This window comes from Mytilus trossulus, chromosome 13 (assembly GCF_036588685.1).
Source record: "Mytilus trossulus isolate FHL-02 chromosome 13, PNRI_Mtr1.1.1.hap1, whole genome shotgun sequence".
Taxonomy (NCBI): Eukaryota; Metazoa; Mollusca; class Bivalvia; order Mytilida; family Mytilidae; genus Mytilus; species Mytilus trossulus.
In genome coordinates, this window is record NC_086385.1 from 27,999,537 (window position 1) to 28,143,715 (window position 144,179).

The 144,179-nt window shown below is 31.7% G+C and overlaps 1 protein-coding gene and 1 long non-coding RNA gene across 3 annotated transcripts; one reads left to right on the forward strand and one right to left on the reverse strand.

Moving 5' to 3' along the window:
- The first annotated feature begins 5,467 nt into the window (after positions 1–5,467).
- On the forward strand, positions 5,468–46,054 carry LOC134694215 (uncharacterized). Its single transcript, XM_063555212.1, has 4 exons — positions 5,468–5,494; positions 39,529–39,976; positions 43,177–43,367; positions 44,059–46,054. The coding sequence occupies exons 1-4, from the start codon at positions 5,468–5,470 to the stop codon at positions 44,494–44,496; spliced, it is 1,104 nt and encodes a 367-aa protein (XP_063411282.1). The 3' UTR covers positions 44,497–46,054.
- A 53,001-nt stretch (positions 46,055–99,055) lies between these two features.
- LOC134694795 (uncharacterized) lies at positions 99,056–110,983 on the reverse strand. Of its 2 annotated transcripts, XR_010102611.1 has the most exons (8): positions 110,516–110,983; positions 108,102–108,312; positions 106,929–107,018; positions 106,402–106,452; positions 103,386–103,597; positions 100,302–100,394; positions 99,954–100,010; positions 99,056–99,397 (listed from the first exon to the last, which is right to left on the reverse strand). It is a non-coding gene; the product is annotated as an uncharacterized LOC134694795 (long non-coding RNA). The 2 variants fall into 2 exon arrangements; XR_010102610.1 differs by lacking the exon at positions 100,302–100,394.
- Between the last annotated feature and the right edge of the window lie 33,196 nt (positions 110,984–144,179).

The window sequence follows — 144,179 nt, forward strand, 5'->3', positions numbered from 1 at the left end:
ATTTGCCATTCATAGCTACACAATGTTTGCTATTAATGACAAACAATGATACATTTTTCTAAATTCGTGTTCTGTTTTCTTTCAACAAAATTGGCAAAACAGTAGATGTCGTTACCTCAAATATTGAAGACGTAGCTTAAATACGTAACGTGCTTTTTTTAATGCAGCCACGTATTGTTTGTTATATCTAACTTACATAATTCGCGAATCTGTATTCCCTCTGAAAGTTTTGAAATTTTAACAGGAGACAAGCGGTATAAAACTGGATCCTCGCACATCTTGGTAGCGGATTCAAGTAATTTAGCTGCAATTGAGGTAACAGTTCTGACTTCAGTTTTGAACGATAAAGACTCGTCTCCATTGGGATCCTCCACAAATATCCTAATTTCATATAACGTTCCGTTTTTTAGATTTGACATCTGTATTTTGCTTTCTGAGGTTCGCTTCACTGCAAAACTATCTTTGCTATCTTTGGTTCTATATTTAACAATGTAATTGTCAAATTTACCGCGTTGTCCATGCCAATCAACTAATATGGTGTTAGCCGTACAATCTGTTGTAAACGTAATTTGTTGAAGAGCCATAATTCATAATTTGGCAATCAAGTTGTCTGTAGGAAAGAAGACGAGAAGAAAGTTATCATAACAGTATTATTGAAAATACAATGTTTATCGAACTTATTAGAGCAATAACATTATGTTAGAACAGTTACATACAAGCCTATTGTAAAGTAATGTATAATATATCATAACATGCATAAAAAAGGAAAAGAACAATATAACACTTAATATCAAATATATCAAAGGATTAAAACTAAATTGGATAAGAAGAATAATTAAACAGACTAATAAATATAATAAGCTACTGACTTGTTGTGAACAAATAATAATCTAAATGAAATGTAGGTCCACAAACACAAGTAAGAAATCCATTAAGGAAGGATTTTTTAATGCTTGGACTGAACTCCAAACTAAAATGGCTATTAAACAGAATATTAGGTTATCGCATATAATCATTGAAATAATAAACAAATTAAGATTGGTAATCAAATCCCTCTTATAAAACATTAATTGAAAAGAGAACCTGGCTAATTTATGATTTAATTAATAATGATGGCCATTTAATGCACTGGCAGGAATTTCCAAAAACATATAATATTGATACCAATTTTTTTTTATATTTCAAGGAGTAATCTCAGCAGTTAATTTCTAATATGAAAAGTCTATATATCAAATATTATCAGCTTTTAAAGCCTTGTTGTTAAATTATACCAACTTCAATTTCTATATTTATTGAATATACAAAAGGATCAAAAGACATGTACAATGTTTTAATCTTAAAAATAATAAATATTACTTCACTGGAAAAGTGGCCATTAATCATAAATAGACATGTATTAATATTATTTGGAATAGAGTATATAGACTGCCTTTTACATTACTAAAAATAAAAATTACAGTGGCTCCAATACAGGATTAATCACAGAATTTTTTTCTTACAAAATAAGAGTATCACAAAACAGTAAATGCACTTTCTGTACGGAATCGATAGAAACTATAGAACATATTTTCTTGACATGTCCAAAAGAATTTGATGTTTGGGGAGAACTTTATACAATTATATATTCAAAAGTCCAATGTAAACTACCACTTAATTTATATAAAGTCTTATTTGGAATAATACAAAAAAAACAGTAAAAAGTTATATAAGAAACCACATAATATTATTAACCTAATATTATATATATACACAACAAAAATGCCATGTGGATAAGTAAATACAAGCATGTTTAACCCCGCCGCATTTTTGCGCCTGTCCCAAGTCAGGAGCATCTGGCCCTTGTTAGTCTTGTATTATTTTAATTTTAGTTTCTTGTGTACAATTGGAAATAAGTATGGCGTTCATTATCACTGAACTAGTATATATTTGTTTAGGGGCCAACTGTAGGACGCCTCCGGGTGCGGGAATTTCTCGCTACATTGAAGACCTGTTGGTGACCTTCTGCTGTTGTTTTTTATTTGGTCGGGTTGTTGTCTCTTTGACACATTCCCCATTTTCATTCTCAATTTTATTTCCCCTGGGTCAATTATTTTTTTCGCCACTTCTTTCGTCAAAACAATATATTTTTCGCCACTTTATTATTTTTTTTCGCCAAATAATACAAATATATTTTGCTGAAGGACGCCTCGGGGAGCGATAATTTCTCGCTACATTGAAGACCTGTTGTTTTTTTCTACGTTTGGGTTGTTGTCTCTTTGGCACATTTCCCATTTTCATTCTCAATTTTATTTTATTGCTGCCTGAAATAAATATCTTAAAGAAAATTTGTTTATTAAAAAAATCATATTTTATAAAAAAACAAAAACAAAAAAAAAACAAAAAAACATTGCAAAGAGCGCACTCCTATTGGAACCCCTGGCTACACGTATTAGAATGACTATACAAGTAAACTTTTACGTAATAAAAATATCCACCCAATCAATGCTGCCCAGGTTATATTTTCTTTTTATAACATTATTATCGTTTACTTATAACTTTGTCAAATGATACAAAATATCAAACTATTAGCATATTAGCACTTGTCTCTCTTTTGCTTATGGACTTACTTACTATGATTATTCATTTATGTACTTTTTATCAATAAACACATTAAAAATATATATATAAAAAAACAACGAAATAACACAAAGCAGTAAATGTTTAATTCCTGTAAATGATTATCACATGGTATTATTTTCTTATTTCTTATTTAACATTTACAAAACTTACTTGAAAGAACTTTTTCACTGTATCCAGTCTATAAGGTTAAAAATGCGATATCCTTATTACCTTTACACTTGATCGAAATGTGACTTTTACTTAACATGCTAAATGTAGTGTAAGCCTTTACATTAGTTTGAAGAAAACTAGCCACGCCCCTTGGAAAGTTATGAAGCTCTGTATTTATTACGAATTGATAATATACATGTCTGTACTTTTATTCATTTAATCTTAATTACTTCATTGATAAATATACTTGTTCGTGATTTTATCATGGATTGTGTTTAGTTTTTTTTTTGTAATGGCAATATTTTTGTATTTCTTATCAAATGTAACTTTGTCAATGTCTTCACGTCAGTTGATTTTGCATTCCCTTTTGTTTGCAGTGCTAGCTCTGACAGGGACATTGACAGAAAATTATATGACCTTATTTGCTGTGAGTGTAACACATTTTCTATATTTTCATTGCAAAAATTTCAAAATAACATTATGCTTTGATCGTGGTTATTTGACATTTCGTAATGCAAAAGCAATTCACGAAATGAAATCTTTAATTATATGTCACAAAGTTCGTATTAAACTGCGACGTGTTATTTCGCTATTATATGTTTGTCTCTATATGAATCTCCGGGTTTATATAAAATAGAAGCTAATGCAAAAATATACCTTAAAAACCTTAAGATACAATTAAATAGTTTTCATGTTGAAGTAATAAAACTTCCTGCATTTGTCTATTTTTTTTCTTCTTCTCACCTTTAATGTTTTATTGCACTAATAAAATTGAGAATGGAAATGGGGAATGTGTCAAAGAGACAACAACCCGACCAAATAAAAAAGCCAACAGCAGAAGGTCACCAACAGGTCTTCAATGTAGCGAGAAATTCCCTCACCCGGAGGCGTCCTTCAGCTGGCCTCTAAACAAATATATACTTGTTCAGTGATAATAAACGACATACTAATTTATGATTGTCTAAACTGTCCTTTGGTGCTTGAACAATAACGCTTAGGTTCATCCTTGTGGTATTAATATTTTTGATGAAACCGGGGCATTTTCCTAATGTTTCTCTCTAAAAAGTGTATGAAATTCTTTATTTTTAAAGCCGATATAGATAGCAAGCATGTTTGCGTGAACCTTCAAATCAATGTTCACAAATTTTTCCCGTGTAACACCTTCAGTAGTGATCTTATCCCTGGATCTGTCGCAATATATAGTCTGGTTTGTTTATTATTGAGTTTTAGTGTAGAGAAAAATCACATGATTTCTATTATATTATAATAAGTACATACTTAATTCCATCTGTTGTTGTTTGTTTAAAGTGTATGCAACACCTGCTAGCCGTGAGAATTGTAGGCTAAGAGTTTTTTTTTTGTTTACTGTAATTTGTTTTCCTTTTATATCATTACAGTCTCTTATTCGAAAAGGAAGGAATCCAACTGATAAAACAAACAATAAAGAGTGCAAAGTCAAAGGTTTCAGAAATCCACCCATTTCTTAAAAGACTTCCTTTCGTGTAATAATATTGGGGTTTTACCTGCACTTCTGTATTACATCATTTAACCCAAATTTCTTTTATGATTCCAACACAAAAGAAAATAAATAATATAACTCTTCAATATTAAATGTTCATAATAATCTATAATGTCTTGAATTGGACGTTCACTCACTCCTATAAAGTGTTTTTTTTTAATATCAATTGTGGTCTCTGTTGATTATTAAAGGAAGAATTTTAAAGGGTAATTTTCTTTAAAACTTGCGATATAACCCCAATCTCTTGAATGTCAGATAAAATTTCCTTATCATAACAAGTGCTAGAGATCTTACACACTATACATTTTATAAAACTCAACTATTAAGCCATCGTTCATGTGTATTGTGTTGCAGACAGTAAGCTTAATTTGCAAGAAAGCAATTTAAAGGGGGTGGTGATATTCATGAGGGTAAATTTGAATATTTTTTCCGAACTGTTTATTGCTACCTAACGTGTATCAGTAATAAGTGTCTAAAGGGTCGCAAAAGTCCTCCGTAACACCTCTAATAGTCATTGCGAGACTTATTGTTTGTAACAACTTTGTTCTTCTATCAATAAGCTTTCAAATGGTGTATAAATGTTTCTTTAATTAGGGGCTGTCGGTCGCAGCAGTCCATTTTATTATTCAAAATAATCTATGTCGTAACAGTCACGCGTATTCGATATTTAGGTCCTTCGTTAATCCTCTAATATGCGTTGCGGAACACATTAACTTTAAACCTTCTATTCCTCTATTACTAATGTTTCGAACAAGTCATACAGTATGTCTGAAATTAGGGGCTAAAACCAATTGTTAGTATGACACTGGTTATCCTCTTCTCATTTATTGTGCTTGATATTCATATGATGAAGACAAAATCTTTCAATCAGTTTAATTGAGGTCTGGAGCTGGCATGTCAGTAACTGCTAGTAGTCCTTTGATAATTTATGTATTATTGTCATTTTGTTTAGTTTCTTTTAAGACCTATTCTGACATCGGACTCGGAGTGAGTTCTCTTAAACTGAGTCTTACTGTGCGTATTGTTGTGTGTTTGTTTTTCTACATTGGCTAGATATATAGGGGAGGGGTGAGATCTAAACAAAAATATTTAACCCGACCGCATGTTTTCGCCTGTTCTTAGTCAGGAGCATCTGGCCTTTATTAGTCTTAGTTTCTTGTGTATAATTCGGAGTTTAATATGGCCATTATCACTGGACTAGGATACGTATGTGTGTGTAGGGGCCAGCTGAAGGACGTCCAGGTGCATGAGTTTCTAACTTTATTGAAGACCTATTAGCGTGCTCCGGCTGTTGTCTGATCTATGGTCGGATTGTTGTGTATTTGCACATTCCCCATTTCCATTCTTTATTTTATTGTTTTCATAGTTTGTCTTTAGTGCCATGTAGAGACAGTATAGTGCCTCCCGTGCTTCAGGTTTATGCTTTTATGATATGGAGTGTGTGTCCAAGCGAGAACTTCTCTATGTTCATTACTTTAAGACATATAAACGTTGTAATCCTAAATATTTCCTGTGTACAATTACCTTAGTCGTCCAGGATCAGGCTAAGGGTCTCTGTTTACAAAAAGAAACCATATATCCAGGGGAAAGAGAAGGCAATACAAAAAGTTATCCACTTTTAACTTTGGAATACATTTAGTGTAAACAATATAATATCCATATAATGTTAGAAGCATCTAACAGTTCTTCACTTTAATTTCAAAATAGTAAGTAAATAATTATAAGATACCTACATAAAAGATGTGCATTAACTACAATTACCATGATAGGCTCATACTTTTTTTGATCATTTGATTTTGATACAATCATTATTCTAATAATATAAACCATAAAAAATGTACTTTGACTCAAGCTGTATTATACTATATAAAATGTCTATATTTTCATTATTACAGACTCCAATTTGGTTTTATCAATGATATCAACGCCTTTCAAAAAAAGGACAAATTTTAGATTATATTTCAAGTTTTGTTTCCAGATTTTATAAATATCTTGTGGTGTTTTAGGCGTTTTATTCAATTTTATTGAATTCCTAATTTTCCATGGTGTCCATTTAAAATATATGATAATTATGTTTAAAAAATAATAACATTTAAGTTCTCCCGTGTTTTTACCCAATAGAACCACCTTTTCAGTAAAAGGATAATTTATTCCTATTTTTGACTTAATAAGTATTTCTCGGAGGTTTTTTAAAATTAACTGTGATGTACTACAACTGAAAAATAAGTGTTGCAGGGTTTCTATATTATTTTCATTTTGACAAATGTGGCATTTTTCATTTGATATCTTTATTTTTTCTAATCTTTCTTCAGTATATAAAATATTGTGCAAGGATTTCCATTGGAATTCATTTTAATTTTCAATTTTCAAAAAATTTAGTCCCGACCACATATTTTCCCAAGGTATATTTGTTCCAAATATTTCCTCCCACTTAATTTGACATTTTGGAGATACATCTTTATTTAAAACCGTTCGAATATAATTGAGTTTTCACTTTGATGGTTTGATTTTTTGGTTGTTTAAATTAATGATCGCAAGGTCATTTGAAATCCTTAATTTACTTTCATAATGCAAATTCTGGTTTTATTTTAAATCGTTTTCTTTTAGAAGCCCCTAATAGTAAGCCTTTTGTTTTGTCATAGTTTATTTTAGAACCCGAAGCTTTTTCCTATAAGGACAAAATTTTAAAAGTATTTTCTATAGATTTTTCATTTTTATTAAATACCTGGGTGTCATCTGCAAACATACATAATTTGGTTTCTATAAAGTTCCCTCCCCCTCCTGGTAATTTTAATCCTTCTATTGTAATGTCACCACTTATCGCACATGCCATGGGTTCAGCTTGTATGATATACAAGAGAGGCGCTAGTGGACACCCTTGCCTAGCGGAGCGAGTAATAGAAAAGCATCTTGATTCAAACCCATTAGTTAGTTTGATACACGTAGTAGCATTATATAATAGCATCTTTATCCATTCTCTAAATTTCCCGCCAAATTCAAATTTCTCCAATACAAAATCTATCCATTCCGATTCAACCCTATCAAACGTTTTTTGTTGATCCAAAAACAAAATAATTCCTTCTTCATCTTCGTTGTCAATATATTCTATAATGTTCTGAATTATTCGGTTAGCCTCGCTTATATTTCTACCTTTAACAAACCCCTTCTGGTCGCTATGAATAATTGTAGGCAATACTATTTTAAGTCTTTCAGATAGAATCTTTGCAATAATTTTATAATCACAATTTAGTAAAGTTATTACTATTATTTATTATATTTCCCCTTTCCCCTCCTTTATGAAATAAGGTTAAGACCCCCTTATGTTGAGAGTTACTCATTATAGTATCATTAAAAATTTCTTGTAGTAAACTTAAGGTGGTATAGGTGTCTTTCGCCATCTTGGATTGTAAAAAACAGAGAATCTAAGGTCCATATTTTCTATAAAATTAGCAAAGTTTGATGCAGGAATGCAGATTTGTAATGTGAATTTTCATTTAGAAGAACCAATTTATAAGAATATAACTTATAAATACTAATATTTTTACAAGTGTAGATTATTTTTGGTTGTTTTTTTAATATTTTCAAATTGGCAATTTAAGGGGAGGTAACTCTAAAACAGTGCATTTTCTTAAGGACTCTACATGAAATTTTCCTATTTTGTCTTTTAGCCGGAAAAAACGTACGGTGACCCTATCTTTTCTTTTGATATTCTCAAAGCATTGTCTGAACGCAATCTTTTCCTAATTTATTTTACAATTCTATCATTTTGTTTAGTTTCTATTCACAAAATGTTGTTTTTTCCTGTATAATCCATACATAATTTGTCATTTTGTCACAACCTGTAGCTCTGAAAATGCGCGGTGACCTATCATTTTTATAACATTTTTGAACATGTATCAATAGATACTACATTTTGACAAAGTATGAACAAATTCTATCATTTTTATTCTAGACTCCCATACCACCTTAAGAAATCGTCTTTTGTTTTATCCCAGTATAAAACATAAAATTCTGATATTATACCATCTTCGCCAGGTGATTTATTTTGTTTAAGTAATTTTAGTACCTTTTCTACTTCGGAGATATTTATATCTTTATCTAACATCTCTTGACCTTCCTTACTTACCTTGTCTACGATAATTGACAACGTTGTTCGCCCGCTGTTTTGTCTCACCCTTCCGTGGCAAAAAGTTTAGTATAAAATTTTACTTTTTCATTTAAGATTGAATCAATGTCACATTTATACTCACCGTTTTCTGTTTTTACACGTTGCCATAGTTTGTTCTGCCCATTTTTTTTTTCTAAATTAAAAAAGTATTTTGTCGACTTTCCACGTCTTCGGCCCATTTAGTTCTTGATCTAATTTTTTCTAGTTTTTTAGTATAATATTCCTTAATTTTATTTTGTAATTCTAAAATTTTGTCACATGATTTATTTGATTCGTTTAATTGAAGATTCAGTGTTTCAAGCTGTTTTTCTAGCGCAATGACATTATTTTGTTTTGATAAACGGTTTAGTTTTTGACTAATTTCCATGGTCAAAAATTTAATTTTTGATTTTGTAACATCCCACCACTCTTGAATGCTATTGAATCGATTCTTGCTTTTAACCCAATTTTCCCAAAACGTTTTAAATGCATTTGAAAATTCATCAGTCTTAATTGTATTTAGATTCATGATCCACATTCCCGGTCCTCTTTCAATGTCATCTAATTTTATTTTTGAAGTAACTATGGCATGATCACTAAAAGGAAATGTGATTATACGTGTGTTTAAAACTTTGCAGCTAAGGGATTTCGGACAAAAAATATAATCTATTCATGATTTTGAATTGCCTCTTTGAAAACTATACCGTCTATTTGTTGAAAATTTTGATCGCCATATATCATATAAATAAAAATTCAATAGAAGATTGTTCAACTCGTTTAAGCCTGTATCATCATTTTGGTGTGACGGGGACCTATCTAACTTTCTATCTAACGCACAATTAAAATTTCATAAAAAGACATTATAATGATCTGTGCCATCATCTGAAAACAAGTCATTTAAAAGTTTTTCAGGTTTTCAAAAAAAATGTTTCCTTTCAGAACCCTTTTTTGGGGTGTACAAATTAAAAAATATGGTAAACCGCAGTGTTAGTTTTAAATTCACCAATTTGCATTCTACCTTTATCATCTATCATTGGGACATCAAAGCTAAGCGTAAAATCTTTTTTTAATAAAATTTTCACACCTCTCGATTCGTTTGTTCAACAAGTCCAAAAACTTTCACCCCCCCCCCTCCCCCCCCCCCCCAAATTCTTTCCATTCTTTGCTCCAAAGCCAAGTTTGGTCATGTGTACAATGTGTTTCTTGTAAACAGACAAGATCTTTGTTTTGTGAAAACAATCCAATTACAAAATAATGTACGTTTTTTAACATTTCTTAAGCCATTTACGTTTATTGATGCTATTTTTATACTCATTGTAGAAGTTTGAAAAGGTAATTTTGTTTACTTCACTTCTGATGTAACGTTTAATGAAACGTGATGATCTTAAATTTTGTTTCCTTACAATAGACTTTTGACTTCATAAAAAGTATTTACCTTTACGTAAACTTGAACACATACAAGTACACTATATATACAACATATCACATATAATGCGTTTGCATTACCGTATTTTGTTAAACATAACAACCTATCATAAATATTAAATAGTTTTACTTTAAGATTGTTTATCAAAATGTAGTATTTTATTATTCAGTCCCATTCTACTATTTAGTCAGACGTCAGTCGCTACCCTTATATAATCTATCTTTGGTTTTATTTTGTCAGGTAATTCACGAGGGGTAGCGTTTGACGTCTTTAGCCTAACAGTTTTATCATTTTTTACATTATTCAATTCATTGTGTGCTGGTTAATACTCTGGACGCCAGTCTTTGCTCCTTTCTAATTAAATCCACATAAAAAAAATACAAATATGGAAATGGAAATATATTCAATACTAAACTCGTTCAAAGGGTATCGACACGCCTCAATCTTTAAAATCGGTTATCTAAATAAACTACTATCGCTAACATTTTTATCAGTAACAGGAATGTGACCTAAGTACACCGATGCCCAATCCTAACCATCATATTCTACGTTCAGTGGACCGTGAAAATGGGGTAAAATTTTTATTTTGGCATAAGAATTAGAAAGATCATATCACAAGAAATATGTGGACAAAGCTCAAGTTGATTGGACTTCAACTTCATAAAAAAAATCTAACTCTCCCAAAAACTTTAACCTGAAGCGGGACGAAGGAACAGACGAACGGACGCACAGACAAGAAAACATAATGCCCATAAATGGGCATAAAAATCGTGATTATCCTTGAAGTTCTATCGATAGGTATCTTGCCAAAAATGCCCGTTTTTCTCGTTTTTTTCTTTTTTTATATAGATAAGACAGTTGGTTTTCCCGTTTGAATGATTTACACTAGTAATTTTGGGCCCTTTATAGCTGGTGATTCGGTGTGAGGCAATGCTCCGTGTTGAAGGTCGTCCATTGACCTATAATTTATTTATTTATTAATGAAATGCACATTTATACCCCTGGGGGTTGAAGGCATATACAAACAATACAATTCAATATACACAATAGAAAAATTAACATATTAAACATCATATATAAAGTGGTAAAACAGTAATATTTATGCAGGCGTTGTGTCCACTCCCCTCAGTGCAAATGACTTTTTAATGAACGGAACAGTAAGCTGCATAATATCAAATGAAGATAGAATTAATTGTAATCTATCTGTTTCAGACAAATTAAAGTATTCTGGACATATATTTTTTATATCTTTTTCAAGCTGATTACGTAAAGATTTATTAATTTTACATTTTAAGAAAAAGTGGGTTTCATCTTCAACCGCATTTATATTACAATGTTTACATATTCTATTTTCTCTTTGAATTCTTTTATATCTACCCCTCTCTATTTCCAAGAAATGGTCACTTACACGCATTTTACATAATAATTTTCTATTTTCAAAACTATTTTTAGAAATGTATTTGTCTATTTCATATTTTGTTTTTATTTTACTGTACAAGAATATTTTACTGGTTTCATTAGTTAATTTTAATTTTTCAAAGAAAATATTTTCAAAGCTATCTTTAAGTTCTTTTTTAATATTTTTTTAGAATGAACTCTTCTCTTGTTTATAATTTATATCCTGAATTTTATTTATATCTAATTTATTTACATTGGCTATATTTTCTACATATGAAAACCATGAAAATATACCGTTAGTGCTAAGCCATTTAAATAAACAAAAAGCATCATATAATAAAGGGTTATTTTCATCATTAGAAATTCTTGCTAAGTACTTCAATGATTGTACTTTAATAAAGACATCTATGGGATACTGAGCTAGTTCTGCTCTTGCAGCTATATTGACAGATTGTTTACTAAGCCCAAGTATATATTTGCAAAATTTTAAATGTGTCTTCTCCACTTGGCTGCTATCAATCATTGATAAAATATCAAATTTACTCATGTCTTTAATTTGAGCTCGTCTTTCAGCTCTTATTATTTTTTCATAAAAATCCATATACCAAATTTCAGAGTTATACATAAGAATAGGTTTAACTTGTGATTCGAACAATTTTTTGCATACTTTTATAGACACATTTTCTAAAGGAGAAAGATACTTTAAAATAGAAAACAAAACTTTAGTACCTTTCTTAGCCAATTCAGTGTGTGATGAAGTCAATTTCCCAGATGCTTCAATTATATTTCCAAGATATTTATATTTTAAAACTTTTTCTAGTTTGTCACCATTTAAGTAAAAATCATATTTATTATATAAAATGTTTTTCTGTTGAAAAACCATTATTTTAGTTTTTTGTGTGTTTATTGTGAGCTGCCACTTATTACAATAAGAATTTAGTTTATTTATAGAGTTCTGTAAGCCTTCAGGAGTTTCAGATAATAACAAAATGTCATCTGCAAACATAAGGCAGTTCATTGACATATTTTGTAGAGTCACTGGTTTACAACTTTCATCAAATATTTCTGGTAGATCATTTATATAAACATTAAATAAGTTATCCCCTTGTTTCACTCCTCTATCAATAGAGACATATTCAGATATATTCTCCTTTAATTTTACTGAAGCTTCAGTATTCTTATACATATTTTTTATCAAATTGTAAAATTTTACACCAATTTTCTCATTTTTTGTTATTTTGTACAAAAGACCTAACCTCCACACTGAATCAAATGCCTTCTTTAGATCTACAAAACAACCATAAATCTTTTTCTTTTTATAATTTATATATTTATTAAACAGAGTCTTTACAATAAAGACACCATCTGAAGTCCTACTATTCTTCTTAAAGCCTAGTTGATGGTGACATATATTATTTTCAAATAAATTAAGTAATCTACAATTTATAACCGTATTAAATAATTTACTTAAACAGCTCATCAGAGAAATTCCTCTGTAGTTTGAAGGATCAAGATGATCCCCACTTTTAAATAATGGAATTATAAATGATTTATTCCAATTTTCAGGATATAGAGAGGTAGATAATATAAGGTTAAAATATTTAGCTATGGCTGTTAACATTACAGAACTACTATGTTTTATAATTTCATAACATATTTTATCTGGTCCACAACTTTTCCCACTTTTGAATCTTTTAATTTGTGTTTTTATTTCAGATATATTTATTGGTGTATCACTTTCTTTTGATGTTAGCAACTTCTCTGTTTTGCATAATTCTTCAAAAATACTTTTCTCAAAATTTTTATCTATCTTTTCAGGTTTACACTGATTTTTAAAGTGATCTGCAAACTGACTTAAATCTAGCATGTTATCATCATTCTTGTCCTTATTAATTTTTATTGTTCTTAATAGTTTCCAAAATTCCTTGCTTTCATTTGGTGACATGTTGTCTAGTTTATTCAAAACATTGAGTTTAAACTCTCTTTTTTTAAGTTTAGAAACTGTTTTTTATTGTTTAGAATAAAAAAAAGTATTTCAGGCTTATAGATTGATCAAAGGGAGATAACTTTAATTTTTTACTATACAGATTAAAAGTACTTCTTAATGCAAAAAAAAATTGAGTCTGTCCAGTTAGATATTCTTTTTCTTTTCTTTTTAAAATATCTTTTTCTCATACACTTATGTGATAAAGTTATATAAATGTCTGAAATTAAGTCTGTAGCTCTGTTCAGTCCATCTTGAGTATTTTCAAAGTTTGTTTGTTGAAAATTGTTTAATTCTTCATATATTTTTTTTCTTTAAGCTCATTCTCAAGCAAGAGTTTTGAAGTGTTTGTCCACTTGAATTCAAAATCTATTTTTTTATAAATATTATTTATATTTGGCAGTTTTCCATCACATTTTAAATGGGTAACAATTATGATCTGAAAAGTATGATGGAGTTTTAACTATAAAATAATTCACTGAGGAGAGTAGACTTTCACTAGTTATTGCATAATCAACTACACTGCATCCTTTCATGCTAAAAAATGTCATATTTCCTAACAAATCTCCAATAAATCTCCCGTTTAGAATACGGAGTTGGGCAGAAACTATAATGGTTTACTTTTATAGATTGTTATTTGGATGTCTCATTGGCAATCATACCACATCTTCCTATATCTATTTGATCATTGTTGAAGGCCATATGGTGACATATAGTTGTTAATTTCTGTGTTATCTAGTCTCTTTTGGAGAGTTCTTTTTTAGCATTCATGCCACATTAGGTTGAGGGTTGGGATCCCGCTAGCATGCTTAATCCGCCTCATTCTGTGTGTATGTAATTTATGTATTGTCGTTTGTTTATATGTTACATATTTGTTTTTGTTCATTTTAATAACTAAGTTGCTTTACAGATAAGAATTCAAGAACATTTTTTGTTTTCTTGTTCAACGAAAAAAATCTCAACACTGAATTGTGACTTTTTGTCTGACAATTTGTCCTACAATCGTACTATCGTGGGTCTTGGATGGAGAGTTGTCTCATTAGCAATGTGCCACATCTTTTTTTTAAATTGGTATACTGCCACATGAATTTTCATAAAAAAATTACTATATATTTATATATATTCATCCTATTTGGACCCAAAATTACATTACATGGCCTTCCAATTACCGTTTCTCCTAACACTATTGAAGAGACATTATTTGTCAAAATCTGGATATGGTGCACCAAACTTTGGACATTATATTTGCGGAATAAACCATATTTTCCGCACGTTATTGTTTTATGTTTGGTATTAAAATAATTTTCTAGATCTACTTTGTTACATTGGATGACCTGTTTATTTTGCAATAACCATGGCAGTCAGCAGTATTAAAGAACATCAGTTGTTCGAACTGCTAGTCAATGCGTTTTGTTAAAATATATTCTTTCACTGTTTAGTCATTTGGAAAGTGTTGTTTGTTAATATGTATTTAGACCCCTCTCCCAATAAATATGTTTTGCATGCACACGTATAAAAACTGAGAGTTTTTATTCAACGCCCTTGTAGGTTTGAACGCTGTCTTCAATTTAGACTAGTTTACATATTATAGGCAACAGGCTAACGCCTAGGCATTAAGCTATTGCCTGCAATTTTAAAATTTAATTATTTGCCATTCTTCAGACAGGATAGAGTTGTACGCAAAATATCCACTGAGACCACGTGGTTAAAGTATCAAGCCCTGACATAAGATTTCAGACCAAGTTGACTTTCAAAACGTAAACTTGCAATATTTCCAAAGAAAGTGTATTTGTGAAAAGTTCACTTTGTTAGATACAAACAATACAATAAAATTGAGAATGGAAATGGGGAATGTGTCAAAGAGACAACAACCCGACCAAATATAAAAACAACAGCAGAAGGTCACCAACATATCTTCAATGTAGCGAAATATTCCCGAACCTGGAGGCGTCCTTCAGCTGGCCTCTCAACAAATATATACTAGTTCAGTGATAATGAACGCCATACTAATTTCCAAATTGTACACAAGAAACTAAAATTAAAATAATACAAGACTAACAAAGGCCAGCGGCTCCTGACTTGGGACAGGCGCAAAAATGCGGCGGGGTTAAACATGTTTGTGAGATCTCAACCCTCCCCCTATACCTCTAACCAATGTAGAAAAGTAAATGCATAACAATACGCACATTAAATTTCAGTTCAAGAGAAGTCCGAGTCTGATGTCAGAAGATGTAACCAAAGAAAATAAACAAAATGACAATAATACCTAAATAACAACAGACTACTAGCAGTTAACTGACATGCCAGCTCCAGACTTCAATTAAACTGACCGAAATATTATGATGTCATCATATGAACATCAGGCACAATCCTTCCCGTAAGGGGTTTAGTATCATACCATCATAACATATATGAGAAGAACATAACCCGTGTCATGCCAACAACTGTTTTTAGAATAAATGTGTTTAGTTCCGACGCAAAGACCTTATCAGTGACTCAATATTAACACTAAAATATGCGATCTTTAATGACTTGACAACAGTATCGTAATTATATCCCTTCTTAATAAGTCTATTCAAAGGTTTTGTAAGTTTCTGAGGTGAATACTGACACATGTGTGCTTTATAAAGAATATTTCCATAAACAATTGGATGTGAAATACCTGAACGTATAAGAAGTCTGCATGTTGAGCTATATTTACGAATGATGTCTTTATACCGATGATAAAATTTAGTAAATGTTTTGACTAGTTTGTGATATCGAAAACCCTGGTGTAATAATTTTTCAGTAATACATAAATTTCTCTCGTTAAAATCTAAAACATTGTTACATACACGAGCTAATAGTACAAGTTGAGATATATAAACACCGTAAGATGGTGACAAGGGAACGTCACCATCTAAAAACGGATAATTAACGATAGGAAATGAAAAATCATCCCTTTTATCATAAAGGAGTAAGTCCGGTAAGGACTCAGTTTGGCCTCAAATTTCAGTTTCATCTGACGAAAGATTTTGACCACTTTTTAAACACTTAAGTGTCTATTTCACTTGATTCAATTAGTATAAGTGAAAGATTTTAACTGATTTAGTCATTAAAAATGATCCGATTCAAGCTCAAATATGAAAAATCTCTCAAATAAGCCAAAAAACGTCACTTTTCAGATGTTTTTTTGTCTAAAATGAAAGTGGCCGCATTCGTGTTCATCCACAACCTTTATATATGTTATGTATTATCATAAAATACATCTTACATTCAATATTAAGGATGAACACGAATGCGGCCACTTTTGTTTTACAGGGAAACCATCTAAAATTTAACTAAAATGATAGAATTTTGAAGATTTCAGTAATTTAGCATGACTTAATGGTGCTTCAACCCGATATTTGTTCATTATCAGTCAGGGGCATTACTTAAACAAGTAACAATTAAAATTACCTATACAAGTAATCTTGGAAACGAGGCTTATTTAAATATAACTTATATAAGTTATTTTTCTGAATATTATTTTTAGAGCTGTCCAATAATACAGATTTTACTAGATTTAAATATTTTTCACAGTCATCTGGTTATTGTTCCCTTGATATATAAAAACTAATTCTTCCGAAACACTAATTAACCTTCTGACGCACTTATCTTTCATACCGACGCTTCTGGATCAAAGATTGGTCTCTTGGGATTATTAAATTATCTGTTTCCACTAAAATCTTGAAGGTAGACTGATATAAATAGATAGATACTTGTGAATTAATTAAGACCTGAAGTTATTTATAGTTTGTAACCCAAATCAGTTACATATGTGCCTTAGATAAGTGTTATTGCTATTATTTTCAAAAATGTATTAAATAACTTATTCAAGTAATATTTTTGTCATTATTTTTAAAGTAACCCTTTATCTCTATATATACTCCTCTCAAATCTGATAAATTATTTATTTTATGCTATAAAATGTTGTTTAAAATCATGAAAACTACATTTAGTCTATGTTTCTATTGAAAATTAAAATAACTCTATTAAGTAATTTTAGTATTTTTAAAAACAAAAATTACTTATATAATAATTAAAAAAAATAACTTGTTTAAGTAACGCCCCTGACTGATTATATTGTCAAAAACAGCCCAAATTTATGTAGCAGAGGCATTCAAAATAAATTAAAGTTAGCATTTTAACAATTTTGTAAAACTGTTATATTTTGGGGCAAAAAAGGGGTCTTACCGGACCTACTCCTTTTAGTATTCAGCTTTCCGTTAGTGATATAGATATCAAGATCGAGGAAAGGAAAGTGGTCGTTGTTAGTATTAGCTTTATTTAAAGTAAGTTCAGCAGGATAAATTTCATTAATATACATACTGAAGTCGTCATTATTGAGAGCCAAAATATCATCCAAATATCTAAAAGAATTATTAAATTTGTTTATCAGATGTTGTTTTGATGGGTCTTTGCTTATTTTTGTCATAAATTGTAACTCATAACAATACTTTCAGTAAATGAGAAAGGTGAGAAACAACTCGACAAGTAAATATTATTTGCAAGAAAAGTGAATAAAAACAACACCACAAGATGAGAATAAACACTTTGTTAATACAAACTTATGGAAGCTTATAATAGTCACGAGTTGAACAGTTCTCAGCTCAACTTGTCGACATACATAAGTGGTAATGTTGCATTATATCCAACCTTGTGTACTTGGTAGTGTGTACTTGTTTAGTTATTTTCTAAACTTTCCGACTTTCAGAAAGTGTACTTTTTAACTTCTTCTGAACAAGTTGACTTTGACAAAGTGAACAAAAAGTATAGACTCTCCTTGTGTGCATGGTCTTTGTTCACTTATACCATACAACTAGTGTGCTAGTAGCATTGCAACATATCCTGTATACTTCATTTTGTGTACTTGTTTAGTTGTTTTCTTAACTTTCCGACTTTCAGAAAGTGCACTTGTTAACTTCTTCTGAACAAGTTTATATCAACAAAGTGAACACAATGTTTATTCTCATCTTGTGAAGTTGTTTTTGTTGACTTTCCTTGCTAAAAAGGTTTACTTGTCGAGTTGTCTCTCACCTTTCTCATTTACTAAAAGTATACTTGTTTTGTTTGTATCTAACTAAGTGTACTTTTCACAAATACACTTACTTTGAAAATATTGCAAGTTTATTTGTTGAAAGTCAAGATCAAAGGTGATCTATGTTTAATCAGGACAGGGGCAAATAAAATGTGCAGCGGGTTTAAACGTTTTGACCGGCGGATCAACCTTCATCCTAACGCGAGACAGTAGTTTAAAATATAACATATCATAATGAAATGCATAAATCTTCAACGTCTGCAATTTAGAGTGTTACTGTTAAAGTATACATTTTTGTTTTGAGCATATCCGGCAAAAAGCCACAAAGATTTAATTTTTGAATAAACTATCAAACATAGTTTAATTTGAATCCTTTTGACCACAAAATGGATCAATTTCAAACGGGCCAAAAATCAATTAAAACCTAATATATGTTATGAAACTCAAACATTATGCTTATTACCATAAACAGATTATCAAGTTCGAAATTTGGGAGTGTCTATGTTACCGTTCTTGAGTTATGGCCATTTATAAACATAAAAAATGCTAAATCTGCCGTTTCTATTCTCTAACTTTAGTTGCCTCAACCAAATCTTATAATACGTATATAAAATGCTTTAATATTACCATAAAACACAGATCAAGTTCGAAATTGGGGGTCACACTTAAACTGTTCCTGAGTAATGCCTCTTTTATAAAAAAAAAATTATAAAAAAATATATATATATTTCCAGGCGGGGGCATCTGTGGCCAATTGAAACATTCTTTATTTTTTTTCTAAACGCCTTTTAAAGATATAGAGTTGATTTTTGGTATGTGAGTCTACTGTGATGAGTTACAGATCGAGTTGTGCTCCTCTGATTTTTGCCGAAATTTGGGGCTTTGGACATTGAAAATTTCTGGAAAAAAACAGTTAACAAGACTTTTTTCTAAACGCCTCCAGATATTGGGCAATGTTTGGTATGCGATTCCACTATGATGGGTAACACATCGAGTTAACGTTTCGTTCTGCTCTGGTAATTTTTGCCGAAATTAGCTATATATACGTTGTTGACCTTCTGCTGTTGTCTTTTTATTTGGTCGGGTTGTTGTCTCTTTGACACATTCCCCATTTCCATTCTCAATTTTATTGACGGTTTGTGAGTATTAGATACACCACGAGGGCGTTGTTATCCCGAGTTGGTATATCTAATGTATACCTAAATATTATAATCAATGTAAATGATAAATTTCTATAATCAAGAGGGGGCTGGTATTTCAGCAATTTTGTCCTCATTTTATTGGAAAACATGATAAATGCAGGGTATTCAATTACATTTAACGACATTCTTGTGTTAGTAGTATATAATACTGACATAAAAAAAGGATATATTTTTTAACTCTTGTGTAAAATAATGATATAAAGATACGAAGATATGATAGGATTGCCAATGAGACGATTTTCAAAGTGGCGCACTGCGAAGTCTTCTAAAATGACCCGAAATTACTTGAGTAAAACATATGAGACGGGACAAACCAACGGCCAGATTTATACCAACAAAAGTGCATACACTAAAATGTCTCTTCTTATTTACTAGCCATTGACATTATGTTGATAGTCCTTTCAAGAAAGTCTTACTACAACTATTACGTAAACTTAACACGATTAAAAAAAAATGAGGTCAAGGCCATATAAACCAAACAAGAAATACATGTACACCTTACAATCAATCAATACACTAAACATAGTTGACCTATTGCTTACATTTTCTAAGAAACAGACTTTACTACGAAAACTAAACATTGACCAATGAACCATGAAAATGAGGTCTAGGTCAGAAGAACCAGACAGACATGTACAGCTTTAAATCCTTACATGCACCAAATATCGTTGACCTATAATTGCATATAGTATTATAAAAAAAGACCAAAAATCAAAAACTTAACTTTGACCATTGAACCACGAAAATAAGATCAAGGTCAGAGTACACCGGTCAGTTGGACATGTACGCCTTACAATCAAACCATACACCAAATATAGTAGACTATTGCATACAGTAGAAACAGTCCAAAACACAAAAACTTTACTATAATCATTGAACGATGAAATTGAGGTCAAGGTCAGACGACACCTTACAATCATTACATACACCAAATATACTACACCTACTGTTTATAGTATCTGAGATATGGACTTGACCACAAAAACTTAACCTTGTTCACTGATCCCTGAAAACTGTGTGACGGGCATGAGGACCTGGAAAGGTACTCGCATACCAAATATAGTTACCGTATTACTCATAACAAGAGAGAAATTAACATTACAAAAAATCTTAACTTTTTTTTTCAAGTAGTCACAAAACAATGAAAATATATTTAATAATTTAACCGTTTAGGTCTTGGACGCACGGTGTGTTGAATCATTGGCAATCATACCAACACATACATAAAGTTACATTGATGCATATTCTTTTAATATTTACATTTTTTTTGTTTGGAATTTAATCTTAAAATTCATCTTTGAAAACTAGTGGAAAACAGTTCAATATTTGACCAGAGGGTCGACTAAAGACTGGAAGTATTTGAAAAAAATTACTGTATCCTTAAAGGACAAGATCGATATTTTAATCCCGTGTGTTTACACCAAAACATAAAAAGAACCGGTCCTACCTTAATTTCCTTCATACAGAAATGGTAATAACAGACAGACGATGGGACCAACCCTACAAGTTATCACGGCGGACTCGTGCTTAGAATTAATCTATTATTTAGATTGACTTTATGAACATGTTGAAGACTCAAACTGTTTATTGATGAAATATTTGCCACTTAACTTAAAAAAACAACAATGAACAAATATTTTGTTAGGAAAATGTTCGCAATCTTAACATTACTTTTATTATATGGTAGTAAAGACCGTGATTTTAAGTTATTTTGATTGAAGCAATTTAACAAAAAAAGTTGTAGGATAATAAGATAAAATAACATACCAAAATATGTCAGACTAGTTAATACCATTTTATGGATTTATTTTTATGGATTGTTAAAAAACTAAACGTCTTATAAATTGCGTGATGTCTTTTTTCAACAGCTGGAACTTTATTTGAAAATTTTGGTTGATATTTCAAATGCATCAGAAGGTTTGTGTCTATAAAATATGAATATCAGGTTTTCTACATTTTTTTTTGTATCTCCTACAATTCGATTTGTGTTAAATACAGAACACACAAATCGAATGGATTCATATTGCATGTATGAGTTTATAAAGCTTCATTTATAAAGCTGCAGCGTCAAAAACAGAAGCTGAAGATCATGCAAACATTTTATTTTGATTCTATGTTCCTATGCAAACCAATCTACAATCAAGACACTAGCACTTGTTGTAAAATTATCTATATAGCAATATCAGGTAATATTTTAACTAAACCTTGAAAGATATGGTAAAGACGTGGTGCTGGTAGTTGTGAAATGAAGAGATACATGAACACCACGAAAAAAGATTAACAATTGTTTTGCACATCGTCAATATGTCTAATCCAATTGTACATGATTTTAATAATTGAAATTAAACCGGTAATTATAAAATAACATAAGAATTATTTCAACACTCCATACCACCAGCCCTGCAAAACTTGATTAAGACGATGGAACTGTGAAGATTTTACAGATAGACGGGCGGATCGACGGACGTAAAGTGAGACGAGACAGATCACTGTGTGACAATTATAATTCACCTGACCAATACTAGTATTAAATTTTGCAAACGAAAATTTCTACTTTTACCAGCGATTTTTTATTGTCCTTTCATTATATCTGATTTTGCTTTTTTTTTAATTTTCGTAGGTCGTGCCAGACTTTATATAAACTGTGTTCACAACAAACCACTAAAGTCAGAATGTAATGCATTTACGAAGTTATGTTTATTTTCTGGGGGTCCCATGCATGTAATATACGGTACATAATTCGGCGAAATATTTAGGTTGTAAGTGAGAAATATGCATAGACACAGAGATTCAAATTAAACAACTAACTAAAGCTTTCAAATCATCGAATAAAATGTGTGTCTGTCTTGTAGACTTTAAAAAAGCTTTTGATACAATTAAAAACCAATTGTTCAGAGAACAATTGAAGGTCTTTCCACTAGTAAAGATCTATTTTGATATTGAAATATGAAAAATCAGTTAAAAATGTTAGTTTCTATGGCTTTATGATGTATTTATATGAATTTAAAGCAAAGGTCAAAATCTAGAACGACCTATTAACCTATAACCTTGACCTCAATTTCAAGGTCACAAACCAAGGACCTTAAATCAAAGGATCCTATGTCTTTAATAAGTTTGGTTAATGAGTTATATAACTTTAGACGTAATTCTAAATGTAAGATGGGGAAATCTCCCATTTATTGTCTGCACACCCTTTCAACCAAAATATTAAATATACTACAAGTAAGGACATGTCGCAACTAACAATTTATGAAAAATTATTTGTCGATATGTCATACGGTATTTGAAAATAAGTGAAAATAAGCCAAAATTTTGATTATGACCTTGACCTTTGACCTTGACCTCATTTTCATTGTTTTGGACCAAGGACCTCAAATCTAAAGACCCTAGGTCTCTATCACTTATGGTTTACTAGTTAGAAATGCATGTTACTTGAATCAAATGAAAAAGGGGGAATAACTCTCATATGGAGTCTTCATAAAGCTTTGGTCCAAATGAATATCCTTATCTTTAAGATGTAACGAGCAATTTGGTAAAATAAATTTGTCGTAATCTTTTACGCTTGCGAAGGAGTAGTGGCCACAAGAAAAACAGTGTTTGGGGAGATAACTCTTACAACGTAAAGTATTTTGTTACACAGTTGTAAAATTTTAAAGCGTATAATCTATACGACATCATATTCCAAATATCTAAGCGACATCTTTTGAAACATCCATACTACGCAAGAAAAAAATTTAGGCGGAAGAAAAAAAAAAATAATAATAATAATCAGAACAAATTCAATAGGTCTTTCCACGGAAAGGTTGAAAAACCTAATAAAGAGAAAAGCAATTTTTCACATACGTTGTTATTATAATATAAATGGATCATTTTTTTTAAATTTTACAAAACATGTACATGGAGGTTTAATTATGTGAAGGGTTAACGCAATCCTTCAGCTCCATTATATTTTACATATACAATGATAAATTAGTATCTTACTGAATCTATAAACTTTGTAAAAAAAAAGGTAAATATTTTGGCGGAAGAATATTCATATCCTATTGTGGTGGTGGTTGAACTATTTTATTTTTTACTCCAAATACGAAGGTGACTGTGCCTATATTGGCAGAATGTCATTGGATACACATGGCACATACATTTCAGAACAGAACGTAGCGAAGGGCGGTCTAATACCCCCCCCCCCCCCAAAAAAAAAAAAAAAAAAAAAAAAAATACCCCCAAAATATCTTGAAATGAACACAAAATAAACTACGCTTATCATTACCCCTTTGTGGTATGAAACAATATTCCTGGATTGTATATGAAAAAAGAAAATGCGATACCCAATTTTTACTCTATTCATTTAGCAATATAGATTTTACTGAATCGGAAATACAGATATAATGCACCTAATGCATCGTTCACATAGTGCCGATTATTGCTCCCGTTTGATCAGACAGCGCTAAAACACGAAAAGTAAAAAAGTTGAATTACTTTCTTCAATGATTTGGAATGTCATAATATTGCCTGAATGCTGTAGTTTACGATCGTAACAGATTCATACGGATCGGAGAGGTCGGTCAAGCACCACCGACAGTTACATGTACATTTTAGGTGCGTCCCATAATATTCTAGAAAACTCATCCGATTTTGTCTAGTCGAATTACAATCGTGATTATGTCGTGACAGATTCTGCTGTATCGGATAAAAATCGTAACAATGTTTTGCGTTTTTGGACGGTGTCCTGTGGAACAATCATGATCTGAAGAGATTTCTCATTGTCGTTTTTTGGTCGATTATTGATACGAAATTTCGGCGAAAATAACATCGTCTGAGTCCCGACAATTACAGAACAAAATACGACTGAGTCCAGACAAAGCCATTTGCAATACAGTGCAGCTGACTGTGATAGAATTGCCTTTCGACAGTATCTGATCATCCAAAATATGGCGACAGTTTTTTAACGAATATCTTCAGTCAGGGTCGGTTCACTGTCTGATCGCATTCGGTCGTTTTTTTACCGGGGGGAAAGATACAAATCGGATCAGAATCGGATTTAGAACGGGATATAATCGGGACAAAGTTCGGATGGAAACGGCTGAATTTGGACGCTTCCTGAACAGTATCTGATTGTTGTCGTGATTAAATAATTGTTTTCACAAATTTCAATAAAAGCATGAAGTTCCACCCACGATTTACAAGATCTTGATCAGACTTTTAACAAATATTATCGGGACTGCTCTTAATAAGGACAGCAATACAAATTGTGAATATGTGACCCCAGATTAAGTGTCAATTTCAGCAGCAATATCAAAAGATAAACAAGTAATGTTTCGTATAAGGATACTGGTGGTTGTTCGCGTAACGCCAATTGGGCAATATTTCATGCATGTTCAATATTCATCGCTACACACAATATCGTGGTATATGTGTAGCTTAAATCCTACGCAAATGTTGCAGATGAAAACAACTGTAACAGTTATAATATTTAGATCGTTATTGATTATTGATTATAACAAGAACACATTAACTATTAAGTTAAAATATAATCAAAGAGAATTTAACAAAAATCATCAATCAAAGACATCTACATTAAAATTGTCTGATATTATTCAATAGATATTGGCTGAATGGATATACATGTATTTCTTTTTTTTCTTTTTTTGACCACCTTTTATATAAGTCCTCGTTAAAAACATTCATAGCGGCAGCGAAGGAAAATCTTATTTTATTGACTTTTATCGTGATAACATGAACTGTTATGATAACATAAAATTGAAATTAGTATTGTGTCAATATTCTGTTTTGTTTGTTTTTTGTTTATATATGATTGTAGTTTTTGGGGATGACAGTAAAACGCCCAAAACATGTTTAAACGCGCCAGACTCGTCAGTCAGGAACATGCACTTTGTTGGTTGCAGTATGTTTTTTCGTTTATTGTTTTAACACAAATCAGTCTATTGGTTTTCAAGACTGAATTTAATTTTAACAAATACGGGTCTAAAGACATATTCTTCGTACTATTAAAGCAAGGTAATTATAAAATTACCTATACAACTTATGTTGAAAATTTTTGTAAAAGATTTTTATGTGATATAGATACAATGGATAAGCGTTGATTCTTGAAAAAGAAACCATGAGCCCGCAGGGCGAATGGTTTGTTTTTCGTGAATCAACGCTTATCCATTGTATCTATAACTTAAAGCCTATTCTTAATTAGAAGGTATTGTAAGTGAGTTTAAATAACCATATTATCGAGACAAACGATGCATTACAATACATTATATATTACATTTAAATTGTTAAAACAATACAAATACATGCTTTACACAACACGTTTGCCCTTAAAGATTTTCATTTATCAGGCATCTGAACATTATATGTTTTGAAATAATGAGACATATTTGATCTTATTTCTAATAAAATTGAGAATGAGAATGGGGAATGTGTCAAAGCCGGGAACAACTTGACAAAAAAACATATATAAATATATAGCATATATATAAAGCATGTGTCCGTAATTTCTAACAAGAAGTCTTATTCTTGGCACAATTTTCTAGCATAGAAATTTGCGAATAAACAGATTAAATCATACTATATTGATTTATGAAACCAAAATGGACACCTATAATGTTAAAATTTTCGTTTCAAACATGTGGAATAGCAAACAATGATCCGATAATAAACGAACAAACTCGCTTTTATAAAACAAAATATCCAAAATAACTTAAAAAACAAGAAACAAAACAGGAAAACTAGAGAATAGGGACAAAAACAAAATAAAAACCAAGATTCGAACCGAAACCGACAAGTTCTAACTCATTGAGCATATCCACGAAACCTCGCGGCTACCAACTCATACTATACGATAGTCTATCATTATATATATAAAGGTACAATCCATGTGTGTCCGAAGTACTGATATATATCAAATATTCATTTATATATATAAATTAGACAAGTTAACCGTAACCGATTGGTAGCCGAGAGGTTTCGTCGATATGTTCATGTTAGTGACACTTAAGAGAATTCATGGACATGTTCGAATCCCAGTGCAGGCGTATATAAATTACAAAAATGAAAGGTAAGTTTTTAAATTAATTCCATTACTGAACAGAAATCAGTAAATTGGTCAATTCAACCTTAATGTAATAAGGCACAAAAAGGAAACAAAAAGAATATAAAATGGTGAGTCCATTTCAGCGACGAATTAAGGAAGTGTTGATTCTAGAAAAAGAATCCATGGTAAATCAATAGGCTGACGTCACCACAATGGTTTAAATAGGCATCATTCATACAGATTGTACAGCATTTTGATTATTTTACCCAGGATAAATGAAAATAAGCAAACTCATACTCCTGAAGCACTATTTGCTTTTCTGACCCCCCCCCCCCCCCCCCCCTAAATTTTATATCGACTTTTCTAAGTCATAGATTGGTCTCTTGGGACTCAAAATTAAAAAAAAACTTGTTTAAGTAACGCACCTGACTTGTGAAACTTTCTAAAGACTATAGTCTATACGGTATGGCTATTGTTCATTGTTGAAAGTTGTACAGTGACCCATCGTTGCAATTATCCACGCCAATGATAACTCTGTCGTGGTAGTTGTCTCATTGGCTATCGTATCACATCTCTTTATTGTCATACATGTATTAATTTAAAAGAGTTAGAGATATAATGACATGCCAGAGTATGTTTGCATTTTCTTATGACTCATGAGATGGTCTTCTTAACCCCGACACGAGTTGACTTGGAATTTAGGTTTATTATATCAACTATTATCGTCCTATACATGTATATTAAATTGAGAATGGAAATGGGGAATGTGTCAAAGAGACAACAACCCGACCAAATAAAAAAAAAACAACAGCAGAAGGTCACCAACAGGTCTTCAATGTAGCGAGAAATTCCCGCACCCGGAGGCGTCCTTCAGCTGGCCCCTAAACAAATATATACTAGTTCAGTGATAATGAACGCCATCCTAATTTCCAAATTGTACACAAGAAACTAAAATTAAAATAATACAAGACTAACAAAGGCCAGAGGCTCCTGCCTTGGGACAGGCGCAAACATGCGGCGGGGTTAAACATGTTTGTGAGATCTCAACCCTCCCCCTATACCTCTAACCAATGTAGAAAAGTAAACACATAACAATACGCACATTAAAATTCAGTTCAAGAGAAGTCCGAGTATGATGTCAGAAGATGTAACCAAAGAAAATAAACAAAATTACAATAATACATAAATAGCAAAAGACTACAAGCAGTTAACTGACATGCCAGCTCCAGACTTCAATTAAACTGACTGAAAGATTATGATTTCATCATATGAACATCAGGCACAATCCTTCCCGTTAGGGGTTTAGTATCATACCATCATAACATATATGAGAAGAACATAACCCGTGTCATGCCAATAACTGTTTTTAGAACTCTTTTTTTGGCATGACACTTATCAATAGAAGGGTAACCACGATTTTTATTGTTAAAAATGTTAGCGATGGTAGTATTTTAAGATAACCGATTTAGAAGATTGAGACGTGTAGATCTGAACAAGTTTAGTATTTAGTATTTAGTATTTTTCCATTTCTAAGCTTCATATGCGTGTAATATCTGCTGCTTGACATTAATTTTCAATTCCTGTTATCTTCCATTGTAAGCCTTGTAACATTTCATAGAACCGGTGCGCTAATTGTATTGATTATAAGATTAATGGTTTTCTTCTTCCCCTTTCTCGTTGAGTCTGATAGTAGTAATCATGCTAATTTTTTAGAAAAATAAAACCTGGTCAATTCGGGATAGTAGTAGTAGTAGTAATACTATAACATATACATGTATCAGTGGTGGATCCAGAATTGTTTAAAAAAGGGTGCCCGCTGACTGACCTAAAAGGGTCTAGCAATGCTTCTGTGATTCTCTAAATAATCAACCAAATCCCTCCTCCCGTGGATCCGCATATGCATATATATATTTCTACCATCTGCCTATCTCCCTTTAAACATTTTTCTAAATAGTTTGATTCACATATATATGTCAATTAAACACTTGAATTTAACAATTTCAACTCGTAAGGTTGATGAAATTAAAGTATGATAATTCGGAAATCTTTGTTTAATTAAAGACAATGTATAGTACATGTATCACCGTTTCTTAATTTATAATTTAGGCAGCCTATCCTGTCTACATCCAAGTGGAATTAAAGTGTTATTTGTATACATTTGTTTTTCGGTAGCGTTGAAACCACAAATACAACTTTTATGAAGAGGAGGGTAAAAAACATGAAGAACTTCATGCTATTGCGCTATCATATTACGTGTTTACTGCTTGTTTAGTGACGGATCCAGGAAGAGGGGAGGGAGAAGGGGGTCGGAACAGCCCATTTTTTACAATCAGTGCATTTAAATGGTAACTTAGAGTTGGAACCCCCTTTTCAAAATGGCGGTATTCGCCCCCTGTTGTCATAGGAATGGCATATACTGTAGGAAGGTGCAATGAATACGATCTTATAAAATTGTATTGTATTGTCTATTTTCAAACGTTATATATATCTTTCTTCTTCATTTAGTTACAAAATAAATTTAAAAAAAACACCAGACGGATCAATCGATATGTTCATATCCTTTTTTCATAGTAGCATTATTATGGTTTTTGATTTGAAATCGTTCGAACTTATTTTTTATGAAAACTGGATCCAACTCTGAGTTACCTCTCTTTGTGCAATCTTTATTTTTAAACGGCTTAAGTTTTTCCCCCCACATGGCACTCTATAAATAAATATTATTTCAAGGTAAGCGTCCATACAACTATGCCTTAAAAGAGGGACGAAAGATTCCAGAGGGACAGTCAAACTCATATATTTGTTTTGTAAGATACATTCTTTGAAATAGTTATAGATAGCAACTACTGTATTAATAGTTATAGTAATGCTTATCAGTTTGAAAACTTGAGAAATCAATAAGGGAAAATCTTAACATTACTTTATAAAATATTTGTACTATTACACATACACCAGGATGCTTTCGGTATTACATTAAGAAATAACATAATTGTGCAAACTATTCGTATGATTGTTTTAATAAACTAACTGTTGAAACCTGACCTAGTACACTCATTGTCGTTATTCTAATACATGTATAACAATATTTTTTTTCAGATTAAAGTGTGTATGATCAACTAACATATATAGTTATCATAACTAAATCAAAATAATTAATTATTTTATGATTCTATGTCCGAAGCAGCTCTTGTCTGAAGAAAAAAAGTACTTGAAAAAAAACCACAATAAACAAGTAGCATTTTATTCTTGCTAGTTTACAGCAGATTCCAACGAGTATGAAGCTACATGTAGATTCTTTGGTTAGCTTCCTTGCTAGCTCAACCATGAAATCATTATTAGGTAAGGTACACAAGCCTTTGGGTGGAGTCAATAGTTAAACAGAGAACCAATCAGAACTAGTGACAGATTATAAACATTGTAAAACTAGTTTTACAAGTCAGTTTAAAAATAAGTTTTCAATCTAAATTTATTGATAAGTACAAATTTACAAGCATGTTGTAGGTGTGTTTAATTTAAAAATTTTATGTCAATCAATTACTCAGTTCATCGAGCGCACCCTAAAAGGTGTACTTGAATTTGTCCATATTTATATTTGTTTAAAACAATATCTTAATTTATAAACTTGTTTTAAGGAAATCATTGCTTTCACTGCTTGCCATTATCCTCCATCTATCAAGTACCAACTTGCAAACTATGAGAGTACAAGGGAAAATGCTGTGGATTTTCTATAACATTTCTTTTTGTTTAGCATTGAATCAACACTGAAATTGAATATCATCATCCTTAAGGTTCATCATAACAAATGGACAAATATGGCCGTATTTTTACCTCAAAAACTACTCTGTGTACAGACTTACCTGTGCTGTTTGAAAAGTACTCCACTAGATATATAAAAGTTAAATGCATTTTGTGTTTAAGAAAGATAAAATCTTTCTTGGTTTTTCCTGGGCATTTTTTTTCCTTCATGCAAAAGGTGTGAAAACTGACTAAGTTGTGGAACAACTATGAGATGCTCCCTCAGGTAAAAAAACCGGTTTGTATTGTTTTCATTGTCCTTAATTGATATGGACACCAGGTATCTTCACCACTATAGGTGGGTTAAAGAGTTTATCTGAGTCAGTGAGTGGACAGTATCAAAGTAATGCAGGTGTTTGTTTATTTTTGAACCTTCTGAAGTAAGGAAAAAAATGCCCAGCAAAAACCAAGAAAGATTTTATCTTTCTTAAACACAAAATGCATTTAACTTTTATATATCTAGTGGATGCTAGGCATTAAAACTTTTCCAACTTTACAGGTAAGTCTATACTCAGAATAATTTTTGGCATGTAAATACAGCCATATTTGTCCGTTCGTTATGATGAACCTTAAACAAAGCATAAACCGTAACTCCGCTTTTAATTTTAGTTCAATCAAAGACTATAAGAAATAGAATTTAATTTGCAAAGTTGTTTAGGTAATAAAATTGAGAAAGGAAATGAGGTGTCCCTCAGCTGGCCCCTAACAAATATGTATGCTATTACAGTGATAATGGACGTCATACTAAACTCCGATTTATACACAAGAAACTAAAATTAAAAATCATACAAGATTAACAAAGGCCAGAGGCTCCGGACTTGGGACAGGCGCAAAATTGCGGCGGGGTTAAACATGTTTATGAGATCTCAACCCTCCCCCTATACCTCTAGCCAATGTAGAAAAGTAAACGCATAACAATACGCACATTAAAATTAAGTTTAAGAGAATTTTGAGTCCGATGTCAAAAGATGTAACAAAAGAAAATAAATAAAATGACAATAATACATAATTAACAACAGACTACTAGCAGTTAACTGACATGCCAGCTCCAGACCTCATTCAATTAAACTGATTGCAAGATTATGTCTTCATCATATGAATATCAGGCACAATCCCTCCCGTTAGGGATTTAGTATCATACTATCATAAAATATATGAGAAAAAAATAACCCGTGTCATGCCAACAACTGTTTAAAAAAAATGTGTTTAGTTCCAATGCAAAGACCCTATAAGTGAATCAATATTAAAGCAAAAATATGCAATCTTTAGTGACCTGACAACAGTATCGTAACTATATCTTTATTTAATAAGTATGTTTGAAGATTTTGTAAGCTTTTGGGGTGAATACTGACATTTTGGAGCTTTTTAAAGAATATTACCATAAAAAATTGGATGCGAAATACCCGAACGTATAAGATGTCTGCATGTTCAGTTATATTTACGAATTATTTCCTTATACCGGTGATAAAATTTAGTAAATGTTTTGACCAGTTTGTGATATCGAAAACCCTGGTGTAATAATTGTTCAGTAATACACAAATTTCTCTCGCTAAAATCTAATCCGTTGTTATATACACGAGCGAATCGTACAAGTTGAGATATATAAACACCTCCAGATGGTGACAAGGGAACTTCACCATCTAAAAATTGATAATTAACGATCGGAAATGAAAAATTATCTCTCTTAAAAATAATTTTTGTATTAAGCTTCCCGTTAATGATATAGATATCAAGATCGAGGAAAGGGCAGTGGTCATTGTTAGTATTAGCTTTATTTAAAGTAAGTTCAACAGGATATATTTCTTTAGTATACATACTGAAGTCGTCATTATAGAGTGTCAATACATCATCCAAATATCTAAAAGTATTGTTAAATTTTTGTATCAAATGATGTTTCGATGGGTCTGTGCTAATTTTAGTCATAAATTGTAACTCATAACAATACAAAAACAGCTCCGCAATAAGTGGTGCACAGTTAGTCCCCATTGAATTTCGAATAAACCTGATTGTATGATTCATACATATTATAAACAGAGTGACCATTGATATGAGTGTTTTCATTGGATGATGAATTGGTGCTATGCTCCTCCCAATTTCAAGGTAATAATGATTTCATGGTTGAGCTAGCAAGGCAGCTAACCAAATAATATACCTGTAGCTTCATGCTCGTTGGAATCTGCTGTAAACCTTTTTGCTATTTGATATACAATGTGCTGTACGCCTGTCATTTATATTGTCTTTTTTGTTATATCGCTGCAAAAAATATCAGAAATAAGCATTTCCATTCTCAATTTTATTTTACAGATTCAAAGTTATACTTTTTGACATGTCACAATTTGTTTAAGTTGACAAACCCTCATTTAAAAACAGCAAATTAACTTTTATGCAGATACATGTACATTAATATGTAGGTATAATATTTACTCACAGCATGCATTTTGGTTAAAATAGAACGATAACAGTGTACCCCTTTTTAATAAGAATAAAGAATGTTATTCCATATTGATAAAATATTAGTAGGTTTTTCTATATGAATGGGATTTTGAATAAATAAGCATATTCACCTGCGGAAAAAGGATATTCACCGCACAAAACGTCGCGTGCTTTTACGTGTATAATTTTGGTAAAAAAACGTTTGATGTACAATTGGTTTTGGTAAATATTTTCCATTACATTAACTTCACTCGGAATATGGAATAAAACATTTACTGTCTTTTGTTTCGGTAAATATGTGGTTTTATTGACTTTTGAAAAACTAATATTCACTTCGGCCGTTGGCCTCAGTGAATATCAGTTTTTCAAAAGTCAATAAAACCACACATTTACCTCACCAAAAGACAGTAATTGTATATTATTCTTTGTCACAACGCACACGATTTTTGAAAACTCATTTATGCGTATAATACATTTTAATGTTTCCCGCCCTGACATTATGCATGTCGGAACAGTTGAAGTAAAACAATGATAGCCTTACCGAATTGAATTGAGAACAAAATCAATAACAATACGAGGTAAAACCCCAAAAAGTGTCGAAATATAAGTATGGCAAAATCAGAAATGTTTGACCTTAATTTATTGTTATTTCGACGATAAACAATCCAAATTATTGCATAAATAGAAAAAATCAAACTATAGGTACCTCTGTCTGTTGATACCATAAGACACGTATTAAGGATTGTTGACTTGTGCCTTAATTTTTCTTTACAAATTCTCATTTATATTAGATTTGTATGAAATGTACTCGACATATTCTCGACATTCTGACTATGGTCTTTATGACAAATTCTTGACATTTGAATACTGTCTTGAAATTTCTCGACATATTCTCGACTTTCTTATTTTTTCCAGTATGGCTTGACATATTCTGAACATTTTGAATTGTGTCTCAAATTTACTTGACAGTTCTGAGTTTTACAAATCGACCAATATTCGATCGATTTAATTTTGATTTCTCTTTATATAATATACTGTTGTTTCAAGTAAAACTTCGTACAACAAAAATTAGAAGTGGGCATGTAAAGTAATTGAAAATTTGGGTATCCAAATATTTTTACAAGTGCAAATATGGTTATAAAATATAATGTAAAAACAAATTTAAATGTGGGTGTGTTGATATAAAACAATTTAAATGTGTTTTTTTTTACAAATTTTGATTCCTAAATCTTATAAATTAAATGATTAAAACCTATCCTAGTATCCTAGTTACTGTAGACACATTACATTCTACTTTCAACATATATTTAATATTAATATGGTAAATAACTATTGTACAAAAATGTGATTTATATCAATAGCAAATTATGATGAAAAACAAATCATTAATTTAACAGAAGAAAACATTGTGTAATGTCATCTGTTGAAATATATATTAAGTATTACACATGGACAGGATGTTCCCCATAAAATTGAGGTATTCCACACCCCAGAGTACACGCAACTGTCAAAAAGAAATTACTAATTTATCTGTAATCAGCCATACAACTTATCAGTTCACCAACGATGCCACTACATATTAAAAAAGTTTGTTGGTAGATGAAAACAAAATGAATTAATGAAAATGGACTGTCTTTATCAAAATTTGAAGTTAATTATTTTAACATAAAAACAAATTGAATAATTCCCACAGATTAAAGAATATTGTTATCTACTCCAGGAACAATTAAAAAAATGTGTTTATAATGGGTCCATCCAAGATTTCTTTAGAATTCATTGTTCTTATAAAATGGATCTCAAACAAGGAAGAAGTTATCACAAATATTTAATTTTGATAAAAAATTATAAAATTCAACACTCAAATTTGTATTTGGGTTGCTCTTAAAAACGGTCAAGGTTGTTCAATCAAGATGAGAACAAATTATTTTGCCTACAAGAAAGCCACCCCTACCCCCCCCCCCCCCCCACCCGCCCACTGTTTGGCCACAAAAACACAAAAGATGAATTGTGGGGTCTGAAAGAGACACATGATCACATTTTAAAACTACCTACAAGACACCTTTTTTATTAAAACAAATTTGACTGGTAGTTTTCGGCTTTTATTCCAAGTGAAAACAATTAATTAAACGTTTAATAAAAATAAATCAAAATTAAACTACATTGGGGATTATTCAAAGTATTTCAGGTTAGTTTCACCAAAAGGGTATCTTACTTTACCAAATGTATCCTTCATTCTTCAAAGTTTAGTTGAGCCATAATAAAGAGGAGTAACAGCAAAAGAATATCATAAACAGTGCAGAATAAGTCGAAATTTATACTGTTGAGATAGTGTCAAGACACGTTTAAGACTGTCAAGAATGTGTTATGACATATTCAGACATTATTAAGAATGTCAAGAATATGTCAAGACAGATCGAGACAAATTTAAGACAGTCAAAAATTGGTCGAGACTAATGCAGACTCCTATCAGATGATACAGGAAGTGTGGAGAAACTTTAAGACGATGTTCATACTGTCAATACACTTGTCAAGAAAAATCAAGAACCTTAATAGACAAATTCATACTATTTCAAGAATTTTTTTAAATTATTCAGACAAATTAAGAATGTCGAGTAAAATTCAAGCAATATCAGCCAATAACTGTTTTTTCAGACTTTATGACTTTTGTAGTGCTGTTAACATCAAATGTTTTAATATTTTCTAATTACAGACTTTTGTCTGCAATACAAAAGTCAACTAGACAATTTAATATAAGCAGCGAATTTGCCTCATCAAATCTATATTCTATACACGAAAATAACTGATACACAGCCATATCGTTTCTTGGATGATATAACAAACAATTTCTTATATTTTATGTTGCATGCAAAACAAAGCTTGATTTTGGGTTGATTTGACATTCTTCAATATAATTTCAAAAATTAGGGAGCAATGAATGTGGTTATTAAATCTGAAGTGTGCCTTTTGTGCTTCTTTGTTAAATATGTGAATGTTTTTATTGCGATTAAGATACTTGTATTTTTTTTCGGTTTTGTTTATGATATTCTCTTATTCTTATCTACCATTTTTGCTAATAAGCTTTGTATATTTGCCTCTTGATGTTACTTCGAAACATATAGCGTGGCTCGGTACTTATACATCCCGTCATTGTGTTATTGAACTATGGTAAATTTGAATTATTGTCTTTGTGTTTTGTTAATATGCTTAGTCTATATGCCATTTTGTGCTTCTTTGTTACATATTTGTTTTTATCAGTGACTAAGATTATAACACAATGTTGACTACTGTTTTTTGACATTTTTACCTTTTATATCTGTTAGTGTTGTTCATGCATCGTTGTCGATATAATTGAATTTTAAGCGAATTTCATACTTTTTGTACAAGCGAGTGGTGTAATTAGCCGCTGCTGGATAACTCGGACTAAAACAAAGTCGGACTATAACAAAATCGGACTATAACTAACTCGGACTATAACAAACTCGGCCTACCATTATTCATATGCAGAAATATATTGAACCAACTCGGACTACGATTAGAAGATTGTTTTTTTTTACTGTAATAAAAAAAAATCTTATATATTAAAATTATATACGAATTTATGAGATTATAATGAATATTTTTGAATAAAAAAGATCATATTTATAGAAATGATTAATATTTGTTATATGAGTTGAATTAGATATGTTTAAATGAGGGTAATTAACTTATACTTGAAGAAATGTTATTGTGATTTATGATGTTTATTGACAAAAGAAATGTTAATGATTGGCGTGTGTTCGTGTTTTTATTGTGTTTAATCCTTGGTGTTTATGATTAGTAAATAAACAAAGACAAATTTGATTGACAGTGAATGGCTTCTTAACAATTTCACTAATCTGTAATGGATTCAGCAATTGAAAAGTAATTATATTCAAATGGTCACATCAAACAGATACAATGTTTTTAGAAAGGCAAGCCGAGGCAAACATTTATTATACATGTATCCAAAAATAGATTTGGAGTAAAAATGAAAAAAAACCAAGACACATTTAATTGGATATTTAGTTCCCAATTTCGTGTAATAACAGGTACTTGGGTGATTAGAAAGGTGTCAACAGTACATGTGCCAGTTGTTTGTTTAACCTATGGTGATTAAAAAGGTGTCAACTATACACGTTGCATGATGTCTAATCAATTAAGATATGCATATAATAACAATTTATTCTGTGAGGGACATTATTACAATTAATACTACAAAGACAAATCAGTGGTAAATTTTCAATATATGAATATCAAAAAGATTTTTTTTTGTGTTTTTATTTTTAAATATATCTTGTTAACGTATTTTTTTTATCCCCTTCAAAAATGTTCAAAAATAAATTATTTAATAAATTGAAGATAAAAAATCATTTTGAATTAAGAACTGAAAATTAATATCGAATAACAACAACAACCAACATTATACTTATATTCTTCTAGTAGTCCGAGTTTGGTATAGTCCGAGTTTGTTATAGTCCGATTTTGGGAGGCCGAGTTTGTTATAGTCCGATTTTGTTATAGTCCGATTTTGTTATAGGCCGATATATCATGGATTCTAATTAGCTATACAATCCAGGTTCTATCCATCATTTTCTACATAAGAAAATGCCTGTACCAAGACAGGAATATGACAGTTGTTATCTCTTTGTTTGATGTGTTAAAGCTTTTGATTTTGTCATTTCATTAGGGACTTTTCTTTTTGAATTTTCTTCGGAGTTCAGTATTTTTGTGATTTTACTACTGAGTGGCGTGTACACAGTAACGCCCATAACTGCCAATCAGAGTGAATTGAAAAGATTGGATCATTTTTATTCACCTGGGTTTTTGACATGCTTTAATACCTGTCCAACATTTCACACAAGTCATTAGTTTAAGAAGACACGATGGTAAGAATTAATTAATGCATTTGAATTTGCAAGTTATAATTACAATTTTTTAAAAGTATTTTTAGTTACTTTGAAATTATAAAGACATCATTAGTATTATGAATTTGTATATTAACTTTAATTTGTGACTTTACAACTTTGATAGTTATAATTGGATATTGTTAGGTATTAACTCAAACTGTTTTATTTCAATAAATGATAAACGTCCCTATGGCAAATTTATCACCATTATGATACTAGAAATCAAGTAACTAGTGTGATCGATATTCAATACTTTACGACTAGAACTTATTTTTAAATGGACTATTATGGTAATGCTTATCATGTATAATATTTCTATTTTTTTACAAAACCATGTACTTCTATATTGCACATAAACAGTATGATTAATAAATCGCTTGCTGCCCAAGAGCTTAATCGTAGGGTTTTCATGATTTTTCGTTACATAGTGGAAAATATTTTGATAAAAAAAAAATGCGTTCTATTGAAATCAAAAATCTCTATTGTAATATAAAACAAAGGAGTCAAGCATGACATTTGGAAGCCATCGTTGATCGACCAAAACTATTATAGGATATTTCGCAGTTTCGTAATCCACTGTTGCATAGGAGAATCAGTTCAATAAGTCCTATCACACTCCATTTAGTGTTTACGGAGATATGTCTGCCTCCGACTTTTGTGATATAATTATTCCAGAAAAAAAATGTATTTACTATCGTTTATACTTATGTCGCTTTTACGGACACGATTATGTTCAAACATAAAGATGATGAGAATAATTCTATAACCTAGTGGTCTGTCTTGTCCGTCATTCTCTCATTCTGTCATTACGATATTCTATAACGAACAATTGTACGAACTTTTTTCTAAATATCGCAATTACTCTTTGCCACAATTATCGGCGTTGGAATTTCGTAAAAAAAAACATGAATACGGACTTTTGTTTTAAACGCTTTAACTTACTAGTATTGAAATAAGTTTAAGCTTGCGAATTTATAATGATGAATAACAGATCGATTTTACGTTTGGTCAAATTTTCAATCCAAAAAATGACTTCCAGTTTTATTGCAACTGGGACCACGTTTTCTCGGTATTAAGACCTTGAAATCAAACAGATTAGAATGTTTCAAAACATATTTTGCCAGACGTACACTTTGTTTATCGACATGTAGAAATGCTTATTTCAATTAAATTACAATTTCAGACATTTAGTTTCAATCAGTTTTAAAACGCGCCCATTCTTCAATTGCATATGTCTACAGGTTTCCATTCTATCATTCTTGATAAACCTTAATATTGAGGCGTTGAACTGTGCTATATGTAATCGAATAAAATAGGGAATTGAAATGGGGAATGTGTCAAAGAGACAACAACCCGACCGTAGAAAAAAAAACTACAGCAGAGGGTCACCAACAGGTCTTCAATGGAGCGAGGAATTCCCGCACCCGGAGGCGTCCTTCAGCTGGCCCCTAAACAAATATATACTGGTTCAGTGATAATCGAATAGTATGTTTAGTGTATCGTGTTATTGTTCACAACATGTAGTATAATCCTATACATGTTTATACGTGTTTTAAAGTGAACTTAAAATTCAGGTGAATCCATCTCCCAGAAAACAGTGAACTTTCCTTTAACATTATCGCGTACATTTTGTTTAGCAGTTTAATAATCATTGTTATTTCATCTTAACAGTAGCAAAAAAAAAAAGAACATAGCATACAAAATAAAATTTTACAGGATAATGTATGATAGTACAATTAATGCGTTTTAAATTAGCTATATTGATTTCCATTATTTGATATATTAAGGTTATCTATGTTTTCGTGTCAAATGCAATTGTTGGTGAATTTCAGCTTGACAAGTCAGAATATTTAATTTCGACCTCAGCTACTTCTATATCGATATCATGGGAAGAGCATCGTGTTCCGAGAGGAAACACTGCGTATGTGATCAAGTATCGCAAAATTTCCGAAGATTGCTTTACCAGCAAAACAACGAACACTCCTTTTGCCGAAATAGACGAATTACACAATGACACTGAGTACCGAGTAAACGTTTACTGGGAAAATGCAGATGGAGATAACGTCAAGTTATTAGAAGAAGTATGCACAACAGAGAAGTCAGACATGGATTACTTAAAATCTCAAAATACTTCAATAGACAAGACCAGAACAGGACAACCTGTATTATATCAATTTCATCCTGTACACAAGCGAGAAGAAAATGGAAATGACAAGGACAAAGCTCCAAAGTCAAAAGAAGATTCTACAAATTATGAAGTGCTCCAGATTTGTGATATGAGTATTACTTTTAATTGATTTAGCACATATAAATCTTCTTGCATGTTCGCCAAAAAAACTCATTTACAATGTTTCTGGTAGATAATTTTAGGTTAAGTTGGTTTAATAATATTAACAGATATTTTATAAAATACATTCATAAATGCTCATACATTTATAACAATGTAATTGTACCACAGTATCGATCTCACCATTTAATGTAACTTCTTCACGTATAGAAATTCTTTCTGTTGAATCATGTCTTTTCATGAAGATGAAATAAGAAATTAAGGAACTATAAAATGCATTTTTAGTACATTAACAGAAAAGGTTAAAGCTAGAAACTGCTTTTCCAGACTTTAAAGTTTTTATATCCAATTACGATAGCCTTTGTCAAATTCGGCACTTTAATATATTTCGGCCTTTTATTAATTGTTCTTTTCTGTTCTGATTTAGATTAATTACTTTTGATGACATAGGTTTATTAAAACATACATACTGTCGATAGTATTTAATTAAGTTCACAAACAAAGTTTGGAGACTTATTGTTTTTGCTCAGTTCTTTTATTTTTATTCTAAACTTCTTTTTCCTTCCCCTTTAAAAAAATAACTTTTCCACAGCGGTTCTCCATAACCGCTTGTCAGATTTACTAAGGATTTGAGATAATGTTAGAGTAACATGTCTAGGGGAGCCATCAATCTTTCGTTTTTTGCATTGAGGTTTTTAAAGGGTTATTTAGGGGCATACAGAAGGAAGGGATTTCTATAGAACCCTATGGGATTTTAATTTTTTAAATGACTCTTACTTGAAAAAATGTAAGTGATATCCACACACTGTCTTCAGAAATGATCACAGGATAATAAAACACATCAAATGAGTCCCTGATGGGTCATCATCCACACCTTTTATTTGAGAATGTGGTATTAGCTTGTTTACGGTCAAGATCTCGACCCCTAACCCATATATATTCTTGTATGGGACAATAAAACAAATGAAATGAAATAAAAAGGTAGTCCATGGGAGTCACTCCGACCCGTCGTGTTTGAAAAATTGTAAATGGTCGAGATCCCCGCACCTTAACCATTTATATTCTTGTATGGGACAATATAACAAACCAAAAGAAATATAGGTGAAGTCACTAGAGTCACCCCACCCCCTCCTGATTGAATACTTGTAAACGGTTGAAATCCCCACCCTAAACTGTATATATTCTTGTATGGGACAATAAAACACATCAAATGAAATATAGGGAGAGGCCATGGGAGTCTTTTAGGATCACCCTCACCCCCTCATGTTTAAACACTTGTAAACGGTCGAGATCCCCATCCAAAAACTATTATGTTCTTGCATTGTACAACAAAACAAATGCAATGAAATATATGTGAAGTCCCGGGGGTCGCCCGACACCCTCCTGTTTGAAAACTTGTAAACTATATAGTATTCTATTATTGAACAATAAAACAAACCAAATGAAATATGGGAAACTCAAATTATGTAAGATTTGTTTGGGAGACTTCGTAACAGCATCATGTTACAATTACTTCTTGTTATTGTATAACATTGCACTAAATCAGGCTTTTCTCATATTGTTTATCTTTACACATAAACCATTGGATGCATATTGATTGATAATTTAGTCTGGGAGAACATGATTTATTTATCAGTTATACTCGGTTCGGAACCAGGTTTCAATATTTGGAAGTACTATTGCACCAACGCTCTATGTCTGTTGTTATCCTATTAGTTGTTTTTGAACTTCTTGCCAATCTTTTGAATGAATATCATACTAATAATTTATTTACAATTTAATATGTAGTACATTGGTCCTTATCTGTTTTTGCAATTATATTGTTGCTATAAAGATGTTTGGTCTAATACGCTTTACATTGCTGTTTATAAGGTAGAGGTTTTTGACAATTTCTTTTTTCTTTTTCATATCCACTTGGTTGACGGTATATGCGTCATTTGGTCTTTGATGAATATATGGTTTATTCTTGATAAGCTATTCTTCTTATATCTATTTAAAAAAAACAGTTGTAATTGCTGGCACAAAGAAACTTTCACAACTACTTCTTTACTAGAGGATGTTCAGGGAGCAAACTTAACACGAGCGTGCATGGCAATCCTACTGATCACGCTGCATATGACCATGCGCTTATTACCTATCGATAATACGGTGATGTTACCGATCAATGCAATGACGGAATTTATAACATCCTTTATACTTTCACAGCTATAATAAATGGACATCACTGTACTTCTGTTTTTTTTTCTTAATTTTAATCAGCGCTTTTAAATGGAATTACGCAATAGAAATCACTACTTTTCTGCTTTGTCAGTTAAATTTACAATCGTATCAGACATATAGAGCTTTATTTTCTATCAACTGTCTGAAAACAAATTATTCATGCTAAAATATGTCAGACCTCATAAATCTCTGACCTAAAAATATTTTGCGTGCACCAGTGTTACACACAATTGCGTGACGTATAGGAAATTTCTTCGACGTATTGTGACTTTAGAATGATTCTTAGCTGCCTAATAATTTTTTTTAGTGTCAAAGATACAACTGCACTTTTTAAGACTTTTTACTATTAAAAAAAACTGAAATGTATGCGCAAGTTTATCTTAATTATCTTAAAATATCATAACTGAGGTAACTGCACCGACACAGGATTTTTCTTTATATAAACTATGTCTTTAAACATACATATTTATATACTAACTAGAGTTTTTTGTAATGCAATACTTTTGGAATTCTTAAACCGTCAATTTCATTTTAACTTCTCCTAAAGCATCGTGACACTAAATTCGTCAGTAATGTTTCATCTTTGAGCCAATTTTCATATTTATTCAATGCAGCAAATTCAGTTCCGTTCAGACAAGTCACTTACAGTCAGCATGGTCAGTATTGGGTACTGTTTAGTAGTTTTTTTTTTAGACGATTCAATATGAAATTAATATGAACAGATACATTACAACTACGTACACCATAAACACAACCGTATGTACATATACAGAGAATAACTTTGTTGACTGCAAGCGTACCGAATATACCGTAGTAGAAGTGTTTGAAAATTTACTAAAAGACTATAAATAATAGAATAATTTATTGATTAGTAACTTTTTAAGAGCTGCTTTGATGCTAAAAATAATTGTCGTTTAAACAAACTGGAATACTAAAGGTGATTTCTTTTTATATTTGTATTTTCTATTTATAGTTGCAGAATATGATCCAGGTATATATACATCTAACGAAAAGACAGTGCTTCTGTTGGGAGCTACAGGTACTGGGAAGAGTACGCTTATAGATGGATTGATCAATTATATTGCGGGAGTGTCTTATAACGATGATTATCGATTTTCATTAATTCACAAGACTAAAGAAGAGAGGATACAGTCGGAAACTCCAGTAAGTGATATGAAAATAATTACCTCTTTGTACACAGTTTTTAGGCTGTATACACTCAAATCTCCCATGCAAACGTTGTTTTTAGCATGAACTATATAGGAGTGGTTTTTATCATGATTTGCGTCACAACCCCTTCACATTTTTCAATGATATTAACAGAATAATGAACTTTTTTTTATATCAATCTATAAAACTGACTATTGAAAAACACAGCTTCTCTCTTATCGATATAAGACTTATAGTATAAGTTATATCTTAATAAATAGTTTTTCAAACGAACGCTCAACTATGTCAATACAAAAGTATTTGCGTACTGTAACTCTTAATTGATAGAAACATTAGTATAGTACTTCTAAATTTCGTCTTTTTCTTAGTGATATCAAAGATGCAAAATATCTTAAACATTTGTGTTTGCTTATTCTTTGTACTGCTGTATTTTATAACTAATCACATACATTTGTTGTACTTCTGTGTTACTGAATATATCCTTTTTATAGGTAAAGAAGGGGGTGGTTAGTTCATATACCTTTTTATCCAACTTATTCAGGTTCTTCAATTTTGATATAAAAAAAAAGAAGTAAAATAATCATGTGCCAAATTCCACGATGTTAATGTTCAGATGATAATGAAAATGAAAATGAAAAAAAAAATAGTTATTTAACTTTCGTACATGATGTGTCTTTTATTCAAGGGACAATCACAGACTTCAACAACTACTATCTACAGAATACCCGAACTTGATGGCTCCAAAGTAAGCTTTAAAGTAAACATTATAGATACTATTGGGTTCATAGACACGAGAAAACATTTTGACAAAAAACTTACCGACCAACTCCAAACTCTTTTTGGTGGGATTATAGAACATCTAGATGCAGTCTTGGTCGTTATTCCGTTATCAACACAACGATTAACGGAAGGACAAGAATACGTTTTTTCAAGTATCTCAAAACTCTTTGGTAAGGAAATCGAAGAAAATATTTGTGTTGCAATAACACATGATGACGGCGGAGAACCTACATGCTTGGGTCTTCTCGAAAAAGCGCTAAAAAAGTTTCCACAAGGTAACGTTTTTAGATTTAACAATTCATTTGTTCTAAAAAAAGCCAAGCAAAACAGACCAAACAAGTGACAAACCGTCTGACCAAATTAAGAGAGAACAGGAAGAGCTTTGGAAAAACCGATCCGTTACCTTTTCTAAACTATTTAACAAAATGAATGAATTACCAAAGACCACGGTCAAGTCAAGCCATGAGGTAATGGCTGCAAGACATAGACTGCAAATTCAACTAAAAGCACTAGAGAGCAGCATAATGGAACAGGCACAGAGAATCGTAAATTACAAAATAGCAAAAGAACTCGAACATAGTACCGAAAAAACAGATCAATCATTTTCCAAAAAAGTGTATGTATATAAACATCAACATACCGGTAGAACATCAATTAATTGTCGAAGCTGTAAAAGAACTTGCCACGGGGGCTGCTGGGTTCCATTAGATATGCTTACTTGGACATGTGAATCAATTGTCGATAGTAAATGCACTGTTTGTAAGAATAATTGTAGTATTAAAGTTCACGATCGCGAGAAATACGAATACATGTTAACTCTCGAAGAACGAGTGTTCACCGTCGCAGAGTTTGTCAGATCGTTTGAAGAGTCTTTTTTGGAATTCTTAAAAACTATTAACAAAGTGAACGTATTAATTAAAGAGCTCGCGAGTAAAGCGTTGAGACCAGATGTGCTGACTACACAAGGATATATCGAACACATAATTAAAGAGAATAATGAAGAGAAACAAGAAGACTATGAGTCACGAGGAAAAGTACTAACTAAGGTTAGAGACTACATTGACAAAGGAGTTTTGATTTGGAACCTCAAGTTGTCGCACCTTATAAAGTAGAAATTGATTTTTACAGACTTTATTCTTTCACATGTGTTATGTAATATAATAAACTGAAACGCATGTATGCTGTTTAAACCTAAAATGTATAAGCAAATTATGTTATACTGATAGTGATTTGATTTAAATTTTGTATGCGGTATTAGTTGACACTTGTAGAGATACATTTGGTTTTTGATTTCTGTACAGTTTGTTCTTATTTGAGAACGTATTGACACATTAAATCTCACTTTTTTGCATTACAAAAATATGTATCTAGATTAAGAAAAAAATAAAGGTACATTCTGTATTGGCAATAAATCAAAAGAGGCAACAGATACTAAGGAGACTTCTAGTCTTGTTGATGTCTGCCTGAGATATTAACAGCGGTCTCATATTTTTAGTACTTATATATCCTTGTCCAAAACGTAGTTCTTCAAATGAAACCATAGTATGGAGCTAATGGCTTTGTTGACGTAAAAAAAAAATCCGCTATTTCGAGTTTTCCCCAAATATTCGGCTATTGTATCGATAATATATTAGTTGTTTCTTGAGTTAAAGTTGATGTTTTCTTAACCTCAATAATTAATATTCGATGTAATGGTGATCCTAATCACAGTATCGTTGAAACACTCTTTCATCAAGAAAAGATCCTGCCATTGATGAGAATGAATAGTACAGTTATCAATAGCACCAAAATAAATTATATTTATCTGAAGTGCTTTCGTCAGAAACGCTCAGACCGAAAGATCAAAAGCCAGGACAGTGGTAAATATGGTATATACGTAGACACGTAGCTCAAAAGTTTTACACTTGTACTTTTACGGTATCTATACAAAGTAAACACGATTATCAGTTTATCGTTTCATTACTGGTCTTTTCCCTCTTCCTAAGACAGGTTTACGCTTGGCGAAAACAAGCTTGACAACGTCTCCTCTCGCATTGTGACGTCGCTGATAGCTTTTACTTTCACATTGTGGCGTCGCTGATAATGCTTGGTCTCGTTTTGAATCCATGCTACGAGAAATACGGAGCGACATAGCAGGGTTATATAGGCGTAGGTAGGATGATAAAATCAATTATAGATCATCTTTAGGAATAAGGAAAGACTTTGTCTGTATTTGATTTGTTTGTCTTTCTATTGAGGCTACAACTTATCGATCGTCGTTTGATTAATTTTATTTAGGACGTTGTTGAAATACATCAGTTCGAATCTATTTTTCCATAGCTAATTGACAATTGCTTCCTTCGGACTTTCTTGCAATGTCAATGTTGAGAAAGGATAACTTCGAAGGGTTCAATACAATTTTGAGAAGAATTAACTTTTCACGAAAGTATAAAGCATTATTATACAGTTTGCTAACCTAGCTTTGTATGAAGCAAAAGTTTTAAAGAAGTTTGATAGTGTTATGCTGTAACGATGAAATCAATGTTTGGCAGTATGCATTAAATGGTTGAGTTGTATCTTGTCCTCTGTTGGCAGCTCATTACTTATTGAATAGCATGCATTAGATATATGTTTCATATATCGGGGGACTTTTAAATGGAAAAAAAAACCTCAATGGGTATTAGTTATAGGTAAAGACAACAAGAACAATTATGTTTAGACTAGCTTCCTGATGGTAAAGGGACAAAAGTTTCATGTACGACATCTACAAAAATAGTTTTTGTGTTCGTTCAATCATTGATGAAGGTGAAACATAAGTAAAAAACACAACATTGCTGATAATTGTTCACATGCAAGTAAATAATTCGACCTCATTGTCTCATTTTGTACTAATATTTACCAGTACTTAGTATGACGATATTATGTACTTGTTCCCTGAGAAACACATGTATTTATTTTTTTAAAAGTATTTCTTAACTCTTAACACCACAATTATTAAACATAAATTGTATATTTGTGTACCTTATTTTACTCAATGCCATTTTGTCCGAAGTAAGAGTTGTCTGTTTGACATTTTTTTATATTCTCTTTTTTTTAAATTTATATTGAATTTATATTGTGTCATATATCAATTTTTTTCGTTCAGTGTATTTTTGTTTTTGGTTTTAGTTTACAAATCTGTTTTATCTAGATAATCCATTCCAACTGATATTTTATAGTGTGTCTTTTCTTGTTATAATGTCAAACTACTGTTTCAGGTCAAGGTATTTTGGCGCCTATTATTTCGTTTAAAACTGTTGCATTTTTATAAGCCTGTTGTTCACTGGTTGTCGTTTGTTAAAGTGGTTCACAAGTACTTCTAGTTATACGTTTTATACAGATTAGACCGTTGTTCGCATTTACCTGTTTGAATATTTTTACACTTGTCATTTTGGAGTCAATTATAGCTTGCTGTTCGATGTGAGCCAAGGCTTCGTCTTGAAAAAAGTAAAATCTCAAAAAATACTGCACTTAGAGGAAAATCAATTCGGAAAGTCCATGATCACATGGCAAAATCAAATAACAAAACGCATCAAAAACGAATGGACAAGAACTGTCATATTCCTGACTTGGTACAGGCATTTTCAAATGTAGAAAATGGTGGATTAAATCTGGTTCTATAGCGCTAACCCTCTCACTTTAATGACAAACTCATCTGTATTCTGTATTCTGTATTCTGTATTCTGTATTCTGTATTGTCTATCTTCTGCCAATTTAGGCACACCTCCACAAATAGGAGTAAGAAAACTATCCACCAATATATATAAAAAAAAAAACGGTCACACTATTGAATTATTACAGTTATATCACAATCCTCCACCAATAAAGCAAATTGTCAAGGTTTATTTACACACACACACAAAAAAAAAGAAAGATTCATCTGTTTTTAAGTCTAAATGTCATCTAAGCACACTGTCTCTTATCTGCTATAAATTGAGAATCACAAGGATTTTGAAAAGTTAAAATGTCATCAAATTCCGTTATATTTACATTGATGCGTTAAATAAACAGACACAATAAATAAAATAGTCAAAATATAGGTACATCAGTCGTCATCGTATAAAAATTTTAAAAGGGACAATTTAACAGAACACAAAATCATCTACTATCTACGAACATATTCATTGATTTGAGTGTCTGACGTCAGAAAATTGTATACGTCACATAAATTTGTCGTTCAATGTGCATACAAACAATTTTAAAATTTACATAGGCAATGTAAGCATACAGTGTTAAAAAATCAAAAGCATGTAAGAATAAATTTCAGAAATAGACCGAGATTTAAACTAGTCAAAAAGTTATATATAGAATTTATAAGAATCAACAAATAGTTAATTCCACTACGCGATTGAATGATTTTGACGTTTGTTGTTCAACGTATATTGTAATTCATAATAGAAATATATCATAATGACATATAATAGAACAATATCATACTGACAGGATCTTTTAAAGTACAGAGTCATGTTATAAGAACAAAAAAAATACAAAAAGTCTCAAATACAAAACAAACCACCAAAAAATTAAAGCCAATGCAAACACATTGAGGAGATGTATAAGTACCGAGCCAAGGTCAAACGGATATCACATAAAACCATTCAACAGTAAAAGTAATATTAATAAGAGAACGAAGACAAATGAAAGAACTATAAAACACGTTGTTAAGATGATAAACAACATCAGTACGCAGAATCTATACATCAAGACCATCGTGTATTATTTGAGAAGTTGTTACGGAATATTTATTAACAAGGTTTTGGTACCTTCCGATGAACTTTTTTTTAGAAAAATAACAAACTGTTGCAAAGGAGGATGGGATTTTAGTTAACAATAATCCTTTAACATACGAGGCACACATTTACTACCCTAACAGTCAATTTAAAATGGTGTATTCATAAAATGTTCCAGGGTCTGTCTTCGTCACACGGTATATGTAATTCAATAGTTTCCTACACAGCTACTTTTGCATAGGTACTATTTATGTACTTAAAATCTGCAGTACTGGAAATTTACTTGTAGTATTTAGTACTATTTCTTTATTTTAAAATTATTGTAATATTTAGGTTCTTGTATTTTCCAGTATGTTGATTAGCTAATAGCATTAAGTGAAAGTCGACAGGAAAAGTGATGGAGGAGATTAAAGTTATACGACAAAAGACATACTAGCTTCCTTATTTTGAGCTTTGCATTTTTGAGTCGCAACATTCTAGCGGCGCCTACATAGTTCAAACTGAGAAGTTGAAGTTATCTCTTTGACTATTTTACTGAAGCCATCACGTGTATGTTGATCGACAGGGAATATCTGTTTCACTGACGACGACGATTTCGGATTGTCTTTCAAACAACCCCGTCCGTCCTCTTTTTGTCGGATGTGATCTTCCGACAAATACTAATTACCGGGTTGGTATTTACATGAGCGAAACGACATCATTCCTTAGCCCCTAATATCACTTCGGCTTTTCTATTAAGTACATGCTACTCATCAATTAATTTAGCTTACTTTGTCACTTTTATAGTTGTAAACTGGTGTATTTTCATGTTGTATTTTTTTGTTTTTGTTTTTCGTTTTTTTTCAATGACATTGACAAGTCATGGTCGAGTTTAAATATCCTTTCGGACTCTTCTGAATTTTTGTATATATAATGACAATTATTGTTTGGTAAACCACGTTGGAGTTTTCTATCTATATGTTTTTTTAGTTTAAATTGTGTAATACTATAGGGCAGATAGGTAAATGTGTGTAATGTATTGCCAAAGAAGATTTGTTTTCGACTGTATGTACTCAGCTTTCAACTAGTTGATTGCGTCACACAAACTCTGAACTCCTGTTTTGATGGATGATGTACTTGATGTTAATTGTTTGGAAAAATGCCCAGAAATTTAAATTTGTTTGTCAAATAGAAATAATCCACCTGCAGTATCTAGTTTTGGTTATACTTTAGGAAAACTAATAATATGTCAACTCATGGTTTCCTCTTTGATAACTCTCACTGTAGTTAGATATAGGAAGATGTGGTGTGAGTGCCAATGAGACAACTCTCCATCCAAATAACAATTTAAAAATTAAACCATTATAGGTTAAAGTACGGCCTTCAACACGGAGCCTTGGCTCACACCGAACAACAAGCTATAAAGGGCCCAAAATTACTAGTGTAAAACCATTCAAACGGGAAAACCAACGGTCTAATCTATATAAACAAAACGAGAAACGAGAAACACGTATATATTACATAAACAAACGACAACTACTGTACATCAGATATACGTTTCGTTTCAAAGCAAACACTGCGTAATCCGTTATCACAGGAGTTGATGTAATTTGATTTACTCACAAAAATTATGTTGTAAAGGCTGTGGAGACGACACCATATGTGTCATGGTGGTAGTATACGTGGCTAGGAAACCTTTCCAATTGACACGTCGTGTGAATCTTATAGTGTGATATGTCAATTTTTGATTTCAGATCCAATTACATTGATCTATCTCCCTATACAACTATAATACAGTGTACGCGATTTCTACACTGTATAAGTTTTTTTTTGCAGAACTACACTGTTCTATCTCCATACTCTTAGTAGATTGTAGTGTCTTATTCAACTAGTTAGTTTGAAGTAAAATATTTTTAAAGTGGTGTATCTCTTCTTGGTTTTTGCTGTTAAAGTCATAAGAAACCTCAAATCAAAGAAAAATAAGAAAATAAAATAATGCATATGTTTTTTTATAAATCAATGGATAGTTTTCATTATAAAATTTATGTACATATACTTTTTTCTGAAGAAAATTCTTTAATTTGTTCATATTTTGAAGAAGTTTACTTTATTTCAATTGAATTCCCCGACATATTTTCCGTATGTAAAGTGACCTCAGTGTGACCCATCTCGTAAAAATCCAGTCATCGCAATACGCCAGGATGTGCTTAAAGTAAACTATTATCTGATTGTACAGATTAAACACGTGCTCAATATCCATGTTTTTTTGTTGATTGTTGACAAACAGGGGACAATCGTTATACTTCGGCTTCAAAACACGAACTTTAATTACTTGCCATATTTTCACAAAAACACTGACCGATTGAAAACAAAATTGACGATTATACGAAATTTATGCGATAAAAATGATGAAATCGTGCACAGAAGAATAAGTTTATGATGTTTGTATGCATTGGTTCAGGAATTGGAATAACATTCTTTTTCACCGGTCACTCGTTTCATATGACTTTAAATAACTGTTATCAACATTATTGTAGTAACGTCAAAGTTAACAAGCAGAACGCTTACCGAACGTTTGACGTACGTTGAACGAATGATGTACGAGCAAAACCATGTACCATAAACCATGGCGTACATAGTTTCATCTAGCGTACATGGTATCTATACTATTAAACGAGAAGACCTACTTTTTGGTGTCGCTACTCCTCCTTCCTCGATAGATTGATCATTGTGACTGTATGTCCTATAGGTACCATGCATAATCGCATTTGTCATCCATTCTTATGATTATTCAGTTTCGGTTATTTTGGGAGAAAAACGGAAAAAAAGAAGTCCGGATATGTGTCCGTCATCACTCCGGCTTTTATTTATAGATAACTTCCTCTTCCGTTTATTTTTGTAAATTAACATTAAAAACCCTATATTATCATTGCCTGAATCGTTATATAAGAATGTTGTCCCAAGTGTAAACATCAACCCAGGTCGTGTGAAAAAAAAAAAATTGTAATTCACTTATCGTCACGTAATAAACGCATAGCCTATATTATCATGTTTTATTTAAGATTATACTATAATGTTTTATTTAAGATTCATGCAAGCCATTTTCACATTGACTAAATCGTTATATGTTGTCCCAAGTGTAAGCAATGACCCAGGCTGTGTGAAAATAAACACAATCATTTTTGTCATTCACTTATCGTCACGTAAATTACGACACAGGCATAGCCTAAATTATCATGTTTTATTTGTCACGTAAATAACGACACAAGCATAACCTATATTATCATGTCTTATTTAAGATTCATGCAAGCCATTTTCACATTGCCTGAATCGTTATTTTTTGTCCTGAGTGTAAGCAACGATCCAGGCCGTGTGAAAATAAACACAATCATTTTTGTCATTCACTTATCGTCACATAAACAACGACAAAGGCATAGCCTATATTATCATGTTTATTTAAGATTCATGCAAGCCACTTTCGTAATCCCAACTGTAAGCAACGACCCAGGCCGTGTGAAAATAAACACAATCATTTTGTCATTCACTTATCGTCACATAAATAACGACACAGACATAGCCTATATTATCATGTTTTGTTTAAGATTTAACGACACAGGGCCTATGAAAAACAAGAATGTGTCCATAGTATACAGATGCCACATCCGATCGGCACTATCATTTGCTATGTTTTGACCGTGAAATGGGGTAAAATCTCTAATTTGGCATTAACATTTGAAAGATCATATTATCATAAAGAACATATTTACTAAGTTTCGAGTTGGTTCAACTTCAAATTCATCAAAAACTACCTCGACAAAAACTTTAACCTGAAGCGGGACAGACGAACGGAGGAACAGACTAGAAAACATAATTCCCATAGATGGGGCATACAAATTTATTGTTGAAAGTGAAAGTAGTGATTTGGCCAAAATGAAAGTAGGGTAGAGATTAGCGGGAGACAAGACTTATTTGGAACGTCGGGATCTGGTGCTTTTAAGCTCGGGATTTCGGAATATGGCTAATATGGCTTTCAAAAGGAAAAACACTGATGTATTGTTCTACAAGCACATTTTATTATCTAATAATAATGGTATATAACTTGAGCAGTTTCATTTGTTTCATGTTTGAAGCGGTGCAAATTTTTAATTTAATTTGACTTTTACCAAAAAATGCATTGTACCAAAGAGGAAGAATAATTGTGGCATAAGACCAGCAACACAAAAAAATCATCGAATTTAACAGAAAGGAAACACATAACGGAGGGCTTTTTGAAACCTTATATGAAATTCTCCAGTCAAAATATCTTTTACAACAAATCATCCTACAACAGTTTACAAGCTTTATATGCCCGCGATTTCGCGGGTGAGTTCTAGTTCATATATAAAAGAAAGTATTGTGTTCTGTTAGAATCTTCATTAATATCTAGGTAATAAGGTTTTATATTAAGATTGGATGGATATTTCATTTTGTTTGAAAAGCTTATAATTTATCTGACTTTTGACCAACAATTATTAACATGAAAACATATAAAAAGATAAACACTGAAATTAAATTAAATAAAGGATATTTTGATACTTTTGTGTCAGCAATGGGCATACGTTCTTGGTGAATGTGTAGTCTAAAGGATATTCGGTCATCAATTTCTGAAAATAGCATAAAGTATGTATTCTTTTCACTAAGATGAACAAGATATTTTAGATGAAATTCATAATGAATCATTTTTATTACAATAGTATAACCGTTGTCTTATTGTGTTGATTTTCCAAAAGGATTGTTATTTATTTTTTTGCAGTCTCATTTATCGCAAAACATTTGTATTATTTTTTTTTTATTTCTTATGCATTAAAAAAAAGGTTTATTCCTTCAATGCCAACATCCTATGATCTACCGACAGTTTACCTGTTAAATAATATTGGCGTTCGAGGAATAGGTGTAAGTAGTGATCACAACACAAGTGCATGTTTATCAATAATATCATACTAATTAAACGGATAGATGACAGGTAGCATAATTCATGATTGTAAAGATGTTGGAAATCATGTTTTGCTGTTACTGCTTGAACAAATAAGGTTTCTCTTAAAATGAGACTTCGAAAGGTGTTGCATCACAAAGCCAACATGAGCAAATTTTCAGGAAGTCCAGTTTGCTCAAATTCCACAATAGCCTCTTTGGTCTTTGAATGTATTTTTTAAATATTTCTATAGTTGTGTGTGCTGTAATATCCTCCCATATTACTTGATGGAATTTCTTGAAACTTTGTATCACTCGTTAGATCACTATGTTTATATTTTGTCAGTTTGTTCAGGATATTTTTCTTGGTAATAATAACATGCCCTTTTTTTTTTAAATCATAAGTGATTCATTAAATAATAATGTATAGGTGTTTATATTGTTTACAACTCATATGCATTCTTGTTCCCCTATGTTAAGGATTTTCTTGAAACTTTGTAAAGTTTCCAGCTTGGAAGTTACCAAATTTACCAATTAGTTCTGATGATTTTTAAAGTTTAATAACCAGTTCAATTGAAATCTTCATATAGTTTATATTAACGTTATTAAATCTAAAATGAAATGGAATTAAATAAATCTCTAATGTCCTTTTGTAAATTTGAAATAATTGTATTTAACTAAAATGTATTATGTTAATAATTGTTCCATTCTCAAAATATTTGTTTTTTTATTACATGCAATAAAAAGTAAGAAAATGTCTTCATTTTCTTTATTTCTTTGAAATTTATAATAATGTTAACCCTAAGTAATATCTACTATTATTTCTTATCAAAAAGTGATAAAATGTTGCAATAATATCAGGTTCAGTATTTTTTTTTAACAGTTAAATACTTATACACACTTAATGTGTTTATGTAAACATCCATTGAAATATGTTTGATGGCATTCAAGGAATATGTAACATACGAATAAGAATAAGAATAAGAATTTTATTAGTCTAAAATCCAAACAAAAGGATTGTTACTAAAATACAAAACAAAAACAAACAAACAGACAGGCATATTAATTACAAAACGATAGACATTAAACACTACAAACATGTAGCTTTGAAAAAAAAAAAAAATATAGATAGATTAATATTAATTATAATACTATTTTTGACAGCATGCCTCCTCTTTAAAATTATCAATTCAAATATTATGCTTATATATAACATTATAAGTTGAGCCATCAATTACACAGTTCATATATTGACATTATAATTGTTTCTCTCATTATACATTTCACTTAATATGTAGTAAACAATGATAAGTAAAATATCACATTCTTCGCAGGAAAATATAAAATCAAATTTGTTTTCCTCACTCATTGAATTAAAACTGGGGACAATACTAGAAATATCATCAAACATTTTTATCCTAGTTTTATTAATTCTGAACATGTCATGATAAAATGAAATTCATCTTCCACCTCTTTATGGCATAAAGGACATATTCTATTTTCTAAAGCTGTTTTGTTGTATCTACCACGTTCAACAGCCAGCATACAATTACTTATTCTTAATTTAGCATAATTTTTTGTAACATTTTTATCTGAATTCAATAAAAGGTACTTTTCTAGTTTTTCTAGTTTTCTATAATGTAATTGTCATTGAGCTTCTTCACGACGGCTAAAATTATCGTTTTTTAGAGAAGGTACATTGATTTTCCCAAACATGAGTGAAATTCAATTTTTAAAGTAGCATTTTAACTTTTGAAGCAAATCCATCATTTAACTGCTTGTTAGCTTTATAAACATTATATACTTAAGATTCATTTTCATTTGACTTTAAAATATGTTACCAAAATCCTACAGAAGACTTAAGGGCCTGTATACCAATAGGGTACATTCCCAATTCAGCTAATACAGCTGTATTTACTGCCTTTGAATTAACATTTATAAGACCTTTCGCAAATTTGATCTGGAGTTTTACTGATTCCATAGATAAGTATTGAGATTCAAGAGTTTTGTTGTTCTTCACAATATTTAGAGACCATATCTCACTACAGTACAGTAATATTGGGCTAACACAAGAATTAAACAGTTTCATATGGGAAACACATCCATCTTATCTGAGTAGAGTAATTTTTTTTATACAAAACAATGCCTTAGAAGCTTTTTTACATACTATTAGGAGATTTACAGCATTAGTGAAAATCCCTGATGGCTTCAAAAGTATACCTATATAGCTAAATACTTCATTATTCAATACAAACTTGTCTTTAGTAAGTTTTTTTACCACTTTTATTAAATATCATTGTATTTTGTCTTGTCAAGATTGACAGTCAACTTCCATTTTTCACAATAAGTATTTAAACTTTTTTAGACAATTTTGTAAACCTTCTGAGGATTCTGATATTAATACTAAGTCATCAGCATATAAAAGACTAGACAATTTTATGTCATGTAATGTTACAGGATCACATGTGTTATCAAACATTGAGGTTAAATCATTTATATAAAAAGAAAATAAGGTAGGGCTTAGAATGCAACCTTGTTTTACTCCAACTGTGAAAGGGAACATATTAGAATTGCCTTCAGTGACTTTAACTGCAAATAAAAACTTATATGTACATATCTTTAGAATATTAAAGAAAGGTCCATTTATGTTATATTCAGCAAGTTTGTTCAACAGAGCCTCTCTATTTATAGTGTCAAACGCTTTTTTTAAATCAATAAAACGTGCATATATTCTTTGGTTGATTTAAAATCTTTATCAATAATAGTTTTTAAAGTAAGAATGTGATCACTAGTTCTGCATCCTTTTTTGAATCCAATCTGTTCACGACATATAATATTATTAGTTTCTGAATACTTTTCTAAACGGTTATATAAAACTCTTGAGAAAAATTTTCCTAAGCAGCTAGAAAGTGCTATACCACTGTAGTTTGAGGGGTTATTAAAACACCCTCCTTTGAATACTGGTTTAATGTAATTTTCTCTCCATTTAGAAGGATATATGCCAGTAAAAAGAATTAAGTTAAATAATTTTACATACATGTTGACGTTCATAGTACAAGATATTTTCAACATTTTATTTGTTAATCCATCAGAACCACATGATTTCTTATTTTTCAAGGCTTTCATAGCAAGAAGCACTTCCTCTGCAGTTATTCTAACATTTATATTTTTGTTACAATTATTCAAAAAATTATCATCAGTACATGATTTGAAAACAGAATCTTTGTCATGGGTAGTATTCATTTGATTTTTGAAGTATTTAAACCATTTTTTAGCTAGAATGTTTGAACTAGGATCATTCAATTTTTTCTTTCTTTAAAGTTTAAACAGTTTTCCAAAACTCATCTGAAGAATTATTTGATTCCAAATTTTTTGTCAGCATTTTTCTAAATTGTCTATAGTTTTTCCTTATCAATTTATTTAGTACCTTTTGTTTGGACATAACTTCTAATCTTAGTTGCTTATTCCATGGGACGTTTCGTCCCCGAGGGTATCACCAGCCCAGTTAGTGGGAGATATTATGGACAAAATTGTGCAAATCGTGATACAAGCATGAAATTTGGTATACAGGTTGACTTAATGAAACTTAAAAAAAATCCGCTGCTGGCCAGAAAAAAATTCATTTTTTTCAAGATGGCCACCACACATTTCGGAAATGGCGTCATTACATATTGACAATAATTCGTTAATCCTTCAAAAGGTGTGTAATATGTAAAATCGAATGTTAGATTTGATAAAAAGCAAAATAACAGTTCCTAAATTACGATTAGACAATACATTAATGAAACTAAAGGTGACTTCCGGTTTCAAAATGCTGGCGAAAAAGTCAAAAATTCCATTTTTTATACTTTCATGCAACTTCACTAGGGATTTTAATCCCTGAAAGATGTGTTATAGTTATAATCCAATATAAGTTATGATAAAACGTTAAGAAAAATTCCTAAGTACAACAAAACAACACAAAAATGAAGAAAAATAGTGACTTCCGGTTCCAAAATGGCGGCAAATACGTAGAAAATATTTTTATAATTTCCATCAACTTAACAAGTTATAACACTCTTTGTTAAGTTTAAATGCCTAGTTTGGTTAGAAAGGCAGGTTGCTTATTTTATAATTATATGATAGCTGCCCATACAACAACTCGTACCAGGACGGCCAGAACGGTAGCATTTACAGTTACCCATACAGCTGGATTTTCGCCTCCGCAATTCAAAATTTTCTGACACGAGGATGCAACGGCAGTCAAAAAAGTATATTTTGGTTTTCAACTGTCATTGATTTTTCTTTTATCCAACCCCAGTGTTCATGACTTGGAACACATACCTGTCGAATACATGAATCAGACTGAACCCAAACAACTCCTCCTTGGTATACTTCTCTTTTGATGTGCTCTGGAAAAGAACCTCTTATAGGCGTAATTGCATCACAATGCCGCTGTTTCCTGGCAAACAATTCACATCGTGCCTCGCACCAACTCTGGTTCTGACGACTCTCCTTGAAATGAATTCCAAACTCATCCCTTTGCAAAGACTTTAGAGCTGTTTAAATAAATATTTTTGTGTATTCTTTCAATTCTTCTAGCTATATAGGAAACTGACCATTTGTCTAAAAGGGATTTTCGGTTAATTATATGGCACCACCATCGCCCTTCACAATTGCATTATTCTTTTTTGTGCCTGATCAATTGTGTTACAAGAAAGAAATTTGCTGGTCTTACGTACAGTGAAAATCATTTTCAAATTACATTGCCACCTGTGGGTGATGTTCGGGAAGGGAAGTCATATCTCGGAGATGAGTCGGTAACGATCGAGCATAATTTACACGATCAAGACCTAAAACAATACGCTATCATGCTTTATATGGAGTATTTGAAATGAGCATAACACCAAAATCAGAAAAAAGTTCTTAATTTATAATAGAACGCCAGGAATTAAACTGTGGTCGAATTGACTCTATTTCTTAACACCAGTCTTTTCATTTTAAATCATTGAACGTCATGACATAATTATATATTCTGAGTATAGCTTTTATAATCTGAAATTAACAATTTTAAAGTAAAATACATGCAGTTGTTTGATACGCCTGTCTATTCCTAGGTACATTTGAATATACATAAACAGAATCTGCGTTCTTGGTGTTGCAATATTGGATTCAATAAGACAATATGTCTATTCCCTACCGCGCAATATATCACCCAGAGTTTTATAACAAGTGTTTTCAATGTGCAATCCACCAAACATGACGATACACTCATATTTTCCTTACAAATCAGGTCATTCCCACTGAATTTGCTTAGTCATTTCCAAAAGTGGCTGATCTGCAGTCACAATTGATGTTTCTCCGGGATTAGCCACATTTTCGCCTTAACCATCGAATACCTGAGCATTACCTGGTAGTGCATACAAATCGCTCTTGATGTCTATAAATAGTTTGCACATGAGCAAAAGCGCTATACACATGTGTATCATAACATTGAAAAATATTATTAAACCAATTCATAGTATCATTAGAAATACAAAAACACTAAATATATAGTTAATAGTTCAAATTTTTTTAAAAGAATTTTGTTACATTTTCGCGCATGCGCAAATACTGGATATGTCAAATATTCATTTTTAATAAATATTGGATGTAAGGAAGGTAGCCGCCAAACCTGGTAATTGGTTTTTACTAAAAGAAGTTCAAAGAAAAGTTTTCCAGAAAAATCAGTATTTTCAAACTAAAGAAAACAGCCATTTTAGAAAATGGTCGTGGCCATCTTGAATTTTTTTTTTTTTTTAATGGCCAGCAGTTATTTCTTAAACAGTATATAATAATGATGCTTTATGGTAATTTTCATGCTTGTATCATCATTTGCACAATTCCCTCGATTTTGCTTGCTAATATCTTCCACTAAGTAGTCAACACTTCGGTGTTGACATGAATATCAATAATGTGGTCATTTTTATAAATTTCCTGTTTACAAAACTTTGAATTTTTCGTAAAAACTAAGGATTTTCTTATCCCAGGCATAGATTACCTTAGACGTATTTGGCCCAACCTTTTTGGAATTTTGGATCCTCAATGCTCTTCAACTTTTAACTTGTTTGGCTTTATAAATATTTTGATATGAGCGTCACTGATGAGTCTTATGTAGACGAAACGTGCGTCTGGCGTACTAAATTATAATACTGGTACCTTTGATAACTATTTACACCACTGGGTCGATGCCACTGCTGGTGGACGTTTCGTCCCCGAGGGTAACACCAGCCCAGTAGTCAACACTTCGGTGTTGACATGAATATCAATAATGTGGTCATTTTTATAAATTTCCTGTTTACAAAACTTTGAATTTTTCGTAAAAACTAAGGATTTTCTTATCCCAGGCATAGATTACCTTAGACGTATTTGGCCCAACCTTTTTTGAATTTTGGATCCTCAATGCTCTTCAACTTTTTACTTGTTTGGCTTTATTAATATTTTGATATGAGCGTCACTGATGAGTCTTATGTAGACGAAACGTGCGTCTGGCGTACTAAATTATAATCCTGGTACCTTTGATAACTATTTACACAATTTCCTAGTATGGTGTTTTAAAGCTATAAATTGTGCTTCACATTCATTATTATAGTAGGTTTTTTTTTTAACTTTTCGGAATTTACTTTTGTTATTTCTGAAAGTGAGTCGTTTTGAGCTAAGAAAAGCAGCATCATACAAAAAAGATGATACATTAGAAACATTTTCCTTATTTTTTTCTTCTACACTGGACAAGTTATTTTGAACAGGAATTTCTGCTAAGCTTTCTATTTCAGAAATAATTGGTTGGAAGTCATTTTTTAATAAGTTTAATATAAATGTATTTTCATATTCATTATTCCATTTTATGCACTTTAAAGGAGTTTTTAAGTTTTCTTGGGGTTGCTTATTTATTTTACTTACATGATATTAACTGTTATTGGACAATGATCTGATACTGTTGGGTCAAATTTATTTTTAGAAAAATTTATGATACTTGGCAAGAACCCAGAGCTGCAAATACAGTAGTCATCAATAGAAGTTTCATTATGATTAAAAAATGTAACTTTTCCCTTGGAATCTCCTAAAGTTCTTACATTTAAAATTGATGACACACAATTGATATGTATATGTTCCGGACCATATGAGTATTTGGACCATACACGTACGGTCATGATAATATACCCTTATGGTCCAACCATACGCGTATGGTCGGGGTAATTAACATTCTGTTGTAGCCTACTTTTAATACTTCTACACTCTTCATATGGTATGACCGTACATTAAAAAGACGCTATCATATATGTAACAGCCACTATGTTCCGTCAGTTAATTTTTTCCGGAGGAACTTTTCAAATAGTTATTTCGTTCCATTGGAACTTTCCAACTAGTTTTTTATTCCGAGTGCAGTCCAAAGGTTCCGGAAAAAAGTAGCTAGTTGAAAAGTCCGGGAACAATAGCTAGTTGAATAGTTCTGGCTTAAAAGAACTAGTTAGCAAAATTTTAGTTGTATTTCATAGCTCACATAAATCGGAATAAGTTGCATTATCATGCAAATTTAGTATTCATAGTAATATATTCCGTTGGAACTTGTCAACTAGTCACATTTATCCGGTGGAACTTATAAACCAGAGGAAGAACAAACTAACTAGTTTATAAGTTCCTCCGGAACTGTTCGGCTAGTCAGTTTTTTTTCTGTCCGGAACTTTCCAACGTCGGAACAAAAAAGCATTTACATATACACAGCAGGTATAATGTCCGGCTAAGGTCGTGGTTTTAAGAGTGATTTGATTAGGCTTTTTCGAGTGTGACCACTTTTTATCTAGAGTGAATATGAACAAAAATGTAAACAAACATCCTTCATTTCTAACAAAACGTGGTATAGACGCTTGAGTTTAAAATACAAAGTTATATTGTGTATGATAGTATTTGATATAGAAAGATATCGACATTATTTTTCGTTAAAAAAAAGTTAAGATAAGCCTTAAAATGCTTTAATTCCAAAATACAGAATAAAGCCATTGTTGTACACATAACACTGATAATGTTGAAGGAAATGCATACATTGAATCTATATATCCTTAAAAATACAGACACTTTACAAAAATTCTTGTTTTTGCATTGAAAACGAAATTTTGAAACTAAATTCATTTCTTTATGTTCAGGTTTTTTTGAGAGCTGTCCGGGCTTTTTCGAGGGTGTACGATTTTTTTTGAGTGATTATACAAATGTCATATAGCTTAAAATTCTATGTGTCAGTGTATTTACGTTTAAAAACCATAAACGAAGGTTCAAACTAAGTACTTTTTTCAGGCATGAACCAATGCATTCGTCATTTTGATAATGGTTTTCTATCACTTACATGTTACAAACATTCGTCTTATTGTATATACATTGTTGTTTGTCATATCTTTTTACTTACATGTACAGTACATACTTGTGATGTCGACAATATTATGTAAGCATAGGTGATTTGGATTGAGACGTACATACAGATAGTTTGTATTCCTAATGAGCTATTCATTTCATTTGTTAATTATGTATGAACTCTAATTCAAACGTTTTTGTCAATTAGAATAGAAACAGGGCAGATTAAGTATGTCTGAGTTTGTGTTTTTTTCTTCATGGATTTTTTTTTCTTGCAGGCCTCTTTTAGTAGAATGTGTTTAATTCTGATTCTTCTTTGCTTTCCAGTACTGAGTTTTTTACTCAGTTCATTTCTCTCATGCAGGGTTGTGTCTTATTATCTACAATGAGTGTGATATGAAAAAGTGATAGTATTTACGAAAATTTGCGTTAATTTGATCTGCCTATACCTCATAATTACATAAGACAATATTTCGGCATTTCCACTTGTTATTCGTTAGGTTATCGATGACCTTCAAATGTTACGACAAATAACATTTCTTGGGCAAAATACTAGAACGACGATTTGCGAAAGAGTATTAACCATATTAAGACAACAAGGTTTATTACTTTGTGAGAATGGTATATCGTTTGATATCAACTCTCGTCATTGAATTCAAATAGTAATGATAAACTCGCCAAAAGCTTGTTTATTATTACATTGAAATATACGTTTAGCTCAACTGGCCAAAAAGGGTCTAGTGAGATTTTTTCATCAGTTGGTGTACTTCGTTGTCTGTTGTCGTCCATTAACTTTTCCTCTGAAACTATGTAAGTTGACCAAGTTCATTATAGATAGAGATAACTGTACACAGCAAGAATGTTAAGTAAAGTTAGATCTACAAACAAGTCACCATCACCAAAACAGAGAATTGTGTCATGAATTATATACTTGTCTTTAATGTTGAAGAATGTCTTTTGTGTAAAATGCACTGCAGAAGATAGACCAAGGCGAGTGAATCAGGCTCTTTAGATACACTAGATTGTTTAATAAAATCCCATAACTCTGACACGTAAAATCTAAAACTTATAAAATTCGAAATGGAAGATACCTCAATAGACAAACAATTCACCGAAGTTTTATGTAAATCGGTTACATCGTTTTAGGATTTTGTCCGACATGCTGACAAAGGACAAATGTGCAACGGGGTACCATAATACGTCCCGTATAAAAACTCCATGGTTCACCACGAATGGTTCACGACGAAATGTTTTATTTACTTTGGCAACAAAATACAATGAATTGAAATGAAGTTGCAAAGATTACGATTACCCTTTACTTTGTTCTTAAGTCCTTTTAAAGAAACCAATGATTTCTAATTTAATATTGACAAGTTGTGGTAGAGGGTTTTCCGAACAGAAAATTTGCATTAAATTTAAAAAAGCCCAAGTTACGATTAATTTTGATTAATGTAGTAACATTTGTTTGTGATTTATTGAGAATATATGATAATTTCATTCATTAAATTACAGGTATAAACTAGAAAAGTCATTTTCTTAAGTCTGGAATACTGTTTTTCTTATTCAAATTTTCTGTACTACACTCGAAAAAAATGGACCAAATCTCTCGAAAAAACACGATCATAGCCGGACACTATACCTACCATGATAAAGGTAATTCTATTATTATATAATGATAAAAAGATAAGCTAAATACAAATTAAAAGTCTCACAAAGTTTATTTTACTTACTTGTCAAAACTATAATAAACACATTTTATACCGATGGTCATTACCGATGACCATTGCCGATTTGTTATTACGGGTGAATGGCAATATGTCGACTTAACTAATTAGATTCTAAAAATTTCTTAATGAACTGTTACACAAGAAGTTAATGGAAAGTAACATACATGATAGTTTATTTAAATGTCTTGTGAATATGGTGTATTGCAGTAATTTCGAGATATTTGAAATTTAGTCAGAGCTTCTTAAAAACACCGTGGAGATCAGAATGGCCAAGACATCGGTATCACTGTACGCAGCTGCAAAAAGGCTGGCTTTTCACACGCTAAAAAGGTGTAATTGAATAGGATAGTGCCCTTCCAGGACTCACAAATGCAAAAAAAGCCATGATACCGTGTGGCAGTTAATGTCACCACAAGCCTACATACAAGAATGTAACTAGCGATGAAAACTAACTACATGTATGGCATTAATATTTAATTCTACGTATTTTTTGCATTTTAAAATTAACCAACTGTCATGTAACCATGATTGTTTTTATTGGATAATTTTTTTGTATTATTGAAATTTTTTTACTGTTATTTGAAAAAAAGTACCTAAATGGTCTAAATACTCATATGATCCGGCCCGTTAATAACCAAACGAGTATTATACTCATATGGTTCAAACATACGCGTACGATCGGACCATACGCGTTTGGTCGGACCATACGCGTATGGTTCAAATACTCATATGGTCCGGAACATATACACAGTCAGATGATTGACAAATAATGCTACAACTTAGTTACATGTATATACTATTTTTTTTTAAAGATTAACAGTCAGTATTTTCGAATTATTTCATACTAATGGAAGATAAATAAATATGAATCGAAATCATTTTGAAAACGACGACTTCCTAGAGAGCACCCTTTCTTAAAAAAAAAGGTCCCGAGAAGTTGTTTAAAGCTAACATTTTATAAGTTTAAACATTTGTAAAACACGTAAACCTCAAATACGAATTTCATACAGCCCTTGGATGGTGTAAACTTCCCAAAACAACGTGTATGGTGTAATGGTGTATGGCATATGGTGCAATGGTGTAAGGTGTATGGTGCTATGGTGTATGGTGTAAGGGGAATGGTGTAATGGTGTATGAGGAATGGTGTGATTGTGTAACGTGCGATCGGGAATGGTGTGAATGATAATGTACGACCTTTCATTGGTTGCAAACGAAGGTTTTTTTTTCATTTTTTAGGATTGTTAGCATAAACATAATAAAAATCTTAATATTTAAAATTTAATTGCATTATGGGTAATTTCGGATCGTGTAGATAGAATGGGAATGGTGTATGGTGTAAAGTGTAAGGTGTATGGTGCAAAGGTGTAACGTGTATGGTGTAATGGTACAAGGTGTATGGTGTAATGGGGTATGGTGTATGGTGTAATGGTGTATGGTGTTAGTGGGAAGTTTACACCATCCAAGGACTGTAAGTCGTAACATTTGTAAAATTTTCAATCTAGGTGCTCTCTATGAAATTCTCGTTAGGTAGAAAAATCATCTTTTTGAATTGGACGAAAATGAATGGTAAAAATGGGTTGAACTCAATCTATGAGCAATTCTTAGCAAATATGGCAACATAAAATTTGGAATATTACAAAGTTAAAATATCCATGGGCTATCTCCAATTGAAATATAGGAAACATACGGAGTGGTATTTACTACATTATCACTAACATAATGACTCTCCTTGACCTACTATAGATTGGCAGTCTAAATTTGATTATTGCCGCTTTTAGAACAAACAAACCGAGAGTTCAATATCTTAACATTTGCGTTGTATATTTCATAGTCAAGTCTTCACTATTTAGTAAATCGGTCAATTGAACGCATTTCAATAATGTTGCTGGGTCAAGACAGTAATCAAATGTCGTCTTTTAAGACATGTGCACATCATTTTAACAGTTTAAACAATTTACAAAAAGTGACTAAGGTACTGAAGTGGAATAAATTAACAAATAAAATCTCAGTAGTATACTATACTTAAAGATTTCATGATGTGGTCATTGAGAGAAGTATATACTTTTTTTAGTTTCAAAATCGAGACATTTTGTGAGCGAGACATTTCTCACGAAAAAATACGATACGTTACGTTTATTGACTAAAATAATAAGCTACATATAGTTGACTAAACAGTCCCTAAAAAAATATTAATTATTGACGTCATACCAGTAAGGGAGCCTGTACAATATCATACATTTATAATATGTATTTTCAAATGGAAAACAATGTTCCCCTCATTCAACATATACACTTTTTAAGGTCAATACACGGTCAATACTCTCAGTGATACGGTTAAAGTTAATAGAGCAGGACATACTGATTACATGTCCTCCGGTATATCTCTCTGTCAAAATTAAGAGGTTTGAGTTTGTTTGTTTTTTGTTTTTTATTTCTATTATTCGTCTTCTTCGAATATACATTGTACTATTATTTGCGTTTTGCGTTTGAATCAGTTTAATGTGGTCTTTGTAGTCGTGCGATTATCAAGGTTATTTTGCTATCTTATCTTCTCTGGAAGTCGTCAGGTTTCACCTTTTTGCCTCTGTGTGGTATGATTTGAAGTCGACTAGATAAAACACGTTATAAGTATTTTTTGATCCTGAGATACAACTCTAAATTAAGAAACGCGATAATGTTACTGGTAAATTTTGTTTTAAACTTATTAGATAAAAAAAAAATATGATATTGAAATGTCGATAAAATTAAGAATGGAAATGGGGAATGTGTCAACGCGACAACAAATTTGACCATAGAGCAGACAACAGCCGAAGCCCATCAATGGGTCTTCAATGAAGCAAAAAACTCCCGCACCTGGATGCGTCCTTCATCTGGCCTCTAAATGCATTGTATTAATCCTTCTTAACTATATGCATTTCAATAACTGTTTTGTAGAGAAAAAGGGGCACTGTTGTGTCTGCTTTTATGAATGTTCGGTACCACCTCAATGTGTCAATGGAATTTGATGCCAAATGAATTTAAGACCTATTACTGCCTTCGTTGCAATCTCTTAAATATCTGCATGTTGACTCTAATAAAATATCAAAGTTGCATTATTATAGGAATAGTACATAGTGTTTTCATAAATGCGTAAAACATACAATGAAGGTGCATCATCGATATCCATTGTCACCCCAAGTCAATGATTTGTTCCCATGTCTGGAAATTGTCGTATACGACATGCTCGGCATCGTTAAGAAATCGAGGGTTCTAATGATAAGTAATAAAGTAATAAAACGTTAAAACACAAATAAAATAATCGTTTACTATTGTCGCAAGTATGCTAACATCGCAAATATAATTACGAATTATGAAACATAAACCGAGTTTGCATATTACATCAATGTATATAAGAAGATTTTAATATGAGAATTTGAGTCAAATCGGTGAACATGAACTTGACAGCTAGTATACATTTAACCAATGCAATTATTGCGTTTTAACAAACTAATTACAATTAAATGGTTTGTAGAGAGGTTTGTGCTTGAAACATGAATTTAAGGATGATAACTTTTCGTATTCGTATATATTTGTCACTTTGAATTAAATTATTTATTATGGCAGAGTATACTATTGCAATTAATTTTCAGATCAATAAAGATATTCTACTCATATTACTCTATACCAAGTTGCATTCCCCGGGGTGAGAGTAGTTTACAATTTTTTTTTATGAACAAACATATCTATAAATGCATGAATACATATACATAGGAAGGTGAATATTGTTTGTGAACTGACATTACAATATTACAAAACTAAGCTCAGTCATGATCAACAAGAACAAATTTATCTTTGCTGTTCATTAAATCAGAGAATCTCATAGTATTATATTCTTAACTCTACAAATATCTTTTGGCAAACATTTTAGCCGTTCAGTATTAAAGAAAGCACAATCATTTATGTAATGAAATTCATCTCCAAGCACATTTCAGTAACATACATCACATATTCTTTCTGATCTATCAATACTATAGAATATGCAACATTCAATAGGTAGCATACACTGTACGACTACTGCACCTATATTTACAAAAATGAATTCTTAAAACTATCTGAGCCTTCCATTCATTCACAAACGAATTGTGGTAATACTGTTGCACATTTTAAACAACTCACAGATTGTATCTATATATTGATTCTTCCAGGCGTTAATAAAACCACATTCAGATAATATATCTTTTACACAATTCAACCACTTATAGTATGTATATATATCATTAGAGACAAGTTTATAAAGCATTTCATACAATGTACAAGTTTTTCTCTTTTTTTTATAGTAACAATACGTTTCAACAAAAAAACAACTATTCTTGCCTTAATATTCACAGTCATTGGTACTTTGATATAGGAAGATGTGGTGTGAGTGCCAATGAGACAACTCTCCATCCAAACTCTCCATCTACATGTTGACTCTAACATAATATATACCTAGTTCATCATATATAATGCAATGAGGTGTACATTTTTTAATTTTCATTATATATTTACAATATTCTAAATGCAATCATTCAATAACATCATTTTTCTCATTACCCCAAGCTTCTGCACCGTACAACAATATAGGGCCAACTATAGCTTAAAAAAGTTGTAGCAATACATCTATAGGTAAATACAATGTTCTTGCCATACGTAAAACATAAAACATTGCTTTTCTGGCTTGTTGAACCAGTCTAGATTTTTTAACATGAAAAGTACATTTTCTAGAAAATACAATACCTAAATATTGAAATTCATAAATAACAGATCAACGGTCATTATCAGACTTGGGGTCAATTATATTGGAATGTAATTAATTAAATTACACATTACATTGCAAAAATGGTCAATTACACTAATTACACATTACACAGTTTTTGAAATGTAATTAATTAAATTACAATTACTTTACTAAAGTAATTAATTAAATTACACATTACATTTCATCACAATAATTTTTTACCAATGTTATACATGTATGTATAATGCATACATGTTTAAAATATTCATATAAACATAGTTCAAGCGTTGCCAACTTGCCAATACATAAAGGGGTATTTTGACATCTCAAAAATGAAGTTATTTAAATAAAACATAACATAAAGAAAGAAAGAAATTAAAAAAAATCACAATAAAAATCACTTAATAATTATTAAAAGGTATACTTTTCACAACATTGAAAATAATGTCTAGTACAAACAATGTATTTAATGTCTAAATCTTAGCAATATTTTGCTAATTAGATAAAATAGATGTTATAGTGACATTGCCCCTGGACATTTTAATCCGATTAATTGCTGGGTTTTTTTACAACTGTTAATCTCTATAATCCTTTTGTGTATACTAATTTGACAAATTGATTGTGTGCAGTAAATTTAAATTCTTAATCAGCTGTTAATAAACTCATAAAGATTTTTACACACTTTTTTTGTTTTTGTTTAACAAGGTGATGAACTTCTTTTCAATCTATTTAGTTAAAGATCTTTTTTATAAATATATTTATTTTTTGAAGTTATAAGACTTTTCAGAAACATATCTGTTGGTCAAATAAGTAATATAAAACTTGAGAATAAATTTCAGAATGTATGTGTTATCAATATATTTAAAAATAAATATAATTTTACAATTTATATTATTAAACACAAATACTTATCATAAATACCATAAAAGTGCATGTAATTGAAATGTAATTGAAAAGTAATTGAGCATTACATGCTTTTTTCATTGTAATTAATTAAATTACCATTACATGTAATTAAAAAAATGCTCAATTACACATTACATTCAATTACATGAAAAATTGTAATGCATTACACTTAATTACCATTACATTTTCAATTACCCCATCCCTGGTCATTATCATATATACAATTAAAATGTTCAGCCTGTTGACTTTAGAAAATATAACAACATTGGTTTTTGCAGTATTAACTTTGAGATTCCATGTTTTACAATATAAAAACATTGCATTCAATAATGATTATAAATCAGCTGCAGATTCTGCAGAAATGACTGAGTCATCCGCATATAACATCAAATACAATTTAAAATACACTTCAATATCATCATTGTCAAACAGTAAATGAAACATATTACAAACATTATTCAGACATCTTTAAGCATGTGTCATAAACTCAGTCAAAGCACTAAGGAAAATAGAAAATAACAGTGGCGACAGGTTATCACCCTGCCTCACAAAAATATTTTATGCGAAAAATCTGAACAATTAGATCCATCTCTTACACACGGTTTTGCATTTTTATACAAGTTTTGTAATACAATCAGTAATTTACCATCTTTACCATTGCGTAACAATGTTTGCCAAACTAACATTCTGGTAACACAGTCAAAAGCCGTACGAAAACCAAAAAGCCCTAATGCATTTCTTTCCTTCTAAATAAATACAAATCAATGACACATTTCAAATTAAAGATGTGATCAACAGTGCCATACTCCTTTCTGAACCCTGCCTGTTCTTCAAATTATAATCCTAAACTTTCCAAATAATTGATCGATCTATTATTTAAAATACATGTAACAATTTTCCATAACTACTCAATATTGTAATACCTCTATAGTTGTCAGCATTTGCAGGATCACATTTATTTTTAAAAATAGGACATAATAAAACAAATCCTTTAATCATGAGTCTGGTATAATACCACTATCAAATACAATATTAAATATTTTAAAAAATACAGGCATAAGTTTACAAGCCGCATGCTTCAAAAATTCATTACGAATCATGTTATGCTTTGTTATTCTTCAAAGGCTTAATTGTATTTACAACCTCCTGTTCACAAATAGACTGATTAATTACAGTATTGTACGCACTAATATTTTCTGCTTATACAACTCCAATTTCATTTTCTACATTATTCAAACTTTTAAAATGATTAAAAATAAATCAATAGCAATGATTAATACGACTTAGGTTCAGTGGTACGCAGACTATGCAATTTACTTATAAAAGACTTCTGAAACTCGTTTAATTGCGTTTTGAAAGTTTTCTTATACTCTTTATTTTAATTACCAAATCATCATAATTAATTGTTGAACGTACTCCATAATAATACTTCTCAGACCTGCGATAATTTTTACGTTTTACATAATATTCACTATTGAAATACTTCTTACGATGCACAGATTGAGAGTTATATTTGTTTTAACATTTTTATCATTGGTTGTAACAAGTATATTGGCTTGATCTGCCGCATTCCTTATAACATTAACACAATCATCTACAACATTATTGACAATTACATTATCAGTATTTTGAGGATCTAATCTACTCAAAAGTTCATCAAATACTGGTATCGTCTAGGTTCTCTGTGAAAACAGGTGCTCTGTCTCTTGTAATATTAGTTTTACAGAAGACTCTGGTTCACCATGCAAGGTGATTACAATGTTAGTGTCATTTGTATTGTCCATATCATTGGCATTAACATTAGAGTTACTCATATTTACAAATAACAACACAAGTTGAATGTGTACACACATGCAAACAAATAAGTTTATGTATATCACTAAGAATTGGATCAAATATCAATACATTGAAATCAACAATCGATCTAAATAAATTTGGTGATACAATGGCATAATCAATAGCAGAAGTATTACAAGTCGTAAGCCCATAATAACTGACATTACCCACTCTACCATTACCAAAGAACAGTAATAAACTTCTACAAAGTTCAAAAGTTTTTGCCATATTTATCAACCTTATGCTTATCTTGTGATTGTCTTACAACAGGAATTCCGAATTCCACTAATACATGAAATCATTTACAAGACTTTGCTCAGTATTTGGCACATTACAAAAGTCAAGAATATTATTGTCAATGTCATCATATTCATTACAGTTACTGCAATGTGCATTGGAATCACCAAGTAAATAAAACTTGTAAATCTGATTCATTTATAAAATTTTCAACTTCATTCAAAATGTCAACACTATTGCATAAACTACCAACCCCAAATATTTTTTTTTGAAAGAATATCTTATCATCAGTGTTGAAAATAAACAAAATGACAATTATACATAAATAACACCAGACTACTAGCAGTTAACTGACATACCAGCTCCAAACTTCAATTAAACTGATTGAAAAACTATGTCTTCATCATATGAATATCAGGCACAATCCTCCCCGTGAGGGGTTTAGTATCTTACCATCATAACATATATGAGAAGAACATAACCCGTTTCAAGCCAACAACTGGTTTTAAAATAAATGTATATAGTTCCGATACAAAGACCCCATAAGTGAATCAATATTAACACCAAAATATGCAATCTGTCATTACCTGACAACAGTATCGTAACTATATCCCTTCCTAATAAGTCTATTTAAAGGTTTTGTTAGCTTCTACGGTGAATACTGACATTTTTGTGCTTCATAAAGAATATTACCATAAAATATTGGATGTGAAATACCTGAACGTATAAGAAGTCTGCATGTTGAGCTATATTTATGAATGATGTCCTTATACCGATGAAAAATTGTTTTGAAGAATGAATGTAAATCATGTTCTTAGTAATAGATTATCCTACTATATGGGTCTATTTACAGTTCAAATGTTTCTACAAATGAGTTACAATTGCCCCACAGCACATTTACCAGACTGAAAGTATTTATCACAGTGATTAAAACCGACTAAAAGTTGAATAGTGAAAGAAACAAAAATATAAAAAAGCTGAAATTTACTGTTGTAGTAATATGTGAACCTCTATAAATGTTATCCTGCAAATAAATAACTTCAAACTATAAAAACAAAATAATATAGAATTATTATTTCCAATATTCTGATAAAATAATCAAAACAGGAATTTTATATAAATTTCAAACTGTTAAATGCATTTAATTAGAACATTTACCGGACATAACACAATAGTATTGAAAAGCCGGACCGACATATTGGCTGAGACATAACATCTGTTGTTACTGAATTTATTTTGATTTTAACTGTTATTAAAAAAAGATAATTTCTCGGTAAAATATTATACGATTTACATTTATACTCACATTCAGGAAACATACTAGTATACAATTTCTACCTATTATATGTAATGCTGTGGCACCTTAAATCTTGTTTTTAACCCCTTTTTAATATTTCCCAAATTATAGAAAGTCCTTACATAAATAGACTAGCCGATAAACAAAAGTTCAAAGTTAATATTTTTAAATAGGTATTTTTTTATTTAGTTATAAGTTTATGTGATTCATTTATCATAAATGGGATTTTTTTTTTTATCTTTTTGTGTGAAAAAAGTTTATGTTTATATAACCATTTTGAGAGATTCAAGCTCAGGATTATTCATTTGTGAAAAAGAAGTCTATTATTTTTATTGTTTTATTTTTACGCTGTTTATTTGAAAAAAGTTAAATGTATCTGTGTAATATAACATTTTTATTGCAATCAATATGTGACACTTAAATAAACATTTTTTTTAATTTTTGGACTCATTCAATAAATTTCTCACATTCTGATTTTATTCGACAACAGTATTGCCATCCTCCTTTTCTTTTTTGTTTTGACCCTTTGCCTAGTAAACTATTTTAGTCTGATGATATTGGAATGTTAAAAAAAAACCTTATTTTTAAACAGTAATCTCCCAAGCATGCTTTATTTTCCTGATTTAAAAGCATTTTAAAATGTTAATTTTGTGTATCAAATTAAAGATACAGTCTTACAGTATATCTGCCAAACTTTACGAGTTCTGTACCAGTGATGACGACGCTTGCCATACTGTTTATCAATTGGACGCTAGCCCAGGTACAATGAGTTATAAACATTTTTACATAATAAGGGCGTTAGTTTTCTCTTTTGAGTTGTTTTACATTGTCTTAGCGGGGCCTTTTATAGCTGACTATGCGGTATGGGCTTTGTTCATTGTTGAAGACCGTACGGTGACCTATAGTTGTTTTTTTTTAAATGTTTGTGTCATTTTGGTCTTTTGTGGATAGCTGTCTCATTGGCAATCATACCACATCTTCTTTTTTATAATTAGTGTTAATTCTTTAAGCATATTTTCATTTCATGTCTACCAATACGTACGATAAGAGGACAGCTGTTATTTCCCAAAACATCTCCTTTACGACGTCTATTTTGAACCTTGTATAAACTATTTTGACAGCATACGGAGTGGTATTTACTACATTATCACTAACATAATGATTATCCTTGACCTACTATAGATTGGCAGTCTAAATTTGATAATTCCCGATTTTAGAACAAACAAACGGAGAGTTCCATATTCTAACATTTGCGTACTTTACTTCACATTCAAGTCTTCATTATCTTGTAAATCGGTAAGAAAACATACTATGCATGTCAAAAATGTCTCTTGGTCAAGACGATAAGCAAATCTCATCTTTTTAGACATGTACACATCATTTTAATAATCTGTATAATTTACACAAACTAGAGGCTCTAAAGGGCCTGTGTCGCTCACCTTGGTCTATGTGCATATTAAACATTGAACACAGATAAATTCATGACAAAATTGAGTTTTGGTGACATGATGTGTGTGTAGATCTTACTTTACTGGACATTTTTTTTGCTACAATTATCTCTATCTATAATGAACTTGGCCCAATAATTACACTGAAAAATATATTCTAAAAAAGTTACAAAAAATTATGAAAATTGTTAAAAACTGACTATAAAGAGCAATAACTCCTTAAGGAGTAAACTGGCAGTTTTGATCATGTTGACTAATTTGTAGATCTTACTTTGCTGAACATTTTTGCTGTTTACAGTTTATCTCAATCTATTATAATATTCAAGATATAACCAAACACTGCAAAATTTTCTTAAAATGATTAAATCTGGGGCAACAGGTTGTCTGTTTTGTCTGGAAATTTCAGGGCAGATACATCTTGACCTGGTAAACATCGTATCCCCTGTCAGATTTGCTCTCAATGCTTTGGTTTCAGAGATATTAGCCAAAATCTACATTTTGCCCCTTTGAACTATTTTTAGCCACGGCGACCATCTTGTTTGGAAGGCAGGGTCACTCCACACATTTATCAAATAAGATACCCAATTGATGATTGTGGGCAAGTTTGGTTAACTTTGGCCCAGTAGTTTCAGAGGAAAAGTTTTTTTTTAAAGAAAAGTAAAATTTTAGAAAAATTGACTATAAATAACAATAACTCCTTAATGAGTCAACTGCCCATTTTGGTCATGTTGACTAATTTGTAGATCTTACTTTGCTGAACATTATTGCTGTTTATAGTTTATCTCCATCTATAATAATATTCAAGATAATAACCAAAAACTGTAAAATTTCCTTAAAATTACTAATTCAGAGGCAGCAACCCAACAACGGGGTGTCAGATTTGTCTGAGTATTTAAGGGCAGATAGAACTTGACCTAATAAATTATTTTACCCCCATGTCAGATTTGCTCTTAATGCTTTGATTTTAGAGTTATAAGCCAAAATCTACATTTTACATCTATGTTCTATTTTTAGCCATGGTGGCCATCTTGGTTTGGTTGGCAGGGTCACGCCAAACATTTTTTAAACAAGATACCCCAATGATGATTGTGGCCAAATTTGGATTAATTTGGCCCAGTTGTTTCAGAGGAGAAATTTTTTTAAAAAAGATTACTAAGATTTACGAAAAATGGTTAAAAATTGACTATAAAGGGCAATAACTCCTAAAGGGGTCAATTGACCATTTCGGTCATGTTGACTTATTTGTAAATCTTACTTTGCTGAACAATATTGCTGTTGAAAGTTTATCTCTATCTATAATAACTTTCAAGCTAATAACGAAAAACAGTAAAATTTCCTTAAAATTACTAGTTCAGGGGCAGTAACCCAACAACGGGTTGTCCGATTTGTCTGAGAATTTAAGGGCAGATAGAACTTGACCTTATAAATTATTTTACCCCTTGTCAGATTTGCTCTTAATGCTTTGGTTTTAGAGTTATAAGCCAAAATCTACATTTACCCCTATGTTTTATTTTTAGCCATGGTGGCCATCTTGGTTGGTTGGCAAGGTCACGCCACACATTTTTTCAACTAGATACCTTAATAATGATTGTGGCCAAGTTTGGATTAATTTGGCCCAGTAGTTTCAAAGGAGAAGATTTTTGTAAAAGATTACTAAGATTTACGAAAAATGGTTAAAAATTGACTATAAAGGGCAATAACTCCTGAAGGGGTCAACTGATCATTTCGGTCATGTTGACTTATTTTTGAATCTTACTTTGCTGAACAATATTGCTGTTGAAAGTTTATCTCTATCTATAATAACTTTTAAGATAATAACCAAAAACAGTAAAATTTCCTTAAGATTACTAGTTTAGAGGCAGTAACCCAACAACGGGTTGTCCGATTTGTCTGAGAATTTAAGGGCAGATAGATCTTGACCTGAATAACAATTTTACCCCAGTCAGATTTGCTCTAAATGCTTTGGTTTTTGAGTTTTAAGCCAAAAACTGCATTTTACCCCTATGTTCTATTTTTTGCCATGGCGGCCATCTTGGTTGGTTGGCGGGGTCATCGGACACATTTTTAAAACTAAATACCACAATTATGATTGTGGCCAAGTTTGGTTTAATTTGGCCCAGTAGTTTTAGAGGAGAGGATTTTTGTAAAAGTTAACGACGCAGGACGACGACGGACGCAGGACGACGGACGCTGGACGCCAAGTGAGCTAAAAAATGACTAAGTTACTAAAGTGGGGTAACATATTCAACAAATTGAATTTCAGTATCATATTATAGATTACATGATGTTGTCATTGAGAATAGTATTATTTTTTCCAGTTTTGAACCAGTTTGTGAGCGAGATATTTCTCATGAAATGTTATGTAGGATCATAGGTGTTGATGTCATCCTTTTTAATCTAGTTGTAAAAAGTCAGAACAGTTTTATATTAATCATAAGATAAACGCCAAATGATAAATATAACATCTTCTTACTAAAATATCAAGATACATATATTTGACTAAATATAGTCCCAGAAAAAATAGCAATTCATGACGTCAAACAATTAGGGACACGAACACTTATCATATTACTAAAGTCTTTTTCAAATAGTAAACAAAATTCCATAAATGCAGCATGACACTATTATGAGGTCCTTACAATGTTGATACCCAGTAATGCGGCTAAAGCTTATAGAGCAGGATATGCTGATTGTGTGTCTCCCGATTTTTCCTTTAAGTTGATATACGTTTAGTACAAAATTGAAAGGTTACAGTTTGTTTAAGGGTTCTTTTGACGTTTTCTTTGAATTTACATATACCATTGTTTAAGTTTTGCTTTTGCCTTTGTATTATGTGGTCATTGTAGTCAAGGTTATTCTGATATTCTCTTCTCCGGAAGTCGTTCAGGTCTAACCTTAATGCCCCTGTGTGGCTTGATTTGTGGTCGACTAGACATGTCCCGTTATATGCAGATACGGTTTTAGTCCTTTTTGGTCCCACGATACAACCCTAAATGTAGAAACGTGATAGGTTCATAATACTGACCATGTTTGCCTTAAACTAATGAGAACAATTAAAAAAAAACATCATTTGAAATGTCAATGCAATGTATTAATCATTATCAACTATATGGTTATCCGAATCTGTTTTTGAAGTGTACCTGGGATACTGTTGTTGGTTTTTTTTCCTTTTCTGAATGATCTGTACCATCCTAATTGGCCAAAGGAACTGGATGACAAATGAAAGAAGGACATACTACAAAGTATTACTGACGTTGCAATCTCTTTAATATTCACATATTAACTCTATCAGAGTTGCATTATTAAGGGAATAGCATCTAGTGCTATAGTAATTGTTTTAACATACAATTCAGATGCATTCATCTATATCCGAAGTCAAGACAAGTAAATACTATGTTTGCATGCCTGTCGTATCCAAAATGTTAGGGATCGCTTATAAATCAAATAATGAAACTTCGAGACACAAATGAAATGACTGTTTACTATGCAGACTACAGCAGCAACTATTTATCAACGGCATTTCCAAGTTATTGCTATTCTAAGAAATCAATTTTGATTCGTTTTGCAATTTCTCGTAGCAAGACTTGGATTAGATGCTGACTAGAAGGATACCGTCTCTATAAAGGTTGAAATCAAAGACTCCCAAGTATCCCTCTTAGCATGATTGAACGAGTATGGTGTTGTGATATGGCTTTTAAGAATACTGAGACATCTAAAGTCTACGTGGTAAAATTATTCTCAACAAAATATGCTGCCACGCCGCCATCTTATCTCGTGATCGTATCATGGATAACTATACAGTTTCCTTTCTTCGTTCTTTGAACAACAAAACTATTTATTATGTAAAAAAAGTCATTTGCATGTACATATTTTTGTATCTGGCGGCTTTTTGTTCAAAGTTATTGATTTTTTTTATTGATTGTTTAACAGCGTTGTACTACTGTTACCGATATTTTTCACCCCCTCTTGTTTTAGATTTTGTATTTTCTATCATAGATAAAATGTATTCGTTCAGTGTATGTTCACTAGTGTTAATATGCCATTTTAATGAGTTGAGTCATATGAATTTATATTTTAAAGTGTGTCTTAATATGTTATTATGTTACACTATTGATTCAGATACGGGTGAAGGTTGATACCTATTAAAACGCTTTAACCCGCTGCATTTATTTGCACCTGAAATCTGATGCTTAGTAGTTGTCGTTTGTTGATGTGGTTGATAAGTGTTTCCCGTTTCCTGTTATTTATATATAGATGAGACCGTTGTTTTTCCTGATCAAATTGTTTTGTACTAGTAGTTCTGTGTGCACCTGTACCAAGTCAGGAACCTGCAGTTTAATAATTGTCGTTTTTTTATGTATGTCATATCTGTTTTTCGTAAGTTGTTTAGTTACATAAAATTTAAACATGAACTCATATTACATAATTTAAATTACAACTCAAAATCTTAATTTAAACAACACTAACATTTGAAGTCTACCTCAAAGGGTAACTCAAACTCAAAACTCATTGCTTACTCGAACTTTATTTCTAATAAAAACCTAAATTCAGACTCGAAGTCGAAAATTACTCAATGTTTCAATCGAAGACTAAGTCGAACTTTAATTCAAATAGTATCTCAAATTTAAATTTGTACTTTAACTCGATGGATTGCCACACCGAGGCAAATACAACTTTGAAATCGGTTTTAAATATAGCACTTGCTATCCCAAAAAATCATGTTGTTTTATCTCTTCAGGTCATGTAATAGCAACATCAAAGAACGACAGGACAATATTAAATAGTTAAAGTCAATACAAACCATATCATGTTATACAGCTGTGGTGTTCTATACTTAATGGTATATGAGCCAGTATGACATTTTAAAAGTTGTTAGTGTAGTTTATGCAACCAATACATTTTGATTTTGCTTAATTTCTTTTCATACCTATTCTGACATATGACTAGGACTTCTTTTAAAACGAGCTTTACTGTGTATATTGATTTGTGTTTGTTTCTTTTTTCTACATTGGCAACAGGTATAGGGGAAGTGTTGAGATCTCACACAACATGTTTAATCCCTCCGCAATTTTGCGCCTGTCTTAAGTCAGGAGCCTCTGACCTTTGTTAGTTTTGTATGTTTTTTTTTTATTTTCATTAAAAACAAATCCTATGTGTAATATGTACGTCTCATTGTTGCAAAACATATAAGACAAAAACAGGAAACGTAAATTTATTATATTTGCAATAATCAGAAAATTATATCATAGTTTTAATATTGTTTTTTTCAGAACACTGGTTTTCAAGACTTTCTATGTATTTTCTAACATTTTCAACTTCTATTGGTGGCTCTTCATGAAGAGCAATTGTTGTTATACATTCTGCGTGTCTTAACATGGTATCGTAGATCATATTCAACTTTGTCATTAATTTTCGTTTCTCCATTTGCAATGTTTCTTTATTCTGCTGATTGTCACAGTCAGCTTGATCTTCAATGATTTGCACAGTTTTTAAACTGTCCCTTTCATTTGTTCTGTACCTGCCATATTCTTTGACATGGTGAGCAAACGAGCAAGCACATTGACATCCTAGACATCTTTGGAGAAACCTTAAACAACAACAGTGCGGAAGTTTGCACACACACCTACATCTGGAACATCTTGGAAAACATTGATAAGAGGGACAGATGCAACAAAGCAATGACCAAAATTTTTCCAACAAAATGACGAAATACCAGAAAAATCTAACCGAAAACGAGCAATCATTTACACATGTCTTATGGCACATTTTACAATTAATGCAGACTGTATTATCATGCGAGTTGGTCTCAACAATTCTCCGAATAGGTTGTTGTCTTTTTTTTCTTATAGTATAATCGTTTAATATAATATTTTTTTGTTTTATAAGTTTTATAAGCGATTCTGTATCCCTAAACAGCTGTTTTATCATGTTTCGGCTTTTGAGTACTTCTATCGTTTTCAACAATGGACAATTAACGAAGACAGTAGGCTCGGCAAAAAAATTCTGCATTGATTTCTGTCGACTATTCCAAATCTCCACATTTTCCTTACCACTTAACAGTTGGGAATTATTGAATCTAAAATGCATGTGCTCAACAAATGGGACATTAGCAGCTTTCAGTGAGCTCAGTGCCTTCATTTCACCGCCGTCATCAAATGTAATAACTGGAATTATATAATTAAGGTCCTTTCCAAATATCGATAAAATGTTATTAAAAGTACACCTATCATTTTGAGTAAGTCTGCAACATGATGGAACAACAAGACAGACTGCACCGATGCACCGAACTGACTGAAAGAGAGCTAATAATTGTCGGTAAATACTTTCATTATTTCCAGTTTGGAATCCTGGAACATCAATAATATTTAGGTTGAATCCCACCTTAAAGCCATCCTGGCATTTTATGTTGTACAAAACAATATCTTCTCTTCCTGGTGTTATCTGCAATATTTGTAAACTTGTTTAAAAAGAAAATCCTAATCCAAACAAAAAAAAAACGTTCTGTAATATGCACTTTACATATTTAAAATTTTAGACCTTTTTTTGGCATAACTATGAAAAATTACCTTTACTATTATATGAGGAGACCTCATTATGTGTGTCGCTTATCTACCTTCCAGAATGAATTAGTCATCATGTATTTATTTGTGTCTTATAATAGGTAACATGCATAGTCACATTTGTCATTCTCGCTAATGATTATTAAGTCGTTCCACTATTTTGTGGAATGATCAATTATGTGTGTTCTGATTTTTTTCTTCTTCCCTTTAATTTAAACAAATATAACGGATTTTGAAAAAGGGAGAAGGATAAAATAAATGTTCCTGTCCCATATTTAGTACTTATGATACCTTCCTTGAAATTCTCCAGTCGTATTTTTTTCAAAAAAATTATCCAACACCAGTTAACATGTCTTTTTCTAGTATTCATAAAATTAACTGATGTCAAACTAGTTATGCTAAAAAAAAAACTTTTTTATAATAATGTAGTAAAAAATCACCTACCGAAGTTCCATTTCCTTCATTATCAGTTATTTTGAACCTGAAGTTTTCAGCGTAAGAAACATCCGCTACATAATTTATAAAGGCATCAACCAATGTACTTTTGCCTGATCCACTGGCACCAAGCAGTAGGAGAGATCGTTCCTCTTTGTTGTTTACGTCTGAAACTTCATAAGAGATGCATGTTTAGTAAAGGAAAATAATTATAAGATTTACATCAGACAGCACCTTAAATCTCATACATGTAGATATATCTATTGTCATCTAGCTAACGGAAATGACTTACAATTTGTCGATTCAAATATTCTTTGATAATAATTACTTTTCTTGCATGGATATTTTTTATTTGTTTTTAAATGTCAAACAAAGTTACATTTGTTTTCCACATTTCTATCCTGTTTCATTCAGCAACTTTTGGGAAATAATATAATCACGACAGAAAAAAAAGTCGTTGCTTTTCAAATATTGAATCCGAAGTTTAAAAACATAAATTTCTTTAATTTGGTGTATGAAGGCGTAGTTTTTATGATGGGTACATTTGTAACTTACAGAATTCTCGAATCTGTATTCCCTCAGTAAGATTTGTAACTTTAACTGGAGTCAAGCGGTATATGACAGGATCATCGCATATTATTGCAGCAGTTTCCAGCAACGAAGACGCAATTGAGGCCAGAGTTTTTACCTCAGTTTTGATAAGAATAGACTCGTCACCATTGTTGTCTTCGCAAAATATCTTAATTTCATACAAAGTTTCATTTTTTAGATTAGAAATGTGTATTTTGCACTCCGAAGTTTGCTCTACTGCAAACACATCTCTATTATCTTTGGCTCTATATTTAACAATATAATTGTTAAATTGTCCCCGTTGTCCCTGCCATTCAATGGTTATGGTGTTAGAGGTATAATCTGTTTCAAACGGAAGTTGTTGAGAAGCCATTATACATCGACCGCAGCTTGGAGATCGAGTTCACTAGAAAATAGAAGTTATTATGACAATATGATTTAAATTAATGATTTACTTAACAGTCCATTCTTCAAAAAACAAAAACATGCTAGCTTTTTGAAAATGATAAAATCATAAAGATCATATCCACCCAAAGCACTTGCCTGGATTTGCGATAAAGGGGCGTTATTTACGAGATATAAAACAATTGGTCAGTCATTAAAAAATGAAAAAGTGAACAATTTATCCGCTTTAAGAAGTCTGTGTTTATCAATTTGTCAAAATGAGCTTATAAATTATATCATCGCCAACTGATATTTCCCTTGAAAATGAATAAATCCAAACCATTGTATCCGTATGCATTTGACCTTTAATTTAATCCTTAGCAGCAGCTTAAGATGTTTTCAAATGAATTATACTTGATACCTTATCTAAAGGAAGAATGTCAACATTGAAAGTGAAACAAGAATGAACCATTTATTATAATTGACTGATTCGTGCCATTAAAACCACTTATTATACAAGTAAAATGATTAGATGATTAACAGATATTTTGATTATCACCCCCATAGACAGTTAGATGGCGTCTAGACTAAAATAATCACAAAATATTGGTACATAGGAAATTGTCTATTTTAGATTTCTAATAATTTAGATAAACGTTTTAATACATTTTAAATCGAATATCAAAAGGAGTAGGTCCAGTTAGGGCCGATTTTGGCCTCAAATTTAAGGTTCATCAAACGAAAGATTTTGGACACTTTTTTAACACTTACATGTAAGTGACTATTTTAATTGATTCAATAGGTTTATATGAAAGATGTTTACTCATTGAGTTTATTCAAGCTGAAATATGAAAAATCCATGAAATATGCAAAAAAAAAACGTCACTTTTCAGATGTTTTTTTTTGTAAAAAATGAAAGTGGCCGCATCCATGTCATCCTCAACCTTTATATATGTTATGCATTATTATCAAATATAACTTACATTTCAATATTACGAATGCGGCCACTTTCATTTAAGACGGAAACCGTCTAAAGTCAACTAAAATGCTACAGTTGTGAAGATTCCAGTGATTTAGCATGACTAAATGATGCTATTACCCGATACATGTGCACTGTATTCTCAAAAACAGCCCATATTTATGTAGCAGAAGCATTCTTCTTTCCACTAAATAACTAAAATATTACATTTTCACAATTTTGTAAAACTGCGTTATTATTGGGCCAAAAAGGGGTCTAACTGAATCTACTACTTTGACTCAAATCGCTGAACATGAATTTGACGGCTTATGTCTCTTAATAAGAAAGGTTAAAATTATATAAAAAAAAAAAAAACAATATGAAACAACATAAGGCATGATAACACGTGACAAACTAGGTATCTTTTAGAAATGGCGAATTCTGTACAAGTTGAGGGAACAAACATAGTTCGAAGTTCAGTGCACAGCAACATTTTGGTTCAAAGGATAATGTGTACCTCATTGAAATGATGAGTAAATATATTAAAGTTGTTAAACCCACATTTGCCAAAAGATATATAGTCATAATGAATGCCGAATTTATATTCTATACGAATGTTGTAAAGAAATTTCATTAACAATAAGTGTCTGATCATGCATTAACAATTTTTTACTACAAATAATATACAGAAGCAAACACAAAGCAAACACAAAGCAAACACAAAGCATATACAAAAATGTATAGTATACAAATATAGCCTTTGTATGAGGTCGATACAAGGATATATTGACCTGAAAGAAGTATATTGACTGAGGACGAAGTCCGAGGTCGATATACTTCTTTGGGTCGATATATCCTGTATTGACCTCATACAAAGGCAATATTTGTTATATTATTAATTTCCGACCATGTTTGTATCAAAATCGTTATTTAGGTTTGTCGTAACTTTATAGATATTACATTGTCTCATTGACAATAACAACATATTAGTTGTTATTTCATTTACTTTTGTTTTGGACATCTTATGTATTTGAAGATTTTTTTTCGTCAAATAATCGATCACAGATATCATTTGTTTCAAAACAATATCCTGTAATTCATCCCATGACGTCACAAAGTATATCGGTTTTTAGATATTCTAAAAATAACCGTGCAATATGCTTTTTGCAGGTCAATATGCTTTTTGCTATCCGCCGTTTCCCCTCTACCTTCGAAAATATAGTTTAACATGTGACTATCCCTAAACGAATCAAATTTGTTAAAATATACGAATTAATAATATTAGTAAATATCACATTGTCAATAATAGAGGCGCTGTATGATTTTCTTACTTATCATATTAAACGTGTATAAAACTTACTAGCAGCTCATCTTCTATTACAGTTTACAAGCTATATGTTTAGAAATGTACTGTCTTTTTAAAATGTACTATTGATTGAAATGTGACGTTTATAAAATTATGCGCATGCCTTTCAATGAATTAAAAGGAACTAGCCACTCCCCTTACAACGTGATCAAGATCTTTATTTATGATGTTCTTACAATATAAACATATAAACTTAATCTATAATATTTTATCATTTATTTGTTGTACACTTATCTGTGATTTTATTATGGACGTTTTCCCTGTTAGAGTTGTTTTCGTATTGTATGACTACTCCTTCTCCAGTTCAGCTACACTTATTTAAAATCCTATGTAGTTTTAATCTCTAATATGAGCATGTTTTCAACATAATCGCAGTGTACATACCAAGAACGACAACTCCAATCACAAATGCATGACATAAATTTTAAATCAAAGGAAATATGTGTCCTTATTCGTATTTGTACAATACCACGACTATCACCATCTGATGTTTTCTTAAAAGTTTGTACACGTTTACGGGTTGACATAGAATAAATTAGAAATACTAAATATCTTTTTAAAAAAACTTCAAGATGTTATTGAAATTAGGAGTAAATTACAATTCTAAATGCAAGCTCTCTCTTCTTATTTCAGTTTCAAACATCACGGTACATGTATTTCGCTTCGCGTTGCTGGTGGACTTATTGTCCATTATGTCGCATCTCCCTCTTGTATGATTTGGATATCTCAATATGTATCAGTTGTAGGGATATGGACTGTTGTGTATAACATGTGAATTTAAGTTCTGCAAAATGTCATTTATCGAAATTGGACAACCTTGCGTTTATAATGCGTTTCAATCAACTATGGTCAAATTGATGAAAGATCCCAACATAAAATGTTTAAATACTATCATTTTAGTAATATAGTATCGTGGTGAAAATTGAATACACATATTCGGCCTAACGCCTTAAATGTGTATGACTTTTAACTGTATATTGACGTGTTAATTTCGAACACAAATTGTTAATTTACTTTTAAGTGGTACGTGTGCATTCATACGTATTAGCATATCGCAGTTTGAAAAAAAAAAACGTTCACCATGAAATAATCTATTCAGTCTTTGACAGGACGAAATCCGTTTCTGATTTTAATGAGCATGACATTTTGTGGAGATAGCCTTGCACGAAAAGTGAACTCATCTTATGCTAGTGTCATACAAGTGGTAGAAATTTCTCATTTTTGTTTTATCAAACCTTGTGACTGCTAAGAGTTAAATAAGTCATTCGTCTTGAATAGAGATGAAACATTTGCCACTGGACGTATTTCTTACATCAATGAATTATATTTAATTTATCGCGTTTTATCGAGTATTTCATTTTGGGGTTATTGGTTAGCGTTTTAACATCTATAACCAAGTGTCATCTAAGAAAAGTTTTACTTGGTTTTTTTTCTTCAGAAAGGTGTATACTTTGACTGTGTTAGTTTTTATTGGCCTTGAAGTAGCTGCCAGTAACTTCTAGTACTCTCAAATCTGTACTAAGTGTCATTTTGTTGGTGGGATGTACCAGTACCCGACCACGTGCACCTTGTATTTTTGTAAATAAAATTGAGAATGTAAATGGGGAATGTGTCGAAGAGACAACGACTCGACCATAGAAAAAAACAACAGCAGAAGGTCACCAACAGGTCTTTAATGAAGCGAGAAATTCCCGCACCCGGAGGCGTCCTTCAGCTGGCCCCTAAACAAATACATACTAGGTTAGTGATACTGAACACCATACTAATTTCCGAATTGTACACAAGAATCTAAAATTAAAATAGTACAATATTTTATTTTTATTCTTTTTAATCTGTTGAGTTAACTTAACGCCTTTTCAACTTATTTTCATAGTTTGTTCTTATGTTGTACTGTTAGACCACTGTGTCAAGTCAAGGGGTATGTGCATGTTCCAAGTCAGAAGCTGGCAATTAAGTGGATATCGTGTGTTGCTGTGTTACATATTTGTTTTTCGTTGATTATTTTGTTCATAAATTAGACCGTTTGTTTCCTCGTTTAAAAGGTTTTACATTTGTCATTTCGGTGCCTTTTATAACTGATTATGTGGTATGGACTTTGCACTTTGTTGAAGACCGTGCGCTGATCTATACATGTTAATTTCAGTATAATTTGGTATATTGTTAAGAGTACTCATACCATATTTTCTCTTTTCTATGTACCAAACTTATACACCAATTTTTTCCTAGTCAGAACTCTAAGGTTAATCATGTGCTATAGTCTAGCGTTTGTTTTTTTCAGGTTTCATGGACTATCTCCTTTACAAAAATGTATCAATTTAACATAAAAACAAAAAAAAATTGTTATAAAGATATGTGTATTCAGTCAAAAGCACCCCGTAATGTGTTTCAGTTAGATTTGTGTTTAATTTTAAATGTCTTTTTGATTATTTTTTTTAAAAGACAGTGAACCTCAAGAATCGATATCCTTTTTCCCCATGTGATATGGTAAAAAGCAAAATACAATTTATGTATATTTACATTGTCTGCATGAAGATGATTAAATGAAATCAAGATTATAAAAAAACGTTTTTTTTCTAAAGTGAACATTGATTGCTTAAATATTTCTCAGTGATGTCCTGTGTTTGAATTTGTTTGTTAGCTTTTTGGTCAGGAATGTTTGTCTCTAATATCTAATTAACTGTGCATGTGTATTCAGATATCGCAGATCAAGTTTATTCGTTCATTGTGTAATCATACGTTTTTTGATTGAGTTAAGTCTGCCAATTGATATTTTGTCGTATGTTTTTCTATGTTGTGATGTTATGCTATTGTCTCAGAAAAAGGGAGAAGGTTTGGATCCATTAAAACGTTTAATCCCGCTGCAAATGTTTGCACCTGTCCTAAGTCAGGAATCTGATGTACAGTAGTTGTCGTTTGTTTATGTAATATATACGTGTTTCTCGTTTCTCGTTTTGTTTATATAGATTAGACCGTTGGTTTTCCCGTTTGAATGGTTTTACACTAGTAATTTTGGGGCCCTTTATAGCTTGTTGTTCGGTGTGAGCCAAGGCTCCGTGTTGAAGGCCGTACATTAACCTATAATGGTTTACTTTTTAAATTGTTATTTGGATGGAGAGTTGTCTCATTGGCACTCACACCACATCTTCCTATATCTTTATATATTTCGCATAAATATCAAGAGTTAAAAATACACACACACACAAACAAGAGAAGAAAAAACAACAACCAAACAAAAAAACAACAACACTTACATGTGTTGTTACAAAAGGAAGATGAGTTGATAAATTTATCGATTGTTGATTACTGGCACTGGCAAATATTCCACACATGTTCAGGACGAGAACAAATTCACAAACATACAATCGGCAATCTCTGTGACAGAGCCCGTCCGTATTGAAGGTTAGAGGAATTAGGGACATATATTTATCCTTGCAACAGGCCACCGTCAGACCATTCAACAGTGATAAACATGCAGGTTTCTTAACGTGCAGAGAGCAGGGCACTTACTTAACACGAGATATGAAAATTCTGACCAAACGTGGCTGCGTACTATTACATTCCGCATAGTCAAACAGACGCTCGACTTCGGTAAGGGTTATTCTCCCGGTTGAAAATATTACCAAATTCATATTTCCCAGTCATGTTTTAGTTGCACAGGAAGACAAATGCACGCCACTTTAACTATTCATCCATATTTTCATCTCATATTTTTTTTATTAAATCTCCTCTGCAAAGATGTTTTTTGCCTTTTTTTTTCACATGAGATTCTTTTAATGGTACTTTATTCTACATTATTAACATCCGACTGACTATTTTGCATGGAAAGCGGCGTAACTCGAATTGTGAAGTTGAGTTTTATTTGATCGGTAAAAATTGTACAAACCAGATACTATCCAATTATAACAGACTCAGGGGCGGATTTAGGCGGGGGCGTGGCGGGCGTGCGCCCCCACCCCCTAAAATTTACAAAGCATGGGTTGGCTTCAACATATTTAAGTATCAGAAGAGACCATTCCATCTATTTAACATTCCAAGTATATAAAACAGTCAGATTAACAGAATCAACATGATTATTACGAACGGACCTACGCTTTTAAGTTTATTAAAGTTCTATAAATTATTTCATAGGAAGTTGTCAAACGCGGAGCTGCGTTCGATGACAAATATAATAGGTTTTAGCAGTTAAAGTTAATACAAATGTAACATTGTATATCCGGTTTTTATAATCAATTTCTTTGATTCTCGAAGTTCCAAAACATCCCTTACTCACTTTCACAATTTCATCATGACACGTTCAGGAAAACTTAAACAGTCGGCAGGTGAGATTCTTTCATAATATCCGTAAACGGACTGCAATAAATTTTGATACTCTGCAATATTCGTTCTCAAAATGGATTGTTTTGAATCTTTGCAAATTGGCTAAAATTCTATGTTTTTTGCCTGAAATCTAATGAATTTCTTTTTGTTTAGAGAAATTGCATCAAACTTTTAAATACTACAGCTTAATTCAATTTTTCTTAGAAAAAAAAAGACAATTCTCAGCTACCTTCAAATTCTTCCTGCAATAACAAAAGAAAATAAATAATATACATACTAATATTTTAGCATTTCCCTGTTCTAAGTCATATTGTACTTTTAAATTTATACAATAAACTAAATTTTTAGCCTTCTGAAATCTTACATTCAAAACTCAAGGCTAAATTTTTAGCTTTCAAAGATTCTCAATTAAATGTAATCGGCTCGAGTTTTAACTATAAATTTGATCAGTTTGAACAAAAACAGTTGATACATGAAAAAAATGCTAAAGTTTTAGTAAAAAAAAATAACATGTTGATCGCAATGCAATATAGTAAATTGTAAATTATAAGACTGGTACCTTTGATAATCGATTTTGGAGATGAAATTTAGCGACTTTAGCGATCATTATTTTGATTTGATCACGAAAATCACGAGTTAGAGTTTACATTTTAGTTTTGAAACAAGCACTAGAATTGAATGTCCTACAACATTCATAAACTGTCATCAACATGTAGAATAGTTTATCATTATTATACTAATCGACTTTTGGTGGGATTTTATTTCTCAATCTGCAGGTATTATGTGGTTTTGGTAGGATTGATATTCTTTTCGACATTTTGAGATTGCCTCAGGCATCAGCAACCTCTTCAATACTATAAAACTATAGTTTGTACCAGGCAGAATATATATTGTACATATGCCTCATTCAATGTAAAGCGCTAGAAATTAATAGAAATGTACTCTTTTGTAATTTAAGTGATATAGTTCCATCTTTTGCTAATATATGTGAACAAGATAAGTTCAGTTTCATTCTGAAAAGTAATGATACAGACATTAGTACTGTAAGTGTAGCTGGAATAAGCGATATGTATGATTTGAACATTCATTTAAAGCAAAAATAATGTTGTTAAGAACTTTTATAGTATTAATGCTAATTGTGAATGGCTTGAATTAATAATTTTGTATGAATAACACCTCCACGCAATGTAAATATAAAACATGTATCTCTTATCATTGAGAAAATATGTTTGGTTTGTTTTTTTTGTTTTTGTCTGTTTGTTTGTTCATTTTTGTATTTGTATTTGTATTTTGTAAATGTCGGCTGGTATCATTTCTGTATAGGAATGTACACCAATAAAATTATTTGATTTGATTTTATGCCTATGGTTTGTCTATAGTATGTGTTGACACTTTAAAGTAAATGTCTTCTATTATAAGGACTCTATATGAGGTCAAAAGACATGGCACATGGTATTTGAAAAAAACGAGAGAAAGTTTAAATGAAAACCAGACATGAACTCTGGTTACAATTCATATTTTGTTTACATATTTTCATACAAAATAAAACTAGCAAAACTAGTTATATATAGAGATTAAATAACGTTCAAGTTACCAAGTTTCTCCTCCTCTTCTGGTATGCTTATTTCCCTTGAATATAATTATCATTTATATTAAGAAAACACGAACAGTTGATGTATTGTAATATTACAATAGAGTGAAAACAACTTTGCGCCATTTTGTAATCATAAACAGTCTGCGTCCTTCAAATGCTTTAATTATATTTGATGAATTTATGAAATGTCAAACGTTTACGTGATTTTAACATTTAAAGCGCCTTTATGATTAACATTTTGTCTTTAAAACGCTTGAATAATTGTATCACCTTTAGATTATTTGGTTCTTCAATTATTAATGTTACAGCTTCAATAAAAAAAATATCATTATACATTTCTAATTTTATTTAACTTTTCGAACTTAAAAGATTCTATAGACACACATTTGTGATATATCAGCTAAACATGTTCAGATTTGAATGACAATATTTGAGTTAAGAACCTTTCACTTGAGCTTCTCATCAGTATTTACATGAAGATCAATAATAGGAGATTAATGAAAACCAAAACAAATAGATAGATGTACACTTAAGTCATGTAAGTATACGTTATCAGTTTGTGTTAATGCCTTGTACTTAATTCAAATTTCAGAAACGTACAGGCATTTTTGTTGCTAAATCCACGAAATGATATATCAGACTATACATTGTTTCCCTACATACTTCAATTCATACAATAATACACTTAAGTTTAATTGTAATCTTTATATTATTGGTGATTAAATTAATCAAGTATTAATAACCAAATATTCAGCTGAAACTTCTACTTAAAGAACCTTCAATTGGTAAGTGACATTCCACATAATAGTTAAATTTGAATAATGTCTATATCGCAAATTCATTTTATTTTGATATTTTAAAACATAACTTAACATGCATTGATATCCAGGTATTTATTTTTATATATTTTATAAATGAGGTACCAAGGATAAGTCTTCCGAATTGTGATAATTTCATTATGACATAATTAATTGTGATGTAATTGGTTGCTTTATTGTGATGTCCCCACAGCTGGCCTTCGACTATTTTATCTTTTTTGTGTGTTATTTTGGCACTTCAACTGTTTGTTTTGTTTTTTTACATCCTTAGCTTTCTAATATAAGGTTCTGAGCGTAAATGATGAAGATAAACCCAGAACAGCTTCATTTTTATCACTTTTGCAGCGATTTTTGTTATAAACGGTTATCTTGGTCTGACCCCAGTCACGAACTGTTTTAAAAATGCTGTAATATGTAATATGTTGAACAACACGGGCAGAAAATGTAAGGTAAACTTTTGTTTGCTATAGTGGACAAAATGATGACGACAGTGCAACGTGTGATTTTGGAGGAAATTACCGATGCTCACGTTTTTATATATAATATGCATGTTTACCACTCTAGTTTGTAGTTCAGAACCTTCCACTTAAGCATGTTTACCTTCTCATCCACTGGAGGTATGACTGATAATGTCAACCGTTAAAGATAAGTGCAAAACAAAACAAATAAAATGATATAAACCATAATAAAAGTTAGTAGCCCAAGCAAACGCTTGCATTCAGTTATACAACTCTACACATAAGTCGACATTTCAAAATTTGGGCATTGACAATTATGAACTCATTTGTGCGCTCTCGCTGAAGCATCCAGAAAAGCACTCTGGGGACACTTTGTTTATGAAATGTAATGGAATTTCTACATGCTATCAATTTTTATGTATGCATAAAACAAGCCCTTCATTTTTCGGCGAAAGCTTATAACTTTGTGTTATAACTTAATGTCTATAAAGTGAGCTGAAGTTTAATACTGGTATTATATGGCTGATTCACTCGTTGAAATTGATCTTTTTTATATGGAGAACACTTGTTCTGCTGACAGAAATGATAGGGTCCTGATATTTTGTGTACTTTAATATCCTATACTCTCATTCAAGGTTTATCCTTAACTTGGTCTCAACTTTTGAATAATCTCTTTCAACTGTGTCTCTGAATGTTATTTCTGACTATACAGCTTATATGTATGTTCAACTTGGCGTTTATTTTTGTTGTAGTTCAGTTGTTTTGCTGTTCTATTGTTTTCCTCTTGTAGTTGATTGTTTGGTTTTGGTTTGTAATCCGGATTTGTTTTTATTGTTTAATTAGATTTATGACTATGGCGGTATATTACTGTTGCTTTCAGTACGATTAAAGAGTTTTTTCATGATGAAGGCTATACTGTAATATTCATTTTCTTTGGCTGGATAGTAGATCATTTGGCAATCATTAAACCTTACCCAACTATAAAAGTTATTTCATGTCTAGAGTTTATTACTATGGAAGGAGGAAAATAAGAAATAAAACTGTTATGTTGAGAAACTTTAAAATACCCCAACAAGGAGAGTCTCAGTCCACGTTAATACAAAAATTGAAAAAAGGGCACTGTCTCTTGTCAAATGAGGTAAAACATTATAAGCAACAAAGCAACAAATTCAACAAGCTAAATGAAACACAATAATACATCAAGACAATAACAAATAATAAAAAGCATAAACCTGGTGGAACTCAAACCATTTTTTTAAATTATGTCCTGTACCAAGTTAAGAATATGTCAGTTGTTTATCAGTTTGTCCGTTTCTATAAACTTTTGTTTTGGACAGGCTATTTGCGATGTTTTTTTACTTAGATTTTTCTTGGAGTTTAGTATTTTTGTTGTTCCTTTATTTCCTTTTAGCGACTGATTCGTATAATCAACAGACCTTGAGTTCTTAATGATTCATTAAAAATATGGCCATTTCAACATGTTCAAATCCTTTTTTTCTGTTTTATTATTTTTAGTATTTTTCTTCTATCAATAAATCAACAACTACTAGAAACTTATATATGATTAAAATAATTTATTAGCATAATAAATACATAACAATAAAATAATGTGATCATGTGATACATGTAAACTATGGAATAACAGAATACCATTAGCCAGGTCTGCCACCTGTTAACTGTTGTTGTCCTACTGGTAAATTACGAAAAGGGCTATTTGTAATAGGACCATGGTAAGGTGTTGCATAGGTACATTCTGAAAGCTGATTAAGTCTTTCATGTCTATACTCAGTGCATCTCAAACAAATGCAAACTGGTAAAATGTGCACTAAATAATGAGCATGACAGGTTTTAAGTTCATGCAATAACCTCATAAAATCTTCTGCACTTATATGTCCCTGTAAATTAACTCCATGTAAATTAAGTAAATAAAACTCATTAATGACAGAACGATACATTGGTTTGATATAAAGCGAATGAATTGCAACAGCATTTTTTGCACTGATTTTTCGTGGCAGAAGCAGTTTAACAAAGTCTGTTTCCAGTTGGAACTTTTCAATCAGTGGAACAAGAAGAGCTGTTTTGCCCTCTCTGCATCTTTTTACTTCACTATTGTCATTTACTAAGCATTTAAATAAAAAGCCTAATGTAAAATTGCGATTATACTCTGATAAAATCATTTCTATTTCTATTACATCATTTTCATTTTGCATTTGCATATAATTATTAACAACATCTAATAAAAACTCACTTCTTTTTAGTGCTAAATGAACTTTGGTCTGGGGCGCAATGGTAACCACACTGGGTTCACCATCATGACCAAAGTTTAAATGAAGAATTAGCTTATTCATGATAGAATTGCAATATCCCTTTTCCTTTTTTCCCCTAACTATTTAATTATAGTTCCCTATTAAGAATAATATTCTTGCCCGCCCCAAAAAGGAAAAGGGATAGAAGCAGATATGTTTTCAAGATGCTTCTACACCATAGCAAACCTTCAGACAATCATGTGGATAGTGTTTTTAAAACACTCTTTGAATGTCCAAACATTTGGTCTTTAATGTGACCCTTGAAGGTTAATCAAGAATCAACAAAATATAGTTTAATATATCCAATTATTTTTAACAATGACAAAATATAAACAGTTTATAACTAATTCTTATAATTCATCATTGCAGTGGGTCAAACAGCATAAAACTTCTATAGGCCACGGTGGACTGAATATAATATATATTAACTAGAGGCTCTAAAGAGCCTGTGTCGCTCACCTTGGTATATGTGAATTAAACACAGGAAGCAGACAGTTCATGAAAACATTGTGTTAAGGTGATTGTGAAGTGTTTGAACATCTTACTTTACTGAACATTTTTTGCTGCTTACAATTATCTGTCTAAAATGAACTTGTCCGTGTAGTGCAGTGGAAAATGTTAGTAAAAATTTACAAATTTTATGAAAAATTTAAAAAATTGATTATAAAGGACAATTACTTCTTAGGGGGTCAATTGACCATTTTTGTCATTTTGACTTATTTTTGAGTCTTAAATTGCTGTACATTATTGCTGTTTACAGTTTATCTCTATCTATAATAATATTCAAGATAATAACCCAAAAGAGCAAAATTTCCTTAAAATTACCAATTTAGGGGCAGCAACCTAACATCGCGTTGTCCGATTCATCTAAAAATTTCAGGGCAGATAGATCTTGACCAGATTAACAATGTTACTACCTGTCAGATTTGCTCTAAATGCTTTGATTTTTGAGTTATAAGCCAAAAACTGCATTTTACCCCTATGTTCTATTTTCAACCATAGCGACCATATTGGTTGGTTAGCTCGGTCACAAAACACAATTTTTAAACTAGATAGCCTAATAATAATTATGGCTATGTTTGGTAAAATTTGGCTTAGTAGTTTCAGAGAAGAAGATTTTTGAAAAAGTTTACTTAGATTTACGAAAAAATGGACTATAAAAGGCAATAACTCCTAAAAGGGTCAACTGACCATATGGTTCTCTTGACTAATTTGTAAATCTTACTTTGCTGAACATTTTTGCTATTTACAGTTTATCTCTATCCATAATAATATTCAAGATAATAACCATTATATATATGTTTATTATCCTCCTTCAGGAGAGTATAGATATACAAATGTGGTATAATACAGAGTGTTAATAATAAGAATTTAAATAACGATTTAAATAAAATAAAAGAATAAATAAATATTTATATTAATGAATAATTAAATTGATCATTGAATAAATAGAATAGATAAGTTCAGATGAATCGAAAAATGTCTTTTAAGATTTTTCAGTTGTAATAAATATCAAGTTAACTGTCATATTCCTTAAACAGTAAAATTTCCTTAAAATTACCAATTTAGGGGCAGCAACCCAACAATGGGTTGTCTGATTCATCTGAAAATTTCAGGGCAGATAGATCTTGACCAGATAAATAATTTTACCCATTGTCAGATTTGCTCTAAATGTTTAGTTTTTGAGTAATAACCAAAAACTGCATTTAACCTCCATATTCTATTTTTAGCCGTGGCAGCCATCTTGGTTGGTTGGCCGGGTCAAAAAACACAATTTTCAAACTAGATACATCAATGATGATTGTGGCTAAGTATGGATTAATTTGGACCGGTAGTTTCAGAGAAGAAGATTTTTGTAAAAGATCATGGAGATTTACAAAAAATGGTTTAAAATTGACTATAAAGGGCAATAACTCCTAAAAGGTTCAACTGACCTTTTTGATCATGTTGACTTATTTGTAAATCTTACTTTGATGAACATTATTGCTGTTTTCAGTTTATCTCCATCTATAATAATTTTCAAGATAATAACCAAAAACAGTAAAATTTCCTTAAAATTACCAATTTAGGGGCAGCAACCCAACAATGGGTTGTCTGATTCATCTGAAAATGTCAGCGCAGATAGATCTTGACCTGATAAACAATTTTACTCCTTGTCAGATTTGCTCTAAATGCTTTGTTTTTTTGAGTTTTAAGCCAAAAACTGCATTTTACCCCTGTGTTCTATTTTTTGCCATGCCGGCCATCTTGGTTGGTTGGTCAGGTCAAAAAACACAAATTTTAAACTAGATACATCAATGATAATTGTGGCCAAGTTTGGTTTAATTTGGCTTAAAACATGTTATGAAAACATATTTTGCCAACATGAATCGTGAAGCAATACAAATAATTCTAAAACTTTCTGATCACTGTGCTCTAAAATTACATTCTGAGTTTATTTTTGTTTTAGTCAGAAAAATTTAAATGTATTTGCAGCTTTATTTTAATTCATTTTAAAATTTTGTAAAGTTTAAACCATTTTTAAGCAATGTATTGTACATGTTATACTATGTTTGAGGTATTTTTGTACAGTTCATAACAAGCCTTTTTGCAATTATATACAAGTTATAACATGTACAATATTTCTGTACATGATATAACATGTACAAAATTGCAACTTGAATACAACATATAGAAATATTTACATGATTTATGTACATATATATACAAAAAAATATCCTTATTACTTTTGATTCATTTTTTATCATTGTTTCAGATGTTAAAATATATATTTCTTAATCAATTTTGTTTTTAAATTTAACACTGTAGCATTTATTTCTCATCCTAGCTGTACTCTAACAGTATAATGACTTGGACACGTAAAAACTTACTCTTTCATTCAATCCAATAAAGAGACAATTATGAGCATAATCTCTTCATCCTGGCTGAACGCTTACAGTATGAAGATCATTAAACACAAGTATTTGTCTTTTATTCAATTCAATAATTAAACAACTTGTATATCCAAGCAGAATGATGAAGTAAAAGGATTATATCTATATACATTATGGTTCATATTATAGGTAAAGAAAAATAAAGTTAAAGATGCATGATGCGTGAATATTTTGACATTTGTGTTGCAAAAGATTATCCACCAATTCTGAAGGTCCACAAAAAAACTGATAATGTAACAGAACATGGAATAAATAAAGAAACTATACCTATTCACAGAAACTTAATACATTGTTTATATAAACAAACAACAACAATAAAATATTAAAGTCACAAGATAGTCTTTATTATATCATTATCCTCACTGTAACTAAAAATATCTATAAGGTTCAATCTCTTTCAGTGTATCTATAACTTTCCTACTTTTCTCATATTAAAGATAAAAACTCTTTGATTCAATCCAATAAAGAGACAATTTTGGGCATAATCTCTTCATCCTGGCTGAACGCTAACAGTATGAAGATCATTAAACACAAGTATTTGTTTGTTTTTTTATTCAATTTGAAAATTTGACAAGTTTGCTATCCAAGAGAATGATTAAGTAAAAGTATTATATATATATATATCATTGCAAAAATCAAGGTCATCTTTGACTTGAATTTTCTTTATATATATTAAGTTCTTGCTAAAAAAATCAGACTCAAGCAAAACTTTACTGAATTTGAACTTATGAAGTTGTAATTTTTTGGATATGTCCCTGTTATACACATGGAAACTTTTTTCTCAAGCTTCTTATACTATGTACATGATATAGGGGTGTATACAATAAACAGTGAAAAACAGTACTCATAATTATGATTTTTTTTGTGCATAAATATGAACTTAATGGAAAGAACTGTGTAATACACTCTTTTGTTTGCAATGCAGACTCATTTACTCCATGAAAAAATAATATTGAAAATTTGCAGACATAACAAACATTTACACTTAGTCTATCTATTGAAAAATTGAAAAACTTTAGATAAATAATAATGTAAATTCAAGTCAAACAGAATAAATATATACATCCATGTGTTCTCTTTCCTGATTTTTATTGTTTGCTTTGTATTTGCTTTGCATTTGGTCAAACTTATGGTAAAGTTGCATAACATAAAAAAGATCTGCTGTCATAGAACTGCATGACTAAACTAAAGGTCACAATATTTTCTTGAAGGGATTTTGTTATATATTAATATATTTTTTTTAAATTTTTACTTCACAGGCTTTTTTACTCTTCCTATTATCGATTTTCATCAATAAGACAAAAAAAATTACGACATTTTGCAATACCATAGTTTTATCATAAGTAGATATACATTCAACTTATTTGAAATATGACACAAAGTATCCTGAATTTGTTGTTTCATATCAGATGAACGTTTTTAAATCTTAAAGGGGCACTAGCTACGAGATATATAAAAAAAAAATATATATATTATTTGTTTTGCTCAATCACTAATGAAATACAATGGTGAAATAATAATTCGCTTTTAGCAGCAAGTATGATTTAGTTCTGTCAAAATAAGCTAAAATCATTGATAATGAATTATTCACTAGCAAGTGAATAATTCAACCTCATAGAATTTGTATTAATGTGAACTTCAATTTAACTCCTTAGCTTGAAATAGATAACACATGAATTGAATGTGTAAAATTATTTAAAGGAAAAGAATATCAACATTGAAAGTGAAACAAAGGTAAATCAATTGATTGACTGATTTGATCCACAGAAAATCATTCTTATACAGATAAAAACGATGATAAACATTAATGTTTCATCTATAATATGAAATTAAATAGACCTAGAATAATCCAAGAGCATGAATTTGCTTGATCTATTTATATCTATATTTATGTTTACATCGCTTATATGGTCATTGAATGACTTTAGAGGTCAACTCAATGATAAATTAGATGGCGGTCTAGACTGCGAACACACGAAATGTAATTTTATACCGTGTCCTCTTAATAGTTTATTTTAGACCTTAAATAGGTTGGATAAATGTTAACATTATTCATTATTATAAATCAAATACTAGAAATTAAGTAAAGTCGGTGAACATGAATTTGACAGCTAGTGCCCCTTTAACATTTAACATTTTTTTTTACAAATTCTTTACACATATCTTCCTTCTTTTTCTTATTTCCTCTGTCTTGTTTACATATGTTTTCAAGTTTTTAATAGTACCAATATCAGTCAGTCTTACTGTACACTTCTTGGATTCTGCTGCATCTATTTTCTTATTTCCTGATCTTTTTCTGCCTACAAAACATCAACTTATTTTACTAACTAAAAAGACTATTATTATGCAAATACATTGCTTTTAAAACTAGAGGCTCTAAAGAGCCTGTGTCGCTCACCTTGGTCTATGTGAATATTAAACAAAATCTTACTTTGCTGAACATTACTGCTGTTTACAGTTTATCTCTATCTATAATAATATTCAAGATAATAACCAAAAACAGCAAAAATTCCTTATAATTACCAATTCAGGGGCAGCAACCCAACAACGGGTTGTCCGATTCATCTGAAAATTTCGGGGCAGATAGGTCTTGACCTGATGATCAATTTCACCCTCATGTCAGATTTGCTTTAAATGCTTTGGTTTTTGAGTTATAAGCGAAAAACTGCATTTTACCCCTATGTTCTATTTTTAGCCATGGCGGTCATCTTGGTTAGTTGACCGGGACACCGGACACAATTCTTAAACTAGATACCCTAATAATGATTTTGGCAATGTTTGGTTAAATTTGGCCCAGCAGTTTCAGAGGAGAAGATTTTTTAACCAACTTTTATTTTATACTAAATGATTTCTCACCTATTTCTGATTTTTTATCTTTTGTCGATGAATGATTAATAAGTCCTGTAATTGCATCTGAAATGAAAATCAGGATTTAAAAAAAAAATTAATTCATTCTAATCTTCCCTGAAATATTTGTATGGAATTAATACAATTAAAACTATTTTAGATTTGCATTATGAAGATGAAACTTCTTTTCACAAACTGTTATCATCCTTTTCCAAATCTGAATAAAATTCTTTTATCAGTCAAATCTTCAAAAGTATACAAGTTGCAATTCAGAATGTAAATAAGATTTAAAAGACAAACTGTGAAAGAAACAATCTTTGGACTGACATAAAGTTGTAAAAACTTTAGATTATTTACCCTATTTAGTATTTTTACCAATCCTTTCATATTCTCCAGTAGTTTCACGGATCCTTTCTAAATTTTGGCAAACATCTATTGGATTATTTAAAACTGGAAAATTAAACAGTTGAGTAATAATGTAAATGAAAAAGGAGAAAAACCAAGCTTATTCCACCAGGGATGATTCTAGGTGTTTTCAAATTGGTCCCTAAAACATCAAATTGGGATTTTTTTTAGAATAAAATCTAAGACGAAATAACATTGATTTCCTTTAAAAACGGAAAATGTGTATCATTAAGTTTAACCTTTACACTGATGTTCATGTAAGTTGTAACATTTTGAATAATTCTGGATGGGCTACTGTAATTACATGAATATTTTTGAACATGAGGCACTTGTCTATCATCTTAGCTATAGTTACCTAGGCCTATTCAAAAAAGCATTTCAGCTAACATAAATAAACCACTGAAAAAAATCATTCATCGGGTATTTTTTCAACAGCAGGTCATCTCTATAAATTTACCTTAATTCAAATGGAATAAATTATATGTTTATAGAACACAACCTTCAAAGCCATGACAGGCAGAAATTGGTTTAATATAAGATAACATACTAAGGTGTATGCAGTAATATAAAAACAAGAAACTGGAAAACAATAACAAAATGTGACAGATTTCTATTATTAAGATAATGAGTATTCTAATGCAATTTGGATGTAACAAATTTTTTTTCATTGGCTAAAATTTGCTGTCAAATCCACAGTTGGTCAGGCTTAACTAAGGAGGGACCCCCCCCCCCCCCCCCCCCCCATTTTGAATTGATTGAATCAACAAATGTTCGATTACTACTATATAATTGAAAATAAAACAACACCTACCTTGAATTCGGCGTTTTAATGTAATTTTATCGTAATTTGAAGCGTACGGGTAAGGTAATAACCTCCAGTTTGTAAGTTTTCATTTGTATGACGTCACGTTTAGCCATGACATTTTTGTGCCAAAATAATTCATTAAATTTCGCGTTTTTTTTGTTTCTAATTGTCAAATTTAGTCGTTTTTTTAAGTTTTATCGTACTTTTTCTTTTTGTAATGCATTAGAATCGGAATAACAGTACTGTACTTGAACAGTTGTCACTGTCAATTTTTATTTGATGGTTGCACATCACTGTTTTACTGTCTCTGATACTGTCTATTGTGTAACAATTGACGGTGGCAACTCTTCAACTTCAGTACTGTTATTTCTAATGTAACAGAAAGTAAAAAAAAATATTGTTTTCTCTCATAAAAGTTGTACCTTTGTTTCCTGAATGATGTATTATGAATGATATAGTGTTGTGCATCATAGATGGAATGTCAGAACTGACCGATAGATTGAAAATGTCTTTATATGTCAAGCTGAGATATGAAGTTAATTCATCTCTCACTTCCTCAGATATGCCTCTAGTGTTGTCAACATAATGGTTAAACAGGATCTCCAACATTTGGCAATGATTTAAATGGCTTATAATTTCAGCTTTCATTTCTTTTGCTTTTATAACTAAGAAGGTGGGCATTCCTGAGGAAATATTTTTCATTGACTTCAATTAAAATAAATAAAAAAAGTATATAGGAACATGTAAGCTGTATTACTGTGAATTCATTTATTTTCGTGGGTACCAGTTTTCGTGGATTGTGGAAAAATTGTGTTTTTTGTATATTTCATTTCATGGTTTTTATTATGTGTTGAAACAAGCCTAGAGAAATTTGTGATTCACCTACACCCACGTTATCCACAAAAATTGGTATCCCACGAAAATCAATAAATCCACAGAATCTTAAAATATAAGCAAATAAATTGTTCCTCCTATTTTTATTGCATACAGTTTAATATCTCATTTCAATTTCACTCATTTGACTCATGTGTAGATCTTACTTTGCTGAACATTTTTTGCTGTAACATTTTATCTCTATATATATCCAAAAAAAAATTGAAGATAATAACCAAAAACAATAAAATTCCCTAAAAAATAACTATTTCGGAACAGTAACCCGACAATGGGTTGTTGGATATGTCTGAAAGTTACAATGCATATAGATCTTAACCTGATAATGACTTATTTTCATACCTAACTTCGCTGAATTTATTTACTTTAACTTCTCTCTATCTATAATAGAATTAACGATACAATGAAATAACCAACAAATCAACCATTTCGGGACGGTTACCAAACATGGGTTGTCCAATTGCACTGTTCATCTTATGGCAGATAGATCTTGTTCTATTACTTACATAAACCTCCATTATTTTTGCTCTAACTGCTTTAGTGAGATATAAGCCCAAAACTGCATTTGTCCTTTATATAAATAAGAAGACGTTGTATGAGTGCCAATGAGACAAATCTCCATCCAATTCACAATGAATTCAAATTTAACAATTGTAGGTCAAAGTAATGCCTTCTTCGCAGAGCCTTGGCTCACATCCAACAGCAAGCTATAAAGAGTCCCAAAATGACCAGTGTTACACAATTCAAACAGGAAACAAAGGGTCTTAACTATTCACAAAACGAGAAACATATATGAAACACACCAACAAACGACAACCACTAAACAAAAGCCTCCTGACTAAGGACAGGTGCATATAATAAATGCAACAGGTGTGAATGTTTTAACAGACGCCAACCTTTACCCTAACCTCATTTACAATAGTATAACTTTACAACATGAAAGACGTACTAAAAAATTTAATTGAAAATGGCATAATTCTATTAAAAAGACACCAATTTCTCAAAAACCACTAAACTATGTTCTTTTTCTTAGCAACAGCATCAAGATTTGTTGATGAATCAAATCATCAATTAAAATTTATAAACTATATACCCTAAGGAACATTCACTTTAAGTCTTTTTGAAGTATTTGACCCATTAATTTCAGAAAGGAAGATTCTTGAAATAATTCATGAGGATTATAGCAAGTGATGGCATAAGCTCAAATGACTATCTGGATCAAAAACTAAATTTCAGGATTTTGAATGGTTAAAGTAATGGTATTAACTTTCATTGTCCCCTATGTTAGCTTCCTCTTTTTAATGGTAATATGTATATAACATATTTATATTATCACTCACCTTTTATTGCTTTTAATGGAGAACTATCTTCACTTGTAAGGGATTTCCTAGCTTTTAATGGAGAACTATCTTCACTTGTAAGGGATTTCCTAGCTTTTAATGGAGAACTATCTTCACTTGTAAGGGATTTCCTAGCTTTTAATGGAAAACTATATCTTCATTTGTAAAGGATTTCCTAGCTTTTAATGAAGAATTGTCCACACTTCTTTTTCCTATAAAGAAATTAATTGTAAAGTGTTAGAAGTAAGTGTTACGAAGAAACTTGTGTATTCTTTTTTAAGTCAGCTTACTACACAGTTATGTCTAGAACAGAAAAAATATATCAACATACAAAATATAGAAAATACCTACCATTTCTTGCTTTAAATGGAGAACTGTCTTTGCTATTTAAGGATTTCCTAGCTTTTAATGGAGATCTGTCATCACTATCAAAGGATTTCTTATCTCTACTACTTACAATTATGTCATAGTTTATTGTTATACCTTGGTTGTATCAATAAGTGTGTATGCATAAACTTTTTCTTAAATTACTTAAAATGTTAATATTTATATGATGTATCCTATAAGAACAATGAAAATAGGCCTATTGTGTTTTATTTTTGTACTATCAATTCCAAGTTTACTTTCCACAGCAGTCACTGTGACTCAGAGTGAGAGAAAGTATATTCCACTTCGTATCTTATCACCTATTTTCCTACGTTAGTTCTAGGAGGAACCCCATTCCAAACTCTTTAAATAATTAATTTTCTTTGAGTCAGTGATCATGACTCCTTTCCGTACAAATTTATCGGTTCAAATTGCGATCGTTTTAAATAAAATACAACATTTATTGACAGAACGAGCTAATACTGGACATGTCGTTTGACTCAACATTTAAGGAAGTGAGATAACTCGAAACGATAATATGGTAGACTCCATTTCGCCTGAAGGGGTGTTCTATGATGATGACTACATTCATTTTTTTTAAATGATGCATATGATTTACAGATATGCAACAACAATAACCATCAATAGCAGACATTCATAGAAAAGATCCCATGAGATATAAATTAATTGAGTGGGGAATCCAGAGCTAAAACCCCTTGAAGTCAAGAAATCTATACGCATGCGCATAATTACCAAAACAAACCTTTGAGCAAGATCGTATATTAAATGTTGACTAAACGACCTAGATGGTTCTCTATTTCTTTATGGAATTACAATGATCTTAAATATCATTTTCATAACAATAACATATAAGAAAAACTCCACTTCATTTCTTATATGACAAAGATAGATTTATCGGAATTCCGAGAACTATCGTATTTCATCAAAACTGGGATTCCCTCTGACGTGTTTCTAAATTTATAAAAACACTCAATATAAATACTGCTTAATTCTGATTTTCCGTGTTGTTGAAAACACGCATATAAGTAAATGGAATTATCAAATAACATATTATCACTCACTTTGTATTGCTTTTAATGGAGAACTGTCCTTGCTTGTAAAGGATTTCCTAGCAATTAATGGAGAGCTGTCCTCAGTTGTAAAGGATTTCCTAGCTTTTAATGGAGAACTATCTTCAGTTGTAAGAGATTTCCTAGCTTTTAATGGAGAACTATCCTCACTTGTAAAGGATTTCCTAGCTTTTAATGGAGAATTGTCCTCACTTGTAAAGGATTTCCTAGCTTTCCTACCTTTTAATGGAATACTGTCCTCACTTGTAAAGGATTTCTTAGCTTTCCTAGCTTTTAATGGAGAAAATTCCTCACTTGTAAAGGAATATACACTTCTTTTTTTCTAAAAAGTAATTAATTATAAGATGTTAGAAGTGACTTGTTAAGATGAAATGCTTCTAGCATGCAACATAATAAGCCTGATACATGCATAATTGAGTAGGAAATTTGTAGATGTGTAGAACAACAGCATAAGTATTTCTAAATACAAATATTTAAAAATACCTACCATGTCTTGCTTTAAATGGAGATCTGTCGTCACTATCAAAGGATTTCTTATCTTATTTACCTAGAATTATGTCATAGAACTTTTTTTTATAGCTTGGTTATCTATAAAAGAACTTAAGTTAAGTGAGCAGGATCACATACCCCACATCCCTATATTGTCACTAGGCAAACAAAATATAAATCTATGATTTTCATCCTCCCCCCCCCCCACCCCACCCCCCCTGACAAAGTGGTCCACCTTAACCGATATCCAGCACTTCATTGAAATTTATAGGAAATCCAACAAAAAATAAATGTGCTTTCTACATGTTCTAGGCATAAAGCAAAAATCTTTGATCTTTATCCAGTCCCCTCGTGAAATAAGTCTCCCTCCTCTTATTTCTGTCAATAACAATCCCATCGAAGCTTTTTTGATAACAGATGGCGACAGACAAAAAGAGAGATGGACCAGTCAAAAATATTTTACCTTTCGTAACTTAAGTTGCATGGGGTATAAAATATGTGTATAAATAAACTGGCTAAATTGTTAGTATTATTTGTTATATCATATCTCCCCAGGTTTGCATAAACATTTTTCACAAATATTGAAACAAGATATCTACAGAAACAAGAGGCTCATTAAAGCCTGAAATTACTCACCTCTAATTTTTAGGGGCAGATTTTTTTATAAATGATTATATATAATTCATGATGCCTTAAGTACAATAAAATACATTTTAAAAAATGATATTTCATTTTTCTGCCAAAAAGCTAAAAAAAATAGATCAAAATCATCTTTTAAGAGAAAAAATGGAATAAGAGGTGAATTTTCAAATTTCAACTTACACAAATGAACAACCTATCTGGTTTTATACTAAATCAATACAAATATAAAAAGTAAATAATATACTATGCAGAGTTAACATCTTGCACTATCAATGTTACTGGAGCATATTGATAAATATGTAAGATGGTTCAGACTTATCTGTAGAACCCAAACTGTTGTATGTTCAAAGAAATACTTGTGCAGTAGAAAACAGTACTAATCAGAACATTATAAATTAAAATACTTACACAAGTCAAGAATTACTTACTTGATTTAATCTGGTCTGATGTCCTTTTTGAAAACTTTTTGAATATTCTTCCTACAATTTTTTTTAAAAAGTGCTTGAATACGCTTTATCCTTAAAACAATGGTGAAGTTATTACAAAGTCTTAACATAATGTCACAAAGTCTTCATAACTTCCTACATTTTAAAGATTTTGCTTATTGTTGAAGGCCAAACAGTAACCAATAGTAGTTTACATCTATGCAAATTGGTCTCTAGCTCATTGTTGTCTCCTTGAAAATCTTTTACACATTTTATATTTTCATTAATTAACTTATTGGAAATAAAATCAATTTGCTCTTAGGTCCATGGCCAGTTAAACACGTTTCTACTATAAACCAGCAGAAACCAGTCAAAAGTCAACTTTATAATGATGTCAAACTTGAACTCGTAGAGAGCTTATTTAATACTTGTTCAATGTCGTAACTGGGTTTGGTACCAATGGCAATTATTCCACATATACGTACTTACGTTCAGATGTTTTTTTCAATATGCATTAATATGAAACTCACCTTCAACTGGACCTATTAAAGCTTTGCCTTTTCTTGTCTGGCATGGAGAAATCTTATCATAATGCTTCTGAGTGTTACTAATATACATATCTAAAACATAAATTAGAGGCTCTAAAGACCCTGTGTCGCTCACCTTAGTCTATGAAGGACACAGATGGATTCATGACAAAATTGTGTTTGAAGATCTTACTTGACTGAACATTCTTGTTACTTACAATTTTTCTATCTATAATAAACTTGGCCCTTTAGATAGAAAGGAAAGTATTTTGTAAACCAATTTACCAAATTAATGAAAATTGTTAAAAATTTACTATAAAGGGCAATAACTCTTTCAGAGGTCAACTGACCATTTTGGTCATGTTGACTTATTTGTAGATCTTACTTTGCTGAACATTTATGCTGTTTACAATTTATCTCTATCTATAACAATATTCAAGATAATAACCAAAAAAGGTATTTTTTTTTTTTCAAATTACCAATTGAGGGGGAGGCAACCCAACAATCATTTCTCCAAATCATCTGAAAATTTCAGGGAAAATAGATATTGACTAGATACCAATTCAATCCTTTGTCAGATTTGTTCTAAATGCTTTATTTTCAGAGTTATAATCTTCATTTTACCCCATATGTTCTATTTTTAGCCATGGCGGCCATCTTGATTAGTTGGCTGGGTCACTGCACACATTTTTTTTTCAAAAAGATACCCCAATAATGATTGTGGCTAAGTTTGGTTAAATTTGACTCAGTAGTTTCAGAGGAGAAGATTTTTTTTAAAGTTAACAACGATGTCGACGGAGACGAACAAAGAACGAGGAACGCCAAGTGATGAGAAAAGCTCACTTGGCCTTGCGGGCCAGGTGAGCTAAACAAGCAATGAAAATTCTTTGATTGCAGCAGTTAAGTTAAAATTCAACCTTAAATAGTGACAAACGTTAATGACTGATGAATAAAACTGAAAGTGCAATGCAATGTGATATATGTAGAAATGCCAATGTAAAAAAAAACTGCATGTTTAACCCAGCCACATTATCTATGCATGTGCCTATCCCAAGTCAGGAGCCTGTAATCAGTGGTTTGTTTATGTGTTACATATTTGTTTTTTGTTCATTTTTATATTTAAATAAGGTCGTTAGTTTTCTATTTCTAATATTCAGACTGGTTACATTTGTGTACCTTCTAATACTTTGAGAGTATTTAAAACAAGCTGCCATGCATCTTTACTAAAGTAGGTCTTCGCTGAAGTTTGTGTTTCAGGACATATTAAACAGAATATCTGTATGACTCAACAGATTTTCTGGCTTTGTTTCCACTTCTTCTTCAATCACAAACAGTACAGACTGTGCTCTTAAAACAGCATCTAGATCAGCCATATGATGTAAAAAGCCTGAAAAATTAAGATCTAACTATGTAGTTGAAACTTTTAATAAAATTTTGAAAAAGAGGCCATCAATAGGATCAAAACCAAATCAAACCAACACTGAATTCAAAAGTCCTCCAGGGGCAGGTAGGAAAAAGTGGATATGACATTTGAAATCATGCAAATGGTTTAATCATTCAAAACAAATAAAACTTAACCTTAAATTGTGAAAAAACGTTAATGACTGATGAATGAAACTGAAAGTGCAATGCAATGTGATATATGTGGAAATGCCAATGTAAAAAAAACTTTGCATGTTTAACCCAGCCACATTATCTATGCATGTGCCTATCCCAAGTCAGGAGCCTGTAATCAGTGGTTGTCGTTTCGTTTGTTTATGTGTTACATATTTGTTTTTTGTTCATTATTATATTTAAATAAGGTCATTAGTTTTCTTGTTTGAATTGTTTTACATTAATATTGTCATATCGGGGCCTTTTATAGCTGACTATGCAGTATTGGCTTTGCTCATTGTTGAAGCCCATATTTTTGTCTCTTGTGGACAGTTGTCTGATTGGCAATTATACCACATCTTCTTTTTTTTTTATATATAACAATATCATTAATGGTTCCCCTTTAACAGCTTATATCTACAGTTTTCACATTTGAAATAAGTTTTTTTGAAGAATATTATACTTTTTCACATAAAAATAGACTGTCCATTTCAAACATACTTTTTAAGACAACTAATTTCTTTCAATGGCCACTTTTGTCCTAGCTTACAAAATTGGAATCAACCATATTTCCTATTTTCAATCATTTGGTTTGACCTTATGGTTGTACAGTCACAAAAAAACTAAAATTGGAAGAACAAGGATGTGTCCAAAGTACACGGATGCCCCACTCGCACTATAATTTTCCATGTCCAATGGACCATGAAATTGGGTAAAAACTCTAATGTGGCATAAAAATTAGGAATATCATACCATAGGAAACATTTTTTGAAAAACTTTTTTTTTTCGGTCAAATGTATTACATTTAAGAGACATTTATAAACTTAAACAATCCATTCTTTTTAAACTAACAAAAGTAATGGGAATTGTATCATATAAAATCTGCTTCAATGGTTTCAAGTTCAATGTTCAGTTGAATAACATTACCTTTGTCTATCAAGGTGATCTTTCTACTTTTTGTTCAGCAGATCTTTTTAACAGCATCTTTTATTTTATACATTTTTATTTTAACTTTCATGCATATGTAACAAGGATTTATATTCTTTGTCTAAAAGATCAAAAGTATTATAAGGTAAATGAGATTTTTCAATCAGATATGACAAGGTTTTGGATTTGAATAGCCTGCATCACTCATCTGTAATATTTTGAGTATTAATGATAATATTTTTGCTATTCAATGATTACAAATATGCACACGCTGTTTTCATTTTCTTGAAATTATAGTTTTAACTAATGAATAGGAACATTTGTCGAACGGCAAATCATTAGAATTGTTTTTGACAAATGTTGGAACTAAAATAGCTACACTTTAATATGTCAGTGTTGCAAATATTGAAAGACAATTATCCACGCATGACTGAAGGAACATGGGCTAAATAATCTCTATAGAAAAGAGATGTGCCAATGCTAATACAACTACTGGTCTGAGAACACAATTAATTTGTAGTGCATTTCTTTTAGAACATAGATGAAAATTGAAAAAATCCCACCTGCGCTTTCTCAATGAAATTTTTACAGTGTGTTGTACTACTTTTGGGACAAATTATATTAAAATTATAGAAAACTTCATCGCCTCTAACTCAAAATATGGACAATTTTGTGTTTAGGGTGTCTTGAAATCTTTTAACAGCTTCCAAATTGCTAATTTTTAACCTTTTTCAGCTGGACCAAATCACTACTTTCTTGTAAAATTCTGGACCAAAATTTTTTACAGTGTAATTTCACCCCCTACTTACAATTTGAGGCATTAAACATGGAGAAATAAACTTGGAAAGGGGTATAAAAATTATTGGCAAGTAACCAACTGTTAACACTAGGGACTATATTAATCAAGGGATGACAATTGTGGTCTCGGACCTACTTACCAAATCCCATTGACTTATCACAAGTAGTTGCCTTTAAACAAATCTAAACACAAACTAATACATGTAAACTAAGCAAAATTTCAAAGTCAATATTCTTCTGACAGAAATAAAAGAGAAGCAAAACAGACAAACCTGAATCAAAGTTGGATGGTCTGTGTATCAAAGTGCATGTAATAGTGACATGAATTAGACTTGGTACATGTACATCAAGGTGTTGCAAGGTGATTGGATGAACATTGTCACATAATTATTTTAGGATTGATGATCTTTGCTCCTAAGTAAAATTCCTAGTTTTATCAGCATAGTCCTCACAACTATTCGCGGGGTCTCCTACTTTTTGCATTAATTTAATGTAGTTGAACAATTTTGAATATATTTCAAAATATCGAGATGCATATTGCTTCTATCCAGCATTAATTTTAAAAATTCGCCTTTAGTAAATTTCTGTGCTTGATCTGACGTATTTTCGGGACAACATAAGAGGTTTTTGTGTTGTTTGTCCTTTGTTGATGAGTTTCATCAATCTTTTGTACATTAGTTGATTTTGTTTCAGAATTGTCTTTTCTTTTAGGAGGTTCCTCTTTACATAAATTTCTGGTGATTTCCCCCTACAAATAAATTTAGATCTTTAGATACATTAAAAAATTTAGAAACGTTAAATGGAACAAACAATATAATGATAGTTTATGACTGAATATAGATCTTTACAAATCTTTAGGTTGTAATAGTGATGTTGGGTTTCCTCTCTTCTTCATTTAAACCCACATACAAGTTTATAGATAACACTTACAGGTTACATCTTCATACTCTGAACATAATGCAAATCATCTGAGAAATAAATATTGTTGAAGCGCAGCAAAATGTGAAGTATACATTGTATCAACAGAATTTATGAGAAAGTTTTAAGTTTTAAGAATTTTCAATTATGAAAATAATGCAAAGTTCATTTCTGTAATCTGAATGTTATTCTTCTCTTGTGTGATTTTTTCATAATGTTGAGCTTCAATATACATAATATATAGATTTGAAAACAATATCTACATTTATTTCAGTGTTTTTGTTTTTTACTCTGTAAATGTTATATAATAACAATTTCTTACATATTTAAAGAGGTTAACATCGTAAGCTGTAGGACTGTTTTTTCCTGAGGCCCATAAGAATATACATGTATTACTTAGGTGTACACACATTTTTATATCAATTTGTAGTCCTTATTCAGCTCTTTCATTTCAAAGATTAGTGCAAGAAAACTTTAAAGTTCATACCAAACTACATGTACATTATCATATCATTCACACTACCTTGGCAGCTATTTTAATTACTTTATTCTGCCATTAGCACGAAAATTGCTTGAGGACGATGTGCAGAGCTCACAATTTTTCACATTCACACTGTTATCATTTGTCACTGTACATGTACAATTTATAGCCTCTGAAAAAAAAAATCTATAGTATTATCATTTACATCTACTTTACATACCTAGTACGCAGATACAAATATTTTGAACATAGGCTAGCTGAATATATAAAATATACACATAACCGTCACACTATAAAAGATAAACATGATAAAGACATTGATGGACATCCATCTCTTAGTTAGGGTTTATTTTATCGGCTTCGGTAAAAAAGCGATTTGTATAGAGTTTTGCTATTTTGCCGGTCTTATTAAGACAAACAATTTTACGAACAAGTAAGAACATCCTGACCTCAAATGTTGATGTGCTTGAAGAAAACCTCACATATAAAATGACAATACAAGTATTAATGGACAAAACAAGCATATAAACTGTTTACTGAGTCACATCTGACCTGATATCTCAAAATAAAATTCCAATCAAGAAGGTCAGTGTTCCTTATACAGAATGCACGATATCAACTGGTGATGAAAGACCAAGCAAACAAAAAAGATGCACGAAGAGTGGGTCCAAGGATGGGTGTTGCAGCAATGAATAATTAAACAAACATTTGAAAATCTAGTCTACTTAATACAATTTTCAAAAGTATAATCCTTTTTATTAAATCTTAAAGTCTCAGTTAATGAATATGTGAATTAACATTAAATAAGTCGTTTTTTCTATTTACCCTCATATTACACCGTAAATAAATTAGTGCCATATTACTTTAAAGATATAAAGGTCAATTCTTAAAGGCCAAAGACTATGAATTTAGTTTTTTTCTGAATTACGAATTATCTAAAAAGAATTTATGTAATTTATTCTGTAAGTGTTATTACATTAAATAGTACTATACCAAAATAAAACAAACTGCTTAAAGTAAAAAATCAGAAATATTCTTAACTTTGTATGTAAAAAGTAAAAAAACTGTAAACTTCCCATGTATAAAGTCATTAAAACTTAAAGATCCTAATGTAAATAGTGAACATAAGGTTGTTGTGTTAGGATTGTTAATTAAGTTTTCCGTTTATTATTTGGTGGTGGAACTGTTCGACATACGAAAGTATGGTTATCCTTTATCTAGTCGAAGACTAAAAGATTATAGAAATCTCACCTAGTAGCCACATATATCATGTGTGTTCATGATAATTTTTTTCAATAAAATGTATTTCATATAGTCCGGAGCCGGCAACATAGCCACTGCCTTTTACTTACCTTGCTTTCGATCGGTAGTTATATCCTGCATTCCTTGTTTACCTTTATATGTATTAGTCCATATGGACTGGTGTTAAGCCTCATATAAAATCAAACTAGTTGTTATATTGTATAAAACAGAATCCCGGTCCATTAGCCCTTATTCATGTTCTATCTAGTACATGTTTGCCCTGATTATTATGTTTTGTTGTTGTCTAGTTGCATAATGTTTATTATTAAAACAAAGTATATTAAAGTTTGTTGACAAACAATCGCTGAATATTTGTATTGACGCAACCAATTAATTATTTTCCTGTGATTTGCATAGACGAATTCTGGAATATAATGTATATCTTTATTGATATTTATTACCAATTTGATCTATTCAATCAATTTATGCATGCAGTAAAATAATAAATGACCTTTCGATAAAATATCCAAATTTCCTGATCTTTTGTAAACATATATGAAATTGTTTCACATTCAATCCAGTCACTCACTAATCCCCACTGTTACGTATATTTTAGACACGAAAAAAATTTAATGAAATTAAAAATGTTTTTTCTTTCTTAATAAGTTAAGGTAGGCTGTAGTATCTATTCGAAATAACATCAAACATGTGATCCAAACTTTAATTAGAAAGAAACAGATATTACAGTCATTCTTTAAACATTGTTCAAGTATAGATTTCAATTCTTGAAACTTGTACGCACAACTTACAAATTGTGCCCGAAGCGCTAGCCTGACCACTACTACCTAGTCTCTAAACAAATTGTACCAAATATTGAATTTGAATATATAAAAATAAATCGATGAATTATTGTCTTCCTACTTACCAATTGATAATTGACATTTTACATTTAATTTAGAAGCGACAGAGTTATCCGGTCATTCAAGGGTTTCCTAGAATCCTATCTCTCTTGGTCTATCCATAGTCCAAAACCAATTCTGTATCTTTCGGTATATTAACTTTAGACACCAAGAAAAGTTTCTCACAACTTTTTCCTTTTAAATTATCATGCACCACAGAAATAAGTTTAAAACTCGGAAACTGTTACGAATGATTGAAATATCGTGCTTAATTTTCCTCTTAATTAAACAAAACTCCACGCTTATCCTTTTAGAATCTAACACTAAATTCGTTACAGGATCAAATACTGCTACTGGGGGCAAATTTTTCTCTGTATAGTCCTTCTCCCGATCTTCATTTTCGGAACTTGTTCGGCGATGAAGGTCAACCGCCTCAGTTCAAACATTTACGTATCCAAGGTATATATCTTCAAATCAGTTCTTTTAACTGCAATGACGGACGACTTCAATGATTTGACAAAATCCTCAATATATAGAATAACTACCAACACGTCCCTTTGATGGCGATTTATTACTTTTTATTCGGGATTCTTAGGCATTTAGCGTGACGGTTTTCAACACTTATGTACTTGATTAACTCGACGTTCATAGTAAACTAATACACAGTTTAATTGAAATGTCAAATTCAATTTAGTCATTATATGTCGAAAAGTTTATACAGTGCTAGTATAGATTGTTAAGTCGACGCAAATATATATGAACCATCATGAATAACAAGTAGAGGATGGGTTTATGAAGTCATCCCGTTAGTTTGCTGTAATACAATTTGTGACCACAAAAGATCTATACAGCTCCATTAAAAGCTTCCAGACATTAATGAAACTCTTAACTTGAGGCACGAACACATACATTTTGTATAAAAGGTGACATTGTGACAATTGCCAAACCTTTTAGAATACGTATTAACATTTGTACCTCCCTTTTAACGCTTTGTCAACACTTTGAGTCCGTTCATTCGTCCATCCGTCTATCGTCCATAGTCGTCCATAGATCTCTCAACTTTAAACATTTTGTCTTCTCCACTAAAACAACTACATGTAGAGAAAAATGGAAATAAACTAAGCAGTAAGTCTTTCATATAATTTGCCCATTCTGACCAGATGGCCAATCGTTGTTACTAATTAACTGACCAAATTGCAATGGCTTCCGTTAAATTTACGAAGGGATGATTTCAACTTCACCATTTGGAACTCTTGTTTTAATAGCTTCCTTTATTAACAATTGGTTGAGGCAAACTCAATGTTGACAAGGGAAACGACAGAATTATCACTTTTCCATTAATAAAGGACTTAACCTATGAACTTATGAACTGTAAAAGTGACGCTCTTCAATTACAAGTTTGATTGTGTTTTGTGGTAAAAAGTATAACGTATAAATATTGTAACATTTGGTCAAATTGTTTCAGCGAATAAGACTTTTTATTTAAAACAGCAACAGGTGCAACCTAAGGGGAAAATCTCACATTCTAGTGTGGGTCAGGTGTGCTAAACATCTGTGAAAATGATTTTTAATCAGAAATCATAAATTACTAAAAAATGATAATTACTAATTCAACGAATTTAAACCGTTCTAACCAATTAAATAACTCGTTATCACAAATTACAAAAAATGTTTTGCACTTTTTTTACACAAAAAAAACCCTATATTTCCGGCCAGACGCGCGTTTCGTCAACATAAGACTCATCAGTGACGTTCGTATCAAAATATTTATCAATCCAAACAAGTATCGGACACGTAACTAGATACCCCAATTATGATTGTGGCCAAGAGTGGTTAAATTTGGCCCAGTAGTTTCAGAGGAGAAGATTTTTGTAAAAATTGACGGACGACGGACGCAGGACGATTGACGCAGGAAGAATGACGCCAAGTGATGAGAAAAGCTCACTTAGCCCTTCGAAGCATGCTATCGCTGTTTTCATTTTGAGCTAAACTGCAAACCCTTTGTTATGTTATAGCAAAATTATTGAAATTAAATCAAACATCACTATAGTGATCGCCCTTATGTCCGCGTCTCACTGTCCTGATTTTTACGCCGATGGCAACTCGATTATGGAAATTTTCTAAATCGGGACTAATCGTTTCCAGATCGGGCTATTCGTGGTGCCATATTTAACCATCGTAGAACCATTGGTCACTTTTTCAAGCCTCCTGGGACAACTTCGGAAAAGGTTTTTAATTTTTGACATGTTCGTAATCTCGTCGTGTTGCCATCGAATACAAGTACGAAGGCGAAAAGATGGAACTACGACGGCATTAAATCCAGCAAAATGTAAGCTTAATTTTCGCGCTAAAATACATTTTAAGTGCCATGCGCGATATGCACAGCTGGTCAGTCTAAGACCACAATTAAAAAAGACGTTCACAAAAAATGGAACTCATATCATATGATTCTATGAGATTCTAACAAAAAAAGGGAACTGCATTGTTTCTATTATTTCAAATAGAACAAGAAGAGCAGCTATTACAGGCTCAGGATTTACATTTACAAGTATTATATTATTTTTTGTCAATTTTTCATATCAAGTAACATAATGAAAATCATAAATGTGCCTCGTACACCAACACTGCAGGTACATGTATATAGGGAAACCAACTTTTTCTTCGTTATTCTGATTATTTATGTATCGTTTGAGTTGTTGTCCCACGAATGTTTACTCCATAACCATTTTGTTTTCTATATGTCATATTTTGTCGCATTTGATGATTTCCCCACATCCTTCCGTGTGTCTATATTATAATGATATTCAAATGGAAAGAGCTCGTTTTGCATTACCTTACCTTTAAGATAGACCAGAAAACAAGGGCATAAGTATGGGTGATTATTCAGACTAGTAGACGCATTTTACAGTTCAAACAAGGCAATGCCGAGCCAGGCATGTCCTCGTATATCACATATTGGGGACAAATATGGACACTATATGTGTATATGACACATGCAGAAAATTGTAAATTGAACGTAAAAAATATCAGATCATTACAAGGAGGAAGAACATACCAAATGTGTTTTGAAGCATAATGGTTTTAGAGTGTCCACAAGGGTGATATTGCCATGTATTACAACTGCCACTGTGACCTTGACCTTTGAACTTTAAAGTCAATAGTGCTTAAGATTTTCTTAACGAGTAACACCATACCAAGTTTTGAGCATTTTTGTTCTAGAGTGTCCATAACAGTTAATCTACACGCAACTTACATGTAGTAGGCGAGGGGACAATAAACTAAGTTTCATAAGAATTAGACAAAAAGATCGATTTCCCCCATGCATGGCAGCCTTGTACAAATACGATATTGTTGTCGAAATTATGTTCGTACCATAAAAAAATCAAAACAGGTAGAACGCCGTTTTGATCGTTTTCATACATGTATTATGTACATACATGTATTTTACCTTTATGTATCTTGTATGTTTTCGCACCATCGTCGTAATCAATCGTGTAGCATTCGTAATCCATCGTGTACATAGCCTTCGTGATCCATCGTGTAGGCTTCGGCTGAGATATGAAGCTTAAATACACGTCTTCGGTAACCTTCAAATGTCCATCTTTTGCTATCATATATAATTTCGGCACCATCGTATAGACTTCGTTATTCATCGTTCTTGCTTCGGTCTCTTTTTGGTATTTTAACGAGATCGGGAACAACTTCGTACGAACTTAAAATTTTCCCATTCGGGTGTCCATCGTATATAATAATCGGGATAGTGTGACGCAGGCATTAATAAAAGAGGGAAGAAAGATACCAAAGGAACAGTCAAATTCATAAATCGAAAAAAGTGACAACGCCATGGCTAAAAATGAAAAAGACAAACTGACAAAAAAAATACACACGACACAACATATAAAACTGAATAATAAGCAACACGAACCCCACCAAAAACATTAAATTGATGTATTTCAGAGATTGGTTGATTGATTGGAGGTTAACGCCTTTTTTGGGAAATATTGGACTATTTGGTGGCAAAGGCGGGTCCAAGTAGGACCTTTTGTATGACAATTTGGTTGATTATATAGGGAATGACCGAAGCATGATTGCCCCCCCTTTTTTTTTGCTCAGCCAGCGGCCTGTCCCTAATAAAAACTATAAAAAATGAAGATGTGGTATGATTGTCCATGTAACATCTTATATATAACATAAAGACAATAAGTACAGATCTGAGAGTACTTGCAGTTACTGAAAATCATTTCAAAGCCACTGGTATATTTCGGCCCTTTTATTTATGTAATTGTGTCATGAAACCCTTACTGAATAACTTGAAGCTAAAGATCGCTCTTTCTTACGTACATGTACAACCGTTTACATCATTTCTTAAATTCCAAACTAAGAAAATATTCAGTTGACGATCGCACTTTCCTACCTTCCGTGCAAGTTTAATATTTCAAAGTCTTTAACTTGCACAATAATGCAGTGATCATGCAATTACTACCCAGAAAGAGTATTCTCAAATAAAGAGCGAACTTAAGCAGAATTTAACAAGAAAGATAATGATGTGAAACTAGTGAAGTTGGAAATTGAAAGAGAGTTGGATGAAAAATGCGGAAAGCCAACATTATCTTATTTTATTTTGTCAAAATTAATGTCCATTGCTAAAATAAATTTAAGTTGTTAAAATGTAAACGTATTTTTTCTCTTGACGAAAAAAACGTTATTCATAACGAAATGTTCCTTCCGATTAAAACAAAAAAGGAGGTTTTTGTAGAAAAAAACATACAAACAAACTAGTATCTCAATTGTTTGTAAAACAATTGAAAGGTCTTTCCTGTAAAAGTGATGTTTTCGAAATGTACTTTGTACGACCTTTCGTTTGATATACGACAAGCATACCTTTTGAAACTTTTCACTTTTTACACTTAATGACCTCATCAGCCTACATTTTTGAGATCGGAAGTATGATGTATGTAACACAGGATAGATGAGCTTTCATTTGATATGCGACAACGCCATGTTCTAGAAAGTTTGATTTTTGCACTTAATAACCCCATCCAACTAATTTTTGGAGGTCAGGAATTTGATATTTCAAATGTACACATCATGACCTTTTACTTGATATACAACAACCCAATTGTAAAAGATTTTTTTTTGCACTCAATGACCCCATCCAACCAATTTTCGGGGGACGTGAATTTGAAATTTGAAATGTACGCTTTATGTTCTTTCATTTGATATGCGACAACATTACCATCTGAAAAATTTGAATGTTTGCACTAAATGACCCCACCCTTCCCCCTGGGATGAAAAAGAGGTTTAAAATTTTCATTTTTAAGCAGAGTGTATTGAGACCTTCAATTTGATATATCAGTTGACCCCATTTGGCAAAGTGTCAAAAATGATGCAATATCAACGATATAAATAGAAGTTATGAAACTTACAAAGTTAATGCAAAACATGAAAATTTCAAAATGATTTTTTTTGTGTTTTTTCCCATGGAATGTTTTGGTACTTGGTCAAACATATAACTATGCCAACCTCTTCAATTTCTTAACCATTTAAGTGGTAAGCTGTTGTTGATTCAGAAATACATGCCGCCGCTCGCAAAATTTCAAACTGCATTATCTCTAAAACGACAGCAGATATCTCAAATCTGTTAAATGGTAAATGATCTACAGTTAAAGGACAACATCATAGAAAAAGAATTGGGACAATTTCAATGTTCACCAAGGTCACAATTAATCATCAAATATATGATGCAATACCAAACTTGAGAACCGGAAGTCGTAGATACATGGGACTATCACCATAACTCAAGACCACTTGACCTTTCAAATATCACAAGGTCAAGGTCAGAGTATAATGTGAAGGTCAAGGTGAAATTTCATCATGACCTGACATTGACCTCAAATTGAAGGTCTGGAATTACTGATCATCTTTTCAGTTTATAGTAGGTTGATATCTGTTACCTTTAAAAAGATATACACAAAATACTATACTTTTAAGAATCATCCCGTTGTAACTTTTGAACAGACGGTCGGACATTTTTGGGCTTATTATATAAAATGTAGAGTTCGTCGAGAGGAACATTTTATACGCTGTATGTAGGCAGCAAAGTCTTATCGTTTTCCTAATATGTAAGCTTGAAATTGCACTCTGTGACCTTTGACTTTGGGTGCATATTGAAGGTCACATGAATTAAAGATTATTGGTGAAGGTCCCAAGTCTCTACGACTTCCAGTTCTCGAAATAGATTTTTTCTAAAATTGTATACAATTTTTCAAGGGGAATAACTCCTTATAAGGGTTAATAACAAAATGATTGTATATGTTCATTAACATTGCCATCTGTTCCTGTACATGTTGCCGTTTTCAAATCGATTCTATCTCTAACATTTTTTGAGAAATGAGCAAAGGAAAGAAATTGTTTCAAGGGGAAATAACTCTCAAAGGGGATGATGAAATTCTATGCAGCCTCATATGGTAATACATCATGATGAGATGTACCTATTGTCCAAATAAGATCATGATATCTTCAAAAACAACGAGGGGGGGCCATGTTGAAAAAAATCAATAAAAGGGAGATAACTTCTAAAAGGGATGATGAAATCCTACACAGCCTCATCTGGTAATACTTCATAATGAGGTCTACCGATGGTCCAATAGAAACGAGGGGAGGCCATGTCAAACAAATGCTGGATGAAAAAAAAAAAACATGCGAAAAACAATAAGGTCTTTCCTCGCGGAGAGGAAAGACCTTAACTATCGTTGTGTTCATTCTTAACAGAACTCTAAACCAGAGATTTAAACGGTTAAAACCAAATCAAACATATTTAACCAATGATCGCCCATCACTTTTAAAATGTATAGGATAGTTTTATAGATTTGCTTTAAAGATAACGACTATAAAATTACAGATACGAATACACGATTTATATCTTGTTATTCTATCATAAATTCCCATACGAATGACATTCCTTTTGTCGAACACTACACATTGTGACACAGAGTGAGACAAAGGTTGAAATAATACATAGAAACATGAAAATATATTAATTATCGCTGTCTACATTTTTATAAGCAGAACGTCACAAGAAAGATAATGATGTGTGTTAAAGTTGGAAAAGGCAGAATACCAAAATATTCATAATGTTATCATCCTGACATAAACTATTCTCTAGGTAAAAAGTAAGTTGTTGATTGATCTTTTGTACCTTAAAGTAAATTAATATTCACTTGCAAACAAAAAAACGCAATCACACTAAGTTTTTTTTTTTTCAATTATGACATAGAAAAAAGATTATTAGCAAAAACAAGAAAAACATATCGCTGTCTTTGTTATTAGAACAATTCCATATCGAACGTTTAGCCGCAAACATAGATAAAACCCGATCGCCTTTCCTATCATTAAAAATAGGATAGTGATGTGCATCAAAGAAAAAGAGCTGCAAAAATGATCTTTTTTATGTTATTGTGTTATAAACCTTTTACTGACGAAATATAGGCCTTAAATAGCTCTTTCCTACCCACAACCGTTAATTATGTCACAAACTTCATACTTAGAAGAAAATTTAAGATGACGATCGCTCTTTCCCACCTTCACGCCTTCGATTTAGTGTCATTTTCACTTGAATAAAAAATTAAACTTTCTTTTTACAATTATGAAACAGAAAAATAAAAGTTGACAAAAAAACCAACAAGAAGCTCTCAAGAACTTGGATCTTTCACCTGTAATTCTTTTATCTATGATTTTTGTTTGTTTTTCAATATAGTACATTAATCAATGACTTAAAATTTCCTTTGAAATGATCTTTGTATCTGTCTTATTTTCTTCAAAATCAAAGAAATGCACTTTACCCATATGTTCCATTTTAGTCCTAGTTGCTATGGTTCTTGACAAAGAAATTAAATATAAAATTTATAGTAGATACTTTGAAACTCATTCGGCCCAAGTTTGGCTGAAATTGTTTCAGCAGTTTCAAAGGAGCAGATTCTTTAAAGTAAGCAAATTAAATGAACAAATTGTAAATTTTTTAAAAGGGCAATAACACCTTTAGGGGAACATTGACAATATTGGTCATTGAACTTATTTGTAGATAGAACTTTGTTTGAAATAGTATACACTAGACGCACGACGACGACAGACGGAAACGACGACGACAGGCGGAGTCGATGAACGCCAAGTAATGGCTAAAAAAAGAAACATATATTTCTGTCTGCGTTATAAAAATAACTTGATATCGAATTAATATTGATATATATATTAATAACAATCGCCCTTTCCATCATTCACAATATGACGTAGAGATACATCAAGAAAAAAAAGCTGAAAAGGTGGAATGCCAAAATGATCAATGTTCTTCAACTGCGTACTTTATTTGGCCTTTTAAACATTTTTGAATTAGAGCGTCACTGATGAGTCTTTTGTAGACGAAACGCGCGTCTGGCGTATATACTAAATTTAGTCCTGGTATCTATGATTTAAGTTTATTTGATGTTATTGAGAAATGAACCCCCCTCCCCCCCCCCCCCCCCCCGCCCCACTGACAGACTTACATTGTACATTTAAAGATCGCACTTTCCTACCTACTTCTTTTTAAATTCTGTCATAATGTTTTTTTTTTAATATTCAAGTTGCCGATCGCTCTTTCTAGACCATCTAGACTGAATTTCTAATTTAGCTTCCGGTGGCCTAGTGCTTGTTCTAAAAAAGATCAAATTGATAAATATGTATATATATATATATATATATATAAAACGTCTGTATAGTAGTCAACGATTTTCCCCACGAGGGCGCTGGATCGTTACGAGTAACGATACATGTACACAATAAATAAATTATATAAACGCCTAAAAAAGTGTACACAACAACTCCAAATACAAAAAAGGTAACTATAAATGTAATTATTTATAAATATTTCGGATAACAGATATCCTTCGTCAGTCAGATTCTGATGTGAAATGAATCAGTTCAGCAGTGCTGTCTATTTGGTAATTTTACAGACGTTATCATGCGTATACATGTTATACCATCATAATTGTCGTTCCCGATACAGTTTTAGAATTGTGATAGTTCAAATCGCACATTATTATTTGTATTTAAAGCATATATATGAGCTCTCTGTTGTAATAAACCATATAACCTATGTCATGTTAACATTTTTTTAGAATGGTGCAAGCGTCTTTACTGATGTTCGGTTTGACTTTTTTTATTGTATAAAATTCAAGATTTAGTAAAAGTTTAATCTAACGAGACTCAAAGATGATTCATTTCACATCAGAATCTGACTGACGAAGGATATCTGTTATCCGAAATATTTATAAATAATTACATTTATAGTTACCTTTTTTGTATTTGGAGTTGTTGTGTACACTTTTTTTAGGCGTTTATATATATATATATATATACAACTCGTCTAAACATCAACCCAACAATGTTAGATCTGTAAATTTGCATTCGCAAATCTTCTGTTCTTCCCTCGCCGGGATTCGAACCCATGCTACTGTGATATCGTGACACCAAATCGCCTGCACTGCGGCCGTCCCGCTAGACCACACGGCCACATGGGCTCTACAAAAATAAAGCTTTCAGTGGCCGTGTGTTACCTTTCCTCGTCAGTTTTAATCTAGCGTCGTACTACAGTACATGATATATAAGGCATGGAGATGTTATTGTTACTTATATATGAATATCAATTATATGGTCAGTTTTATAAATTTTCTGTATACAAAACTTTGAATTTTTCGAAAAACTAAGGATTTTCTTACCCCAGGAGTAGATAACCTTAGCCGTATTTGGCACAACTTTTTGGAATTTTGGATCCTCAATGCTTTTAACTATTATGATCTGAGCGTCACTGATGAGTCTTATGTAGACGAAACGCGCGTCTGGCGTATAAAATTATAATCCTGGTACTTTTGATAACTATTTACACCACTGGGTCGATGCCACTGCTGGTGGACGTTTCGTCCCCGAGGGTATCACCAGCCCAGTAGTCATCACTTCGGTGTTGACATGAATATCAATTATTTGGTCATTTTTATAAATTTTCTTTATACATAACTTTGAATTTTTCGAAAAACTAAGGATTTTCTTACCCCAGGAGTAGATTACCTTGGCCGTATTTGGCACAACTTTTTGGAATTTTGGATCCTCAATGCTCTTTAACTTTGTATTTATTTGGCTATTTAACTATTTTGATCTGAGCGTCACTGATGAGTCTTATGTAGACGAAACGCGCGTCTGGCGTATACAATTATAATCCTGGTACTTTTGATAACTAATTATATATATATATTGAACGTAGTTTTCAATTTAGACTCGTTTATATTTTTTGTTTGGGCATGTATCATATTTTCCCTCCGGTTTATATGATCCGTTCATCCTATATATTGACTCTTAAAATTCAAGAGTTAATCTAAAAATGAGGGTACTTTCTCTAAAAATGAGGGTGCTTTTTATATGGCCTTCCAAATACCGTTTCGATCCCTAACATCACTGAAGAGACATTTATTGTCGAAATCCGGATATGGTGTACTAAAGAAATATTGACACCGAATGTTTGTGGCACAACATCCTGTCCACAAGTTAACATTTTTTTTTTCTTTCTGTGACGTATTAAATTTATGATAAGATCCATTTTGTTACAACCTGTGATCAATTTTATTTGGCAATCGCCAATGGCAGTCAGCAGGGTTAAAGAACATCAGTTGTTCGACCTGTTAGTCAAATGCGTTTTGTTTAAATATACTTTTTCACTCTTTTGGTCTATTGGAAAATGTTGTTTGTGCTGTTTTTAGACCCTTCTACAACGAAATTTGTTTGACATGCACACGTATAAAAATTGCGGTTTTTATCCAACGCAGTCATAGGTTTGAACGTAGTTTTCAATTTAGACTCGTTTATATTTTTTGTTTGGGCATGTATCATATTTTCCCTCCGGTTTATATGATCCGTTCATCCTATATATTGACTCTTAAAATTCAAGAGTTAATCTAAAAATGAGGGTACTTTCTCTAAAAATGAGGGTGCTTTTTATATGGCCTTCCAAATACCGTTTCGATCCCTAACATCACTGAAGAGACATTTATTGTCGAAATCCGGATATGGTGTACTAAAGAAATATTGACACCGAATGTTTGTGGCACAACATCCTGTCCACAAGTTAACATTTTTTTTTTCTTTCTGTGACGTATTAAATTTATGATAAGATCCATTTTGTTACAACCTGTGATCAATTTTATTTGGCAATCGCCAATGGCAGTCAGCAGGGTTAAAGAACATCAGTTGTTCGACCTGTTAGTCAAATGCGTTTTGTTTAAATATACTTTTTCACTCTTTTGGTCTTTTGGAAAATGTTGTTTGTGCTGTTTTTAGACCCTTCTACAACGAAATTTGTTTGACATGCACACGTATAAAAATTGCGGTTTTTATCCAACGCAGTCATAGGTTTGAACGTAGTTTTCAATTTAGACTCGTATATATATATATATATATATTTCTCTAATTCTTCGTCAATTTATCCCTTTCTGCACCCATAAACGTATTTACACTTTTGGTATTTAGCTGTATCTTGCCTCCGAATGACCTTATATCACCTCCGAATAACCTTTTGACGTCAAGCAACAATCACTTTTTAGTTGTGACGTCATATGTTTTGAATTATGAAGTCAAAGTTTACGGGAACCTGTGTGATGTTATGTAATGGCGGACAAATTTGCATACAAGTGTAAATACGTCTATTGTATACCAAAAGTTTAATCAACGTGTGGTTCGTTTGATCTCAGTACTTCATTGGTTAAAATCAGATTGTGACATCGAATTTTCTTGCTTTCCTCTGAATTTCCTATTGTGACGGCATGAAAAAGGCGACCATGCCTGACGACGTCACATAGAAAGAACACATCTTTTTGTAGATCATTCGAAAAAAAAGAATATGTTTGCCTGCATAATGTTAGAAAATCATTAGAGAAACAGATTCCACCACCAAATATCGTGTAATACGATATTTATCCACTCTCAACAGCTGAGGCGGCTCGGACTTAAAATTTGAAAATGTAACTGTCTCGAGTGGATAAATATCGTATTACACTCGATGCAGTGGTAGACTCTATATACAAGTCAAAAAAAGAAACGATACCCAACATTTTTTCATAATATTTTTTATTGACAAAATAATATTTATTGCGACTAGTTATATGTTCGAAAAGAGTCATAAGTCTGTAGGGTACTGCACTTTTGTTTTTATTTTACCGGACAATAACGTCATTTTAGCGTCTTTTTGAATTCGAGCCGAACCACATTTATGCCGTCCGAACAGGGGTTTTCAATTTAATGAGGGTGATTAAATATCCGGTCAACACAGGTAAACAAAAGGTGATTGAAGGTGACATTCACAAAAGGGGATTTCATATGCCTCGCAAACATGAGCGTGATAGAGCTGTGGGAATGGTACAAGCAGATATGCGTCATATTGACGTCGCAAACAACGTTGGTGTTTCTAAATTGACAATAACAGGATCAATGAGTCGTCTAAGACAGACTGGGTTCTCAAATGACAGACGACGTAGTGGACGTCCAAGAGAAACGACGTTACGCCAAGATCGTTCGAATAAGATTCACACATCTCAGGAATCGGTTTTTACCAGCTACAATTACCGCTAGACAATCACTTGGAAGCCATAATCCAAGGATATCAGCCCAAACAGTACGTAATAGGCTAAGAGAGGCTGGTTTACGTTAACGACGTCTAGTATTAGGAGCCATTCTAAAACAGTGTCATCGAACTGCACGCCTACATTGGGCAAATGCACATTTGTATTGGAATCGTGTAAGGTGGCAAAACGTCATTTTTAGCGATGAGTCAAGATTTCTCTTACGTAGAAGTGATTGCAGAATGAGAGTGAACCGACGTCAAAATGAACGTTATGCAGACGCGTGTGTACATGAATGTGATCGCTTTGGTGTTGGTGGTGTGATGGTTTGGGCAGGAATCATGCATTGTGGACGAACTGACTTGACGTTCATTAACGAAAGCCTTACTGGAGTTCGTTATTGTGATATATTTCTCTCTCCCATTGTACAACCATTCATTGCAAGGCATAGAAATCGGCATAGTTTCTAACAGGACAATGCTAGGTGCCACGTGGCACGTGTATCAACACAATATCTTGGACAAAATAACATTGACATTCTTCCATGGCCAGCTTTATCACCAGATCTATCACCCATTGAACATTTATCGGATGAACTTGATAAACGTTTTCGCAGACGTCATCAACCACCAGAGTCAGTCAACCAGCTACGAGCCGCCTTAGTGGAAGAGTGGAATAACATTCAACAAGCATTTATTCAACGATTACTTGGATCAATGCGTCGGCGATTGACTGCTTTTATCGACGCAAGAGGTGGCCATACGCGATATTAACTCTTCAACTTTTGGTTTTGACAACAACAACTTCAACAGTCCGTGCAATAAGGAAAATTATTTGTGATTTGTTATCTTTGTTAAGTTTGTGTGCTTTGATGTTATTGTTTCATAAAATACAAAACAAAAACAATATTGTTGAAAAATAAAGTAGATATTTTTGATAAAAATCAGGTATCGTTTCTTTTTGTGGCTAGTATATATATCATAATGATTCCTAAATACTGAAAAAAAAGTTCAGTTGACGATCGCTTTTTCCTACCTTTTCTACCTATGTGTATTTTAATTCTAATCGTTGTGTTCTTAAAAGACCAGTAACTGTATATTGCCCTGCAATTCTGAAACAAAACAAAAAAGACTGGTATAATTCGACTATAATCAAAACAAGGGGAAACATACTGCCGTACAATCTAACTATCAGTCAAAATGTAACCATTGAAAGTATATACACAGTGTACGGTTTTTAAATATTTTGGTAATTCGGGAGACTGTACATGTCAAGCGGGGTTCCGACATTCGACAAAAAACAAGTTGCTTGATTAAAACTTTTATGAACCAGTATAGAAGTATAGTATGGGTAGTATAGTTTGCCAACGATTGCAGAGTAAAGCTCTCAAGTGATTGTACAGGAAAGTTTCAAGTGATTGTACAGTTAGATCGCAAGCGATTCAAGAAAACTATTCGACATGGATAAAAATAATGTATTTGGGTTTTTACTGCGACAATGGTTTTAAATCATCAAGACAGGTAAGACTATAATATACCAGAAATGGTACACGTGAACATTCTGGTAGTAACGATTGTTTTCTTGATGTTTTTTGGACATTTTGTATCGCTGTTGTGTGGCAGTTTCGATCGTTTTACTCGGAGCTCCTCCATCCTAAAGAACACGTTAGGATGGATATTTCTTTTTTACCATTTGATTGATTCATATTTATATGTTGAATGTTTTAGCTACCGAAATTTGAAGCAGAAACGTTAAACAGTAAGATGAATTTCATAAAAAATTTCATCAAGCAGCTTCATATGTCATATGTCGGAGCCCCGCTTGACAGTCTCCCGAATAACCAAACTATTAGAAAACCATACAGTTCCGTCCCCAGCATCCCACACTGTAATATACAGTTGACACATTTACAGATCGGACTAATGGTCTAGATTTTATTTTTAAATATCTAAATGAGTTGACCTTAACGAGACGTGGGTGTTATTGGCAGAGCCCGGAACTGTATCAGTGGAGCCTAGGGCGACAATACATTGGTTATGTTTTAAGAATGATAAGAGCAAAAACTATGTTTGCATATTATTTTATTTGAAGAATTCATAAGTGTTTTTTTCTTGTTTTTTGCTTTGATTTTTATAAGAATTTGCGTTTTCCTAAAAAAAAAACTTTTTTCCGAAAATAATAATAAATAATAATAAAAAAACAACATTTTCCTGGTTTAGATTTTTTACCAATTTTTGTTTGAAAAAATAAATTTTCAATTTTCAGAGAAAGTCATAATATAATTCGGTCTATTCTCATTTTTTACACTTCTGGTCTGAATTAAGATTACTGAACTCTTAAAAATAAGAAGTGTGTTGGTCTCGTAAGTTATCTCCAAATGAAACATTGTTAAACTTGTTAATTCTCCAAACCACGTAAATATTTATTGGAGTGCCGTGTTTCTGTAGATATAAACGAACAATGACTTTTCCATATCTGGTTTACAATTTTAATTTGATATCTACATGCTACAAATAAAGTCTATAATATATTACAGAATGAGATTTAGAACGATTTGTATTAAAATAAAGACCTTACAATTGCCCTTTTGTTAAATGATAGAGTAGTTAATTGTAGTAGTTGACAGGTAAATGTTAAACTTTAGTACACTAATCATATAACTTGCTGGCCTTGCATCGTGGTGAAATTGATTTTATACAAATAAAATTTAGGGATGATTGTCTACTTAAATAGAAAATTGCGCAAAAAGATGTCAACACGGTCGATTAATGAAAATTTATGTCACGTATATTATAGATGTACATTTTTGTATTTAAAGAAAAAATATAACATAAAAAATATAAATTTTCATTCACTAGAATAGATAACTGGCTATTGATCGAATGATGACCGTGAAAGAAAATGCATGTGTGTTCTACTGACCGTTTATGAATGTACACGCTGAAGGGCCAAGAAGAATTCCCTGACCAGTTTTAACAAGAAAATTTCACAACCTGTACATTTATAGAAAATATTTAAACCGCAACATTTTCGATACATGCGATAGTCGGTTAAAGAGCTCTCGAATGGTGCTCATTTGTTGTCTGGTATTATGTATATCATATGTCAGCTTAAAATAAAACTTACTAACTTTCATTCGCGTTATAAACAGTGAAAAACATTTGTTTATCTCTTGGACGATTCATTCATTGAATCTTCCGTATGTCATATTTCCAGAGAGTTCGTCAAAGTACACCCCCAGCTAGGTCACGCGACTACTTAACACGCTGGATCACACATTCACGATTTGTACGTCCGTCCTGTTGAAAATTAAAACTTTTATTAAAACTTGAAAAACCTTCATTTAATCACAACAACAATCAGTTTGTTCTGGAAGCGTCAAAAATTTTTTTTTCCATCCAAACTTGTACCGATTATCCCGTCCTCCATCCGATTTTAGTCCGATTTGCATCTTTCCCATGGTTAAAAACGACCATATATGTATCTCGACAGCGTCGCTATTAAGCTGTATGCGACGCAACAGACATCAGACAGTGACCAGACAGTGAACCGACGCTGACGGAAGATATCCGTTAGAAAACTGTCTCTATATTTGGGATGATCAGGTACTGTCGGAACACAACCCTATCACAGTTTGCTGGACAACATTTCAAACGGCTTTGTATAGACTCGTATCGTGTTCTGTAATTTTCAGGACTCAGACGAGGGTCCTATTGCTAATTTCGTGTTAATAACGGGACTGTTCCGGAACGGTTTCGTCACAGACGGTTCGTATTCAGGATGTGGATTCAACCGGCAAAACATAGCAATGACAAATCGCACCAGATCATGCCCGGTCCATAGGACAAAGTCTACATTGTAACTCAGAACATTGTTACGATTTTGATCCGATACAGCAGAGTCTGTCGTGACATAATCAAGATTGTAATCCGACTAGACAAAATTGGATGAGTGTTCCCGAATGTTACGAGACGCATTTAACTATCTGGGGTGCTTCGATCCGTTCGAATATGTAACGAACGTTTACAACAGCATTTAGCCAAAAATAGGACACTCCAGATCATTGTGGAATCCGACTTTTTTACTTTTCGTTTTTAAACGATGTCTGATTTCAAACGGGAGCAATAATCGGCACTGTGTGAACGCCGCGTAAACGTTTCAATTTTCAGTTACGATTCACAGGATCTTAATCAGACTTGGGACAAATTCGAATCTAGAATTGTCCTGTCAAGGACAACAGTAAAAATCTAAATTAAAAATCGTGAATGTGTAACCCTGGCTTAAATCGACTCTACTTTAATGTTTCCGTGACAAATTGTCAGCGGGGCTTATTTTTTTATATCCCCGTCTTTCCGCCTGTAAATCTAATTTACAATAACAGTGGTATATATGTTAAATGCTACCTCTCTATCAGCATATATGCTAAATCCCAAGTTAAGTTAAGTTTCTGCTTCAATGTAAAATTTTTAAACATTTTTGAAATGGGTTATCTAAGCAAAAGCAAATTCAGGATATGATTTAGATGTTTTTCTTTCTGTAGAACCTCCAGTCTTGTTTGCATTCTGAATTTTGCCCAATATTGTAATTATCTATAGGCGAGCGCCAAAACACGGATTCTGAGGTTTTTAATGCACCTACCGAACACTATATACTAGAATATATATAATTGAGTTGAATTTTGAATAGGGAAGTATAAATCCAGAGTACTTCATGTGGCTGTTTCATATCTCTATCTTTGTTTCGGGTTGTCTTTTCTTATTTGAACAACAATAGTGTATGTTTCTATAAGGGCAACTACAATACTCAGCTTATATTGTTATGTAAAGTATTTGGAATTTGCTTTTATGCATTATAACAAAGGGACAATCAAACTCATTACCAGAAGACAAACTAACATCGCACACACGTCATAGCAAAAAATCAAACAATAAAAAAAGACCAGCGCCAGTCTTCAAAGCACTACACAGAAACCTAAGGATCAACAAATACCTAACAAATACTGGAAGATGCCCCTTAAGGGTTAGCAGATCCTGCTCCACATGTGACACTAGTCTTGATGGTCATGTATAATTCAGCTGACAAGTCTCGAGCATTCTAAGTGATGTCATACTTGAGGAAGATTACAGAGAAATGTGGTATCAACACTTGGAAAATATCCGTGTCTCAGATATCCCCTAATGTTCAACCAACTCGTGATGGGTCCGTAAATCAGTCAAGGCAGGACTGCAATTTTATCTGGTCGATACCCTAGGTTTTATGAGCTTCTTTGTAAGCAGCAACCCTCTACCACATAAATCATGTAAACTTCATAACATGAAATCAATTTGGATACTTCCTCCATATAAAGGAACTTCATCCATAGAAAATGTAATGTTCACAATAAGGAAGCTGAGACTATAATTGTGAGTCTACTCACAATAGCATTCCCCAATTCCGCACTACTCTATGCACATCCTCATGTCTTGTACTATAACCGTCCATCCTTCTATACCAATCCATTCGTTACGGAGGAGCTGCGTTTACCAGACTAATTAACAGACATGCAGACCAAATGACAGATGGACGCGGACACACGAATGGATGGACATGGTGATTCGTATATACACCTAAAGCTTTGCTTACAGGAGGTATACTCATGATTCCTTTTGTATTATTCACAGCAGACCATATATAGCTCAAGGTTAGATAAGGTTTGTAAACAATTATATCTGTGTTAACCTTGACGTTAATTTAATGTACGACGAATCCAGAGTCACATATTTGAAATGTTTAAACTTAGATGATTGGCCATGGCCAAATTATTTTTATTTCAAAAGTAGTCAATTATATTTTTAGTTAACGTCGCTCGACTCTGGTAATCTATTAGTAACGTGAATGCTTTGCACGTATACGTATGAAGTACTAGGGTCGTTCTTGGTCGGCTATTGGTATTTGCAACCCGATCCCATGCACGCACTCAGTTGGGTCGACCTGGTAGAAACCTATTTTTCATTCTTCTATACTATCAGATTATTACGTGGCATTTCCCAGATAAATTATGGGATAACCTTTGTACATTCATGGTTTCATGAGAAATAAACTATCTAATAAACTATTTATCAGCAGAGGGATCTGTGTCAGTCCTCGAGTCTTTGCGTCGTGGGCTTACATTGACCGAAGAATTATAATACATCTGTGGCTGTGTCAACGAAACTGTCATATAACTAGGACGTGTCTTAGGATGGTCTCAGAACAATAAATTGTTTACTTAACTATAGAAACCACTAAATAAATAACCAGCAAAGCCCCTGAATGACTGCGGGTACTAGGCAGAATAACCAGTGGCAGATCACGAGGGCCGTAGAGGGTGTACACACCTCTTACTTGCACTTTTCTTTTTATTATGACTATACTATAGTTATCAAAGGTACCAGGATTATAATTTAGTACGCCAGACGCGCGTTTCGTCTACATAAGACTCATCAGTGATGCTCATATCGAAATAGTTCTAAACCAAACAAAAACAAAGTTGAAGAGCATTGATGATCAAAAATTCCAAAAAGTCGTGCCAAATACGGCTAAGGTAATCTATGCCTGGGATAAGAAAATCCTTAGTTTTTCGAAAAATTCAAAGTTTTGTAAACAGGGAATTTATAAAAATTAATCCCACTAGATATCGTTGTTAACCTTGTCATTTCACGTATATCTATTTTTTATGGGACAATTCGTTATATATAAATAATTTGTTTGTTTCTATTTACGTGTAATAAATTATTGATTAATATTTCAACGTAACATGATTTGGCAAATTGCCACCGTGGAGTTGACCAACGTCCCTCGGTCATTATTAAAGTTAATAAACTCATCATAGATACCAGGACTAAATTTTTATATACGCCAGACGCGTGTTTCGTCTACAAAAGACTCACAAGTGACGCTCGAATACTCAGGATTGCTTAGGTTAAAAATGACAGGCATGATGCCTTTAAAGCGACAAAGGATGGAACAAGGACGTATTGACCCCTATTTCACAATTCCACCCAACAGAAGGTAATACTCTATTACAGTCACATGATAACAAAAGGTTCCACAGCTTAAGTATTTACATACAAAACATGTTTAACCCCACACGCCCCAGTCCATTTGTGCCTGATTGATAATAATCCCCAGTCAGTAATTCCTATTTAAATTAAAAGTCAATAGTACGGACCATTTGTTTTTCTCAGAGGGGAAGGAGAGGAAAGGGTAGGGATAATTTTGAACTTGTTTGTTTCTGAAACAACTATGATTGTACCTTGGTTGAAAACAGTAATCTAGTCCACTTGTTTTTCTATAAGACAAAATTAATTTCAAACAAATTCATTATTTGAATTTTTATTTTTACTATTTTTATAAAAGAAGACCAACGTATTTTTTTTTTCGCATGTAAATCCCAGGCAATCCCCCTAAAAATCAAATGGTACGTGCCTTAACTTTTGTTGGTTTTTGAATTACTTTTCTTCTTTTCCTTAATGTTTTTAACAGGATATGACTGTAACCGGAAAATCTGTTTCGCCGAAATGTTATACTGAGTCCTTTTTGCAAGGACCGACTGCAACTTGCCTACTGGGAATCCCCCTTTCTCAACCGTCATTCACAACTTTATTGTCATTTAAGACTCATTCGTATAAAGCCTTTGATTGATATTGAACCACTCATTTCCCTTGTTGGGTGAAACATTTCAACCGTACACTTGAATAAAAAATGCTTGTTTGTCTTTCTTTATTTAAGTCGCGGTCGTATCTTACATTTCATTAAATGACCGTAAATCTTGTTTACAACAAGAAACCTGTGAGGTTATGCTAATTAATCTTACAACAAACGTCAGTCACCGTTGCAATTAGTCATCTCTCCTTCGACTTGACTAGGATAGTGATCCGGTTTTATCCTGCAATATTGTGTCCTACACTGTAAAAACAGTGTTTAGATCCTTAACACTTATCTAAACACTTTTTCTGTGTACGTTTTGAAACGCGTTTAGCATCTAAACATGTTTAGATTTAAACAAGTGTTTATATTTCAACAAGTGTTTATATGTTATATGTTTAGACCTGCCAACGGTTAGCCTACTAGTACTTTGATTTCACAGGAACTACTTGTGCGGTACAGCACTACAGGTTGAATAGTCTGTTTTGTAAAATATACTATGCACGTGTACATTTCTGCTTTCATGTTCTTGCAATGATTTTTACCCTAATAAAATTATTTTACTAAACAGATACAGCCTACAGCCCTACATATATCGCTATCTTGTATCTGTATACTATACAGATATTGCTGTAAAGCTCCGCCCACTGATGGACTGAGTATTGTATGAACCTGCGTGACCTCAGAATGTGTATTGCAGTCGCATTCCAATGACGTATTGTTTGACCTTATGCGAATTAACGATTACTTTTATACGTTGTGTTTGTTTTCAAACATTGCATAAGAGCAATACGAATTACCCCAATTTTGTGATAACATACACACACGAACAGCAGATGACAATTGTCGATTTCAAAACTTGAATGTGTAACAAAATCAACCATGTAAATTTTAGCATGCATGTTTAGTGAATGTCAAGTCTGAAGCGTAAGACAACTCATACACTTCTGTTTCAAATTGGACAATGTTTTGTTATTTGTTTCTACTGTTAAAATAAGTTGTTATGTTAATAGTTATCAAAAGTACCAGGATTATAACTTAGTACCCAGACGCACTTTTCGTCTACATAAGACTCATCAGTGACGCTCAGATAAAAATATTTAAAAAGCCAAACAAGAACAAAAATGTACAAAGTTAAAGAGCATTGAGGATTTAAAATTCCAAAAAAGTCTTGCCAAATACGGCTAAAGTAATCTATGTCTGGGATAGGAAAATCCTTAGTTTTTCGAAATAAATCAAAGTAAAAGAGATAATTATTCACCTTGAGCGATGTATTATTGTTGACCATTCCAGATTCTTTTTTTGATAACCAATCTCCAGCTGAATATGTGATTTAATTTTACTACTCTTGCCTCAGGGGATTTCAAATCGAAAATAAATGCAAAATAAAGTGATTGTTTGTGTCATTCAAAAGACAAACAATAACAGAATTAATTTCAGGATAAAGTCAATAACTGTTCAGTGTCTTAAAATATCAGCGGTATTTGTACTCGGCTATATGTAATAGCCGGCTTATGCTCGCATTACACCTGTTTCTTAGCCTCGTACAAATACAGCTAATATTTAAAGACACTTATATTATATTTATTGTCTATTTAACTTCACTTTTACACTATATGTTCACGTAACAAACCGTCAAATATGTGCTAATTTATGTTTCGGCCAATAAAGGGTTAGTAATGTTTTTGCTTTGCTCCGCTAGCCGAAAGATTCTATTCTACGTCTCCTTTCCAAGTCCTGATTATATCATTTCTTGTATCCGAGAAAATATGATATGTCATAGAATGTATATCAAAGCTGTCCTAAGATACGTAGTCATACCTGTGCATGATGCTCGTATGGCTGTCATGACACATTTCCTTTGGTTTAAATAGACAAAAACAAATAAAAAAATGACCATTTTATCATTATTTACGACTCTGCGTTCATGTTTTTTCGAACCGGAATGGTTATCTGATCTTGAATATATAACGACTCGTACATCGAGTACCTACATTTGTACTTAACGAAATGCCGCGCAAAAAACGTTTATAAAGTACTAAATAAGGAAAGATATAATATGTATAGTTATTATATACAAAATCATGGGTAAGAAAAATAGTCTAAGATTTACGTAGCAGGAAATCCAAATTTTAATTGACGAAGTGGAGAAAAACAAATCTTTACTATTTAGCCGACTGAGCAACACAACTATTATTTCTATCATAATTAACATGAAAATAATCACCGAAAGTAACTTACATTTTAGTTGATAACCATAAGGCCATCACCAGACGGGTCAGTCATATCGGGAAAACTCTTCAATTCTTCAATTCTCAATTTAAGATTTACGAAAAATGTTATGACATATCGTAACTTTGGACAGTTTTGAAAACAAATCTTATGACTATGGCATGTCCTACAACTATCATAAGACATGGCTCAGTCAAAAGATATTTTTGAAAACCAAGCCCTTTGTCAATAAAAATATTAAAAGACCTGATTATCATAAAAGCGAGCACTAAAAAACATAATAAATATATTATTGATTATGGACTTTTTGCACTTGCAAGTATATATAGTCTTACATTTCCAGTGCGAAATAATAATCTAAAAGAGTACAAGATATTATACTTGAAGTAAAGAATGTCAAAAAACATATATGATCGCACATCTAATGACTTATCAAAACCAGCCGGTATTTAGGTTATAGGAAGATGTGGTATGAGTGCCAATAAGACAACACTCCATCCAAATAATAATTTATAAAAGTAAACCATTATAGGTTAATGTACGGCCTTCAACGCGGAGCATTGGCTCTTGTCGAACAACAAGCTATAAAGGGCCCCACAGTTACAAGTGTTAAACCATTCAAACCAGAAAACCAACGGTCTAATCTATATAACAAGAACGAGAAACGAAAAACACGTATATATTACATAAACAAACGACAACTACTGTACATCAGATTCATGACTGAGGACAGGTGCAAACATTTGAAGCGGGATTAAACGGATAAAACCTTCTCCTTATTACTGAGACAATAGTCACAACATAGAAAAACACGCGATAAAATATCAATTGGAAAGCTTGACTCAATCAAAATACGTAAATTAACACACTATGAACGAATAAATTTGAGATGCGATAACTGAACGCATATACATAGTACATTGTATAGATCAGCAACACTGCAATAGACATATCTTGACGAAAATTGCATCTGGTGCAATAAATTTGTATCCATAGTCATAGTACTAGCATTTGTTCATGTTTGGATTTTAATAGCATGCAATCTTTATTGTTTGTGGTTTGTTCTTGGTTGAAGGTCAAATAGTGACAGCCCATTGCTTCTACGGGTGTGTTTAACAACATTGACTACTCATATCACATTTCCTATATCTTTCTATCAGATTTCCTCCATTTTTGTACACAATATTTGACACTGAACGTTAGACGCCCATTTGTCACTGTCAGTACTGTGGTGTCTTTTTCACGTTTTTGCATGCCGTCTAATATATATATATATATATATAATGATGGTGGAACTTTCTAAATCATGATTTTTTTTATGTGTTTTGTATTTCAAAATCAATGAATATATACACATGGAAAAAGTAATGCAACGCCGTATTTTCTTTTTAACCTTAGAGACTAGCCTCCTTTCTTTTGGATAAGATATGATAAATTATTTGTATAATAATAAATAAACATTGTTTTAAGATAACTGGATTCGATTTAATGGTAGATTTTTTTTATCGTTTCTGTTAAATTTATACTAAATTTTTATATAAAAAAGTGACAAAATTGTGTAGAGACCTCTATTGTTGAATACTACTACAGTTTTTATATGTTGCACCCTATATATGTCCTTAACTTGTGTTTGTTGTACGATTGCTGTCCTATTGACGTATAATCTACATCTCCAGACCTACAGTTTTAGTTCGGTTTGGTGTAATTTTTGAATATGTTAGAAAAATCAAAATTGACAGGGTTATTGAGTTAAGATAAGTTGCATTTCATTCGCTAAATAATATGATTAGAGGAAGAGGAAGATGAACCAAGGATAGATGTACATAAATTTATACAGATAAAGTAAACCGAATGAAAAAAATCTTGTTTCAATCTTTAAATTTGTTTCTACTGTATTAATTATTGAAGACATGTCGTATCTTTAAGTCTGGTTGATCTACAGCTTAATACCCTTAAGTATGATCCTCCTTAAATTCGAGCATAAAATAAAAAAATAAAATAATTGAGTATGGAAAACCCGACCAAAGAGCAAAGAACGGCAGGAAGGTTACCAATAAGTGTTAAATGCAGCGAGAAACTCCCGCACCCGGAATCGTGCTTCAGCTTGCCCCTAAGCAAAAAAAAGTATATAAGCTAAATTAGAATACAGATAGATAGATATACATCACAGTTTTGCCAGCCGAGAGATTACCAAAAAAAAATGTGTTTTTATCGGTTGGACTTTTAAACACTGATTTGGATTTACATTGAATACAAAAATAAATCATACATTAAGTTCCCACCTATTGAATGGAAAACAAATACAATGTTTAATCGTAAAATTGTCAAAAATTTTGCTAGTCTCGCTACACACGATGATGTTGGTTTTTTTTTGTTTTTTTTAAATCAAATGGAATTACACACCTTTCAAAATCCAGGGTCTGCTCCTACAGGTCAGAATATTTTACACTGTGCAAAATATCTGATGTAGTTTATGCACACTTTTACTGTGCATTATCCATATTATAGCACAGTAATAAAAAAGAGACTTTACCCAGGTTATGTGTTGAAAACAATGAGGATAAACGCAGTTGTTATGCTGTTTACGGGAACAGTAAATAGAACTTATCGAGTCGACATTTATTTCGATTAAACTCAAGCGATGTTTAAATAATGTTTAAATAGTCCTATTTCAATAACTTATATCACAAAACAATATAGAGCGTTTTTTATTTTCAATTTCAAAATACCTTTTTCCATGTGTATTTATAGACTGTTCAAGAATCTTAATGATGAAACTTATTTTACGGCAGTTTGTAGGATGTTAGACTAGAAGTAAAAGTCGAAGCCTTTTGGGCTACAGGTATATAGCTAGCTAGGACACACAAGATGTTGTTTTAAGGTTATTAATATAGTTAAACCGATTTAAATAGCAATTACAGTCAATCTTATGAAAAGACAGAGTCACTGCGGATTATTAGAGAAACTATGATGAGCTGCGTTTTCATAGTACAAATGTATAACATAGTCATGTTGTAACATTCAAATAACATCGACCTAATAAACATTTTCGTAAATTCCATATTCTACAAGCCGTGCACTTGCCTGTCTAAACTGATTAGTGTATTAATATGCAATGTAGGCATTTTAATTACATCATTTTGAAATTGGCGTACCACACGGCCGTTTCTTCATTGAAAATGACACATTGTATTATCATAACAAATATTAGGTGAACACAAATTTAAAATAAACTGAAAATAGGTGCATATCCCTTGTTGATGTGTGCAAATGTTAAATACTTATTCAGCAAAGTGAAATTGCCTTTTAAATTTGTTACACACTATATTTTCTAAATAAAACGTATAGTTGTCACACATTATTTTGGTACTAAATTTTATATTTCAAACTGTCTAATTATATTGATTTCTATTATGTACATTTCGTATACTGCATGCGTATTTAATTTATTCAATAATAAGAATGATCTCGAAAGTCGCTATGAATTTACATGTCCGAAATATTTGTTTACATCTGAAACATGTAAGATCATAAATTTCTGTTTGTCAATAACCTTTTAAACTTTAAGCTAATGCAAACATGTTACAAGTTCGTTATGCAACTTTTATACGGTCATATCAAATACATGTATACACATAATTTAATTCACCGATAGATTGATCACCTATCGTAATTCTCTTTGATAAACGTATTCAATTTGTTATCTAATTTCTGTTGACGAAATGACCATTACAAACTTTGTTGTAAGCAACGCTTTTTGGTATTTAAAGAAAGATACATTTATATTCAGGGACTCCGTTTGGATATGCCAACAAGAGCACATGAACTGCGTTCGGATTTTCCATCGCATTCATATACATTGTTTTTGATTTAAAATAACAAAGTTGTAATACTGATACTTTATATTTGGACTTAATAAAATGAATTTGGACTTTACCAATTTGTTTATGTTTACTGTATTGAACTGCCGACTTGTGTATGAATAAAGAGCTAGTACCCCGCATTGTGGATCGTTCCCAAAGACGGAATCCCACCCAAAGCCGTTCTGGCAATAGTTATTTAGAAAGTATCACAATCTTTCTTCATAATTTGGTGAACTTTCTTAAACCTATACGATTGCCTTTTCTATGAAAAAGAAGCTTATTGTGCACGCCGCTTGATATGCATGACACAATTATGTAAGTATTGAATAAAGATGTAAAATATTTATCACTGAGACAGCAAACTAACAGACAAAATAAAAACAAAACACATGCGTTTGGTACCCATCTTCTGATTTTCTTTGTTGGAATCAATATAGTTCAGCTCTAAATCGATTAGGGTGTAAAAAGGGAGTCGTTACATCTAAAGGAGCGATATTCCATTTCATAAAGAACAAAAACCTTAAGTTGATATGACGACTTTTATTGACCACGGTTTTTGAGATTTTTTTCGAGGTTTATAAATTTTGATGATTGATAAACTATAACAAGGTTAATGAGAGAACATTCATAGAATGCAGGTGCAATATTTACCGCGCTGAAGTATGTTCATTATTCATTTTTCCTTATTCAAAATTCAATAATGAATAATGAAATAGTTCATTATTCACTATTCTATGTTAAATCATGAATAATAAATAAGGATATAGTTTATATTTAATTATTCAAATTGAAAAATGCCTAATGAAATAAAATAAAAAATGACTGTAACACTAGTACTTAGTCTATATGCCGTATTTTGGAACTCGTCGATTTGGTGCTATCCAACAAATATTCAAACTAATATACTAGAAAAAAGTCACTCTTTGAAATTTTCCTCTTTATCTATTTTTTTTTACTTTCGGAGCTTAAACGAGGTGATTTCCCTATCTATTTTAACAGAATTTTCTTTGTAAATGATAATAAACGATATAAACGACCTACATATATACCAAAACATTGATAAAAAAATATCATACATTGTCTTTTTTTTAGTTTACAGATATATCTTATATCACATTCGAAGCTCACCAAAAGAGTAATAAAAGGTATATAATAAATATGCTCCACGACGCCTATTAGAGGAGTTACGGAAAACCTAAATGTCGAAATACGCGTGAACATTAAAAAATAGCTTATTTTGAATAATGGACTGCTGCGACCCGCCATTCCTTACGGACAGAACACTTTATACACCTTCTGAAAACTTGTTGATAGAAGAACAAAATAGATATAAAACAATATGTGCCACAATGACGTAAGATAGGTTATGGAGGACATAAATACTAAAATTCGATTGAAAATTCAGAAATAGCCAATTTTTAATAATGGAATGGACATTTTAAATAAAGGAACGGATTGCTGTGACGCTTTAAAATTACATATATGTCTTATACCTTATTCGCAAGCTTATCAATAGAGGAACATAAGGTACATAGTAAATATGTTCCGCAACGCATATTAGAGGAGTCACGGAGAACATAAATGTCAAAACACGCGTGCATTTAAAAAAAACAAAAACTATTTTAAAGAATGGAATGGATTGCTGCGACCAGTTAGCCTGTATTTTCATACATATATTATATAAAAAAGAAGATGTGGTATGACTGCAAATGAGACAACTACCCACAAACAGACCAAAATGAAACAAACATTAACAACTATAGGTCACCGTACGGCCTTCAACAATGAGCAAAGCCCATACCGCATAGTCAGCTATAAAGGGCCCCGATAAGACAATGTAAAACAATTCAAACGAGGAAACTAACGGCCTTATTTATGTAAATATATGAACGGGAAACAAATATGTAACACATAAACAAACGAAAACCATCGAGTTACAGGCTCCAGACTTGGGACAGGCATATACTTAAATAATGTGACGGGGTAAAACATGTTAGCGGGATCCCAAACCTCCCTCTGACCTGGGACAGTGGTATAACAGTACAACATAAGAACGAACTATTAAAAATCAGTTGAAAAAGGCTTAACTCATCAGATAGACAAAAGTACCAGGATTATAGTTTTATACGCCAGACGCGCGTTTCGTCTACATAAGACTCATCAGTGACGCTCAGATCAAAATAGTTAAAAAGCCAAATAAATACAAAGTTGAAGAGCATTGAGGATCCAAAATTCCAAAAAAGTTGTTCCAAATATGGCTACGGTAATCTACTCCTGGGGTAAGAAAATCCTTAGTTTTTTCGAAAAATTCAAAGTTTTGAAAACAGAAAATTTATAAAAATGACCATATAATTGATATTCATGTCAACACCGAAGTGCTGACTACTGGGCTGGTGATACCCTCGGGGACGAAACGTCCACCAGCAGTGGCATCGACCAAAACATACAAAACATACAAGTGGACGTGGCCGGGTACTTATACATCCCGACACAAAAAGACACAATGAACAGATCTGAGAGCACTCGCAGTTTTCTGACAGCTAGTTCAAAGCCACTTACAACTAATAAAAAAATCATGCCTCTAAGACTAAACAATCAATCCGTACACATCCAACATACAATGGATTTAGGGGAAAGACGTCACAAACAAACAGAGAAAAACATTATACCCACTACGAAAACTCATCAATAGAGATACAATAGGTGAATTGTAAATATGTTCTGCAACGCCTATTAGAGGAGTAACGGAGAACCTAAATGTCGAAATACGCGTGAACATTAAGAAATAACTTATTCTAATAATATAACAGACCCATCAGCCCCTAGATACAGAAAATGTCGTACACCTTTTGAATGGTTGTTGATAGAGGAACAAAATGGGTATAAACAATATGTGACGCAACGACAATAAGGGGTTACGGAGGACCTATATGCCAAAAATTACGCATGAAAATTCAAAAATATCCAATTTTGGATGATGGAATGGATATATTAAATAATAGAATGCATGGACTGCTGCGACTCTTCATCCCATAATTAAAAAAATAGTGTTTACACCTCATTCGAAAGCTAAATAATAGAGGAGCAAAATATATATACATTTAGGTGTATAGTAAATATGTTCCACAATTAGAGGAATCACGGAAAACCTAAATGTCGAAATACGCGTGAACATTAACAGAAATAACTTCTTTTAAATAATGAAATGGACTGATGCGACCCACTAGTCCCTTTGTTAGAAAAGTTTATACACCCTTAGAAAACGTGTTGATAGAAGAACAACATACATGGATATGATAAATATGTGCCGCAATGACTATTAGAGAGGTTACAGAGGTCATGAATACCAAAATACACATGAAAATTTAGAATTAGCCAACTTTGAATAACAAAAAGGACTGCTGCGTCACTTCGGGCCATAATTACAGATGTATTTTATACCTCATTCGAAAGCTTACCAATAGAGGTACACAAGGTGTAAAGGTATATAGTAAATTTGTTCCGCAACGCATTTTAGAGGAGTAACGGAGAACCTAAATGTCGAAATACGCGTAAACATTAAGAAATTGCTTATTTTGAGTAATGGCATTGACTGGTGCGAGCCTCTAGCGCCTATATACAGAACAGTAAATAAACTGTTTAAAAGCTTGTTGATAATGGAACAAAATGGGTATACATAGTAAGTGACTTAATAACAATATTAGGGGTTATGGAGAGCATGAATGCCAAAATAAAAATAAGAAAGAGCCATTTTTGATTAATGGAATGGACTGCTGCGACTCTTCAGCCCCTTATTACTTATATGTCTTAGACCTCATTCGAAAGCCAATCAAAAGAGGAACCAAAGGCATAAAATTAATATGCCCCGCAACGCCTATAAGGAGAGTCACGGAGAACCTAAATGTCGAAATACGCGTGAGCATTAAGAAATAGCTTATTTTGAAACAATATGTGACGCAACGACAATAAGGGGTTACGGAGGACCTATATGCCAAAAA

Excerpts from the sequence above, each read along its gene's own strand:
- LOC134694215 (XM_063555212.1), top strand. The coding sequence starts at position 5,468 with ATGGCCATTATCACTGGACTAGGATAC. Across the intron at positions 5,495-39,528 it reads TTATCACTGGACTAGGATAC|CTTGACAAGTCAGAATATTT; the intron begins GTATGTGTGTGT and ends GGTGAATTTCAG. Across the intron at positions 39,977-43,176 it reads GCTCCAGATTTGTGATATGA|TTGCAGAATATGATCCAGGT; the intron begins GTATTACTTTTA and ends TTCTATTTATAG.